This window comes from Engystomops pustulosus, chromosome 5, assembly GCF_040894005.1.
Source record: "Engystomops pustulosus chromosome 5, aEngPut4.maternal, whole genome shotgun sequence".
NCBI classification, from domain to species: domain Eukaryota; kingdom Metazoa; phylum Chordata; class Amphibia; order Anura; family Leptodactylidae; genus Engystomops; species Engystomops pustulosus.
Window position 1 is genome coordinate 9,912,389 of NC_092415.1, and position 144,179 is coordinate 10,056,567.

The window sequence follows — 144,179 nt, forward strand, 5'->3', positions numbered from 1 at the left end:
TACACTCCTGTACTTCCATTTTCCAAACATGTGGCCAGCTGGACGTTCCTCCAATTTCAGCCAATGAGTGTCCTCCTAAGATAAGAGGGACAACAAATGAAGTAATAACCCCCTGTAAACGGAAGTGTTGTCCAGTGGCCCAAGGAGGCCGCTCAATGATCAAAGTGGGTCCTTTGCCCCCCCCCCCCCATTGGAAATGCTGGAGGTGCTGGAGCCAGAGAGGAATAAGTATGCTTTCTTTCTTTCTCTCTGCCTCAACCCCAAGTGGACCTCTTACTCTTGGGATGGCTCCTGGAGATTGACACACATATTCAGCAGTGGCCATGTCCTGGTTCCACTATTCAAAGTTCTGGCTCTATTTTCCAAGCCTCAAATTTGGCCTAAAAGTACAAAAATACGTAATAACAAATCATGGGTATAATTTAGATTAGAGGAACAATTATGTTGAGAGGTGAAGCAGCACAATAATTACGAGGGTCCACCATACGGTAGGGGTTAATATCTCTCGTTATCTCCTTCGTCTTGATTTTAATTCATCAAGGTTTTCTTCTATCTAAGCCGCATCTTCAGATCAATTACAATGTAAAATTTTCAAAGCAAAGGTAGCAATTTGCATATAAAACAGTGAACGGCTGTACTATATTAAGATCCATTTACCTTCGGAGCCGCAGTTCTTTGAAATCTTCCGGCATCACAGATAATTACGCTGCCTCCTCGAGAAACAACAACCCTCTTCTTAATTGACTAATCATGAAGTTTATTGTCATAACAATATTTTCCATTGTTGATGTTACAGAGTAACAGCTTGTCGTCTCCCGAGCTGCGGCGGGCAGGAGGAGCCCCACCTTAACTCCATCTGCGACTGTGGAAGTGTTGTATCTGTCTCAAGTCAGGTGGGAAGACGACAGACTACTGACATCCTCTCTACAGTCGGATTACGCCCCCCCCCCCCTACTTCCTATTCTCCGTTCTGTTCCCGCTTTGTTCCATATTGCTCACGCTTCATGGAGGTCGATAGTTAAAGGTTCAATTCATTTCTTCTTTCTATTATGTGTCAAATACTTGAGTTTATGAAACAGTAAGGGGTTTCTCTTCAAGGTTCTTTAATTAGAAGAATTGAGTTTACATGTAACGCAACATGTCTGAGTGTTACACCAATATCCCAGAGAGTTGCTAAAATTTGGATAATAGTTGTGAAAAGCTGCAATTTTTGGCAAAAATGTGAACAATAAGTAAATATTTAGAATTCATCATAACAAAATTGTTAGTATCAATGTATCAAGCCGAGGTAACATAAAGGTACTGTGCCGGTAAAGGGGATAACATCTTGAAACATCCCCTTACCACATTGACCCCCACATTGACCCCCTCAATCACAAAACCAGAACCTTGCTCCTCTGTTTTTTAGTCTACAGGAGGTCTTGTTATATCTTTTTTAGGGTGTCGTCATACAAACTGCTTAGATTCCGTTTAAAAGCGGAATTAAAGTGTACAGGGGCATTACATATGCGGTACATGTAACCACACCCTTAAAAGGGGTATTTCCATGAATTCCATTGTTATTAACAAAAATCCAGCATTTCACAGATATAATTCCAACCTATCTCTTTCAGTCCTGCTGTACACAATTTTGGTTGCCCCTGGATACAACTGTAAATCTTCTGATTTGGGTCGGATTCCTCTCATGAATAGCTTTTACCTGTCTGCACACTACAGTGCTCTCTGCCTCCTGCCCCTCCCCACTGCAATACAGGGCCAGCTCAGACACAGGCACTTCCTGCTGGGAAGCAGCAATGTCTAGAGACTTATTCTACAAGCTACACAGTGATAAGGTCTTTATCCTGGAGAGAGGATATAGTGCAGCGTTGGCGAACCTATGGCACGGGTGCCAGAGAGGGCACGCAGAGCCCTCACTGCTGGCACGCGCCCCATCCTCCCAACCACTGCCAGATGCGGACAACCACTGTCCACACCTGGTTGTCATGGCTGTTAGCAGTATCGGAGCTGTGCCCGGATACTGCTAACAGCCATGACAGAGAAGGTTGCTGATGCTGACACTTCCTGCTCTGTCACTCTGATCACTGCAGCGCACAGGACGGTAAGCGCCCCAGCACTGGCAGCGTAATGATGTCATTACGCTGCCAGCGCTGGGCACCTTACTCCGTGTGCGCTGCAGTGATCAGCCAGAGGAACGCGGAGTCTGTGGTGAGTTTTTTTTTTGGTTCAGCGCATCCACAGGGCATAGTAGATCAGCAGGAGGCTGATTTCCTGCCCGCTCCCGCCCCTCCCCTAAGCAACTGGCCCGCTACCACAAGCCCCCTTGCGCCCGAGCCCGCTATCGCACCCCTACCCCCCCCCCGCCAAAACTCCGCCCACTACTGCAATTTGCCTGCCCGAACTCCGGCCGCTCTCACTGCAACTCCGGTCACTGCCCCCCATCACCCCCTCCCCTGGAACTCATGCCTCATAACCCCATTGCCCCGAACTCCAGATGCTGCATTAACCCCCCCCAGCCCTAACTCTGGCTGCCCACCCTCTGCCCATCTACCCTACTGACCCCCCCCCCCCTGGAACAACAGACACCTGAACTTCTGCCCGCCAGCATGGCCGCCACCTTGGACAACCAAAGAGTAAGTAACATATGTATTTCTATGTATGTATTTATGTACTGTATATGCATATTATATATTTATATGTGCATTTATATATTTATACCTGTGTGAGGGCTTATTTTTTGCGTAACATATTTTACTTCTCATTTATTATTCCATGTCGTGTACTAGGAAGCAGTAGATTTTAATACTTTCGCTGTGCGCTCCAAATCATTTGTCTCCTTTATTCTTTGGTTCGCTCCTATCACAGTGATACCAGATTTGTAGGTTTTATTGTGTTTTAATACTTTTTCAATAATTAAAACAGTGTACGAAAAAGAAAATAGTTTCGCCATCTTGTGACGCTAATAACTTTAGTGCACGGAGCTGGGGAGGTGTGTTTTTTTTGCTTAATGAGCCGTTGTGTTTTCATTGCTACCATTTTGAGGACTGCGTAACCTTTTGATAACTTTTTATTACTCGTTTATGTGATGTAAAATGGTGTAAAAGTGGCGTTTCAGTGTGTATAGGACTGCTGGAATCCCAGCTCAGACAGTCCTGTGTAAATTGATTCTAAACTAAACCGTCAGTTTTCTGGTTTAATTGCCGTACTGGCACTTTGCGATAAGTAATTAGGTTTTGGGTTGCAGTTTGGGCACTCAGTCTCTAAAAGGTTCGGCATCACTGATATAGTGGATCTCATGGATCTCATCCTCTCTTATCTCTGATCTGTCTCATCTCCCTTTCTATGTGTCAGATACTAGTAGAATGTTCAGAAGTGAAATTAAAGTGTAGATTAACCATGATAATCTAAGCACATCGTCAGCACACAGCATTTCATAGCACAGAGGAATCATAATGGGGCAGATTTACTTACCCGGCCCATTCGCGATCCAGCGGCACGTTCTCTGCACAGGATTCGGGTCCGGGCGGGATTTATGAAGGCAGTTCCTCTGCCGTCCACCAGGTGGCGCTGCTGCGCTGAAAATCATCTCAACGCGCCGGAATGTACCACCTCGGACCAGGTGAAGGTAAGCGCTTCCCAAGTGACACTTTTTCGGTTTTTAAATGCGGCGGTTTTTCCGAATACGTCAGGTTTTCGTTCGGCCACGCCCCCCGATTTCCGTCGCGCGCAAGCCGGCGCCGATGCGCCACAATCCGATCGCATGCGACAAAATCCCGGGGCAATTCAGGTACAATCGGCGCAAATCGGAAATATTCGGGTAACACGTCGGGAAAACGCGAATTGGGCCCTTAGTAAATGACCCCCAATGTGTCTGCTTAGAGGTCTCTGCTCACACACTGGAATCTTACAGTGACTATCACTGAATAGGAGTAAAACACCAATAACACTGAGTAACATTGTAAAGTAAGGGGTTAAAAATTATCTTTATTGTGTAAACATCACTAGGAGGTTATAATTTGAGAACATTCTTTCATGGGCAAACCCCTTTAATAACATGTGATATAATTACACTGCAGTTATTCCTGCCCCTCCTGACCCTGTACCATGAATCATCCATAACATGTGATATAATTACAATGCAGTTATTCCTGCCCCTCCTGACCCTGTACCATGTATCATCCATAACATGTGATATAATTACACTGCAGTTATTCCTGCCCCTCCTGACCCTGTACCATGTATCATCCATAACATGTGATATTATTACACTGCAGACATCCCGGCCCCTCCTGACCCTGTACCATGTATCATCCATAACATGTGATATTATTACACTGCAGACATCCCGGCCCCTCCTGACCCTGTACCATGTATCATCCATAACATGAGATATTATTACACTGCAGACATCCCGACCCCTCCTGACCCGGTACCATGTATCATCCATAACATGTGATATTTTTACACTGCAGACATCCCAGCCCCTCCTGACCCTTTACCATGTATCATCCATAACATGTGACATTATTACACTGCAGACATCCCGGCCCCTCCTGAGCCTGTGTCATGTATCATCCATAACATGTGATATTATTACACTGCAGACATCCCGGCCCCTGTTGACCCTGTACCATGTATCATCCATAACATGTGATATCATTACACTGCAGACATCCAGGCCCCTCCTGACCCTGTACCATGTATCATCCATAACATGTGATATTATTACACTGCAGACATCCCAGCCCCTCCTGACCCTGTACCATGTATCATACATAACATGTGATATTATTACACTGTCGACATTCCAGCCCCTCCTGACCCTGTGTCATGTATCATCCATAACATGTGATATTATTACACTGCAGACATCCCGGCCCCTCCTGACCCTGTACCATGTATCATCCATAACATGTGATATTATTACACTGCTGACATCTGGCCCCTTCCTGACCCTGTACCATGTATCATCCATAACATGTGATATTATTACACTGCAGACATCCCGGCTCCTCCTGACCCTGTACCGTGTATTATCCATAACATGAGATATTATTACACTGCAGACATCCCAGCCCCTCCTGTCCCTGTACCATGTATCATCCATAACATGAGATATTATTACACTGCAGACATCACAGCAACTCCTGACTCTGTACCATGTATCATCCATAACATGTGATATTATTACACTGCAGACATCCGGCCCCTCCTTACCCTGTACCATGTATCATCCATAACATATGATATTATTACACTGCAGACATCCCGGCCCCTCCTGACCCTGTACCATGTATAATACATAACATGTGATATTATTACACTGCAGACATCCCGGCCCCTCCTGACCCTGTACTATGTATCATCCATAACATGTGATATTATTACACTGCAGACATCCCGGCCCCTCCTGACCCTGTACCATGTATCATCCATAACATGTGATATTATTACACTGCAGACATCCCGGCCCCTCCTGACCCTGTGCCATGTATCATCCATAACATGTGATATTATTACACTGCAGACATCCCGACCCTCCTGACCCTGTGTCATGTATCATCTATAACATGTGATATTATTACACTGCCGACATCCCGGCCCCTCCTGACCCTGTACCATGTATCATCCATAACATGTGATATTATTACACTTCGGACATCCCGGCCCCTCCTGACCCTGTGCCATGTATCATCCATAACATGTGATATTATTACACTGCAGACATCCCGACCCTCCTGACCCTGTACCATGTATCATCCATAACGTGATATTATTATACTGCAGACATCCCAGCCCCTCCTGACCCTGTGCCATGTATCATCCATAACATGTGATATTATTACACTTCATACATCCCGCCCTTCCTGACCCTGTACCATGTATCATCCATAACATGTGATATTATTACACTTCGGACATCCCGGCCCCTCCTGACCCTGTACCATGTATCATCCATAACATGTGATATTATTACACTGCAGACATCCCGGCCCCTCCTGACCCTGTACCATGTATCATCCATAACATGTGATATTATTACACTGCAGACATCCCACCCCCTCCTGACCCTGTACCATGTATCATCCATAACATGTGATATTATTACACTGCAGACATCCCGGCCCCTCCTGACCCTGTACCATGTGTCATCCATAACATGTGATATTATTACACTGCAGACATCCCGGCCCCTCCTGACCCTGTACCATGTATCATCCATAACATGTGATATTATTACACTGCAGACATCCCAGCCCCTCCTGACTCTGTACCATGTATCATCCATAACATGTGATATTTTTACAGGTAGTGATGGGTCAGGTAAAGCAGTTGAGCACGTGTAAGATCCATGTGATCTCCTCCTCATTAGGTGCTCAGGTGCCCGGCGTCCAAAATATTCTAAATTCAGCATTTTAATATTATCTGCGAAGGTTCGTGATCACTTGCCATTGTTGTCCTCATCTTGTTTTTATTCCTGCACAATGGGAGAGTTCTTAATAAATGAAGTCGATGACAAGTGAAGTATTGTTTACTGCAAGAAATGGTGAAGTATCCTCAGAAATAATGAAGAGGAGTCCAGGAGAGATTAGTAATTAGTTTAGGATTGTGGGATAATACAGAGAACACACAATGTAACATCGTACATTGCAATTATTAGACACTCAAATAACAATTAGTAATGTTCTTCTTGTTTCGTGCAACCAACAGCGCCACCACTGACTACAGGTTGTATGTAGTACTGCAACAAAACCCATTACGGTGAATGGTAAAGAGAGGCAATATCCCCCACAATCCATGATGGAGCATCTGTCCAACCACCGGGGTCCTACAACATTTTTGCTTCACAGATGTTTTAATGTGTTTACATTTGCCACAATTTTTATCTTAAATAAAGAAATACAATTATACGATCTTTAATCCTGGTATTTCTATCCTTCATGACAACTAAATAGGGGCTCGTTCACATTGGCTTCCGCTGCGCATCCGTTGGGTTTTGTCGCCATTGTGTCCCGGTTTTGCTTCTATTCTGTCTATGCGTCCGTAAAAAAAAAAACTGAAGGTTTAACATTGATATGAAAACCTGTTTTTTCAGCCTCATTAGTAAAAAAAATGGTTTCACCAGATTTCTTTTTCTTTGCTGACCCGTAGACTTCTATCTCATCTTATCTGTAGCTTGTAGAGTAAGTCTTTACATGTGGCTGAATGCTGGCAGGAAGTATCTGTGAGCTGATCTTGTAATGCAAGGGGGAGGGGCAGACAGAACACTGCATCGTGCAGACAGGAAAAGCTATTCATAAGAAGGATCTGCCATGTCTACCGTAGTCGAGGATTTACGGTCGGATCCCAGAGCAACCAAACTTGTATACACCAGGACAGATAGACACAGGTTTTCTGTGTAATGCTGTATTTGTTTTAAGGCATTGTGAACCAAACATACCTTGAGAATGCTGTAGAGATACTGATGCAAAAACATATCTTGTTTAATCCCTGAACTGAGTAGTTTTGTGAAAAAAATTTATAAAATTCATGACTGTGGGAAAGCTGGGTGCCCTACATAAACACATTGGGGCACATTTATTAAGGGATCTCACGGCGCATTTTCGCCGGGTTTCTGACTATTTCCAATTTGCGCTGCATTTAAGTGGGGTTTTTGGCGCACGGGATCGGATTTTGGCGCCTACTTGCATGCGACACAAATCGGGGGGCGTCGCCGACGGACAACCCGATGGATTTTGGACTAAGCGCACAATTCAAATTGTGGTGCAAGACAATGCAATTACATACACTAGGAAGAAGAAGGTGAACTCCAGGGAAGCGCCAGATCCAGGAAAATGGACGCACGATCTTGAAGAATCCCGCCGGATGGCACCCTCGTCAGACAACGCACCTCGGGGATCGCGACAGGACTGTCGTGATCCCCGATCCAGACTGTCTGACGAGAATGAAGTCCGGGGCAATTATGTGCACTGGCGCTGAGCATATTACTGGAACATGCCCAGTACACCTGTGGACCCAGGCATGCGCAGGCTGCTGGTGAAGTGCACATGCACTAGAGTTTAACATGGGATTGCAGTGATCTGGATCTGAGAACAATGTGGAGGCTCAGATATACGAAGGACGGGAAATTGCATCCAAGTTCTGTCCCATCTGCTTGACAGAAAACTGGTGGAATAAAAGTAGTTTTTGGGAAAAGGCAGCAGCAGAGAGGAGCCATGGTAGAATCATTTAGACAAATTTACAGTTTTGCAAATAGTTCTGTTTGGGCTTTTTTGAGTATGTTGGAGGTGACGGGTTCCCTTTAAAGTTACGCATTTGACCTACATACTTATAAAGTAGGATCGACCATCAGTAGAGATGAGCGGATCTGCCATTCCAGTTCGGGTTCAGACAAACGACCTGGCCGGATTGGCACTCAAACAACAAGTTGGCCAGGGGTGCTCCAGGGTGACAAGCCATGACTGATCAGTAAGGGGGACTCAATGCATGTCAATAGATGTCCCACTTGTGTGGCCGACTCTGAATGGGAGCAGCATGTCACGTCATCTCTAGTCATCGATGATAGATATGAGATAGATATGAGATAGATAGATAGATAGATAGTAGATAACAGCACACCTCTGTTCTGTGTGCACTGGTAGCCTCTGGTTACTACAGATCGACTCCCAATCACCAGGTCTGTGGGGGTACTTTGCTGGACCCCCACTGATCTAATGACCTATTCAATGGGTAGCTCTTAACCCATATGACCACTTTTAATAAGACATTTTATTGCATATAATATTTCAGGATTTATTTACTGGACATGAGTGCCACCGCACCCCCCGCTCTTAGAATCTATCTTCTGTTAATAAGATCCGTGAAGATCTATTAATAGCGGCACTTAGCGCTGAGGCTGGGGCTCATTGGCTGAGATTACCCACTTCTATCTAGATGACCTGTCTCGGAGAGTGAAGCATGAGCTGTTTTTCATATTCTGTAGCACTAAAGAATTGGGAGGAAAGAATCTATCATCCTCTGGTTGTCTGCGCTTGTAGTCGGCACATTGTCATCATGTCTGGCTGTGCTGTGAATGTCAGGATCTCCTGCCGCACGCTCTATTTTTTGCTTTCTGATTGCTGAATGTCACTTTTCCATATTCAACGTGACTCCCTCACCTGCTGTGAATTTCATATTAACGTCAATATAGATATTTCTGTGGATTTTTTTTCTTTCTCTCTCCCCGCTATATTCCCTCGGCGCCATATGGGATTTGATTGCATCTTGAATCTGAGTCAAGTTCTCGATGGCGTCTTACAATAATATGAGCGTAACATGTGGTGGAAACAATTTATAGATCTTGTAAAAAATATCACAATTTTTTCTTTAAAGGTCCTCTAAATATTCTGCAAACAATATGAAGCACGTTGTACCAAGGGTGGGATCCAGTGAGTTCTCAATACCCAAGGGCCCATTGAGACAGGACAATAACTATACATGGCCGATGCTTCATGTGCACGTGTTAGTAAATGGAACCCAATGTGTGCAGCACATGTATGGAAATCTCATCTCATTTAAATGTTTCTGTCTTCGCAAATCCTGTGTCCAGGAACCGGTCAGAATGTTTTTTCTTACATCAACATTTGAAGGGGTCTTGTAGAGACTGAGGCTCCATCCAAAGCTCCCTGTCACTTTGGACCTTGGGCCCACCAGGAGTTATGATGCTGAGGGCTCACCAGAGGTGGTGATGTTGAGGGCCTACTAGTGGAACGATGCTAAGGGCCAACCAGTTTTGATCATACTGAGGTCCTACAGTGGTGATGATTCTTATAGTCCACCAGTGGTGATGATGCTGAGTGCCTACCAATTTTGATGATACTGAGGTCCTTTCAGAGGTTATGCTGATGACTTACAAGTGGTGATGATGCTGAAGGCTTAACAGTAGTGGTGATTCTGAGAGTCTACCAGTGGTGATGATGCCAAGGGCCTACCAGTTTTGATAATACTGGGGTCCTAATAGTGGTGATGATTCTTAGAGTCCACCAGTAGTGGTGATGCTGAAGGCTCTCCGGTGGGGATGATGCAGAAGGCCAACCACTGTTTCCATCTTACATATCACAAATGAGATGTAAAATGTATTAGTATTTATTAATCATCCAACCCATAAAATTAGCCGCTAGAACTATGTGATGGCACCAATCACCTGTAACTTTTGAGGACCTGAGGGCCCATTATTTTGTGTTGAAACCCAAGCTCATAAGAGAATTCTCTGGAATTCAGTTGGACCAGTCTAACCCTGCTGACTAAAAGGAATAAATCTATCAGAATTAAAATATTCCCATCGTAGTGGTCTGTCTACAAGAAATGAAGACCATGAAACTGCTTGCAGGTCTGGAGGGCCTTCAGGCCCAATCGTAATTTTGCTCCCTTTAAGAGAACAGACCTATCTAAAGCTATTGGCAGATCCCTACTGCTGTGAAGAGTGGTTGCCATTTGTGTCTTGAAGTTGCAGATAAAGTTGATTGGGAGAAGCGGCCGGGAGACCTCTGTGTTTCCCTCTCTATTACATCAATCCACCTCCCTCAAAAGACGCCAGGGGCAGCCATCACCTGCAGGTAGGTTACAGGTGGGTCATGTATGTAAATTAATGATAGGGCCACTGGATGCAAATTTATTGAAGGGATTTCTGAATCTAAAATCTCCTAAAAAGAAAGTTGTTCTATAAATGTATTTATTTGGGGTGGAAGAGGGATCTGACAACAAGCATTATCATAATACACCCCCAAGGTGAAGGAATAAGCTACACAACAGATTCTATTTTATTTAGAAGTAACGCAAAAATTTTATACAAAAATAACTGCCAATGGATTCTTTTGGTCATGTGACTCCATTATCCATTCCCGTAGCTAGTGGATTGTGTAATACTCATCTTCATGAGGACACCATTTCTCCCCGGTGCTTCTGAGCTATATTATTATGACAAGACTTTCCCGACAAGTGTCCCATTAGCCACCTCCGATGATCACAGTGGTGGTGCCGATGTGCTGAGATGGCTCTGAAGATCCCCACTGGACGCTTTTGAGTTTTGATTTGGCTTTGGCTGGAGCATGGAATCAGATTACTATGGGATCGATAAGTTAACAGAGCACAAAATGATTCATGTTACTCAGTAATAACGGCTCCCAGACCGGCCATTACCTGCTACATAACGGGAACTAGTGGTGACAACAGAAGATTATTTTGAGACTTGGCAATTTTAGTGATGAATTTTATTTGTTGTGCAAAAATGGGGCAAATCCGGTAGATTTTTATTTGACTTGAGTTTTATCATGATAATTTTTGGCTTTTCATACTATCTATATAATAGGTCATCAATCCTACATAACCTGCAGACTGATATCTTGTGTCTTTTGTGTCTACTATCCTCATATTCTCAACATCTGAACTGATACCTTCCACAATAATGTGGCACAAAAAATGTTATTAAAATGATAAAACATTAATTTTAAGTGGTAGATAACTGCACCCCTGATGCGGCCCCCATCTTTCTGCAGTTGGTGCTGCATGAAGCAAGAGGCTCTGCTTGCCTTGTGGCAGGTGCACCCCTCTTTATAGCAGATATAGATTTTAATTCTAGTGCCCATATGTAACTGAATTGTTATATCTTTGGGCCGTGGTTTCCGATGATGAAGACTGTTGGATACAGTACAGTTCTCCAAAAAATGGCCCTGAACAATGGGCAGGGCTGTTGTTGGTCGGGGCAAAAACTGAAATGCTACCCCTGATCCCCGATCTATATCTGACCTACTGAATTTACAGACAAATCTTTAAAAAGCATCTGAAACCTGATTAAAAGATGATGACAATACTTGCAACAATTGATAACAGCCGCACACTGATGCTGATGCTGTCTCAGTAGATATGTCTGTGACATTGGTGGCATCTAGTACTTTGCATGTGATAATGTGCTTCAAAATGAAGATAACTACATTACGGATTAGCCAGCACCAAGGGGCATGGGTTGCCCGCGATTCATATTGAGGATCACAGGTACTGCCGTGACGGCTCCGACAGAGTGCACCAATACAGTAGTATTACAATCAGGCCCTGCAGGGTTGAAGTTGGACAACCCGACTGATTCACATGCACCGGGAAGAAGAAGGGGAACTCCGGCGACCTTAGCGGGGGAAGCGACGGATGCAGAAAATTGGACGCACGATCTTAGTGAATTGCGGAAGACCCAAAACCTTGTCGCACAATGCACAACGGGGATCACGAAGGGACGGGTAAGTAAATGTGCCCTGTTGGGTATCACCACTTCCCAAAATGCCCATTGTATTAAAATATAAAAATGCCTATTCTCGTCCTTGAACACCATAACGGAAAATAGCACCCAAATGTGGCCACTTTTTCATAATTTTTCCATGCATGAATATTTGAATAAAAAGTGATCAAAGAGTTATATAGATACCAAATTGATATAAATTAATATGTCAGCTTGTACTGCAAAAATTACACCTTACATAGGTCCGTACAGCAAAGTGTGAAAAAGATATTGGCCTCAGAATTTTGGCAAAAAGAAAAAAAAAATTTGCACAAAGCATATTAATTTTTAAAAATTTACTAAACCTAATAAAACCTATATAAACTTATTATCTCTGTGATTGTGACAACCCAAAGAATAAAGAGGAAGTGTCAGTTGGGGCTCTATAAATAAATAATAATAATATTATATAATATACCCCCACTCTCAGGTCACTTCGTGTGATGTAATTACATACCACATAAATCCCTGCCAACTTTGCCCAGATGGTGTATTTATGTTAAATACACTCTTCTAGTAATCCAGCCCCCTTTTAATTTGCATACAATTTGCTGACACCACCTAAACTTTAATAAGGCAATATCTGATACAAATGTCAAATATAATTTGATAACAAAGATAACAAGTAAATCAATAATCTATTCTATTCCCTAAATTATGTTATGTTATCCCTTCAGAAACAGAGGTTCTTTAAGACTACAAGGAGAGACTTATTAAGATTTTAAAATTTAATACATGAACGTGCAGTGCAAACAAAAAAACAACTGGCAGAGAAAAAGATAAAAATAAGGTTACAAAAGAATTCTACATACAGTACAATGACAAGCCAATTCAACATAAAAAGTGATTAAAATTATTAAAGCTTTACTAAGGTATATGGATAAGGTATAAATAAAATGGAAAACCCTTGAAATAATATGGTAAAAGCTCTGGTATTGAGGCAAAACTGGCCTGTGAGGCATAAATATTTTGTAGTTTGCATTTTTGGTCTTTCTTTATTTTATAAATATATCATTATTATTATTATTTATTCAAATCATATAATCATCATTGTTACATAGCACAACTTGTTGTTTAGAATCCCACAAAATGTTATTGTGCTTATTTTAAAAATATTTTTCATAGCTATTTTATGTCTCTTACTTCTTCTTTCATCCTATAGTTGGATTTATCACCTGCAATCGGTGTCACTTGCAGGTGTTTGGGTAAATGAACCAAAGTTCTCTTTGAGGTGCAGCCAAACTTTGCTACCCCAAACCTGAATGGGTCCACGCATCACTACTAGTAACATCCAGAGGTCTTCATACTGCAGTGGTCCGGCCGGTCTTGATATAGCCTGATGTGTATTGAATCCCGCTCATCGTTCCATGGGTACAGTGGTGTAATAATATATTTGCCACTCATTATATCTATATGCTTCTTCTATGATCTGGACCTAGGACTGAAAACAACATTGATTTCTGACTGGATATACAGATTTGGTGACATTACTAACAGGGAAACACAGAAATCAATACTCAGTCCTGTTCATTCCAACGTAATCATTGATGATCTTGTAAATGAGACGGATGAGATCTTTGGAGTAATTAACACCGGAGTTACCAGGCTTGTGGAGGTGGAGAAGTCACAGATTAGAAACGATTGTTACTTCAAGAAATATTAGAAACATTTTAGTTTAGGAGAGATTTAGTCACATGGAACATCATGTGCTCTAGAAGCAGAATGGATGTCACAGGTGCCCATATCTTCCAGGACTCCATCTTCTCCTTCACATTGAAGGTGGCTCTTGATGGCATGGTTGGATGTTTGGGATCGTTGTCCTGGTGAGGAAAACATTTTAGACATTTCAATAATAATAATAATAATTCTTTATTTATATAGCGCACACAGATTACACAGCGCTGCACAAAGCATGTCAAATTGGTCCCTGTCCCCAATGGGGCTCACAATCTAAACAGCCTACCAGTATGTTTTTGAGTGTGGGAGGAAACCGGAGGACCCGGAGGAAACCCACGCAAACACAGAGAGTTTGCACAATGAAGACTCCTTTTTCATGTTCCAGACCTCCAGGATGCTCTTTATAGCCAAACTATTATAACACCAAAATAAGCTGCGGATATCTGAAGACAAACTTCAGAGGAGATAATGCAGCAACTACAGGACCTACATCTGGGATTTACTCTTTTGGGGATGGTTTTAAGAAGAATCTTTCACCACTTTTATCAACTCCAACACTTTGCCTCCTTGATCGGATGTGGATCTATACTGTTGAATGGGTAAAGCCAGGCTGTCCGCTCTAGCCAAGGACCACCTATCTGTCAGTAGTGTGCCTTATCAGCATTTGGGTTACTAGGGTCTCACTGTCAGAAGGTCATCCTGGGCTGCCCATCTAACATTAAATTAGTATAGTCTGCGCACCCAGTATGCGAATTACTCTCTCAAATGGATGGTCCTCGGCTACAGAAAACAGTCTGGCTCCACCATCCTTTTTCTTTGTATGTTGTCTTCTTAATTTGGGTTTGTTTTCATTGATCTAATAAATAGTTATTTTACACTTTTACATTTTGGTGTATGTAAAACTGCAGCACAGCACATGGCACAGATTGAAGACTGTTCTCTCTTTCCTGTCTTTGATTTTCCTGCTGCCGTTATGTGAAAGGGGAATGAGAGACTGTGGATTATTTGTTTATGTGGTGGTGTAGGAAAAGCTGAGGGTGTACCGGGAGAGATAAGAGTGTAGGTGTTTGGTTATTACATTAGTTAGGGCTCCTGGTAGCAGCCATGAGGAAATGAGCTGAGAGCAGTGCAGGGAGAGAGGTTGTGTCTCACATGTACATTCTCACTCTGTTTTCAGCCCTGTGTGGGCAGGAAGTGCCCAGCAATGGCCATCAGATGGATCCCTGACAGAGACCTATGGTCCATCACTGTTAGAATTTCGAATCGGTTCAGAAAGCCGACTAGCTGTGAGTGCAGCGGACTCACCTCTCCCAGAGCATCTCCCACCTCTCTGCTCTGGATCCTGTCACTGGTTGTATGAGCCAGCGCTTGGGCTGAAATCAGAGCAGTGTCAAGAGCAAGAGAGTGCCCAGGAATGGGGAGTACTTGTCAGCTTTTCTGTAGTCACTTCTCCTGCTCTTGGTGTGGCTCTGGATAATTAGGCAGGCACATACTATCAGCATCACGGCGGCAGGAGCCAGAACAGAGCAGGGCCCGAAGTAAGAAGTATGGTGCAGGGTGGGAGGAGAGGATCCAGGAGAGGTGGGTATTTGCTTTTGTCTTGTCTGAGGTTTCCAGTATATTTCTGCTCTAGGGTCTTCATTATATGTCTGGTCTGGGGTGTTCAAAATATGTCTGGTCTGAGGGTCTACAGTTTAAGCCTGGTCTGAGGGTCTTTACTATTTGTATTTTCTGATGGTCTCCGGTATATTTCTGGTCTGAGGTCTTCATATATGTCTGAGGTTTCCAGTATATGTCTGGTCTGGGGTGTCCAGAATTTGTCTGGTCTGAGGGTCTCTAGTATATATCTGGTCTAATGGTCTACAGGATTTGCATTCTCTTGGAATCTCCAGTATATTTATGTTCTGAGGTCTCCAGTATTTCTCTAGTGTTGAGTCTCCATTATGAGTCTGGTTTGAGTGTCTCTAGTAAATGTTTGTTCTGGGGGTCTTTAGTATCTGTCTGCTCTGGAGTCTCAAGTATATGTCGGGTCTCTAGTTTTCAGGGTCTCAAGTATATCCCTGGTCTGGGGATCTATTGTATTGGCCTGGTTTGGGGTCTCCAGTATATGTTTGGTCTGGGGGTCTCTAGTCTTTGCTGTCTGGTCTTGGGGTCTATAGTATTTGCCTGGTGTACGGTCTCCAGTATGTGACTTGTCTGGGGTCTACAGTATATATCTGGTCAGGGGTGTTCAGAATTTGTCTGGTCTGAAGGTCTCCAGTTCAAACCTGCTCTGAGGGTCTATAGAATTTGTATTTTCTGGTGGTCTCCAGTATATTTCTCGTTTGAGGTCTTCATATATGTATGAGGTTTCCAGTATATGTCTGGTCTTGGGTCTACAGTATATGTCAGGTCTCGGGTGTCCAGAGTTTGTCTGGTCTTAGGGTCTCTATTATACATCCGGTCTAATGGTCTGCAGGATTTACCTTCTCTAGGAATTTCCACTATATTTCTGTTCTGAAATCTCTATATATGTCTTAGGGTCTCCAATATTTCCAGTGTCGAGTCTCCATTATGTGTTTGGCCTGGGGGTCTCTAGTATATATCTGGTCAGGGGTGTTCAGAATCAGAAATAAATGTTCTGGGGGTCTTTAATATATGTCTGCTCTTGGGTCTCCAGTATATGTCTGCGCTGGGAGTCTCTAGTTTTCAGTGTGGTGTCTACAGTATTTTCCTGGTCAGGAGATCTATTGTATTTGCCTGGTTTGGGGGTCGCCATTATTTGTCTGGTCTGGGGGTCTATAGTATTTGCCTGGTGTACAGTCTCCAGTATGTGTCTGGTCTGGGGTCTCCAGTTAGAGATGAGCGAGCACTAAAATGCTCGGGTACTCGTTATTCGAGACAAACTTTTCCCGATGCTCGAGTGCTCGTTTCGAGTAACGAGCCCCATTGAAGTCAATGGGAGACTCGAGCATTTTTCAAGGGGACCAAGGCTCTGCACAGGGAAGCTTGGCCAAACACCTGGGAACCTCAGAAAAGGATGGAAACACCACGGAAATGGACAGGAAACAGCAGGGGCAGCATGCATGGATGCCTCTGAGGCTGCTTAATCGCACCATTATGCCAAAATTATGGGCAACAGCATGGCCATGACAGAGTGACCGAATGAGGCTAGATAGCATCTAAAACATCAAATAATTGACCCTGACACTATAGGGGACGGCATGCAGAGGCAGCGGCAGCGGCAGCAGCGGCAGGCTAGAGAGTGTCATGGCAACATACCCTAAATGGACTCAGGCTTCAAACCAATGGGTGGCAGAGAGGAACCAAAGGAGGTGAGCAAGAAGCGCTCAAATAATATCGGTACATGATAAAAGTTTGCCAGTATATTTTGTGGATTACACAGCAGGGTGGCGACAAAGTTAACATGGAAGCCATGAAAACAATCCAAAATTCTGCCTGACACAGCTCGTTTGATAAGGGGACCATGTATGGAGGCAGTGAACTAGTAGTAGATTAAAGGTGCTGCAGTTAAAACTATGTTAGTTGGATCTTGGCATGGAGCTGGCGCTCCGCTGCCAGGCGAGCTTTCGCCAATCCAAGCCCCTGTCTCTAGGCTACTCCCCAAACAGCACTTCTAAGAACCTTTTGTATAAGATCAAGTGTAGTAGCGTTCTTATAAGTTTGGGATATGGCGGGTGAGGGGAATGTAAACATCTGCGCAAGAAGCGCTGAAATAATATCCGTAAATGAAAAAAGTTTGCCAGTATATTTTGTGGCTTACACAGCACGGTGGCGACAAAGTTAACAAGTTTGATGTGGAATGCCCTGTAATAGCTCTTTGGCGGTGTGCCTTTTATCACCTAGGCTCAGCAGTTTGAGCACCGCCTGCTGTCGCTTAGTGACGGCACTGCTGCTGTGCCTAGAGCTACCGACTGATGGCGCCATGCCCACGGATGGTAATTCGGAGGAGGTGGAGGAGGGGTGGGAGGAGGAGGAGGCATAGTAGGCCTGAAACACCAGGACCGATGTAGGCCCCGCAATCCTCTGCGTCGGCAGTATATGACCAGCCCCAGGGTCAGACTCGGTCCCAGCCTGCACCAAGTTAAGTGTAGTAGCGTTCTTATAAGTTTGGAATATGGCGGGTGAGGGGAATGTAAACAGATGCGCAAGAAGCGCTGAAATAATATCCGTAAATGGTAAAAGTTTGCCAGTATATTTTGAGGATTACACAGCAGGGTGGCGACAAAGTTAACAAGTTTGTTGTGGAAGCCATGAAAACAACCCAAAATTCTGCCTGACACAGCACGTTTGATAAGGCGGCCATGTATGGAGGCAGTGAACTAGTAGTAGATTAAAGGTGCTGCAGTTAAAACTATGTTAGTTGGTTCTTGGCATGGAGCTGGCGTGCCGCTGCCAGGCGAGCTTTCGCCAATCCAAGCCCCTGTCTCTAGGCTACTCCCCAAACAGCACTTCTAAGAACCTTTTGTATAAGATCAAGTGTAGTAGCGTTCTTATAAGTTTAGGATATGGCGGGTGAGGGGAATGTAAACAGATGCGCAAGAAGCGCTGAAATAATATCCGTAAATGGTAAAAGTTTGCCAGTGTATTTTGTGGATAACACAGCAGGGTGGCGACAAAGTTAACAACTTTGATGTGGAATCCATGAAAACAACCCAAATTTCGGCCTGACACACCTCGTTTGATAAAGGGACGATGTATGGAGGCAGCTATATGGACGACTTTTGGAGGTAGCAATGGAGACAACGTGTGGAGGCTGCTATGGAGACAATTCAATTTGGATAGTGCCTGTATGTGGCAGTCCAAAAAAGTTTTCAAACCAGAGGAGCAGGTAGGTGGCCCTCCAGAAAAATGGAATAGATTGAGTGCCTGTATGTGGCAGTCCAAAAAAGTTTTCAAACCAGAGGAGCAGGTAGGTGGCCCTCCAGAAAAATTGAATAGATTGAGTGCCTGTATGTGGCACTCCCAAAAATTGTTTAAAACAGAGGACCGGGTCGGTGGCCCTCCATAAAAATTAAATGCATAAAGTACTATAGCTAGAGCCAGTGGGCCCTGTCAAAAAATAGCCAGTTTCCTCTGCTTTACTGTACAAAGAGGAGGAGAAGGAGGAAAATGAGGAGGAGGAGGAGTGGATAAATTATTCAGGTTGAGCTTCCTTCACCTGGTGGAGATTGGAAATTAGGAGAAATCCAGGCTTTATTCATCTTGATAAGCGCCAGCCTGTCAGCGCTGTCAGTCGACAGGCGTGTACGCTTATCGGTGATGATGCCACCAGCTGCACTGAAAACCCGCTCGGACAAGACGCTAGCGGCAGGGCAGGCAAGAACCTCCAAGGCGTACAGCGCCAGTTCGTGCCACATGTCCAGCTTTGAAACCCAGTAGTTGTAGGGAGCTGTGTGATCATTTAGGACGATGGTATGGTCAGCTACGTACTCCCTCACCATCTTTCTGTAAAGATCAGCCCTACTCTGCCGAAACTGGGGACAGGTGACAGTGTCTTGCTGGGGTGACATAAAGCTGGCAAAAGCCTTGTAAAGCGTACCCTTGCCAGTGCTGGACAAGCTGCCTGCTCGCCTACTCTCCCTCGCTACTTGTCCCGCAGAACTACGCACTCTGCCGCTAGCGCTGTCAGAAGGGAAATACTGTTTCAGCTTGTGCACCAGGGCCTGCTGGTATTCATGCATTCTCACACTCCTTTCCTCTCCAGGGATGAGAGTGGAAAGATTTTGCTTGTACCGTGGGTTCAGGAGAGTGAACACCCAGTAATCGGTGCTGGAATAAATTCTTTGAACGCGATGGTCACGGGATAGGCAGCCTAGCATGAAATCTGCCATATGCGCCAGAGTACCAACGCGTAAGAATTCACTCCCCTCACTGGCCTGACTGTCCATTTCCTCCTCCTCCAACTCCTCCAACTCCTCTTCTTCTGCCCATACACGCTCAACAGTGAAGGACTCAACAATGGTCCCCTCTTGTGTCTCGCCAACATTCTCCTCCTCTTCCTCCTCATCCTCCTCCACCTCCACCTCCTCCGATATGCGCTGAGAAACAGACCTAAGGGTGCTTTGGCTATCAACAAGGGAATCTTCTTCCCCCGTCTCTTGTGAGGAGCGCAAAGCTTCCGACTTCATGCTGACCAGAGAGTTTTTCAACAGGCCAAGCAGCGGGATGGTGAGGCTGATGATGGCGGCATCGCCACTGACCATCTGTGTTGACTCCTCAAAGTTACTCAGCACCTGACAGATATCAGACATCCACGTCCACTCCTCATTGTAGACTTGAGGAAGCTGACTGACCTGACTACCAGTTCTGGTGGAAGTTGACATCTGGCAGTCTACAATCGCTCGGCGCTGCTGGTAAACTCTGGATAACATGGTCAGTGTTGAATTCCACCTCGTGGGCACGTCGCACAACAGTCGGTGAGCGGGCAGGTGGAGGCGGCGCTGCGCTGCCCTGAGAGTGGCAGCATCTGTGCTGGACTTCCTGAAATGCGCACAGATGCGGCGCACCTTCGTGAGCAAATCAGACAGATTGGGGTATGTCTTGAGGAAACGCTGAACTATCAGATTTAACACATGGGTCAGGCATGGCACACACAACCATGCCTGGCTTCAGGTTCAGCGGTGCCAGCCACAGATCAGTCTGCGCCGTGATGTCCTGTAATAGTTCTTGGGCGGTGTGCCTTTTATCGCCTAGGCTCAGCAGTTTGAGCACCGCCTGCTGTCGCTTAGCGACGGCACTGCTGCTGTGCCTAGAGCTACCGACTGATGGCGCCATGCCCACGGATGGTCGTTCGGAGGAGGAGGTGGAGGAGGGGTGGGAGGAGGAGGAGGCATAGTAGGCCTGAAAGACCTGGACCGAGGTAGGCCCCGCAATCCTCGGCGTCGGCAGTATATGACCAGCTGCAGGGTCAGACTCGGTCCCAGCCTCCACCAAGTTAACTCAATGTGCCGTCAGCGATATATAGTGGCCCTGCCCGGCAGCACTCGTCCACGTGTCCGTGGTCAGGTGGACCTTGTCAGAAACGGCGTTGGTCAGGGCACGGATTATGTTGTCTGACACGTGCTGGTGCAGGGCTGGGACGGCACATCGGGAAAAGTAGTGGCGGCTGGGGACCGAATACCGAGGGGCGGCCGCCGCCATGAGGCTGCGAAAGGCCTCGGTCTCTACTAGCCTATAGGGCAGCATCTCCAGGCTTAGCAATCTGGAGATGTGCACATTAAGGGCTTGAGCGTGCGGGTGGGTTGCACTATATTTGCGTTTCCGCTCCAGCGTCTGGGGTATGGAGAGCTGAACGCTGGTGGATGCTGTGGAGGATCGTGGAGGCGACGATGGGGTTTTTGTGGCAGGGTCATGGGCAGGGGGCTGACTATCAGCTGACACAGGGGAAGAAGCAGTGGTGTGCACGGCCGGAGGTGAACGCGCTTGTTGCCACTGAGTGGGGTGTTTAGCATTCATATGCCTGCGCATACTGGTGGTAGTTAAGCTATTAGTGGTGGAACCCCTGCTGATCCTGGTTTGGCAAATGTGGCACACCACAGTCCGTCGGTCATCCGGTGTTTCCTTAAAGAACCTCCAGACTTCTGAAAATCTAGCCCTCGCCGCAGGAGCCCTCGCCACGGGAGCTTCACTAGTTGACACATTTGGCGCTGATGCACCAGCTCTGGCCCTGCCTCTCCGTCTGGCCCCACCACTGCCTCTTCCAACCTGTTCTGGACGAGGACTCTCCTCCGTCTCAGAAGCACTGTGTTCACCCGGCCTCTCAACCCAGCTTGGGTCTGTCACCTCATCATCCTCCGATCCCTCAGTCTGCTCCCCCCTCGGACTTCCTGCCCTGACAACAACTTCCCCACTGTCTGACAACCGTGTCTCCTCATCGTCGGACATCTCTTTACACACTTCTTCCAGTACGTCAACAAGGTCATCATCACCCACAGACTGCGACTGGTGGAAAACCTGGGCATCGGAAAATTGCTCATCAGCAACCGGACAATTGGTTTGTGACTGTGGGAAGGGTCCAGAAAACAGTTCCTCAGAGTATGCCGGTTCAAATGGCAAATTTTGCTGGGAGGGGGCAGACTGGGGGGGAGGAGGCTGAGGTGCAGGAGCTGGAGGAGTGTCGATTTCGGTGACATGGGTGGACTGCGTGGAAGACTGACTGGTGGACAAATTGCTCGAAGCATTGTCGGCAATCCACGACATCACCTGTTCGCACTGTTCTGGCCTCAACAGTGCTCTACCACGAGTCCCAGTAACTTCAGACATGAATCTAGGGCGTGTAGCTCTGCGGCGTTCCCCTGCTCCCTCATCAGCAGGTGGTGTCTCACCCCGCCCAGGACCACGGCCTCTGACCCCTGCAGTAGTTGGACGCCCACGTCCCCGCCCTCATCCTCTACCCCTAGCCCTCGGGTTAAACATTTTGAAAATGAGAGTTATAACTTTAATTTTTTTTTTAACTTTTTTTTGTGTTTTTTTTTTTTTGTGTGTTTTTTAGTTTTTAAAACCAAACGATGCTATCCTATTGCTATGGCTATTTTCTAGCCAAGTCTTAAAGCACACTACTATGCCAGATGAGATGACGCTGAGTTATGAAAAAAATAAACGTAAAATAAAAAAGGAAATGGCAGACTGTGCCTAATTGAAATACAACCCCGGGCCCTAATAAATTTTCCCACTTTGGTCTTTGCGATGGATATGTGCGTCACTAAGCGCAAAACACAGTGGTCGCAAGTCTCACTCCAAATTGCTCACAATTTGCTAGTAGATGCACTGCAGCAACTACAGCCACCAGCAGATCAACCAGAAATAAAATATATATAACGCTACTGTAGGCGTAAGTAAGCCGTTTGGATTCTCCTATGGCTATTTTCTAGCCAAGTATTACAGCACACTACTATGCCAGATGAGATGACACTGAGTTATGAAAAAAATAAACGTAAAATAAAAAGGAAATGGCAGACTGTGCCTAATTGAAATCAAACCCCTAATAAATTTTCCCACTTTGGTGTTTGAGGTGGATATGCGTGTCACTAAGAGCTAAACACAACGGTAGCAAGTCCCCCTGCTAATTCCTCACAATATGGTACTAGCTGCACTACTAGTGCCAGCAAGCCCAGCCACAAGCAAATAAAAAAAAAAAGTATAATGTTATTGTAGCCCTAAGAAGGGCTGTTGGGTTCTTGTAGAATCACTCCTGCCTAACAGTAAGCTAATAGAACACCCTAACGCTTTCCCTGACCAGCAGCAGCTCTCTCCCTAGCGGCATCCAGACAGAGAATGATCCGAGCAGCGCGGGCAGCGGCTAGTCTATCCCAGGGTCACCTGATCTGGCCAGCCAACCACTGCTATCGACGTGTAAGGGTACCACGTCATGCTGGGTGGAGTGCAGAGTCTCCTGGCTTGTGATTGGCTCTGTTTCTGGCCGCCATTTTCTCGAGCGGGTGAAATACTCGTCTGAGCAACGAGCAGTTACGAGTACGCTAATGCTCGATCGAGCATCAAGCTCGGACGAGTATGTTCGCTCATCTCTATCTCCAGTATATGTTTGGTCTGGAGGTCTATAGTATTTTCCTGCTGTGGGTTCCCCAGTATATGTCTGGTCTGGGGGTCTCTAATAAATGAATGTTCTGGGGGTCTTTAATATATGTCTGCTCTGGTGTCTCCAGTATATGTCTGGTCTGGGAAACTCTAGTATTTGCTGTCCGCTCTGGGGTTTATAATATTTGCCTGATCCAGACCCTACTAATTGTTCCTATTGTTATGTCAATATCAAATGTTATTGGTGTCTTGTATCTTTTTGTATCTTGTATGTATTTTTTTTTATTTTCTTTGATCTTTTTTTTTTTTACTTTCTTCATAGAAAGTTGATGGACAATTTTTTTTTTCCCTTGTAATTTTGTACTTTTTGCCTGTCATTAATCTCAGCTTCGAGCTCCAGTCATCCCAAACATAATATTATAGTGTTTGGTGTGTGATGATGTGTTTCTGCTCCGGGGGATGATAGATAATTGATAATAAAGATGTAATTACTTCAAACCAACTATGTGAATACATATGAAGTGAAAGTGAATTACACCAATCAATGGGCTGAATCAATAAATAACAATTTCATCCATTTTCTCTGCCTGGACTCTCCGTAAATATGTCACTCGGGCCTCAATCCATATTAGTATTGCACCATTTGCTTGTCACGTAGCTCAGAATAACTATGTTCTAGTTTTTTCCACTTGGTGCTTACATGGGAAAAAAAAAATAAATAAATAAATGATTAGAAATTGATTTTGTCAGAGTTTTCTAAATGAGTCCGTCATTTTCTCCTCCCTAATCATCAATATTGTTAATCCCTGGAAAATGGCTCGGTACATTAAGCTTCATCTTGACAGGATCCCCCTATGTCATAGAGGCTGGAGGAACATCTTCTCCGAGAGAGAGAGGATTTACTGATTTATTTTTAATTTTTTACATTTTTTTATCCGTTTAAGAAAAAAAAAATCTGTAAATAAAAAAAAATAAATAAAAAGTAAGAGTTGCCGAGATCTAATTTTTTACATTTTGTTGACTTTTTTTTTGTAAGTGTCACTTTTTTGGCAGGTAACTTAAATCTCCGTAGACTCTTGTTATTACAGTTTCAATCACAAAGCTCTGGATTCCGAACAAGTCGTAGACTCGGCTTCATGCTTGGAATTGAAAAACATGAGCCCGAAGCAGATAGGTCACTCTCTTCAACTGATGACAGAGTAATTGCCTTTCAGAGGGAGCCTAAAATTTGTTGGCAGACCTTGCAGAAACCCTGTAGGTTCTGCTTATCTTTTTGATTATTCTTAGATTCAAAGGGGCTTTGTCAGGTGACCCCAGAGCCTTTATCCTCTCATTGTGCTCCGAGTGAAAGATTTGGCAATTAAATTAAAGAAAAAGATTTTACTTTTTCCTTTTATTGTTTAACATAGAAATGTCCATTGATTGTTCTGCACGGTCAAAGTTCTTTGTTGAGAAGTCTTAAAAGGATAATGTATCGAAAGTCGGAAGGCGGGCGACAAGTAATTGCTACAGTAAATTTTATATCAGAGGTATCATGGTTTTTTTAGGGAAAAAAAAATATATATATATTATTCTATAGCAAAAAAACCATATTTTTCGGACTATAAGGCACACCGGATTATAAGGTGCACCACTAAAAATGCCTGCTGAAACATTTAGGTTCATATATAAGGTGCACCGGATTATAAGGCGCACCTGATTATAATGATGAATGACCAGCAGGGGGCAGACCTGTGCACAGTTCAAGGCAGCTGTTGTCTGTAAGTACGGATCATATATAAGGCGCACTGGACTATAAGGCGCACCATTGATTTCTTAGAAAATCAAAGAATTTTTTGTGCGCCTTACAGTCCGAAAAAATACGGAAAGTGTTTTTTTGACATACCAACAATTTCCCTAGTTTAAATTATGATACTGGTAATTTTTTAAAAATAAAAAAAATTATAAAAACCCAATCTGCACTAGAAGACATTTCCCATGTATTATATTATAAAACATTTTTATTCTTGTCGTTTAACCGCCATGCAAACATTTTCGTCTCACTCTCCCTAATTAGAATTTTTGGAAAAAAAAACTGGGATTTAAGCATCCAAAATATTTCAAATTAAACTCAACTAGAGATGAGCGAGCACTAAAATGCTTGGGTGCTCGTTATTCGAGACGAACTTTTCCAGATGCTCGAGTGCTCGTCTCGAATAACGAGCCCCATTGAAGTCAATGGGAGACCCGAGCATTTTTCAAAGGGACCATGGTTCAGGAATAAAATGTGTTATTTAATTGAAAAAGAATGTCTTCTGATAAGTTAGCAGATGTATGCAAACATCTGCAATCTATTCTTCACTGTTCTGCGCTTATATTATCTCCCGACAAGTTATCAGATGTGAAGAACAGTGAAGAATAGAATAAAAACAGTGACCACAGGATCATTTAAGTGAAAAACGCAGTGAAAAACACAGTGAAGAATAGATTACAGATGTTCGGCACATCTGCTTACTTGTCGGGGTGATACGCTGTCCCGGGATCCGCTCCTCTTCTTCCACTGAAGTCTCCCCGTGCTGCCCGATGTCTCCCCGTGCTGCCCGATGTCTCCCCCGTGCTGCCCGATGTCTCCCCGCGCTGCCCGATGTCTCCCCCGTGCTGACTGATGTCTCCCCGTGCTGCCCGATGTCTCCCCGTGCTGCCCAATGTCTCCCCCGTGCTGCCCGATGTCTCCCCCGTGCTGCCCGATGTCTCCCCCGTGCTGCCCGATGTCTCCCTGTGCTGCCCGATGTCTCCCTGCTGCCCGATGTCTCCCCCGTGCTGCCCGATGTCTCCCTGTGCTGCCCGATGTCTCCCTGTGCTGCCCGATGTCTCCCCCGTGCTGCCCGATGTCTCCCCGTGCTGCCCGATGTCTCCCCGTGCTGCCCGATGTCTCCCCCGTGCTGCCCGATGTCTCCCCGTGCTGCCCGATGTCTCCCCCGTGCTGCCCGATGTCTCCCCGTGCTGCCCGATGTCTCCCCGTGCTGCCCGATGTCTCCCCCGTGCTGCCCGATGTCTCCCCGTGCTGCTTGATGTCTCCCTGCTGCTTGATGTCTCCCTGCTGCCGTTCCGCGCGTATCTTCCGACAAGTAAGCAGATGTGCCGAACATCTGTCATCTATTCTTCACTGTGTTCTTCACTGTCTTTTTCACTTATATGATCCTGTGTTCACTGTGTTCACTGTTTTTATTCTATTCTTCATTGTTCTTCACTGTGTTTTTTTAATTAAATGCTCAATCTCGAGCAGGGGAAATACTCGTCCGAGCAACGAGCCGTTTCGAGTACCTTAATACTCGAACGAGCATCAAGCTCAGACAGGTATACTCGCTCATCTCTAAACTCAACCTGCACTTTAAAAAAAATTGGCTGTGTTTCAAGAAAAATGGACATTGATCTAAGGGACAGGACACAAAAATATTATATAAATATATCAAAATATTGCAGCACTCCAAGGTTCCACTATAAAAAAAGCAACTTTTATTCCCACATGTCCAGCTACGTTTTGGCCCTAAATATTATCCTTTCTCAAGCCTTTTGCTATTCTATACTTTTGGATGGACTTTGTTGAAGTTCTGGGCTTTGCACCGAAGTATAGATTTTTTTGTACATGTGCCGCTTACTGACATGTGATGTAATACTACGTGACATGATGGGTGCATGGAGGGGACTCACGGGCTGAGCCCTCTCCAAAGCCGGTAAGTATATTGCAGCAAAGGCTTACCGGAAACACCCGCGGTCAGTGCTAGCAATTTGGATTTGGCTACCAATCAAATAACAAATATTGCAATATTACAAGCACTTATTAAGACAACACATTTCAGGAACCTTAATTTCCCTACTTCGGTTTCAAATCAGAGAGGAGGCAGGATTTGGTACCCACTGTCATCTCGATGCAAATCCTAGCAATATAAACTTATATTTAGGGCATCACATCAATTAGTATTTTGAGATGGTGCTTCCTGTTCCTCTGCTCTGAAGATTCCTTCCACCCCCTGCATTCTCCCCTTTTTCCCCGTGTCCTCCCTACCTGGGGGCTCGATGGAACCACTGAGAAACCTCCATCACCAAATTGAGGTGAAAGCAGCATCTTGGGTGCTTCATAAATACATCAAAGCACCCTCCCCCCCCTCCTCCGGCACCAGCCTCACCCAGCAACAGGACCGTAGAGACCCATTGGCAGTGCCTCTTAACAGGGAGGCTTGGCGGACGTACCTGTGAAGTTCCCACCACTGAACCTTGATTTACAACAGCACACTTTAGTAGCACCCCTACTAGCACCAGTCCAGAGGTTAAGAACTAGGCACCAGGGTTGGCATTAAGGGGCAGCAAACTGGCCATTTGTCCTAAAGGGGCCCCCTGCTGGTGGACTTTTGTGGGCAGAGGATGAATACCTTTAATACCCCTTGGTTCAATCCCAGAGTGAACATTCATCCATCTCCCTATCATCTGTCCATCACCTATAACATTCTCCTACAGCCCCATATTACAGATACTTACCTACTACTGTATGCAACTACAAAGTGTTATTATTGTACAGGGATAAAGGAGCCTCTTACTGACTGTGACCCTTCATAACATAGTTTTATTTTGGGCAAATTTTAGTTTTACCCCGGGCCCCACTTAGGACCCTTCTAGGCACAAAACATCTCAAGTCAAATGTGAATAGGGCTAGTATCCAAAGGCACCAACCCTTACCAGGCTTCAGAGTCGCATTGGATCTCTAAGAAGACCGCTGCAATCCAGCACCATAGAGCTACAACGCCAGGCAGCACAGGATGCACCAAAGCACCAGGCTTGTCTCATCACCATAGAACCACTAGTACCAGCACTACCTAACAACCCCCCCATTATTCAATACACACACAGTGGTGCTCATTTACTAACGGTCCGAACGCCGAACTTTCATCGATATCCCGATTATTTCCATTTTGCGCTGAATTGCCCTGGGATTTTGGCACACGCGGATTGCGGCGCATTGGCACTGGCTTGGCCGACGGACAACCCGAAGAATTCGAAAAAAAAAAGCGGCATTTAAAAAGCTATTTGTGTTGCAAGATCAGCACTCACATGCACCGGGAAGAAGAAGGTGAACTCCGGCGGACCTCAGCGCAGCAGCGACACCTGCTGGATATCGGGCGCACAGACCTTAGTGAATCCCGGCAGACCTGGGATCGCGACTGGATCAGGTAAGTAAATGTGTTCCATTGTATTCTATTCTTTTTCTGTCCCTTACTTATATGTATTTAAAAATGTATGTAACTTGCAACCCTTAAATGTGTAGCACTATGTCCAGACACAAAATTGTATCGTTGTATTGTATCGTACAATACCCCAGAAATGATGGTCAAGCAGGATATTAGGGGCAGTACTGGACAGACACAGAGATTCCGCTGGTGCTCCAGGCTCTAACCCAACTTTGGATACCAATGGTCCAGCAGAAGACAACTGCATTTGAAGGGATTTAGAGGTTGGTGGAGAATATGTCTGCTCAAACATCTAGTGGGTCCAAGTGCAACACTGATCAGAGCCGTATACAGATACAGTATGGGCTATAGTATGCAGCAAGGCCCGTCATGATTCAATCGTGGCATCAAAAAGTGCCCCGAAACTGCACAATGGGATTTAGCCCCTAGAGAATTTGAAGTGTGAAGGGATTGACAATGCTCTCCCAATGAATTCCTAGCTTAGGTGATTTATTAAATGCTCCGCGCAATTGAAGTGAATGCAATATAATGCGCCTTTTAAAATGCAACTTATGAACTGCATGAATAGATTTTATGTCAGCGCGCGGCGAAGATGAGAATTCATGGAAACTTTTCTGTTTGCATCTTAGCGCGGATCAGTCATCTTGAATCTTACGGCTTCCCTGTGATTTCTAATTACAATTGCGAGTCATTTAATTAGGACGCCATGCCGGAGCGGCACAATAATTCAGATGCAAAAACAATTAGACTTTATTCCGTGTATTAGTCAGGACTTTGTATCCTTCTCTTCTTTTATGTTTCCTTATGAGATTTTGTTAGAAAAGTGATGACTAAAATGCACAATTTCTCCGCCTGGATACATGCCATATCCTGCACTCCTGCAGAAGCCATTTTTCTGATAAGATTATTTCGGAATTTTTTGCTATTTTGTCACAGCGAAGGATAAAAAAACCCCTTTAAATTATTATTTATTTAAACACTCCATGAAAGAACGGCACAATGTCATTTTTCCTATCTCGTTCCAATTATTTCCAGGACAAAACAAGAGAAAACAATGTTTATTTTAGAATACTTATCTGAAAATCCAACCGAGATGGAATAAATTACAATACGCCTGAAATGAGTCAGGAGGACGCGGTGTGCAAAGTGTGGAGTGAATCACGAAAAACAGCTTCGTATCACATCTGTGGATATCATAAGGATTATTTACAACAGCAGCTGATCCTGCCGATTCTGGATGGGTGTCCCAGCAAACCTTCTGCCCAAGCTACACCAGATGTCTACAGCTCAACACTGCTGGCAGAAAATTATTTTAAGTGTTGCTTTACATTTGCAACATTGTAAAAACCGTAGGTATCATGCACTACTAAGTTGACGACTGTGCCAAAATTTTGACCAAATTTTAAGCCGAAGAATCTCATCGAAGGAAATCTATCATCAAATTCCATCCTGATAAACCAGGGACACTTACTCATAGAACCATGCGCCGGGACTGTGGTATCTTCTTATATTTGTTATCTATGGCCTCCGTCCTTTTAAAACCAACTTTTATAAGTTTGCTAATGAATCAGAAGGGCTCATGGGGATGCAGTAGCTTCACAGACTGTTACATTGTGCAAAGAGCACTTCCCTCTGCTGCACTGAGATTACAGCAGACGTAGGGAGGAGGAAGTGCTGAGAAGCTGCGGATGGGTCAAGTCAGTGTAACAGACTGTGAAGCCAGAGAATTTTAAAAGTTTTACATTTTAAAAGGCAATTTAGGTCAGGTAGAATAAATACATATTAAGGTCACTCATTATAAACACATACTTAGGTCAACAAATCACTGGCATAGAAGTCTAGTCCCAAGGAAACTTTATAAGTGACTTAAAAGTCCGGCTGATTGCCAGCCCCGCTGACCAACACTGAAAACAGGGAACATGACATTGTACTCCTATTGCTTGTCAACATCTACTGCTGCTTGCTATGTACAAGGGAGTCGGTCCAGGTAAACCCCTTGAAATCAAGAAGGCTGTGAACTGCAGGGCTTCACCTATATCCGGTGTCACCCAATTCCACAAAACTACAAGCTTTATTTGATTCTTTCTTCTCAGAATATATGGGGTCCAGGGTGTTAAGGGGCCCAGGGATGCACAATCCCTGTGTCCTTGCATTGGTCCGGGGATGCACTGCCGGGTGCCTGCCTGATCGTGCCCCCTGGTCCCTCCTCTGTGTCCACTCCTAAACCTGGCCCGCCCAACTCTCTCCTGAGTCTTTGTCTTAATGCAATGTTTGTGAACCTTTCTAAATGTATAGCACATGGGAGGAAATGCTGCTCTATAAATAAATCAGAAAATAATAATAATCCTAAGCAGCCATGTTTTTTTTTTTACCTTTTGAGGGCACATATGAGGGTGGAGTCCAATACATATGGCAAAAAAGAAATCTTGTGATAAAACTTGTAACAGTTTTTGTGCGTTGAGTTTGGTAAAGGGAATGTAAAACTTGACCTTGTACTTACATTGGGTTCTTATAGAAGGCGTCGCCATCTTTCACGAAACAATATAATGTTGTAATATTTGGATTATACTTTGCTGTTTATAAGCTGCTACTTTGTAACGCGCTGTACTGTATGTCATCCATTTTCACATTGCGTCCTCCCTCGCATCGCACATTGAACGCGTGATAAATTCCGCCTGCATTTGCATTAATCTTTCCATGCAAAGACAAATGTTTCACTTCTGTTCTCCCTTTTGTGTTTGGTTCGACATGAGCGATTCCCCCGCTCCTGACCCGCAGCCTGCCCTTGACTTGCCCTAATCATGTTCCTCTATTCACACAAAGTCAAGCATATAAATGCAGGCAGACTTTCTCGGCTGATAAAAATGACCATAATATGTCGGCTTTGTAGAACCTCAATCAATTGTAAGATTCTAGAATAATTGAAATAATTAGCCCTCAGAAAGGAGATAGTTCTGCTCCATTTCCTGCGTCAACGTCTTCCTTTGCCCGTAGCCTGATTGGAACACAAAACTAAAGTTATTAAGTCGTAATTTTTCCTCTGAGCTGATAAGGATGAATCCTCTCGGCCGGGTCATGAGGGTAATATACTGCATCATTAATTGTCTGGAATCATCTTAATCAAGATTTCTTCATCTTCTACAATGACTGGAGATTCGTTTCACAACGTGAAATTCTGAGTTGCCAAAAGTGGGATTTTCACTTTATTTTTGTATTTCTTTTTTCGATTAAAGATTTTGCACCACTTAGCGCACAATAGAAATATTGGGGCAAATTTACGTACCCGTTCACCTTCGCGTGCAACACAAACACCTTTTAAATACCTGTCCAGGCCGTGCAAAACCCCAAAATGTTGGAATATCTGACGAAAGTGCGGTCAGCAGACCCATAGTAAATAAGACCCAATGAGGCTTTCCAGAATATTTCCGTTTTGTGCCAAATTGCCCCGGGATTCTGTCGCACATGATCGGATTGTGGCACATTGGCACTGGCTTTCACGCAACAGAAATGGGGGGGGTATGGCTGTCGGACAACCCGACGGATTCGGAAAAGCCGCAGAATTTAAAAAACGATTTGTGTCGCAAGATCAAGCAGTCACATGCAACAGAAAGCAGGTGAACTACGGCGGAGCTCAATGCAGCAGTGACACCTGCTGGATATCGGGCGCACGATCTTAGTGAATCCCGGCAGACCCGAATCCACGTCGGACAACGCGCCACGGGATCGCGACTGGACCGGGTAAGTAAATGTGCCCCAATATGCTAACTCTATTATATAGGTCAGTATGATCAGAGAGGTATATTGGGGCAGATTTACTTACCCGGTCCATTCACGATCCAGCGGTGCGTTCTCTGCGGTGGATTCGGGTCTTCCAGCGATTCACTAAGGCAGTCCTCCAACGTCCACCAGGTGTTGCTGCTGCGCTGAAGTCCGCCGGAGTCCACGATCCATTGCTGAGTGAAGGTAAAGCACATGTCCAGCAACACTTTTTTTAAAAAATGTTTTTCCGAATCCGTCGGGTTTTCGTTCGGCCACGGCCCCCGATTTCCGGCGCGTGCATGCCGACGCCGATGCGCCACAATCCGATCGCGTGCCCCAAAAACCGGGGGCAATTCAGGGAAAATCGGCGCAAAACGGAAACATTCGGGTAACGCGCCGTAAAAACGCGATTTGAGCCCTTAGTAAATGACCCCCATTGTGTGTAGGTTTTGTATATGGCTTACTGTTCTTACTGGGAGCCCAAAATTGCTTGTTTTTGCCATATTTTAGAGAAATATATGACTTGTTTTTTGTGGGGTGAGAAAATGCTTGAATTGAACCATTTTGGAAACATTTTACTTATTGGGCATTTTTATACTTTTTTTGTAGAGGCAGGATAAACAAAGATGTTACATTTGGCATGTTTTTTTCAATTTATTTTTTATTTAAATTTTACACAATGAAAAAAATTTGTAAAAGAGAACTTGTTGCCATATTTTTTTTATAAATACAGCTAGAAACAGGTTCCCATAGAGCCCTAAACCTAAATGCTACCCGTCTTTTAACTAAAAATTGCCAGCCCCTCCTATCTACAGCTCCCCATGTCCCTTGCCTCGTCACCATTTAGCACTTCATGCCACGAGACCAGGGTGATGTCATGTAAGGTCCATTACACAGTAACATTTGCTAAATATACCTCATATATTTATCTCATCACATGAAATCACAGCATCTTTCATGGTCTTCTACTCCTCCCAGTGGCGTAACTACTGCTACGGCTGCTACGGAGTTTTAGGGGACCCAAAGGCGGTCCAGGTCCGCTCAACACTATCTAGCTATAATCCTGAAATATAAATCCATTTTTCACAGTCCTGCTGCTACTAACAAGGGTCAGTACCTCTCATTGGCTGAAGCTGTGTATGGTCAAAACTGCCGATAAATTCTCTTTAGAGGCTAGAATCGAAGGAATTAAAAGCTTTTGTCCGGACTATCCCTTTAATAAGATTCACTACTTACTTCTTCCATATCCGGAGGACTGATATTCACATCATTTCATGTTGAAATCATTAACATTCTGATAAATTACTAGAATTTTAATTACTGCACACATGTAAGTAGAATCCAGCGAATGAGCTGTCAGCTGAGCCCGTGTAAATAACGGCTCTGACTAATACGTTTTGTTACATAGTTAATTATCATATTAACATATTTTCTTAGTAAGAAAATGGCCGCTCGCCTCTCGGAGCAGATATTTCATCTCGTTGCACCTAACGCTTTCAGTTTCTGTAAATCTCATGGTCCTCGGAGCACTGAGAAGAATTATGGACTTAGATGGGATGGGAAGTCGGAGCCGCGGCTCCTCGGAGGTGTCGGCTCCCTGCGGAGATTATTAGGGATATTAATGAAGAAGGTAAAGCATGAAGGGAGCGGGTGATTAAATGATAGCCCCATTTTTAGGAACATCGAACACACTTAGGGTAAATTGTACACCAGTATTTTTAGGGGTATAATTTTTTAAGTCGGTGGAGAAGAGTCTCCAGGGGATAAATTATTACGACTTGGATTGAGCAATTTTTTGGCAAATATACATTTTAAGAGTCAGATTTTTATGCAACTGGTTCATTTAGATTTGATAAACCACATTTATGTGTAACATGAACTTTCTTGTTATGAGTAAAATTCAGGTTATGGTTTACGTAACGCAGCAAAATCGATTTTTTTTAACTGTTTTGCTCATGGAATATAGACATAGAGAAGAATTTACATAATTTTACATGAAAGACATGCAACAAAGCAGAGGAAGACCATTGTTGTTCCATGAAAGCGGATTGTGCACTGCCCAGATTTCGAGGACCAAACATAATCTGTGAGCATCATAGGGATATGTGATGCAAGAAGTCCCTTCTACCCAGCAGAACAGCAGTACTAGCCAGTTATCATGATTTTGTTCAATGCTGCTGTTTTGCAGGGAAGAAGGGACTCAAAACACATCAGTAATGTGTTTTACTCAGTAAAACTTATCTTTAATTTATATTTAAAGCTTCCAATGTCTCATTCAATATTAATGTCTTAATATAGAGCATTCAATATTTAAAAACTTTGTAGGCAACAAAAAAAATTTCATCTTCATAGGGGAGAAAACTTAAGTTACTAATCTCTCAGATGTGTGAGAGGCGGGGACTCATAACACACCAAACCATGATGTGTGAGAGGCGGGGACTCATATTACACCAGCCCCCGATGTGTGAGAGGTGGGGAATCACATTAAACCAGCCCCAGATGGGTGAGAGGTGGGGACTCACATTACACCAGCCTCCGATGTGTGAGAGGCGGGGACTCACATTACACCAGCCCCAGATGGGTGAGAGGCGGGGACTCCCATTACACCAGCCCCCGATGTGTGAGAGGCAGGGACCTACATTACACCAGCCCCTGATGTGTGAGAGGTGGGGACTCACATTACACCAGCCCCCGATGTGTGAGAGGCGGAGACTCACATTACACCAGCCCCAAATGTGTGAGAGGCGGGGACTCACATTACACCAGCCTCCGATGTGTGAGAGGAGGGGACTCACATTACACCCGACCCCGATGTGTGAGAGGCAGGGACATTACACCAACCCCCAATGTATGAGAGGCGGGGACTCACATTACACCAGCCCCTGATGTCTAAGAGGCAGAGACTCACATTACACCAGCCCCAAATGTGTGAGAGGCGAGGACTCACATTACACCAGCCTCCGATGTATGAGAGGTGGACACTCACATTACACCAGCCCCCGATGTGTGAGAGGCGGGGACTCACATTACACTGGTCTCCGATGTGTGAGAGGTGGACACTCACATTACACCAGCCCCTGATGTCTAAGAGGCAGAGACTCACATTACACCAGCCCCTGATGTGTGAGAGGTGGGGACTCACATTACACCAGCCCCCGATGTGTGAGAGGCAGGGACTCACATTACACCAGCCCCCGATGTGTGAGAGGCGGGGACTCACATTACACCAGCCCCTGATGTGTGAGAGGCAGGACTCACATTACACCAGCCCCCAATGTGTGAGAGGTGGGGACTCACATTACACCAGCCCCCGATGTGTGAGAGGCGGGGACTCACATTACACCAGCCCCCGATGTGTGAGAGGCAGGACTCACATTACACCAGCCCCCAATGTGTGAGAGGTGGGGACTCACATTACACCAGCCCCCGATGTGTGAGAGGCGGGGACTCACATTACACCAGCCCCCGATGTGTGAGAGGCGGGGACTCACATTACACCAGCCCCCAATGTGTGAGAGGTGGGGACTCACATTACACCAGCCCCTGATGTGTGAGAGGCAGGACTCACATTACACCAGCCCCCAATGTGTGAGAGGTGGGGACTCACATTACACCAGCCCCCGATGTGTGAGAGGCGGGGACTCACATTACACCAGCCCCCGATGTGTGAGAGGCAGGACTCACATTACACCAGCCCCCAATGTGTGAGAGGTGGGGACTCACATTACACCAGCCCCCGATGTGTGAGAGGCGGGGACTCACATTACACCAGCCCCCGATGTGTGAGAGGCGGGGACTCACATTAAACAAGCCCATGAAGAGAACAGAAAACCACAACATCCACATTGTTGTTCCTGGGTTACACTGTATGCAGTTTCTATATAAAAAACTAGATTTTTCCACCTTACACTGGGAATGGGGATACAGTTTCAACTTTAGTATAATTACATGTGACGTGTGACATTACAAATTTACTTGAATTGTAGATTGAATCAATGTAATTTTTCCTTGAAAATCTGAATCTGCAATACAAATTGGGGTTTCCCTTTTAAGATTTAAAAGTTTCCCCCAGTCCCAGTGGCTGGGGTTAGGAGGCTGAGTCTGGTATCATTGGATAGATTCTTGACACATATATTTTAACTTTTTAGTTAACTCATTTACTAAGGGCTCCGCGGCCGCACTTTCGTTGGGTTTCCTGAATTTTTCCATTTTTCAACGAATTCCGCAGGGGTTTTGGCGCACGCGATCGGATTTTGGCGCAACAGTGCCGGCTTTCACGCGACAGAAATCGGGTGGCGTGGCCGTCGGACAACCTGACGGATTCGGAGAATTTAAAAAACTAAATGTGTCGCAAGATCAAGCACTTACATGTACCAAGTAGAAGCAGGTGAACTCCGGCGGACCTCGGCGCAGCAGCGACACCTGGTGGATATCGGGCGCACAACCTTAGTGAATCCCGGCAGAACCTGAATCCACGTCGGACAACGTAGGAAATGGTATTTGCTCTTTAACTTCTACCATAGAATAAATCAGAAAAAGTTTTCTCTCGTCTCTATCATCAACTTTCTCGTTGTCTTGTTCACATGATTGTGTAAGTCATTACATAACGCTCAGTGGTTAAGTATAATTATTCGATGCCTAACATAAAATTAGACAGAGGGCCGCGTTAAAGGGATCGCCTCGCTGAACAAATTGCTCTGAGCGCTAATCAATAGTTTCTGAAGAACATTTACAAAACATCGGCAGAGGCTCCCGTTATCCCAGCAAATTGTCCAACACGAATGAGCGGAGAGACAACGACTTCACTAAACACATCGCCGAGGATGAGAAATTAAAATCCACTTTTTAGTCAACGTGTAATAATTTCCATTGTCTGATATTTCGGTCCCGGTGATCCGGTGACCTGGAGAAGTAGACGCATCGCCTCTCGCTGGTCTTGCTATTGGATAAAATAATTCACAATTAAAAAAATCTCATTAAATATTATAGAAATTAATTTTAGTAGAAGTCGAGAAGGAATATTACATAACCGATTTTAATCACCGTTTTTATAGTAACAAACATATATTTTTATGATAATTTAATTGCCATCTTATTTAACAATAAATGAGAACAAATAAAGACCAAATAAAGAACAAATTTTGTTAATTAAATAATTTTATACTCATTGTACAAATTGTATACAATTTGTAACAATTTCATGAAACATGAAAGTACAACAAGAGAAGAAAACTGTTCATGTCACTCATCTCACTACTACATAAGGTTATAATTAGAGATGAGCGAGCACTAAAATGCTCGGGTGCTCGTTACTCGAACCGAACATTTCCCGATGCTCGAGTGCTCGTTTCGAGTAACGAGCCCCATTGAAATCAATGGGAGACCCGAGCATTTTTCAGTAAAATTACAAACTGACCGAGCACAGTGAAAGAACACAGTGCAGAACAGATTGCAGATGTTCGGGAACATCTGCGATCTGTTCCGGAGACGCGCGTGCAGAACGGTGTTCTGCGCAATAGTATTTGAAGAACAATGGGGCACATTTACTAAGGGTCCGCAGCCGCGAATCCGTCGGGTTTTTCCCGAATATTTCCTCTATGCGCTGTATTTCACGGAATTGTGGCACACGCGATCGATTTTTGGCGCAATCGCGCCGACTTTCGCGCGACAGAAATCAGGGGGCGTGGCCACCGGACAACCCGAAGGATTCGGAAAAACAGCAGAATTTAAAAAGCCATTTGTGTCGCAAGATCAAGCACTCACATACACCAGAAAAAAGCAGGTGAACTTCGGCGGACCTCGGTGCAGCAGCGACACCTGGTGAATATCGGCGCACGGACCTTAGTGAATCCCAGCAGAACCCGAATCAGCGTCGGAGAACGCGCCGCTGGATTGCGACTGGACCGGGTAAGTAAATGTGCCCCAATATGTGTGAAGAACAACTTGCAGATGTTTGGAAACATCTGCAAGTTGTTCTCTACACATATTGTTCTTCAAATACTATTGCGGAGAACACCGTTCTGCACGCAAAGTCTCGGGGACATCTGCGATCTGCTCCGGAGACACCCGTGCAGAACGGTGTTCTCCACAATAGTATTTGAAGAACAATATGTGTAGAGAACAACTTGCAGATGTTGCCAAACATCTGCAATGTGTTCTTCACACATATTGTTCTTCAAATACTATTGCGGAGAACACCGTTCTGCACGCGTGTCTCCGGAACAGATCGCAGATGTTCCCGAACATCTGCAATCTATTCTGCACTGTGTTATTTCACTGTTTTATTCAATTAAACGATTAAATTAAATGTTTTAATTGTATTTTTTTATTGTTCTTCACTTCTTTTTTTTTAATTAAATGCTCGTTATCGAGCAGGGCAAATACTCGTCCGAGCAACGAGCCGGTCCGAGTATGCTAATACTCGACCGAGCATCAAGCTCGGACGAGTATACTCGCTCATCACTAGTTATAATAGTAGATCGGGTTGAATGCAGACACAAGTCCATCACATCTATCACATTGGGGCTCATTTACTAAGGGTCCTGCGGCCGCGATTCCATCAGGTTTTCCTGAATATTTCCGATTTGTTCTGTTTTGCGCCGTATTTCCCTGTGTTTTGTGGCGCATCGGCGGCGGCTTTCACGCAACAGAAATCGTGGGTCGTGGCCGTCGGACAACCCACAGAATTTAAAAACCGATTTGTGTCGCAAAATCAAGCACTCACATGGAAGAAAAAGGTGAACTCCGTCGGACCTCGGCGTGACACCAGCTGGATATCGGTTGCACGACCTTAGTGCAGACACAAATCCTTATCGGACAACACGCCGCGGGATTGCGACTGGACCGGGTAAGTAAATGTGCCCCATATACTACAGCGTGGATCTGGGGGGAAGTGAAAACCTCTGTAAGGCTGATGACAAGTGGTCACGGTCTAAGGGTCGCGGAACACACTTTCGTCTGACTTCCCAACGTTGTCGGATATTGCATGGCTTTTTCAGGTATTCAACAGGGATTTGCGCTGGGATTGTGGCGCAGCTGCGCTGGCTTCCATGTTACGGAAATTACAGATGTCATTGACAATTAGCAATGCAAACAGGTGAGTACAGAAGATAAGCCGCGCTAATCCAATGAAGGCAAATGACTATATGACTATTCCATGCAAAAAAATACTGAAAAAATTGTGCAGAATTTTCATATTGTTATATTATTTGTTTATTTTAAGAAAAACAGCCAAAAAACATATCAGGCTCCATCAATAGTGAATTAGAATATAACAGGTTGTTTGTAGTCACTGCTTTGCTTTCTAGCTGAGGTCTAGCTTTTTGTCCATGGATCACTTCCAGATGCCTCCATACTTTCCTTTCCTTATGTCTTTTTGAAGTACCGTATATACTCGAGTATAAGCCGACCCGAGTATAAGCCGAAACTCCTAATTTCAACACAAAAAACTGGGAAAACCTATTGACTCGAGTATAAGCCGAGGGTGGGAAATGCATTGGTTACAGCCTCCCAGTATATAGTCTGCCAGCCCCTGTAGCATACAGCCTGCCCAACCCCTGTAGCATACAGCCTGCCAGCCCCTGTAGCATACAGCCTGCCCAGCCCCTGTAGCATACAGCCTGCCCAACCCCTGTAGCATACAGCCTGCCAGCCCCTGTAGCATACAGCCTGCCCAGCCCCTGTAGCATACAGCCTGCCCAACCCCTGTAGCATACAGCCTGCCCAACCCCTGTAGCATACAGCCTGCCCAACCCCTGTAGCATACAGCCTGCCCAACCCCTGTAGGACAGCCTGCCCAGCCCCTGTAGCATACAGCCTGCCCAGCCTCTGTAGCATACACCCTGCCCAGCCCCTGTAGTAGGAAAAAAAATAACACTGTACTCATCTTTCCGACGTCCCCCATAGGTCCTCTTCTGTTTCAGACTGTCTCAGACAGAAGAGGACCTATGATGTCAGATGATGTCAGAAAGGTGAGTTTTGACTTTATTTTTTTAGTTGACTCGAGTATAAGCCGAGTTAGGGTTTTTGAGCACAAATTTTGTGTTGAAAAACTAGTCTTATACTCGAGTATATAAGGTAACTCACCTCCATCTCCAGATATAAGGATGGAGAAAGCAGAAAATTTTCTAGGTGTTGTTGCATTGTGGGAATGATCATGATTAGTGATGGGTGACTAGACCGGTTAAAATTCAGGTTCACACGATTTTTTTTGCCAGTTTGGATCAAATTTCGGTAACAGTTTGGCTCCTGCTGGCAAAATCTTACATCAATGCAACTCACAGTCACGTTAATATCATTTTGAAGGCCGAGCATTCAAGCACATCCTTCAAACGCAGTTCTCTACCCCTTGGTCAACCCAGGGGATACTTCCAACATTAGCGATTGTCTAAACACCCTGATGTCACTGAGACTTCCACCATCAAAAGTCAATGGGACTTATTTACTAAGGGTTCGTTGGATGTTGGAAATTTTCAGGATTTGTGCTGCTTTGAAAGCTATTTAGAAGGGGATTGTGTCGCACGTGATTGGATTTTGGCATATCGGTGCCAGCTTTTATGCAACAGAAATCGGGGAGTGGGTCGTCGGATGATCCCACTGATTCGGCCTGGCACGGGATTTAATATTCAAATTGTGTTGCAACAAATGCACTTACATGCACCGGGAAGAAGATGGTGAACTCCGGTGGACCTGAGTGGGGAAGCGACAGATGCAGGAAATCAGGCGCATGGTCTTTGTGAATTGTGGCACAGTGCATTATCATCGGACAATGCACTTCGGGTGAACTCCGTTGGCCAGGTAAGTAAATGTGCCCCATTAAGTCAACTGCTTCAAGCCCAAATCTTTAGCATTGAATAGCTTCCAAATCTGAAGGCTCTGCACTGCTAGCAAGTCTACTTGGATTGGCTTGAGGGTCACACACTATCATTCTTCACAAGAATACTTTTATGTTCAATTCCCTCAAAAGTCTCAGCATTCACCAAGCAATATAATGTTCTTATAACAAGATGTATTTTAGTATAAGGCAATAATTCCCTAACCATATTGATACAGGATACATTCCTGGGGTTGTAATTCCTGGAACTCATGCAATCAGCAGAATGGGGGAAACACAAGACCACTGAACTGCCCTATTGTTAAAAGGATAAGCCCTCCTGTAAGCTCTCCTGGAGGTCCTTTCCAAAGCAGCGATATCATATAAAAAATTTTCTCTAAAGGAAATCATCCAGTGAAAATAACAAAGAAAAGGCTACAAATACTCACCTCTGCTCCTCTTCATCATCCTCCTGACGCTGCCCTCCGCTAGTCTTGACATGCCATGATCACCTAGAAAAGAGACATATAAAAAGGTGGGAGCATGGGAGAGAGCGTGGTGACATCACACAAGAGTCATGGGAGAGGGAGGTGCGGGGGCGTGAATAATTAGCAACCTGGAGCACCGAACATCTTGTCCCAGAGCTCCGTGCTGCTAATTATAAGTCTGTTTTCTTGGTGATCCTGGCGTTTCAAGACTAGCGATGGAAAATGCAGGGATCAAGATGAAAAGGAGCAGAGGTGAGTATTTGTAGCCTTTTTTTGTTATTAACACTGGTTGATTTCCTTTATAAATGTTCAAAAATTTGATGAAAATAAGAAATGATTGAGAAGTTACATTGTATCAATCTCCATCCGTAACCTTGAAATTCCCTTACAATGACAATAAACCATCCCCAGGGTCACGAGACTGCTATAAACTTTTTGTTCCCTCTTAAATTTTGCTTTGGCTCCTCTTAAGGATTTTTAATAAAACGTCTCGGCTCTTATTAATCTGAGATAATGACCAGCTGGGTACGACGTCTTCCCGACTCCTAATGAATTATGCGACGGAATAGCTTTTCCTTGGTAATTTTCTTGCCATTTCTGAAAAAGTATGATTTATTGCCTGAAACTTTTCATAAGAGATGTCTTTAAATATTGCATGAATTAGATGAGAATCCTTAATTACTACATCATTAACAGTGTGTAACTCCGTGATTTAGTGCATCTGATGAAGGCAATATGTCCTCGACATTATTTATTACCCAGTGGGAGGTGGCAGCGATATGTATTATATTTACAGCATTACGTTCCAGCTTGCAACCTCATTTTCTGCAAATATGCTGCAGCTTGAAGAGGTTCTCTGCCTTAGTTTTTGGAAAAAATAGAGGAATAACTTGCATGATTTCTACAGGGGCGTAACTACAGTGGTAGCAGCCATAGCAGCCGCTATGGGGCCCGCAGCGTCAGGGGGCCCCATCATCCTACCTGTGGAGTGGAGAGTGGAGGATGTGCACCATTATATCCATATTATGCTGCACATTGTACAGCATAACATATATATAACATATATGTGATATATATGCTCTATATGTATAAATGTGTGAGTGTAACTTGTATATGTGAGCATACAAATATGTATATTTTAATTAAGTGAGAAGGGGGGCCCATGCAAAAGCCTGCTATGGGGTCCTGCTTCTCCTAGTTACGCCACTGGATTTCTACCAAGCACCCCTGAGCTTTCTGGAAAGGTCTTTAGCTGTGACCTCATTCAATGGACTATCTCCTTCTCCACCCTTCCGATATTCTACTGTGCCAAATGATCTCAAGGTTGGAGTTCTGCATAAAGAAAAGATCTCCTTCAATGTTCTTCAGAGGTCCATCAGTCCGGGAAATCTGGCCCTACCATGAATATGACTTCATGCTCCTGTTCTTGAAAGGAGCACTAGACTAGTCGCTCAATGGGGACCTTGATGCCCAACCACTGTCTGGCTGCTGTTCATCTTGTCCAAAAGCCTGATGTTCATCCATACCTCCATCCATTGCTTTCATTGATATCTTCGGAAAGAAAGTCACCTCTTTGGTCTTATGAGTGCACCATAATTTTACTGCCTAAGTATATTCCTCTATGAAATTGAGTTTATCCATTGTTCCTTTCCGAAACCAAAGTCATGTCTTATTACATCAATCAGGATCTAGAGAGGTTTTATCCAATAGCCTGTTTCCTTCTCTAGAGTTGGCTTCTTCTTAAAATAGATGGTTCTTTAGAATCCAATATATATTTTCAGAGGTTCGATTCCCCGCTTATTATTGTGCTTTTTGTTATTGTGTGATACCTGAATCCCTGGCCTCACTCAAATCTGTGACATAAACTTCTGCCTTCTTTTTGTGAAAACCTCTCTCTCTTTTGGATTCTGTTGCACCACTTCCCTACCTGAACCAGGAATTTTATTAACTGTTCTCTGATTGTCATCAATACCAGAGCCGCTAAACTAAAAGGTCTAAAAGCAACCAAAAAAGTCACAATTCAAACCAGGCCCCATTAGACCTACAAACTGCTATACAGCATTTAGAATTCTAGTAATTTAAGATGCGTAAATCCTACAATCTTAATCTGTACATTGAGATTTATGACATAAGCTGCCATTATATGGGCACCCACTGTATGATACTTCTGTAGCAGTTCTAGAGCAGCTGTATCTAAGTATTAAATAGGAAACCACCTTTTATAGTACTAAGCTGCTGTATCTAAGCTTCCATTTTACAGCTATCACTTTTACGTGGAGATGGGCTGCTGCGACCAATCATCCATGTCTAGAAAGATGTAGCATTGAAATCCTGTCCTACTGATTTTTGGGGGTTGGGAGGAAAATATTTATTTGGGACTGTGTCCATATTTTTCTTAGACCATGCCAATGAATCTGACTATGGGTCATGAAAGCTTTTGAAAGTTACTGATTGGCATGAGGAAAAGCATGAGGCGGGACCTCTAGTAGACCATTGTCCTGGAGTCTTTGGTAACAGTTGTGGGAATCAAAATAATGTCCTTGTTGTAGGGAAGGTTAAAGAGGAAACACAACAGGGGCGCTTGGATAATGCCCTTGGGATTAGCCCAAAATAAAATCGGTTCGGAGGCCCAGAGCTCATTCATTCCTTCTATGCGTTATGATTTCATACAGTGCTAATGTCTTTTAAAGGTGAAATTTTACTATTTATCATTCACAGAAAATATTACTTAGTATATTATCCATTAATTTTATTCATCATTTTGATGTATGCAGCTTAAAAACGAAATTTAGGAGGAGAGAAGCAAATTGATGGTAAAACGAATTCAGAAGTTATAAAGGTGCAATTAGTCACCGCCCATTGGTTAGACGGTGAAATCTTTACACTATCACTTGCCCGTGTTATTGTAGCTCTCAGCTTTTATAATGTATCAATATTATTTTATCTCTTTTATGTTGTGCTAAATGTGATAATTAAGATGGAAATACAAAATGTATTATAATATTAATCTGAGTGATCCGGAGTTATTTTAATTGGATGTTAATTCATAGTTTCAGCCACGGGATAAAAAATATTCTCCAATATATTTGTGTTAGTAACTTCCAAAGTTATAATTTCAGTAGGTTGTGTGGAAGCTCAACCTCTGTGTTGTGAATTGTGGGAATCGTAGGACTTGGTGATGAATGTACCCGTTCAGATTTGCCAAAATTGGCAACACCTTGAACACAAGCATCGGACATTTAAATGCCGACAGCATGTGTGCCTTTGGTGGCACCTGTTATAGGAGGTGGTGAGCCCGAATGCTGAACCCGAACTTTTTGGCTGAAGTCTAGGTATGGGTTCTCCATGGATCCGAATATTGCGGCTTGTGTATAAGGATAGCTTATCAAAAGTCTGAGATTCAGCGAGGAAGGGTCAGCTCTTCTCAGCAGCTGATACACAAAGAATGGAGCAGGATGCAGACAGTACCATTCAGTGCCATTCAGTGCCATTAAGACTGTCTATGAGTAATCTATTCTTAACCATCTACTCTGACCCAACTTAACCAGCTGTTTCCTATACTGGGACTATTCTAAAAGGTAGTGACCATGTGTCCGCATTGCAGTGAGGTCCACTTATATTAAAGGGTAAAAACCAACAGGAATACTTAGTTTTCCTTGGGATTAGTCAAAAGTCAAACTGGTGTCACAATGACACAATAAGGGTCATTTACTAAGGGCCCGAATCGCGTTCTTTCGACAGATTATCGGAAAATTTCCGATTTGCGACGATTTTACCTGAATTGCCCTGGGTTTTTGGCGCACGATCGGATTGTGGCGCATCGGCGCCGGCATGCACGTGATGGAAATCGGAGGTGTGGGCGAACTAAAACCCGACGGATGCGGACAAAACGTTGCATTAAAAAAAAAAAGTGTCGCTTGACACTTACCTGCACCCAGCCCGGCTTGGTGAAGTTCAGTGCATTCCAATGTTCTTCAGCGCAACAGCGACACCTGGTGGACGTTGGAGGAACTGCCTTAGTGAATCGCTGGAAGACCCGAATCCTCCGCACAGAACGCGCCGCTGGATCGCAAATGGACCGGGTAAGTAAATCTGCCCCAATGGGTGCACAACACAATGGGGCAAATTTACTAAGAATATGGAAAACTGCTCTAAAAGTGCTCTGCCTGTGTGTAATGCTGGGTGCACCAAATTCATTAAGATCATGCGCCAAAAATCAGGAATCTGTCTCTTCCCTGCAGTGGCCGACAGATTTCACCAACTTCTTTGTGGTGCACCTTTAACATAGGGTATGCAATAGACTTTGCAAGTTAAATCAGACGCATGATCCGACTGAGCGCCGGAACACCCTCTAATTTGTGTTGCACAGTGGAGGGTGCAGCAGCGCCAGAAACTGTTGCGTGCAACACATTTTTGGTGCAGACACTTCTTAAATACCTGTGCAAGGAGTTTACGCCTAAAAAAACGTGCAAAGTGCAACAGAAATCTGGTACAAAGCCCTCAGTAAATGCACCCTAACGTTTGGAAACCAGGAAAAAAAGGTTGCCTGTTTCACCAGATGCCATATGAAAGAATTGTTGGATTTGTCTACACCCTACTATCAGTCCCATCTTACTGTGTTGTGACCGTCTTATAGCCCCCACTGATGCTTTCTGCCATCCTCCCCTTTGTCCCCTGGTCACGACCACCCCCTTCCCTTTTTTTCCATAAGTATTTAGTTTTCCAAAGTGAAGCTGGGACTCCTTCCAGATATTCCACTTTCTTACCTCTTTTCTTCACAGCCATCAGTTCAACCATGACCTAACACACTTTGAGAGTTTTTGTCTGGAAACTACTCGCCCCGGCAGCATTCCCCTACTCTCTTCTCTGTGAAGATGTTGAGTTCTTTTTTAAGAAGGTTCCTCTTACTCTTTTACAAATCCCTCATCAGCTAGTATTTCAGGAATCTGGCTACAAACTCACTCATCCTTACCAGGGCTCAATCCACTCAATCATCAGGTCTTGAACCTGGGACTGGTAGTGTTGTTGGTTGTAGTAACCGTAATAATTAGTGATGAACCTGTTCAGGTTCACCAAGTCCAAATCTTGGACACAAAAAACGGCCATTTAAATGCTGACAGTGCGTGCGCCTGCAGTGGTGCCCGTTACAGGAGGTGATGAGCCCGAACATTGAACACAAACTTTTGGCTGAAGTCCATGTTTAGGCGCGCATTGACCTGAACATTACTCTCCCACAAATCTCCAACCTGGCTACAGAACTGGACTTCATCCTTGCAACATCTTCATCCAAGTATACAAACATTCTCCAAGTTGTCACTGCCAAAACATGCAGATATCTAGTATGGAAGAGAACAGAGATTCCCCCTGTGGCAATGTGGATCCTCATCATGAACAAATTGATGTACATGGAGGATCTGATCACCTCCTTGAAGCACTCTTCTGATAAATTCTACCATACAAAGTTAGCGTGGGTTATGCTACAGAGACATACTGTAAACTTTTGCGAACCCCTCGTCTGTACTCTTGATTTACCATTTTGTGGATACCTCCATATCTCATCCCTAACTTCCCCTTATTATTTCTGTTTTTCTCCCCCTCTTCTCTTCCATTGTTGTTCCACTCATACTTCTCCTTCTTTTGCATATTTTTCTTGCTGTTCCTAATTATCCGGGATCAGCCGGAGGGTTTCCCTTCTGCTCGGCTTCTGCACCTTATAATGTTTTATTTGGATAAACTCTTCACTATTACTCGCTGTTTTTATACTTATAACTTGTTAATGACGTCTCTTTACCTACTAGTTGGCTGAGTAGACGGATTGTGTTGCCCAATAAATTCTTGAATTTGAAATCAAGAGGCAGAGGAGAATATGGTGGCTCCATGAGGTCAGTTCAATCTTCATGAGGCGAAGATTTTAAAACTTTGTGCCTTTTATTGGAGAGAAGATGCTTTTGTTTCTAATTACTTTTGATTGAGATTTCCTCAACGCTCCATTAATTTCTTCGAAGCTCTTCTACATGTTCAGAAATCCCTTCATCTGCAACTTGACCATAATATTTCTATAAAATACAAATGATTGCCATTATAATAGTCCCATGAGACGCAAGACGGAGAAGCACAACACCAAAGGCGACGGCTACAACAATTACTGAGTTTCTTCCAGTTGTATTTTTAATGTAACTAATTTTATTTTATTGGAGCAATGTATGGACAGATGGGAGATGGCGCCCACCACAATGGCTCGTCAGTAATTGTTCCAGAGTGGCTCTAAAAATCCAATTACCATGTACATGTTTATTCGCAGACTGTCTTTTGGCAAAAAAGTCATAAAGAAAGTTTTATGGCTTTTTGAAAGTAATAACCCACATTAATCTCTTTCCTACAATCAAGATTCTCGCTAATGAAGAGAAGGGAAGGAGAGACAAAAAAAACATCTAGAGGGCCTTTCTGCATGGCCTCCAAGTTACTGCCGGGGTTTTTCAATTTGTAACTTTTGTGCTGAGTAGTTTGAGTAGGTCTTTAGTACTGAGTAATTGTGCTTTATTTTATTCTGCAGGTCCATGGATGCAACAAAATGGTGGCAGCGTTTTTTGGCTACTCCCGGGTCCTGTAATCTAAAGGAGCCCAAAAATTTCCATCAGCTAAGAAAAATAAATTACATCATAATTGGAACGTGAAGGGATGTGAAATTTCACTTCTGTTTAAAGGAAACCTACCACTTAGAATGGTAGGGGTAAGCTGTAAGTACCGAGCACCAGCTCAGGGAGAGCTGGTGGCGATAATTACTTTCGTTAGTGTTATAAACCGCAGTATCGCGGTTTTAACACTTTTTAAACTTTAGAGCAGCAGAGGCTTTGGCACTGTGTGCGCACGATCGTGCACGCGCCTACATAGGAAATAGCGGAGATGTTGCGCGCGCACGGTCACGCGCAGCGCCGAAGCCTCTGCTGCTCTAAAGTTTAAAAAGTGTTAAAACCGCGATACCGCGGTTTATAACACTAACGAAAGTAAGTACCGGCACCAGCTCACCCTGAGCTGGTGCTCGGTACTTACAGCTTACACCTGCCATTCTAAATGGTAGGTTTCCTTTAATGCAGTTTGCCTACGGGTATAAAAGGAGCCTGAATTTGCCACTGCAGATTCCCAATTAGTGTTTGATAAAAACCAAAAAGCTCAAAACAATTACTGATATATGCCGTAATAAAGGGATTTTCCTACATCAACTCAACGGTGTCTTCAGGTTGCACTTCCAGTGTACAAGGGTTGGGAATCGGATCACTTGGCCTAACTGGAGGATGAGCCATTAGCAATCATTACAACCCATTGAAAAGAATCCTAATCCCTGGGGATAGATGATAAATATCACCCGCAAAGATTAATTTTAAAATCCTGGGGCTTAAGATGAAGATTTTATCTTGCATTGAGGATATAACTAGTAAGTGACATGATAGAGAATAAGAGAAAAAAAAACTAAATTAAATTAAATTGAATAAAACAAGCAAATTAGAAAGTAAATATAATCCAATAAATATTACTCAATGTTTTCCCTGTAATAAATACTCCGTTCCATTCTCCGGGTTACACTCCGTACTGTAATCACGTCAGCTAATTTAAGATGCTGTAAAGTTTTTCGAATCGGTAATTGCCCTCCTGGGACTAGACCGGAGGAAACTGCGTCTTGTTACTTAATTAACCATTTGTTGTTGAGACTCGCTGACTAATTATGTTAAATCAGTTGGTTAACTGTAAAAATCAATGTTTTCTACAAACAGGAATCAGGGGAATTAAGAGAAAAATATACAATGGTTTGGGCATTAGTTCCAGGAAAATCTATTTTACTCCTACTGTATTTATTCTATTTATTTTTATCAAGGAACAAGACTATAGAATGTAAAGGTTTCCACCAGAGAAAGAGCAACTATACATACATCCCATCATTACATGACCCATCATTACATCACTACTGACAATAGATGATGTCACAGCTTATCTCCTCCCCCTCCCTGTACAATGACCTCTATATAGATAACACTGACCCATCATTACATCACTACTGACAATAGATGATGTCACAGCTTATCTCCTCCTCCCTGTACAATGACCTCTATATAGATAACACTGACACATCATTACATCACTACTGACAATAGATGATGTCACAGCTTATCTCCTCCCTCTCCCTGTACAATGATCTCTATATAGATAACACTGACCCATCATTACATCACTACTGACAATAGATGATGTCACAGCTTATCTCCTCCCCCTCCTGTACAATGACCTCTATATAGACAACACTGACCCATCATTACATCACTACTGACAATAGATGATGTCACAGCTTATCTCCTCCCCTCCCTGTACAATGACCTCTATATAGATAACACTGACCCATCAATACATCACTACTGACAATAGATGATGTCACAGCTTATCTCCTCCCCTCCCTGTACAATGACCTCTATATAGATAACACTGACCCATCATTACATCACTACTGACAATAGATGATGTCACAGCTTATCTCCTCCCACTCCCTGTACAATGACCTCTATATAGATAACACTGACCCATCATTACATCACTACTGACAATAGATGATGTCACAATTTATTTCCTCCAATAGAGCACAATTTATGTACAATAGGTGGCACCTATCACAGTTGTTTACACTTTAAATACCACTGGCCATTTTCCAGAAGGGATTGTCACTTCCCATGACATAACTGGGGTTATTGCCGCCAGAATTTAAATGCTGCCAACTGCCAATTACATATTCTGTTCTATTGATTGGTTCCCTGACCCATGACAAAGGAACGGGGAGCAGGTTAGGATTAAATCACTTTTTTTTTATCTTAGCCTCCAGGGGTTTTCTTAGACATGAAAATCCCCATTTGAAGTCATAGGGGTTGTCTCAATCTGGACTTCTTGGGTTTACCAAATGTGCTGAAAAACGTCCCCTCGGCTTATACACGAGTCACAAAATAAGTAAAAAATATTTAAAAATATAATAAACTTATATACTCACCCTTTGGTGGCCCCGATCTGCAGCGCTGCTCCCCCGATGTCCGCGTGGGTCCTCTTCTGGCTTCCGCGCCCGCCTTCTGTCTTCTGTACATCGCGCTGGGCGCCAACATTGCTCTCTCCAGCGTGCTGTACAGGAGACGGGCACGGAAGCCAGAAGATGAGCCGCGCGGACATCGGGGGAGCAGCGCTGCAGATCGGGGCCACCAAAGGGTGAGTATATAAGTATATATTTTTTTTAATGCTGTGCTGGGCTGTGTACTACTGGGGGCAGGCTGGGCAGTGCTGTATACTACTGGGGGCAGGCTGGGCAGTGCTGTATACTACTGGGGGCAGGCTGAGCAGTGCTGTATGCTACTTGGGGCAGGCTGAGCAGTGCTGTATGCTACTCGGGGCAGGCTGTATACTAATGTGGGCAGGCTGTATACTCTAGGGGGCTGGCTGGGGTGGCTGTATACTACTGGGGGCAGGCTGGGGTGGCTGTATACTACTGGGGGCAGGCTGTATACTATAGGGGGCTGGCTGGCTATATAATGGGTCTGTGACTAATCCATTTCCCACGCTCGGCTTATACTCGAGTCAATAGGTTTTCCCTGTTTTGCTGGTAAAATTAGGGGTCTCGGCTTATACTCAGGTATATACGGTAGTTTCTTTTTTTCTGGGGGACATATTATTGTGTTGTATCTTCTCTGATTTTCTGGTGGGACAGTCCAACCTTATAAGGTATAGAAGTAGCGAGGCAGCAATAGGCTCCTGAGATGTTTTTGTCCACTCAGAGACTCAGAGAAGGCATACTATAGTCGCATAGACGCTGCCCCTTGTGTCAGCACAAGGCAACTGAGAATATTGTGGGTTACATGGAGGAACAAACTCTTACATTAAAAGACTGAGCTGCCGAGTATAATAACTATTTTCAGAAAAGGTTCCAATTCATCTATCCTGAAAATGACTTAAAATAAAATGTAGCAGTCGGTGGTGACTTCGAGCTTCGAGCTCTTGTGTTTAACCATAGAATGAATTGAAGCAAAGGCAAAATGCCGCCTGTAAATTGCATATATTGTCAGATAAGGAAACTAATGGCACTTGACAGTCGTATAATTAGGAATTCATATGGGTTTTGAAACATTATTAAAAAAAACGTCAAAAAAACTTTTTAAAAAAGTTTTGGAAAAAATCAAATGTTCTTTAAAAAAAAGTGTCTCCTGTTCAAAGGTTCTTTACATCTGCTGCTAATTCTTCTAAATGTTGCCATTTGTATCCGGATAGAAATAGAAGCCAATATGTCTGAGCTCTTATTTCTCAACACTTGTCCAATTTAAGCTTCAACTCGTATCCCTTTAGTGTTGTGTTGTAAATCCCTCGTGGACATTTTTTCTGGCATTATGCATTGACATGGCAATATGCAAATGTCAGCGGGAAATGATTTTACTGTGGTTTCCACCTATTATATTGTCATGCATAATGGTTTCAGATTGTTAATGATACAGATACAAGCACTAACAATTCTGGAGGAAAATATCTCAGTCCATTGTTGTTCTTTATTGCTTCATTTCTGGAGGATATTTACAAGGGAATCTGTCATCATCTAAAATTCCACTTACAAATGTAATAAATAGAGGATAAAACTGAAGTGTTTTCCGAGAAGAAGTAAAAAAAGATATTATATATTTTAATATATGTAAGAAATTTTATATACCGTATATATTCGAGTATAAGACAACCCGAGTATAAGCCGAAAAAAAACTGGGAAAAAACCTGGGAAAAACTATTGACTTGGGTATTAGCCGAGGGTGCATTGGTCACTGCCTCCCAGTATATAGCCAGCAAGCCCCCAATAGTATACAGCCAGCCCCCTTTATGTATATATTCAGCCAGCTTCCTGTAGTATACAGCCAGCCAACCCCCAGTAGTATACAGCCAGCCCCCTTTAGTATATAGCCAGCCCCCTGTAGTATCATCATAGTATATAAGGCTGGAAGAAGACGCAAGTCCATCAAGTCCAACCTTTAAGAATTGAATAAATGTTTTATCCCAATAACCCGTGATATTTTTTCTCTCCAGAAAGGCATCCAGGCCTCTCCTGAACATGTACATAGAGTCGGCCATAACAACCTCCTGCGGCAGAGAGTTCCACAGTCTCACTGCTCTTACAGTAAAGAACCTTTGTCTATGGTGATGGTAGAATCGCCTCTCCTCTAGGTGTAGAGGATGCCCCCTGTCTATGGTGATGGTAGAATCGCCTCTCCTATAGGCGTAGAGGATGCCCCCTTGTCCTGGTCACAGGCCGAGGTATAAAAAGATCTTTGGAGAGATCCTTGTACTGTCCGTTCAGGTATTTGTACATTGTAATGAGGTCTCCCCTCAGTCGTCTTTTTTCTAAACTGAATAATCCCAAATTTTTTAATCTGTCAGTGTATTCTAGTTCCCCCATTCCCCTAATAATCCTGGTTGCTCTCCTCTGCACCCGTTCCAGCTCTACTATATCCTTTTTATACACTGGTGCCCAAAACTGTACACAATATTCCATGTGTGATCTGACCAGCGATTTGTATAAGGGCAAAACTATGTCTTTATCATGAGAATCTATTCCTCTCTTGATACATCCCATTATTTTATTTGCTTTAGCAGCAGCCTCCTGGCTCTGGTCACTAAAATTAAGTTTACCATCCACCAATGCCCCCAAGTCCTTTTCAGCTTCAGTTTTACTAAGTAATTGACCGTTTAGAACATAATTATACTTTTTGTTTCCATGGCCCAAGTGCATAACTTTACATTTATCTACATTAAACCTCATCAACCATTTCTCTGCCCACTCCTCAAGCTTCCCCAAATCCCTCTGTAATGCTAGACTATCGACCTCAGTATTTATTACTTTACACAGCTTAGTATCATCTGCAAATATTGAAACTTGACTGTGTAAACCCACTACAAGGTCATTAATAAAAATATTAAAAAGAAGTGGCCCCAAAACTGACCCCTGTGGCACTCCACTGGTAATGTCAACCCAATCTGAGAATGTGCCATTAATGACCACCCTCTGTTTTCTATCACTAAGCCAATTACTTACCCAAATACACAGATTTTCTCCTATTCCCAGCAGTCTCATTTTATATACCAACCTTTTATGTGGCACGGTGTCAAATGCCTTTGAGAAGTCCATATATACAACATCCACAGCGTCCCCCAGATCCAGTCTTGAACTTACCTCTTCGTAGAAACCAATCAGATTAGTCTGACAGGACCGATCTCTCATAAATCCATGCTGACGCTGGGTTATAAGGTTGTGCACAGTGAGATACTCCAGGATAGCATCTCTGATAAACCCCTCAAATATTTTCCCCACCACAGCAGTTAGACTCACGGGTCTGTAGTTTCCAGGATCACTATTTGATCCTTTTTTGTATATTGGTACCACATTTGCTATGCGCCATTCCTGTGGAACATAACCAGTCCTAATTGAATCTTCAAATATTAAAAATAACGGTCTGTCTATCACCATACATAATTCATGCAGAACCCGGGGGTGTATGCCATCTGGCCCAGGTGATTTATCTATCTTAGTGGTTGCGAGGCGGCGCCATACCTCTTCCTGGGTTAAACTGTTGACATTATAAAAAGAATTAACATTATTCCTCATTGTGTCTTCCACCAGGGGATTTTCCTGGGTAAAGACAGTTGAGAAGGCGACATTTAGTAGATTGGCCCTTTCCTCATCTCCTTCCACCATGACCCCCATGTTATTTCTAAGGGGACCCACACTCTCTGTTTTTAGTTTCTTATCATTTATATACTTGAAAAATAATTTGGGATTATTTTTGCTCTCCCTGGCAATATTTCTCTCAGTCTCTATTTTTGCGGCCTTTATCTGCTTTTTACAGGATTTATTTTTCTCTCTATACTCCTGTAATGCCTCATCGCTACCTTCACGTTTTAGCACCTTAAACGCTTTATCTTTCTCGCTTATTGCTTTCCTTACAAGACTAGTTAGCCACATAGGGTTTTTCTTGTTCCTTTTATGCTTTTTCCCATAAGGTATGTGTTTCTCACAGGACTTTTTCAGAATATATGAGAAAAAGTCCCATTTTTGGGGGGGGCTTTTGTCTTTGAGAACATTATCCCAGTCTATGCCTTTAAGGTCTTCCCTTAGTTGCTGAAAATTTGTCCTCCTGAAGTTTAGAGTGTTGGTTGCCCCTGCACTAACGCTCTTAGTAAAGCGTAATACAAAATCAATGATATTATGATCACTATTACCCAGGTTACCCCCAACCTGTAGTTTTGATATCCTATCAGGTCCGTTGGTAAGGATAAGGTCCAGCAGTGCCCCCCCTCTTGTTGGCTCCAGGACTAGTTGCGACAGGTAATTGTCTTTTGTTGTTGACAAGAACCTGCTGCCTGCTACCTGCAGGTTTCTGCCCCCCAGTCAATATCTGGGTAATTGAAGTCCCTCATGATAAGTCCTTCACCATGCTTTGAAGCCGCATCCATTTCACTTATCAGCATTTCCTCTGTTGCCTCCATTATATTTGGAGCCTTATAACAAACCCCTAGTAATATTTTAATTTTTTTTCCCTCCCCTTATCTCCACCCATAGGGACTCCACATTTGCGTTACTGATGTCATCTCGCAGGACGGGCTTGAGGCAAGAATTCACATATAAACAAACCCCTCCACCTTTTTTATTTATACGATCCTTTCTAAAAAGACTATAACCATATATTGTAACAGCCCAGTCATAGCTACTGTCCAGCCATGTCTCGCTGATACCCACTATATCATATTTCCGCTCCAACATCAAGAGTTCCAGTTCCTCCATTGTGTTTGTGAGGCTTCTGGCATTTGTGTACATACACTTTATATGGTTTTCCCTGTCCGTATTCCTTTTGTCCTTATTCCCCAATCTCATTCCAGCCCCCCTTCCTCCCCCATGGACTATGACTCTTCCCAGCTCTCTATCTACACTTTCTAATTGCCCTGCACAAGTGTAGTTGCCCTCCCCCCAGGTCTCTAGTTTAAACACTCCTCCAACCTTCTAGCCATTTTTCCCCTAAAACAGCGGCCCCCTCCCCATTGAGGTGCAGCCCATCCCTACTGTAGAGCCTGTAGCCAACAGAAAAGTCAGTCCAGTTCTCCATGAACCCAAAACCCTCCTTCCTACACCAACTTTTGAGCCACTTATTTACCTCCTTGATCTCCTTGATATATAGCCAGCCAACCCCCAGTAGTATACAGCCAGCCCCCTTTAGTAGCCAGCCAGCCCCCAGTTTGCCCAGCGCTTTAAAAAAATAAACTGCGGCTCCCCTTCTGTTTTTTCCTCTATGCTCGGTCCCCACAGCTTCTCTTCTGCCTTCTGTCTGCTGTAACAGCCAGCACACACTACGATACTGCCGCTGATGACATAGTGCATAGCCACCTATCTGCCGGCTGTTACAGCAGACAGAAGAGACACTGCAGGGACCAGAGCATCGCGGGTAAGACAGAAGAGGAGCCGCGCCAAGCATCAGGGGCACCAGAAGGTGAGTATGTAAGTTTATTTTTTTTATTGACTCGTGTATAAGCCAAGGTGAGGTTTTTCAGCATATTTTTTGTTCTGTAAAACTCGGCTTATACACAACTATATACAGTATATATATATATATATATATATATGTATATATATATATATATATATATATATATACATATACAGGGTGTAAGAAAAAGGTTGGGACGGAGGAATATCTTGCGGAAAAAAAACATTGGATCAAGAAAACTAAAAATAAATATGTCAAATATTTTTCTAAAATCTACCCAACAATCCCAAACCTTGGGTGTGGGGTGAGAGGCAACTTAAAAACCTTAAATAGGAATCCCTATTTTTAAATAAAGATTCGGATTCCCCAGAAAAAATTACATTGATTTGACTTCGGTCTTTTTCAATTTTGGTGTCAGATGGTGGTGCAATGGCCAAAAATCGAAGTGTCTACAAAAATGTGCTGACAAATATAAATCAGATCCAAAATCTGAAAATAGACATATGCAATATTTTTCCAAAAGCTTCCAAAAACTCACATTACACAAGCCCAAGATGTGTGAGAGGCGGGGACTCACATTACACCAGCCCATGATGTGTGAGAGGCAGGGACTCACAGTACACCAACTCCTGATTTGTAAGAGGCGGAGCTTCACATTACACCAGCCCCCGATGTGTGAGAGGCAGGACTCACTTAACACCAGCCCCTGATGTGTGAGAGGTGGGGACTCACATTACACCAGCCCCCGATGTGTGAGAGGTGGGCACTCACATAACACCAGCCCCCGATGTGTGAGAGGTGGGGACTCACATAACACCAGCCCCCGATGTGTGAGAGGTGGGGACTCACATTACACCAGCCCCCGATGTGTGAGAGGCAATATTTTTCCAAAAGCTTCCAAAAACTCACATTACACAAGCCCATGATGTGTGAGAGGTGGGGACTCACATTACACCAACTCCTGATTTGTAAGAGGCGGAGCCTCACATTACACCAGCCCCCGATGTGTGAGAGGCAGGACTCACATAACACCAGCCCCCGATGTGTGAGAGGCGGGGACTAACATTACACCAGCCCCCGATGTGTGAGAGGCGATGGACTCACATTACACCAGCCCCCGATGTGTGAGAGGCGGGGACTCACATTACACCAGCCCCCGATGTGTGAGAGGCGGGGACTAACATTACACCAGCCCCCGATGTGTGAGAGGCGGGGACTCACATTACACCAGCCCCCGATGTGTGAGAGGTGGCGACTCACATTACACCAGCCCCTGATGTGTGAGAGGCAGGACTCATATTACACCAGCCCCTGATGTGTGAGAGGTGGGGACTCACATTACACCAGCCCCGATGTGTGAGAGGTGGGGACTCACATTACACCAGCCCCCGATGTGTGAGAGGCGGGGACTCACATTACACCAGCCCCCAATGTGTGAGAGGAGGGACTCACATTACACCAGCCCCCGATGTGTGAGAGGCAGGGACTCACATTACACCAGCCCCCGATGTATAAGAGGTGGGGACTCACATTACACCAGCCTCCGATGTATAAGAGGTGGGGACTCACATTATACTAGAAAAGAGTCCTGGAAATGATGATACAGCACCAAAGAGACCTGATCTCAACACCATTTAGTCTGTGTGAGATTACATGAATAGATAGAAGGATTTGTATAAACCTACAACCACCGACGCTTTGGACTAAGTTCTTCAACATGTCTCCCAGGTTCTTCAAGTCAACATAGGTGGATTTATTTTTGAACACAAAGAGGCATATTTACTAAGCAGTCTGCACCAGAATTCTGGCACATAAATACACGCCCAAACTGGTTGCACATGTATTTATGAAGTGTCTATGCTAGTATTGTGTCATGGCTACCCCTACACACACCTCAACACAATCCCGTGCACAGAAAGGCGTGTTTAATGTAAATTTTCTTACTTGTGGCCAATCCTTTTTCATTTCCTAATTTTGCTTTGGCATTGGTTTATGTTTTTTAACTAGTCAATTTATCACATAATCAATCTTTATATGTATCTACTGCGCTTGTTTCTGGTGCTGTATTTAAAAAGTGGGATAGTGTATTTTTGTATGGAGACAGTTTGTGATGCTGTATTTCAATACTGAGCTTGGTTCTAGTTCTGTATAGAGAACAATTTATATATGTAAAGTTTCAGGGGGTGAAATATATATGTGGATTCAGATCAAAAAATGAAACATATATGTGTCAAACATTTTTCAAAAATCTATCCAATGATACCAAACTCATCCATCTTTCCACCCTGAGGGTGAAGGCGGCAGACAAGTTAAATGGGAACCCCTGTTTGACAATACATTGATTCAATCTACAATTTAAGTAATTTCTGTTGACAGATTTGTAGAGATATTTTTATATATTGAGCATTTCTCTACTGAGCTTGTTTCTGTTGCTGTATTTATTTAATGAGCTTATCAGCTTGGTTCTTGTGCTATAGCTGTATATGGGCCGATCAATGACCTCAAATGTGACTAGTGAAGGCAAGATTGGCCCAGACATCACGTGTGCATTGAACATAAATACTGCCATCCATTGAGAGCTAGAAGCACCGTGGAGCCAGTGGGGCTTATTAACTAAGGGTTCGCAAATCACACTTTCGAAGGGTTCTCAAAGTTTTCGGGATTTGCGGCGCTGTGACAGTATTCAACAGGGGATTTTTGTCACACTCGATCAGTTTGTGGTGCAGCTGCACTGCTTTCATGCGACAGAAACCTGGGGGCGCCCCGTTGGACGATCCGACTGATCCGTACTGAGCGCGGGATTTAAGATTCAAATTGTGTCGCAAGGCAATGCACTTACATGCACCAGGAAGAAGAAGGTGAAATCCGGGGACCTGAGCGGGGAAGCGACACATGCAGGATATCGGGGGCAGGATCTTAGTGACTCCCCGCACAGCGCATTATACACGGACAATGCACTTACATGCACCAGGAAGAAGAAGGTGAACTCCGGGGACCTGAGCGGGGAAGCAACACATGCAGGATATCGGACGCAGGATCTTAGTGACTCCCCACACAGCACATTATACACGGACAATGCACTTACATGCACCAGGAAGAAGAAGGTGAACTCCGGGGACCTGAGCGGGGAAGCGACACATGCAGGATATCGGGCGCAGGATCTTAGTAACTCCCAGCACAGCGCATTATACACGGACAATGCACTTACATGCACCAGGAAGAAGAAGGTGAACTCCAGGGACCTGAGCGGGGAAGCGACACATGCAGGATATCGGGCGCACGATCTTAGTGACTCCCCGCACAGCGCATTATACACGGACAATGCACTTACATGCACCAGGAAGAAGAAGGTGAACTCCAGGGACCTGAGTGGGGAAGCGACACATGCAGGATATCGGGCGCACGATCTTAGTGACTCCCCGCACAGCGCATTATACACAGACAATGCACTTACATGCACCAGGAAGAAGAAGGTGAACTCCAGGGACCTGAGCGGGGAAGCGTCACATGCAGGATATCGGGCGCACAATCTCAGTGAATCGCGGCACAGTGCACTTTCGAGGATCGCAACAGGACGGTTAAGTAGATGTTGCCCAGTGTCTGTGAGTCCCCCAGGTGGTGAGTGCTAAGTCTTAGAACAATGTCTAAACAGACCTTTTTTTTTTAATCAAAAATAATTAATAATCTCCATTCAAATACCATTGAAAAAAGTTTTCCGGCCCTGCTAAATGTTTCCTCAGCCCCTGCCATCCCTGTAGAGGCTACGGGGGAGTCATGGATTCCTTAAAGGATTTCTGAATCTGCTTGATAAGGGCACTCGAAATGTTGAAAGCTGTAATTTTTTTTTAAAAGGGTCAGAGAAGGCAATCGCGGTAACATTTCAATGGCTTCTCACTACTGAAGAGAGCGGTAAATGACACTCTCCAGCTAAATTTCCCACTTGATCTGGAGCTGCAGATAACTAGTCTGACTTTTCTTGTGAGACGCTGTGCTAGGCGGCTGCACCATTTAATTGAATAGTCAGTGATACAAATGCCGTACTTTTGCCTTTTTTTTTTTATGAAACCGTGCTATAAAAGTGGAGAAAGGTAACATTTTATTCTTTCCCAATTACACTTATTATATCTAAGTTCTACTGAAAAGCTGAAATTCAGCTTTTATTACAGTTGAGCCGGATGTCCTCCTCCTCCCAGACCCAGTATTATACTTAGGGTGTCGTTAGACGCTGATTGAGAGCAGCTAAAAAGGCATCAAGTAAAGCGAAAGCTCCAGGTTTTTTTTAAGGTACAATAAATGTATTTAACAAGAAAAAGAAAACACATAAAAGCCACCTGCATTTTGGGCACATGATTTTGTTATCACCAAACGGTCCTCAGCAGTGGATGATGCCTTGCATGGTAAACTCTTTGGGGCACATTTACTTACGTTTCCGCCAAATGTCGACGTTCATGCACTCTGCCGTGATTCCTGCATGTGTCGCTTCCCCGCTCAGGTCCCTGGAGTTCACCTTCTTCTTCCTGGTGCATGTAAGTGCATTGTCCGTGTATAATGCGCTGTGCGGGGAGTCACTAAGATCATGCGCCGATATCCTGCATGTGTCGCTTCCCCGCTCAGGTCCCTGGAGTTCACCTTCTTCTTCCTATTGCATGTAAGTGCATTATCGTGCGACACAATTTGAAAGTTAAATCCCACGCTCAATCCGAATCAGTCAGATCATTTGCTGGCCGCCCCCCAATTTCTGTCGCATGAAAGCCAATGCCAAAATCTGATCACGTGTGACACAATGCCAGCGCAGACCCCTGTTAAATACCTGTCACAGCCATGCAAAAACCCAAAAAAGTCAGAAAGTCTGACAAAAGTGCCTCCGAGGACCCTTAGTAAATAAGCCCCTGTGTGTCTATTGGGGCACATTTACTAAGGGCTTTGCGTTGCACCTTTGTCGGACTTTGCATGTTCTTGTAGAGGAAAACTGCTTGCACATGTATTTAAGAAGTGTCCGCACTGCTATTGTGTTGCTCACTACCGTTTTGTGGCACAGCCTCGCTAGCCTCCAATGCAACGCACATTAGGGGGCAAGCCATAGGTCGGGTCGACTGATTTGTCCCGAGCACCTTATTTAACTTGTAAAGTCTGTTGCACTCCCTATGTTAAAGGGGCACCACAAAAAAGTTGGTGAACTCTGTTTGGCCAGTGCAGGGAAGCGCCAGATTCATGATTTCTGGCGCACGTTCTTAATAAATGTGCTACACCCAATATTACACACGGGCAGAGCACTTTTAGTGCAGTTTACATCTTTCTAAGCAAATGTGCCTCATTATCTTCCAATTTGAGGGTTATAAATAACGCTGAGTGAACCCTTTTAAATTGTGTTTCGTGTCCACAAGTAACAACCGCTATTGATGCTGGCATCAGGGGGTTGCGATCTCCGCTGCCGAAATATAAGCAATTTAATTGCCGCTTCCGACTTTGCCAAAATCGATCCCAAGTGTTAACAGTAAGGGGGGAGGGGTGGAAACAAACCTGGAGCTGATCTTCTTATAAAGTTTGTGGTTCTGGGACGCTCAACACTAGTTTCAAGGTTTCATTGGGGTCAGGTGATCCCATGCTGGCCCCTTTATAAGTAAGGCTACATTCAGACGAACATATGCCTGCCAGGCCGTAGCTGGGCGGGGATACGTTCTGCGCCATGGAGTGGAGGAGGGGTGACTCCTCTCCTCTCCATAGCGATGCACAGTGCATTGCACAGTAACACGGGGAAAGATAGGATGTGTCCTATCTTTTCCCTGTGTACTGAGCAGTACGGTGCCACACGTGTAGCACGGCACCATATTGCTCCATGCGCCCATTGCTTTCTATGGGGGACATATGTGTGGCAGCAAGCTTGAAACGTTCATGTGAATGGGGCCTAACATTGTTTGACGTGCTTCACCATCTCTGGATAATGCAATGCAAATATACCACAAGGTTTCTCCAGAAGGGAGGACCTCAAATCACTTTTGCAGTTACTGCTGATACTAATCCTTCCACCTGTCACACAACTATAAGAAAGAGCCTACTCATCCTCCCTGACTGTATACTTATAGTATCTCAGATTTGTATAGGAAATAGAGTGACTGATAGTCATACTGTTCCCCAAGCAGGCACAGAGAGAGCACAGTCTCCACCTGCCTATAGGATGCTGTGTTGAGGCATCATGGTATAATTGTCACAGTTCGTAGGGACAACAGTCAGAGTCTCTTAGGGAAAAGTCTGTGGACTCTCTGGACCACCGCGGGAGGTGATTGTAGTAGCCGACACCCAGGACTGGAGTCTAAGTGGGACCTGGTCTTCGCCAAGCGGGGTGGTCTTGCTGCAGCACGGTGCCACCAGGTCGTTCCATGGGTGCGACTAGGCCCGTCGTGGCAGCCAAGGCAGTTTGGATGGAGATGCAGGACACAGTCCGAGCCTGGGATGAGAGCAGGTGAACAGCTTGGAAGGATGAGCTGGAACTCACGGCAGGGACACAGGAGCTGCCACTTAGTACGGGTAGGCAGGAACTGTTACACAGAACAGGCAGCCAGGAAAGAATGACAGAAACAAAGAGGAACACTGGAAACACAGCAACACTGGAGGACTTACACTTAGCAGGAAATGATGCAGAAGATCCGGCGAGGAAGGAAGGGAGGTGCCGGATTATAAGGCTGACCCGGATTTACCAGCGCCAATCAGGAGGGCCCTGGTCCTCTAAGCCTTGAAGAGCCAGCGCGTGCCCAATGAGTGGGGATGCACGCAGCCTAGTTGGACGGGAAACAGGCTCATGGAAAGGTAAGTCCGGGCCGGTGGGAACATTTGACAATGCATCCATGACAATAATCAATGGTGACATAAAAGTTATCCACATAAACAATCACAGCAACCCCCAATAAACAGTAGTTGCAGCAGAGCACCCTCTTATAAAATGTGCCACAAAATACTGCCGATGAATAAAAATAATCTTAGGATCCTCACTACATACATTTTTACATAGCTGAAGTTTATGACTTCTAATTGCCACTAGTGGAAACTTCCAGCAGACTGTGTATCTACAGGAGAACTCCCAAATTTCAAGAGGCTCTTGGATACCAGTAGGTAATTATGGCATAAATGTTACTATGAGACTTCTCATTTGTCTTATAGAACAGGGTATATCATGGAGCAGAAGTTTTTTTAGAGGGCTTGCTATGCAATTATTAGTAATACTTGACTGGTGCGTAATGTACAAGAACACGTCAGGAATAACCAGTCCTCTTTGTTGTGGGCGAACAAGGATTTAAGCTGTGATTATAAAACCCCTGGATTATTACAACAGAGAAACAACACAGAACACAGACAAGTCGCGGAGGTCTATATTAATGAAAAGCCTCAGCCTCGAGTGCAATCACCGTCTTCCTCCTCTTCACGGAAACAATTTGTGCTGAAAAGAAAAGTTCTTATCGAGAACTTTAACATTTTCTATTCTGAACTCAAAAATCTTTCAACGATCCACCAGTAAAATGTCAATGTTTAACGTTTAACTGATTCTCGAGTAAAAATACAAATAAAGTTTAGCAAAAACGATTTTTTTAAGACATTTTTTAAAGTTATTTGAAAGAGCTATCAGGAGGGTTCTTAATCTTCCATGTAACGCATATGCTATTTTTTAAGTAAAGAATATGAAATTTTTATTAAAGATGTCATTTCCCATTCCTCCAAGTTCTTAAAGGATTTTTTGACATCAGAGTAAACCCTCTTTCTTTTAAAATAGAAAAAAATAAGAGGCTCTCCAGTGTACCAGCATTTTTTTTCAGGCTGGGCTTGTTTTGATTTATCTAAGACATTGTTAAATCTGGCATGGGATAATGTTAATGTTCGTTTTAAAAGTAGTCCAAAGTTTTTGAGCAACCCTGTGTAATATCATGCTGGAAAACTCAGTCTCAGTGAACTTTTCTGGGTGAAAAACAGTTGCCAAAATAAACCTAATTTACCATCGCCACTGGTCACAGGTTCAACCGTGCACCTCCGTGTGCCCCTGCTCCTTGGCCGTGCACCTGGTCCCCGTGTCCTTGGGCGCACATGACAGCTTCACAAGATTTAATTGGCGCTGGCCTTACCCAGAATTCTGTTTAACCCAGCCTCTCCCCACACACCCTGATGGATCTTTGTGCTTTATGCCTTTGAAAAAGCTGTTATCTGTGTCTTGACCTCCAGCCTGTCCATGACCACGACTCTGTACCTCGACCTTGACTGCCACCGGGGACAAGTCACACCTGTAAAACGACCTGGTGGCCCCCCGCCGCAGCAAGTCCAACCTGCTTTGCAGCGGGCTCTGGTGAAGACCAGGTGCCCCTTAGATTCCTGACCCAGGTGTAGGCATGTGTCATCATCTGCGGTGGCCCAGGGGGTTCACTGCCCCAGAAGCCTGACACCAATGAGGTCATAAAGTCACAAAAAAAGGTCCAAAAAGGAGAAAAGAATGTGATCACCCCCAGGTATAAGAACACCAATTTGCACCACAGTAGAACATTGTGGGGGTCATTTACTAAGGGCCCGATTTGCTTTTTCCCGACGTGTTACACGAATATTTCCGATTCGCGCCGATTTTCCCTGAATTGCCCGGGATTTTGGCGCATGCGATCGGATTTTGGTGCATCGGCAACAAAAACCCGACGGATTCGGAAAAACCGCTGCATTTAAAAAAAAAATGTGTCGCGAAAATTGCACTTGCCTTCACTAGGAATAGGCCGGTGAATTTCCGGGCATTCCAGCGGACTTCAGCGCAGCAGCGCCACCTGGTGGACCGACCCAAATCCACCGCACAGAACGCGCCGCTGGATCGCAAATGGGCCGGGTAAGTAAATCTGCCCCCATGTATTTTATTAGTTATCCCTTCTTCCCATTTGTGTATTAATAGAGAATAATATCCTGGTCACTGGGATCTATCATTTCTATATTCATTTTCGTACCAGAGTGAAACACAAGTTGCTTCTATTGCCCATCACCATGGTGTCGGTAAGTGCAGTCGTTGAGCTTCTCCATGGAGTCGTCTCCATTTAGTAGTAATTCCACTTTAATGCAATTATCTCGAAATGTAGGCGCAACCACAAGCCATTTGGACCATTTCTGAGTAATATCATCAGTGGGGGGCAATGCAATAGTCATATATTTTGATAATTCCAGAGGAATAGTAAAGTGGCAATAATGAGTAACTCATCCAATAAAGCTTTATATAGACATGTTATTGCATACGGCACATAGTAATCACTCCTTCCAAATGGCTAATGGCGCTGGCCACCAGTTACATCCTGTAGTTTCTCTCATGTTTTTATGTGTTTTTCATTTTGAAAATTGTTGCCCATTTTTTCGTACAAAAAAATAATTAATTTTAAGAGTATAATCAGTTCCAAAAGGACATGTGTTTTTTTCTTTTTGCTCTCCAAATAATGAGGATCTGTGCAATCAAATGGAAGCAGTGGTATATTGAGTGTCCTATGGGCCGTGGGCTGTTCACATAACAATGACCCCCAGCGTCCAAACAAACTTCGTGCACCGAATATAAACTCCTCTGCCACCAACACCACAGCCCATACTGGCCCCCCTTTAATGAAATGTCCATAACGGAGCCCCCTTTATAGGAATGTCCAAAGCAGAGACCTCTTTTAGTGAAATGGCCACTGCAGAGCCCCCTTTAATAAAATGTCCACATCAGAGACCCCCTTTAATGAAATGGTAACAATGGAGCCCCCCTTTAATGAAATGTCCACCATTGTGTTGAATGTTCAAAAGAAACATTCATTCTTCAGTGTTACATTTAACTCTGCAATATTTGTTTCTTGATAACATACAGTGTTTCTACTACCAATGAGGACTGGAGTGGGGGAATCCCTGAGTTCATGACTAGAGATGAGCGAGCACTAAAATGCTTGAATGCTCCAGTGCTCGTTACTCGGGTCGACCTTTTTACCGATGCTCGAGTGCTCGAACCCCATTGGTCATGCATAGAGATGAGCGAGTATACTCGTCCTGGCTTCATGCTCGTTTGAGTATTAGAGTGCTTGAATCGGCTCGTTGCTCAAACGAGTATGTCGCCGGCTCGAGATCGAGCATTTACTTAACGGAACACAGTGAAGAACAGTGAAGAATACAATTAAAACAGTGAACACAGGACTATTTAAGTGAAGAACACAGTGAAGAACACATTGCAGATATTCCGTACATCTGCTAACTTATCCGAAGACACGCGGGCCGATTTTTTGTATCACTCTTAAAGGGATTTACCTTGGATATGGAAAACCCTTAGAGGGGCAAGGGCAGAGTGATTAAAAAAAACAATATGCAAAAAAACTAACCACATATATAATCTCTTGCTCGTTCTTGCCAGATGCACCTTAAAAACATTTCTAGAATCCAATTATTTCTTACAATTGAAACCTCGAAACACTAATTGTTGCTCTGATCCTCTCTCGACTGTACCTGTACTGTAACTTCCTACTAATCATCTTCCACTCACTAAACTCTCTCCCCTACAATCTATTCTTAGTAGAACAGCCGCCAGGCTCGTCTTTCAGACCAAATGCTACACGGATGCCTCCAGTATCACTGTGCTGGTCGCCTGTCTCTTTCCAAATACAGTTTAAAATCATAACCCTCACCCACAAAGCTCTGCATAATGCTGCACCTCCCCATCTCTCTTCTCTTATCTCAGTCTATCATCCACCAGCTGCTCTTCGATCTGCCAGTGATCTTAGATTAATCTCTCCCTTAATTCAAACCTCTCATGCACATCTCCAGGACTTCTCCCGTGCTCCACTAATTCTCTGGAATGCCCTACCCTGGTCTATCAGACTACTACCCAATCAACAAAGCTTCAAACATGCCCTTAAACGCCTTAATATTAGCAGGCCCACTGACTTTTGTGTCAGCTCTTGTGTAACTCTCTCATCCTAATAGTCTGTAAGCTCTTGTGTCAGGGCCCTCACTGGATGAAGTCCCTTGACCCCTTGGAAGTCCTGGTCAGGTGAGGCTTGAAAAGTGGAAGCACAGGAGCAGCAGTCGGGAGTCGGAGTAAGGTATGTGTTCATTTTTTGTCACCTTGGACCGGGGACCCTGGGGATTTTACATATACCTGGGAAATCTCTTTAAAGGAAATCTACCAGTCAAAAAAAGTTAAAAAACATATACAAATACTCACATGTGATCCTCTTCATCCCAATCCTGGCGGTGTTCTTCTGTAATCTTGGTTTATCTCACGAAAGTTGCACTCATGCAACAATGGAGGCCCTGTGGCCAATAAAATATAACTTTTATTTGTAATTACTTGTAAAAAGATCTGAGTTTAGATCTGTTTGAGACAAGTGTGTGATATACAGTCTCGATACCTCCTGAGGACGCCATATAATGGCAAAACATATGGGGGGGGGGTTAAACGTGTTTAAGGACTAGAGTGGTGTAAAGGACTAGATAACTAAGAAGGATCTAGGGTTGAGCTGTAGCGACAGTTAGATCTGCCAATGGGGAATTTAATAGGGATAGCAGGCAGAAACGGGAGTGTGTCCACTAACTCTAGATGTAGGACAAAAAGAAGCGTGTGTGTATCTGCCAAGTTTAGTTGCAGAACAAGAGGAAACGTGTGTGTAGCTACTAAATCTAGTTGTAGGACAATAAGAAACGTGTGCTTGTCTGCTAAACCTAGATGCAGGATAAAATCATTAGGTAGCATCAGATGATAAGATACATTAAAGAACATAACTGTAGAAGCACACAATTTCTCCGGATAATTAACCCACGTCTTATGTACAAATTTACCTCTAAAAAGCTACTCCCACCACTATTATTTTGATCATATTTTGAACATCTGTTTATTATTGTTTGTACCTCTTTAATCTTGACATGCCGGGATCACCAAAAAAATTTACTTTTTAGCAGCCCGAAGTACTGGGGCATGATGTCCGGTGCTCCGGGCTGCTAATTATTCACGCCTCTTGCACCTCCCTCTTACATATTGGAGAGGGAAGTGAATTCATGCAGGAGGCATGAATATTTAGCAGCTCAGAGTTCTGGACATCTCGTCCCAACACTCAGGGCTGCAATTTTAAATTTCTTTTTAGGTGATCCTGATCTTTCAAGCTTATAGAAGAACACCACCAGGATCGAGAGGAAGAGCAGGACAGGTGAATATTTGTATCTATTTTATACTTTTTTAACTGGTAGATTTCCTTTAACAATGTAAATGGCTCCTAAGGATATGGTTACTTTTTGGTTCATTCAGCTTCTGCTGACTCCAACAAGTTTCTCCATAACAGAATATACACTCCTCGGTCACTTTATTAGGTACACCTGTCCAACTGCTCGTTAACACTTAATTTCTAATCAGCCAATCACATGGCGGCAACTCAGTGCATTTAGGCATGTAGACATGGTCAAGACAATCTCCTGCAGTTCAAACCGAGCATCAGTATGGGGAAGAAAGGTGATTTGATTCCTTTAAACATGGCATGGTTGTTGGTGCCAGAAGGGCTGGTCTGAGTATTTCAGAAACTGCTGATCTACTGGGATTTTCACGCACAACCATCTCTAAGGTTTACAGAGAATGGTCCGAAAAAGAAAAAACATCCAGTGAGCGGCAGTTCTGTGGGCGGAAATGCCTTGTTGATGCCAGAGGTCAGAGGAGAATGGGCAGACTGGTTCGAGCTGATAGAAAGGCAACAGTGACTCAAATCGCCACTCGTTACAACCAAGGTAGGCAGAAGAGCATCTCTGAACGCACAGTACGTCAAACTTTGAGGCAGATGGGCTACAGCAGCAGAAGACCACACCGGGTGCCACTCCTTTCAGCTAAGAACAGGAAACTGAGGCTACAATTTGCAAAAGCTCATCGAAATTGGACAGTAGAAGATTGGAAAAACGTTGCCTGGTCTGATGAGTCTCGATTTCTGCTACGACATTCGGATGGTAGGGTCAGAATTTGGCGTCAACAACATGAAAGCATGGATCCATCCTGCCTTGTATCAGCGGTTCAGGCTGGTGGTGGAGGTGTCATGGTGTGGGGAATATTTTCTTGGCACTCTTTGGGCCCCTTGGTACAACGCCACAGCCTACCTGAGTATTGTTGCTGACCATGTCCATCCCTTTATGAGCACAATGTACCCTGTAACATCTGATGGCTACTTTCAGCAGGATAATGCGCCATGTCATAAAGCTGGAATCATCTCAGACTGGTTTCTTGAACATGACAATGAGGTCACTGGACACAAATGGCCTCCACAGTCACCAGATCTCAGTCCAATAGAGCATCTTTGGGATGTGGTGGAACGGGAGATTCGCATCATGGATGTGCAGCCGACAAATCTGCGGCAACTGTGTGATGCCATCATGTCAATATGGACCAAAATCTCTGAGGAGCTTCCAGCACCTTGTTGTATCTATGCCACGAAGAATTGAGGCAGTTCTGAAGGCAAAAGGGGGACCAACCCGTTACTAGCATGGTGTACCTAATAAAGTGGCCGGTGAGTGTAGATACTGGTTGGTACCCACATTACTGACACCAATTTTGAAAATAAGACTTGAGAATGAGTTCTTTGTATCATCAGAATTTTGAGGGGGAGATGATGGAGGTCGGTGCTTTAATTTGACGGTGTAAAACATAATTTTACTGCACCTCAAAAATGGAAATATTTATATGAATTTCAGTGTAAATGTCAATTTAATCAGTTACATTTTAATTTTGTTCAATTTAATTCTATTTAATTAGAATAAATTGTAAAACGCGGGTTGAATAATGATTAGAGTTAGCGGCTGCCATGATGTAGATTCTCCATACAACTTCCTGCTCAGCTTCTCCCAGTATTATACAAGTACTTATAGTTAGTTTATATTTAGTTTATATAGTTCTCTGTGACATAAAGTAAATTGTGAAATAACTCTCTCAAAGAGGAATAATGGTGGATGTGATTTATTTACAAAGTTTCTTGTTGCTGTTGACATTATTATTAGCAGTAACCATATACTAGGTGATATGAATGTAGTGTGTGGAAGCTATACAGGGTTTTTCTAGAGGTGTAATAACCTGATTGGTTGAGCAGAAGGGGCTTGATGGAAAATGTAGATGCTGATTGGTTTGTACAAATAGCCCCCTGAATGTTGCTATTCGTTAGCAATAGGGAAGAATATTATTGCCTTCACAAGGTCATGTGACTATTAAAATATTGTGATGGTTGCTTAAAAATATATGCAATACGAATACTAATGAAAATGTAATGTACAAGAAAATGGAAAGAAATTTAAAATTAAGACTTTCCCATATATGCCCTAACGAGCTTTCTGAGATATGTAGCGCCATGAGCTTTCTGAGAACATGGAGGTTCTCCGGGGGTTTGTGGTGTTTACATGAGCAACGTGTGATGTTTTCTGGGAGAACACATTGGGGCACATTTACTTCGATCCCCTAAAGTCCATTGTCCAACCGGAATGCACTCTGCTGCGATTCATGAAGATCATGCACCCGATATCCTGCATGTGTCGCTTCCCCGCCCAGGTCCGCCGGAGTTCACCATCTTCTTCCTGGTGCATGTAAGTGCATTGTCTTGCGACACTATGTGAATCTTAAATCTTGCGCTCTGTCCGAATCAGTCGGATCGCCCCTGATCTTTGTCGCATGGAAGCAGCGCAGCTGCACCAAAATCCGATCGCGTGCGACACAAACCCCAGTTAAATACCTGTCACAGCGGTGCAAATCCCGAAAAACCTTGGAAAACCCGATGAAAGTGCAATCCGCCGACCCTTAGATAAAAAATAAGCCCCATTGAGATCTCTTTATGATACTGGAAAAGGATAAAAAAAAGATAAGGGAATTAATCTGGTTGGTTTGATTTACAGGTGTGGTAGATAGAAGGGAAGCGGATAGGTTTATACAAAAAGTCAGCCGACACATAGGTATTAGATAGAAGAAACTGTGATTGTGATTAAATCAAATAGACCAATGTATTCGAAGGTTCAAAGAGGATGGATAGTGTCTGTGTCTGAATGGTGGCTAATTCTTGGAGAAGATTTCTCGATGTGCAACATAGGAACATTGCTGCAATATTTGTAAGAATATGGCGATAGACCAATAGGAATCTATCTTCATGTGAAATTGAGAGCTTCGGTCAGAATAGTATATATATACACTCACCGGCCACTTTATTAGGTACACCATGCTAGTAACGGGTTGGACAAGGTGCTGGAAGCTCCTCAGAGATTTTGGTCCATATTGACATGATGGCATCACACAGTTGCCGCAGATTTGTCAGCTGCACATCCATGATGCGAATCTCCCGTTCCACCACATCCCAAAGATGCTCTATTGGATTGAGATCTGGTGACTGTGGAGGCCATTTGTGTCCAGTGACCTCATTGTCATGTTCAAGAAACCAGTCTGAGATGATTCCAGCTTTATGACATGGCGCATTATCCTGCTGAAAGTAGCCATCAGATGTTACAGGGTACATTGTGCTCATAAAGGGATGGACATGGTCAGCAACAATACTCAGGTAGGCTGTGGCGTTGCAACGATGCTCAATTGGTACCAAGGGGCCCAAAGAGTGCCAAGAAAATATTCCCCACACCATGACACCACCACCAGCCTGGACCGTTGATACAAGGCAGGATGGATCCATGCTTTCATGTTGTTGACGCCAAATTCTGACCCTACCATCCGAATGTTGCAGCAGAAATCGAGACTCATCAGACCAGGCAACGTTTTTCCAATCTTCTACTGTCCAATTTCGATGAGCTTGTGCAAATTGTAGCCTCAGTTTCCTGTTCTTAGCTGAAAGGAGTGGCACCTGGTGTGGTCTTCTGCTGCTGTAGCCCATCTGCCTCAAAGTTCGACGTATTGTGTGTTCAGAGAAGCTCTTCTGCCTACCTTGGTTGTAATGAGTGGCGATTTGAGTCACTGTTGCCTTTCTATGAGCTCGAACCAGTCTGCCCATTCTCCTCTGACCTCTGGCATCAACAAGGCATTTCCGCCCACAGAACTGCCGCTCACTGGATGTTTTTTCTTTTTCGGACCATTCTCTGTAAACCCTAGAGATGGTTGTGCGTGAAAATCCCAGTAGATCAGCAGTTTCTGAAATACTCAGACCAGCCCTTCTGGCACCAACAACCATGCCACGTTCAAAGGCACTCAAATCACCTTTCTTCCCCATACTGATGCTCAGTATGAACTGCAGGAGATTGTCTTGACCATGTCTACATGCCTAAATGCACTGAGTTGCCGCCATGTGATTGGCTGATTAGAAATTAAGTGTTAACGAGCAGTTGGACAGGTGTACCTGATAAAGTGGCCGGTGAATGTATATTAAGACTTTTGGACTACTTTGGATCGGTTCGGGACTGATAGCAGCTTTTGGTTATAGATTAGTGTGTCACTGACCTTCTAAATATACACATTTATATTTACATACTGTAGTTAGTGGGTCAGAAAAAAATGTTTAACTTATGTATTTTACCCTTATAAATTCATTTTGATTCAGAAGGACTCGAAAAGCACTAATGACAAAGAATCAATTTACCAGAAAGTGGAGAAATTCCTTCTTGACCCCAGAGTTCAGACAGATCTCTGCACCACAATTCTACACACATTACTAGAAGTCGCCCTGTAGGTTTTTATACATACATCGAAGATACCAAGGCCTTTTATCAAGCTCCTCCTATATTTCAGTCTTATTTCATGAAGAAGATACAGTGATAGAGGACATAGCCAGACAGACCCCAAAATGCGCCAGGGAATGGTCCTCTAGGACAGGAGTCCCCAGTTAAGAATGTTAAAAAAAGTTTACAACATCTACCAAACTTGATTAGGAAGACTCTTCTGTAAAAACTTTATCATGTGCTTATGTTTAATGTTATTTTATAAATTTTTTAGACATCTTTTAACAGGTTTAACTAGGTTCATAAATGAGAGAATGAATGGGATTGTTCTGCATTGCGGATGAGGAGCCTGTAGCCTCTTATGTAAATGCACCAACCATCCCATTATCTTTTGCTGGTCTCGCATTTAAGAAGCTGCATATGCAGTTTATATGCATTTAAAATTCCCAGGATGACAAGTTGATCAGATAAATCCTGACAACAAGCTGAAATCTGTGGGGAGAACCTGCACCAATCCCCTGAAGCACCTCCCCAGGGGAAAAGAGGAATTACAGAATTCCCAGAGTGCGGTCTGCATAATACTCACCCAGAGAATAATAACATTCAGATGAAAGATGGGGATTAAGAATTTGAGACACCTAATAAGAGCTTGTAAAATTAATATTGAGTAAAAATCAAAGCAAATAAAATTATTAACCTCTTTACTGCCACAGCCCTTTTCGGTGTCAGAGACCCCCATCTTCCAAAAGCTGTAACTTTTTTATTTTGTCTTTTACAGAGATGCATTAGGGTTTGTTATCTTTGAGACATATAAGACATATGTTATCTTTGAGACATAGGCGAAAGGACCCATTTAAAGGGTCAACACCCATGATCGGTGCTTGGATGCTCGGATTCAGGTCCGGCAAGTTCAGCCGGATACTGATTGTATCGCTCATTACTACTAGGACGTGGCATGGGTACTAGGGTAGTGGGGGTCATGTTCGAGGCATTATAAAGATAGACTGTGGAGATGCACCCATGATGTATGGAGCATGCTCAACAGTTGAGCCCTCTCCTAAAGCCTTAGCAATGCTGCACTGTATGGTCATACCTAGTAGTAGGAGTTAAAAGTAATAATTTGTTTGTTTATTTTTGGCACAATATAAAACACCTGTGCAATTTTTTAGGATCAGCAAATCATGAACTTTCTTGACATCTTGATTACGTCCTCAGAATGCTCCTTTTTTTCAATATTTCCTTTAAAAGTCAAGGTGACATGTTTATTGGTGTGCATTACTACAGCAATAAAAAAACTAATTTAATTAGAACTTGGAGCTCCACACACAAAACCTACAATATATTTTAAGGATGATAATTAAGGTTTATTATAAATGTTTTATTTATTATGTATTTGAGTAGACTAGACTAGTGAAACAAGGGAAAACAGAGTAATACCTGCTCCACTGCCAAGAACAACTGGGCACTTTAGTTAGGAAACTAAAGTTTGGTGACCTGGTCTTCATCCCTTGCCCCCAACAAGTAAAATCGGTCTCGCCTACAATGGGTTTCCTGGTGCAACATGACCATTGACAAATGCAGAAGAGGCAACTCAAATAATCCACAAGCTCAAAGATAAAGTACAAAATCTGCAGAAAAAGTGCTGTGTTTATGTACAAAGGATAGTCCTTGGTCAGACAAAAACCCAAGCACAACACAGAGATAGAAATCCAGAGCTACCAGGAATACAGAGACAATGGGGCACATTTACTTACCCAGTCAAGTCGCGATCCCACGGCGCGTTGTCCAACGAGGATTCGGGTCTGCCGGGATTCACTAAGGTCGTGTGCACGATATCCAGCAGGTGTCACTGCTGTGCCGAGGTCCGCCGGAGCCCCCCCGATTTCTGTCGCGTGCAAGCGGGTGCCGATGTGCCACAATCTGATCTTGTGTGCAAAAAACCTGGGGCAATTCGGTGCAAAACCAAAATATTCGGGAAATCCGACGAAAGTGCGGCGTTTGGACCCTTAGTAAATTGGCCCCAAAATAAGGAAATAACAAATTGATGTGCACTAAAATTGTGGAGGGTTACTTGGACTGCTTTATAATTTTGCACCCATGCAAATTTTTTGGGTTGTGGTTCAACCTTTTGAAGGGTAGCTTAGAAACGCCTTACTTAAAGGAAATGATAAACCATGCGCACATATTCACCCATTGTGATTGTAGTAATCTTCTCAAATTTGTTATCCATGGCCTCTTCCCTTCTAAAATCAAGTTTCACAATTACGCTCATGAGCTATTAGAGTGTGCAGCGAGCACTTCACCCTCCCACTGTGTGCAGGCACTTCCTCTGCTGCCATGAGATTATAGCAGGCAGTGGGAAGTGGAATTGCCAAGGGAGCAGGGGGGAGGGTGATAGTGCAGATAGTGAAGCTTTCCACAGTGCCACAGTGCCTGGATCTATGAGTAAGTTCTCTATTTTGTCATGGTGGATCTTGATGGTAGATTTCCTTAAAAATTATCCAAACCAATCCGCTTTCCATACGAAACCCCCCAAACGAATAGGTTGTGTAAAGCAGAGTAAGGATGAATGTTGTCTGAATTGGTTGCTTAGTTTGCTATATAGTGCAGTGCGTGGCTTGGGTGCCATTAATTTTCTTTTGTGTTTTTGTGTGTGTAAATTGTGGTCTATGTTGTTGCAGTGTTGGGATTGATTGAGTCACACACAGCTCTCTGAAGCCCAGCTCTGTTCAGCAAGGATTACTCAAGTAATGGGCTGTCAGTTCAGTCAGCTGCTGGGAATGGCATCCAGGAACTCTTTTTTACACCTGGACAGTTTTATTACACCTTGCATGTTTCCTCTCTTTTTCTTATGACTGCAAGTTATTATTTTACTATTCTGTGTATCAGACTTCTGCTATATTTACTTGACCTCTCTCTAGTAATTTGATTCTGTGCCTTTGCCTCCATCTTGGTTTTGACCCAGTTCCGTCTGACTCTGCTTTTATTATCTGTATCTGTTGTCACTCTGTGTACTTGTGTGTACACTGGTCTGTCTCTGGCTTCTCTGCCAGGCAGTTCTGTAGCCTGCAGGGACTTTGCAGGGTGTTTGCCGGCAATTACCCAGTCTGACAGCTTGCGTTAAGTCTGGTTGTGGTTGTGTTATTTGCTGGATAGGTATATGAAACAATGACCTTTATTAGAGATAAGCGAGCATACTCGTCCGAGCTTGATGTTCGTTCAAGTATTATCCTACTCGAAATGGCTCATTGCTTGGACGAGTATTTCGCCTGCTTGAGAACGAGCATTCAACTTAGGAAACACATTGAAGAACAGTGAAGAACACAGTGAACACAGTGAATACAGGATCATTTAAGGATCATTTAAGTGAAGAACACAGTGAAGAACACATTGAAGATGTTTCTGTACATCTGCTAACTTATCAGAACACATTAGTGCCGAACAGTGTTCTTCACATTAGTATGTGAAGAACAATATGTGTGAAGAACACATTGCAAATGTGTAACATGGGTCATTCTCCTTTTTGAAATTCCACGAATATTCCATTGAATAAAAAAAAAACGAAGAAACACGACTGACTTCCTTATTTCTCAATAAAATGACACATTTTATTGCAGAGCCTTGGTCCCCTTGAAAAATGCTCGAGTCTCTCATTGACTTCAATGGGGTTCGTTATTCGAAATGAGCACTCGAGCATCGGAAAAAGTTCTTCTCGAATAACGAGCACTTGAGCATTTTAGTGCTTGCTCATCTCTAACCCTTCTCCTTTATTTACAGTATACATGTCTGATCACAGGAATTGGATCCCCTTTGATCAGGTGATTGGAAAAATAGGGGAACACAAGTTTGCTTTCACTTTAATAAATTAAGGACTTCTGAAATTGAACTATCCTGTAAGCCATGATGGAAGTCCCATAGCAATATTTGAAGTGCATGAAGGGGAACTTTTAATGAGGTTCGATGTTAGTCCAGGGAACCTGAACTGGAAAAGTGGTTTGGATACCCAGAACTCTATTCATGACCATCTGGAAAATAAATAATTGGTTCAGTTTCCCTGGTGGCAAAAAAATCATTTCTGGGATTAACCCAAAAAAATTATAATGGGTGAAATCACGTATAAGCAGAGTTTTTCAGCACAAAAAATGTGCTGAAAAACCTCACCTCGGCTTATACACGAGTCAATTAAAAAAACGTATATACTCACCCTCCGGCGGCCCTGATGCTCAGCACAGCTCCCCGATGTCGGCGTGGCTCCTCTTCTGTCTTCAGTCTTCTGTAACAGGCGGCAGGGCGCGGCCATGTTATCTCCCAGCCGACGCATGCTATGATGTCAGCAGCGGCTGGGTCATAGCATGCGCCTGCTGGCAAAGCGCATGGCCGCATCTCTGCCGGCTGTTACAGACCGAAGACAGAAAAGGAGTTGCATCAACATTGAGGAGCTGCGCTGAGCATCGGGGCCACTGGAGGGTGAGTTTTTTTTAAATTGCTGGCTGGCTGTATACTACAGGGTGCTGGGTAGGCTGGCTGTATACTACAGGGAGCTGGGTGGGTTGGCTGTATACTACAGAGGGCTGGCTAGGCTGCCTGTATACTACTTGCTGGCTGAATACTGGGAGGCTGTGGCCATTGCATTTCCCACCCTCGGCTTATACTCGAGTCAATAGGTTTTCCCAGTTTTGGGTGGTAAAATTAGGGGTCACGGCTTATACTCGAGTATATATAGTACATGTTTGTTTTAATCTCAAAATTATTACATAGGCTTACTGGTAATAATATTTTACTAATTTTTTATAAAATATGGAATCATGATCCATACTCTTAAAAACATAATTTTTTTAATCTCCAAATTATTATATAGACTTAATAATATTTTACTTATTTTTATAAAATATGGAATCATGATCCATATTCATTAAAAAAAATGTAAAATGAATGACAGATTCCACATAATTCCGGCTACTTCAATTACCACCTACATTTCACAAACCCTTTTCTTGCTTCTATAATTTTAATTGATCAACTCCCCATCCCCCACACTATACATATTTTTGAATAATTACAGTAAATGTCCATATGTTCCTTCCACATAAATGACAGATGGTAGTTTTGCAATATCTCGCTGCTCAGTTTCACGCTGTCAGCATTTGGGGCTATAATCAATGTATATTACAGTCAATTTCATCAGCAAAAATATTTTAGAAATGTAAATGGACCGAATAAGTTTTTTTTTTTTTTCCTCGGTTATTTTTTTTTTAATCTTGCTTTTTGTTCTGGATCCATAATTTAGTGGAGATGAATTTCCGTTTTTTTTTCCTGTGGCGTTATGTTTCATTTCCAGTACTTTACAGTCATTGGCGTCTTTCACAGTACTTCAATCCTTCAAAAGTAAAGATGTCATAGATAAATGTAAAGAGCATAATAAATTCATAAGGGGAGATTTATCATGGCTTGTACGTCAGTTTTCTGGCATACAATAAATTCCAACCATTAGGAATTGCGATTATTTACCCATTTATGCCCCCTCCATGCTAAGGAGCAGGAAGAGGGCTGGGACTGGCGGTGTAGTGTGCCAGCGCAGGGCTGCCTGTCCAGTGTCAGGCACAGGCTAAAGTGCAATTATACACCAGGCTGGGCCTAAGGTAAAATTGTCCGTCAGCAAAGCTGGTCTGTGTCAATACATTAATTTAATGCTATTATACACTCCACACTATTGAATATTCTTGGGTTTAGCTTCTCTTGGACTGCCCAGTGACAAAAGACATCAGAGGGCGTGGGTCCAGAGTCTAAAGACTTCACTGCAGTTTCTTCTGCTTCCGCACTAAATGCGGGATCAGGACCAGGTCTCTGACTGTCAGGGAAATCCTGAGACTCTAGGGGGAAGGGAAATGCGGTTAATTACTGCCTCATCCTTCTCCGATCCTCACAGCACATAACCGCTGGGTCTGTAGGGGTTAATTAGGGCTGCTGGTTCCGATAAGCACAGTCCTCCCAAAAATTAACTATCGATGACTTATTCTAAAGGTGGATCCATCATTAGTTGATTGGTTGGGAAACCTGAGGTCTTCATATCTAAAGGGTTGGCCAGGATTAGCTATTGATGGAGAACCATATATTGATCGCCTTTGAAAATTGGTTGGGGGGGGGGATCACTCGGTTCATGCACCAATCAGCTGGCCAACTTCTTCCAGCTCCATGTCCTTGTGTTTGCAAGTCATTTACACTTGATTGATGTAGCGTTCATGTGTTGTTCCCCCCCATGATCAGCTATTGAATGTCTTTGGTGACCCAAGGCTATTGATAACTATTTATTTACATTATTTTTGAGTTGAGGAACCCAGGAATAGCATTTTGCTACGGGGTTTGTGATATCCAAGCTGAACCTCTTGTAATAGATGTAGCAATAAAGTTTTACGGTAAACGTCGGCCACATGCATGCCTTGGAAACTACAGTCTACCCTAGGCCAATATTTTCCACCACTCATGAAGTCAGTGTATTATTCCATCATAAGTAATGACATAGTTGTTCCCTAACTGGAAGTTTTGCTTCACAGTTTAGGAGCCATTCTGGTCCGGCGTCCCCGGGAGCTAATCTACTTGTAAAACGAGTGCGAGTTTTAGGGATGATAACATCCTGTACATCGGTGCAATAACCAATAAACCTGTCACACACTTGTAAATGGCTGTATTTTAACATCTCCTCCTCTAAGCAAATCTCTCCTCTATGGCCTATAAAGATGGGAGTTTAGTGGTAAAGTATCACAAATATCTTACCCGGAATATTTTACAATGTAAACTTTAATATCTAATTGCCGCACTCACTTAATATGTCATCTTTAAATACAGCGTAATCACGGTCGCATTAAATTAACCTTCACTCTGCGGCGCAATTTCATTATAAATGGCCCACTGGCATTTCAGAATTAAGAAGATACTCGAGGACAGGAGATGCTGCAAAAACTGCTGGGAATGGTGGGAAAATATGCAACAAAAAAGTTATTGTAAAGACGTGTGAGCAGAACCTACAGCACATTATTCTGACCTGCAAGGAATCTGCACTGAATATCACCTGCTCATCGTTCAACAATGTAAACATTGCAAAAATGTAACAAAAAACTGGTATAATAATAATAATAATAACTTTTAATGAAGTTCGTTGTTGGGTCCTGGGTAGGGATGATCTGACTTGACGTTTGAATACATTTACGGCCATGAGACCTGGACATTTCAGCCCAACTGCAGGGTGAACAACCAATCGGACAAATTGAAATCGGAAGACCCATGGCCAATTGTAGCCGTTTTTAGTTGCTCGGGGCATGAATTCCCCTAATTCAGTGATGGCAAACCTTTCAGAAACAGAGTGCCCAAAATGCAAACCAGACCCACTTATTTATTGCAGAGTGCCAACACAGCTATTCTAGCATTAAATTATTAAAATCTTCTTGCTCTGTGCTATTCCACAGCTTTCAACGGTCCAATGATATCCAATTATCCAATGATAATCTGACCTTGTCCACACCTTCTCTTCCTGCAGTCTCAGATAGACCCAGAGTGGCTCAAGTCCTGGACTACCTGGGTCTGCAGGAGGATCCCTCAAGTCCTGTCTGGTGAATTCTGTGCTGGGGCAACAGCCTGAGTGCCCACTGAGAGGGCTCAGAGTGCCACCTCTGGCACCCGTGCCATAGGTTCGCCAACACTGCCCTAATTGGTTGTTTATCCAACTACCCGGCATAATGTCAGGGTCTAATGACCGAACCCAAACTTCCAACCCAAATGCAAACGTAGGGTCCAATGATCTCTAGTCCAGGGGATTTAGACCCGCAAAGTTTGATACAAATCAGAACTCTGTGGTGTGGGTCCACTCAACACTCATCAATAATGATCATAATTCTAACCCCTTCAGGTCGCTTTATATAGTTATTAGTTATAACTTTTGAACACTTTAGAGATAGTTTTTTTCGTGACAGTTTGTACTTCATGTGAGTAGTAAATTTTGGTTGATATGTTTTGCATTTATTTATGAAAAAAAAACAAAATTTTGCTAAAAATTTTTGAGAAATTTCTCATTTTCAAAATTGGAAGTGTTCAGCTTTTGAGACGGATAGTTTTACCACCTAATTTAGTTACTTACTAACATTTGCTATATCTCAACTTTATGTTTTCATCGTCCTTTTTTTCTTATATGACGGTAGACGGATTACAAATAGAACAGAGTTTATTGGGGGTTTTTTTCCAGAAATTTCTACATTGAAATTTTTGGGATCATTTTTGTTTTAAATGAGTTTGAAATATAAAATTATTAGAATCCTCCTATGAAACCCCCCCCCCCATTTTCAAAAGTACACCCTTCAAACTATTAAAAACTGTTTTAGGAAGATTGTTAACCCCTTGAGATCTTCATAGTAATTAAAACAAAATGGAGATAAAGTTTAGAATGTTCTAATTTTGTCAGTAATACATTCATTCAACCCTAAAATTTACACATTTCAAAAAGTTAAAAGAGAAAATCCATCTTAAAATTTGTAATGCAATTTCTCCTAAATAAGGAGACCCCCCACATGTGGACGTTACTTGTCCGGCAGCTGCCAGTTTTATGCTTTAGGGTTCATGACCAGGTGTGAGCCCAAAAACATTTCTATACCTGCCTTTTGACTGCTTACACCTACTATCTCCACTGTCTAGGGCCCATTGTCCCGTTAATATTGATAGAGGCTTTTCTCTTTCTCTTCCTCTTCCATATTGTACATCTATAACCATCAAAACTTTTTTCTGGACTCCCCCTCCTCCCTACCCCTTACTTAGGGCCAGTAGACCGATACCAGGGTGAGGTTCCAGACGGTGTGGCAGCTGGTTAGGGCTGCCGCTCTGTGTTGAGGCACAGGGTGGAATAGGGACCCCCTTCCCCCTCCTCTCTTAGGGTCAGATGGGGTACTCTGCAACCTACAGATGTAAGAGTGCTTCCGTTAAACCCTCTCTCGGTTTCAGACACGTGGTGTCTCTTTCTCCCTTTACCCTATTATTTCTTTTGCATTGGCACACTTGTCCATATGCAGGTGCACACCTATATTATCCATACGTGAGGAACGCTTACCATATCAGCGCCTTCAGCAGACGTCTTCTTGCCTAATTATTCTCAGCTATGGGACCTCTTCGATGGTAATATAGCTAGCATATAAGGGTATAGGAAGTTATTATATTACTGTGCCCACTGTGTAGGAGCACACAGGCATCGTTCTTTCGCTGGTTGGTGTTTCTAGTACTCCAGTATTTTTATCTCTTACATTCTATATTTTTCCTTTTTTATGGAATCTCTATTAAAAGTTAAGTTTTAAATTGGTCACCCACCACTCTCTACTTTCTACTTTCCTTCTCTAGCCACGTCAGTTCTTAATGTCTCTTACCATCTAGAGCCATCTGCATCTGGTGAAAAATAAAGCTGTTTAGAGGTAAGCAGACCCAAACTTCAATTCAGGTTCATGGTTCGCATGTGTTCTGTGTGACCGGGATATATAGTAAGATTGGCTATTATTGGCCAGAGGTGTCTCCTTGGTCAATCATGGTCATGACTAGTTGGCCAGAGATGCCAATTTGCCAGATTGACTCTTCAGCTGCCAATCTTACAACTTGTCCGGGTTGCAAAGGACAAATGGAAAGTTTAGGTCTATTGATCTCTAAAGCTGTTCTTTGCACAACAGTCCAGGGGTTAACAAGATACAGGATAACTTAGGGTATTTGTTTAAGTACAAATGGCCCCTTATATAAGTAGAAATGGCCCCAAATCACACTTTGATGGTGCCTACTCATAGTGGCTGCTGTTTTAGCTACCGATACAGAGGGACAATGTAAAGGAGCCTCTTCCCCATACAAAAAGAACAGTACTAAAAATAAACCATTATTTTTAGGAGACCTGATACACATTTCCCATTGGGTCCCATTAACTTCAAGTTCTGTCTCTGTGCCCAAGAAAAATCACAACAGTAAAACATTGTGACATTTCCCTTAAAGAGGACCTTTCAGCTCAATAGAGCAATCTAGCTGTAAGGATCTCCCTAGCCCTCCCCCAGTAATCGCATTGTTAAATTTCATGATTTATCAGAACATACCAAAAAGCCGTAAAACAATGAGGTACATAGCAGTCAAATTGACGCACCTAACTTCCAGGGGGCGCTCTGAGACCATTTGAGGTGGTGGTGACTGCAGCATCAAGCCTGACAATCACCGCTGGTATCTAGTGTGGGAGTGGTGGTCTGAGAGAGAAACTGTAGAGAGGGGAGTGCCCGGACCGCCCCCTCATGTATTTGCTGGACCGCTGGAAGCTAGGTCTACTGGACCACTATGTAACTCACTGGGGCACATTTACTTACCCAGTCCAGTAGCGATCCCGCAGAGCGTTGTCCAATGAGGATTCAGGTCTGCCAGGATTCAGTAAGGTCATGTGCCCGATATCCAGTAGGTGTCACTGCTGCGCTGAGGTCCGCCAGAGTTCACCTTTTTCACGGTGCATGTGAGTGCATGTCTTGCGACACAAATTGTTTTTAAAATTCTTAATTCTTTAAATATTTTTTTTCCAAATCCGTCGGGTTGTCCGATGGCCATGCCCCCTGATTTCTGTCACGTGAAAGCCGATGTGCCAGAATCGAATCGTGTGCACCAAAAACCCGGGGAAATTCGGCACAAAACGGAAATATTCGGGAAACCTCACAAAAGTGTGGCGGTCGGAACTTTAGTAAATGAGTGCCACTGTTTTTTTTTACAGTTTTTCATATTTTCTAATAAAGCTAGAATTTAACAATGCAATTAATGGGAGAGGGCTAGGGATATCTTTCCTTTAGTATGTCCAGCTAGATTGTTTTACTGAGCTGACAGGTCCTCTTTAAGTATTCATTGGAAATCCTATTATTAACCACCTTACTCCATTACTAGTGACTCTTCTCTTTACCTTTCAGGTCCACATCAAGAATAATAAGATTTGGCACCTCCTTTTAGTGATGTTCCCGTTGATGGGCATTTCCACTGAGAATCTTAGTGTAGACGTCTGATTTGTAATAAATTATAGTCATTTATTAGATAAGTTCGGGGAAATATGGCGATGTGTATTTTGAAGCTAAAGTTGATGTTTAGTAATAGGGACAACTGCTAATCTGCCGTGATGAAGTGCTCATCTGTTGTTTTGCAATTTTAACCAAGGATAATTGTAGCTTACGTTGACGGCAGCCAACAAAAATTACACATACACTTCCAAAACCCCATAACAACGATTGTCTGTATAAATAAAAACCTAAAAATTAATGAAAGAGGACCTGCCAATGAGTACAACAGGAACTCAACTCCAAGGTCACATGTAAGGTAGACATATGACCTTGTAGGTGACGTCTCCTCCATCATAAACCGAGCTTTCTTGAGAACATCAGTGGCCCATGGAGGGAAAATCGTAATATTTTATTGATATTCTGTTGAGTTTGGCTCAATGATGCTGTGTTTTGATTTTTACTTTTTTCTCTGACTTGGCTTGAGCATATTTTTCCTGCCCTTCAACAGGTCTGGGTGAGCTATCACAAAAAAGTGACTACTTCTAGAGGTAGCTTTATAGTTCAGGGGGTTACAGGGTGAAAAATGGAGGGATAGCCCTAGTAATATTTGTCTGCTAACATATTGGGGATCATTTACTAAGAGTCCGAACGCCGCACTTTGGTCGGGTTTCCCGAATATTTCCGTTTTGCACCAAATTGCCCAAGGTTTTTGGTGCACGCGATCGGATTTTGGCGCATTGGCGCCGGCTTTCACGCGACAGAAATCGAAGGGCGTGGCCGTCGAACAACCCGACGGATTTGGAAAAACTGCGGAATTTAAAAAACTAAATGTGTCACAAGATCACGCACTCACATGCACTGTGAAGAAGAAGGTGAACTCCGGCGGACCTCGATGCAGCAGCGACACCTGCAGGAACTCAAAGGCACGATTTTAGTGAATCGGGCCGGACCCGAATCCACATCGGACAATGCACTCTGGGATTGCAACAGGACCGGGTAAGTAAATCTGCCTCATTGGATACCCTTCAGTAGTGTAACAAAACTTTAAAATTTAAGCACATTTCTGGTGTTATATGCCATGCAATACCCCAAAATCAGCATCAAAAATAAACCTCCATACCTTTCTAACAAAAAAGTATAAGCATTTATAAAGAATTGAGTCCCTGTCAGGTGGTCAATTTGCACACAGTTCAGGGCTCAATAGCTAATTCAACCCCTAAAACCTTCTCCTGTAGGATATCACTAGTGGCCAAAGCCTACAGCCAGTTCCTCATGGGCGTCTATAGACCAGAGATTATTGGGCTCAATAATGGGCCCTTTCCATTTCCGGGACAACATTCTTCCATGAAACCAGTCCTTGGTGTGAAAAAGTTTGAGGGGCACTACATTCAACTATTCCTCTTGTAGCAAAATGTGTGTCATAAGATGTTAGCAGGACAGGAGGCCACACAGGTAGATGATGTCACTCATCAGTGTCCACCTCCTTTGAAGAAAAGTTGAATTTTTGCAAACTTTTTGTCTCTACCGAGGCATATCAAATGCTGGAAAGGTCTCACAATGGCTTCTCAGCCAGGGAAGATCACAATTAAAGTACAGAAATCATAATTCTAGCTTATTTCTAAAGCACAAATTAAATATGACGCACCGGTTGTTTTCTCCATAATGTAATGCATGAAGATAAACATTTTCTACAAACTGTCTAAAGCTCTGCCAAATTCACGGCTAAATCCTCCAAATATGCACTACAAAGAAACCCTGCACACCTGTTACTGAATAGAAAATCCACATAACGCTTTCCAGGCATAACAAGTTGTATTGTGGATTCCCACCTTTTATACGACTGCCAAAAAGTCACTGAAGGATCGAGAAAAATGAGAGGCAAATGAATAGCGCCATGCCTGTCTACCGAGGGGAATCGGTAACGCTCATTTAAGGATTTCTGAGGTGAAGCTTAGAGCCCATTCCTTGACCGATTTTCTTTCAGTTTATAATACAATCTTTAATATGTGACTTGTTGGAGGAATATATACTGATTTTTAAAAAATTTATTTTACAGAAATGACTCAAAGTCAAAATCGGAAACATTTCTCCTAATTTTCAAAGATGTAAGTAAATAAATTTAGTATGTTAAATTGTGCCTTCTATGTGTAAAATAAATGCACAGATGCTACAGTACAATGCACAAAAAAATCCAAAAATATTTAATTTTTTGCTTTATTTTGCTCCCCCAAAAGTTCATTCCAATAAGAAATCTTGATCTAAACGTAATAGTTGGGATTACACTTCTTACAGTTCATCTCGGATCCTTGTAAACGGCCATCAAATTCAATTGTGTCCAAGAAAATTCTGTCTCAAATTATAAAATTCCCCAAACACCTCTAAAAGCTTCGGAAGATAAGAGTCAACCCCTCCCAAGCTCATTATTACCTGTATTGTCACTGTGGTTTAAGTCAGATTTCATCGAAATACTCTTAGGCCAGTTTCACACTGCTGTATGCTCACCTGGCCACACCTGTAAGGTACAGTATCAACTACTTCAAGTTTCGACGGAGACGGAGTTCCTAAACTACAACCAAAACAGTAACTGCTCGGTCCTGCCACAGCTTTCAATTATATCAGCATCTTGAAGTTCCAGGAGAAAGAATATGGAGAAATTAAGATTACCATTGTAGTTTCCATCCGGTCCTTCTCCGGTTGTCCTAGGGAGCTAAGGAAGTGACATTTGGTAATAGGAGTTAGTGTTGCACGTTTCGGGCTTCCTTTGACTGCAGGAGGAGGCCTTGACTGGGAAACCAATACAGGAGAAAGAATATGGAGACATTGAGATTACCATTGTAGCTTCCATCCGGTCCTTCTCCGGTAGTCCTAGGGAGCCAAGGATGTGACACTTGATAATGGGACTTTGCGTGGCATGTTCCGGGCTTTCTTGGACTGGAGGAGGAGGCCTTGCCTTGCAAACTCTTTGCTCAAGCAAAGACATAGGTAGCCACTGAGTGGTCTCTGAGTGCGGCCTCTAGCTCCCATACCATAGGTTTGCCACCACTGAGCTGGTGTGTTGTATTCTATGAACACTGTACGACAGGTTTATTTAAACACTTTATGGTGATAACATGGATAGGGTTGTTTGCAAAATATTTTTTTCCAAACCAGAATGAATAGAGGCTTTAACACGGCTGCCATGTGATTGCTGAGTGTCATGACGATGGGGGAGGGGGAATATTGAAGCCATTAGGTAAATCATTCCGTAAGGTAACTCAGAGATTCAGCTACAACACTACTTGCTCAGGCCATATTCACAAACTAAGTTGAAATGTAAAAAAAACAAAAAAAGTTTTTTTTATAAAAGATTGTAAAGAACACAAAACTTTGAAGGAAATCTACCATCCTGATAAACCAGGGACATTACTCATCGATCCAGACACTGTGACTGTGGTATCTGCTAATATGTGTTATCCATGACCTCCTTCCTTCTAATATCAACTTCTATAATTATGCTAATGATCTAGTAAGTGCTGAGTAAGCGGGGGGAGGGGGAGGAAGTGTAACAGCCTTTAAAGCCAGCACACAAGGAGGCTAGGGTAGTCCATCCGGCTCATAGGCAAAATGTAAAAAGTTGATTTCAAAAGGAAGGAGGGCATGTATAACAAATATAAGAAGATACCACAGTCCCGGTGCCTGGATTTATGAGTAATGTTCCTGGTTTATCAGGACAGATTTTGATGATAAACAGAAATCAAGAATTATCAAAAATTGCCTTTAACCCATAAATTGTACCATTTTATATAATTGTCAAAATGTTTCCATTTCGCTACAATAAAATAGGAACATTTGGATTCATCGAGGGGCTTAGGACTTTTGCTTAGTTTGTGTTTTAGCTTGTGAAGTTTTGTGACACAAACCATGTAAACATTTAAGGTAAAGATTCGGAGTAATGAGGAAAGTGATATCCTCCAAACCTCCTTGGCATGTAGCTGGCATAAAGGGCGCAAAGATGTAAAAAACACGTTACCGGTGTAATGTTGGTGGTTCACTAGGCATTGTGATTATTCCAGGGCTGCTTTACCAGTCCCCCATAGTATCACACCCGGTAGGCCACGGAAATTGTGAATATTTTACTCATTTGTCGGCCCAAAAAAGTGGTTATCAAGGAAGGCCGGGGCAGGAATGCCGAGACAAATAAATGTATCCTGCACCAGAAAACTGGCGCATGCTATAGTTGACCATCCCTAATAGCTTAGATTTCAATTAGAAAGTCCTGAGTTCTGCAGCAGAATCCTCGAGAGGTAAAAACTCGAATTACTAATGCCCTATGCCACAAAAGGGTCCGGGTCCTTGCAGGGGCTGGGTACCAGAGTAAGGATCAGCGCCAAAAACAGAATAGAGTCGTCTTCAGTAATGTAGGGACTTTCAGTTGGTACTTTTTTTTTAATAGATTCCATGTTACAGAAGTGAACTACATCTTCAACTTCATCAGATCGAGGGAACCAGGTGCCGGATCTTGAGTGGACAGTTTTTTCTTATCCACCAAAAGTCTTTTTAATATCACATAAGATTTACCTTAAATATTCCTTCTTCTTATAACAATTACCAGTTCCGGAATCTTAGAAATGTTCTCCATTGTGCAATGTTACAATCCTTCAAATCCCAAATCCTGTCTACTAAAAAAATATAAACTATTATTTTAACGTTCTCATTAAAATCAACTTTTCCAAAAAATGTCTAAAATGTCACAATTCCATGTAGTAAATCTCTGTGACAAAACAATTAGAATTCACAGAGATTATACAAATGATTCACATATGTTGCGTTCCTGAGGCAAGAGTTAATTATATAATGAAGAGCCTTAATGTATTCCCGAGTATTAAGTCCCACTTTGATATAAATGCCACAGGCGTGAAATCGCGGCTTAAACGGGAGAGACGTTTTATGTCAACGGAATAACCAGGGAATTTTTGTATGTATATATATATATTGAGTATTTTTTGTCCTAGAACTTCACAGTTTTTTGTTGTTTAGTTCTAGAAGTAAAACAATGGGGGTCATTTACTAAGGGCCCAATTCGCGTTTTCCTGACGTGTTACCCGAATATTTCCGATTTGCGCCGATTTTCCCTGAATTACCCTGGGATTTTGATGCACGCGATCGGATTGTGTCGCATCGGCGCTGGCACGCACGCAACGGAAATCGGAGGTAGTGGCCGAACAAAAACCCGACGGATTCAGAAAAACCGCCGCATTTTTTAAAAACAAATGTGTCGCGAAAATTGCACTTACCTTCACTTGGCCCGGCTCGGTGTATTCCAGTGCGTTCCGATGCTCTTCAGCAGCGCCACCTGGTGGACGGCGGAGGAACTGCCTTAATAAATCCCGGCCGGACCTGAATCCAGCGCAGAGAACGCGCCGCTGGATCACAAATGGACCCGGTAAGTAAATCTGCCCCATTATATACTTTATTAAAGTAAGGATAGTCTATTTCCATGGGGAATTTATTCATTTTTTTGTCGAGATCAAATGATCATTAACGCGCTAGTCATTACATTATACATTATTAGTGACAGTCATCTTGCTTACATTGAAGAGGTTTTTCACAAATTTGGAAAAACTATAGGAGACCAGGACAGGAAACTGACTCTGCTCCTCTATCAAAAATATGGGGACAGATAACACAGGATCTAGTAATGACAATAGGTGACTGATCCCACCCACGAGGTTCTCTCATATAAACCAGCTTTTGTACATGACTGCTGTAAAGAAAATTATCTTGGGAACTGGGAAAAGGGTGGACAGAAAAGAAAGAATATTAACTTTGGTTCCTGCTCATGGCGGATTACAGCTGCCATGGGGTCTGGGCTGTAGGAATATTATAGCACCTTGGAATCAGCTTCTTCCCCTCTGCTGCTTTCAATAAGTGGTTTCAGGACCTATGTGTACATTTGTACTGAGTATGACCAGATGTATGAGGATTTCATGGGTGAAGGTCCATTTTAGGATAAAATTTGGTGGGTGGTCTTGGGGGGGGGGGCATATAACCCACTACTGCCCCTTCTTCCCGTCTTGCTCTGGTATTTCTGGTCTTTGTCACTGTGCCGGAAGTTCTAGGTGAGAGCACAGAACCCCCTTTGGATGTTGAGTGGTCTTATTGTAATCAACCCAATAAACCACATCCTTCCCCAGGAACTTAAATCCAGGAGCAGTCCCAAAAATCAGAAAAAAAAAATAAGATTTTTCCCACCTCTGCACCAGATCCATAGAAATATGATTTACAGCAGCCAATAAACCGAATAAAGTTTCTATGAGGCTCAGTCAACTATTGTTATTGCTAGATCCTGTGTTATCTGCCTCTTATTGGATCCCTCCTCACTGTCATACTGCATAATGTGATAATAATGTAAGTGATCTCTATAGAACAGGAGGTATCAGTCTATTGTGAATAAATTATGTAAATTATGTAAATGTAAATGATTCTAAATATGATTTTACTTCAATGCTAAAGGAATTTTCTGTGTGTAGTAGAGAACCCCAAGGATCGCCGCAGCTGGTGAGAAAAATAAATCTTGCCCTACTCTTGCTCCTTCTTTCAGTGACACAGTCTTTGTGGTTTGGTTTATAGTGCTTTATAGTGAAGTGCATCCATTGCAGCCACCAGTCTCTTTTTGCTCTTAGACTGTTACAGCTACTGATTGGTTTACAATTATTCATCCTGGTGGAAGATTTGGTGGCACAGTGGCTCGGTGGTGAGCATTACAGCCTTGAAGCGCTAGGGACCTGGGTTCAAGTCCCAGGGTCAATATCTGCAAAGAGTTTGTATGTTCTCTCTGTGTTTGCGTGGGTTTCCTCTGGGTCCTCCGGTTTCCTCCCACACTCCAAAACATACTGGTAGGTTGATTAGATTGTGAGCCCCATTGGGAACAGGGACCAATTTGACAAGTTCTGTGCAGCGCTGCGTAATCTGTGTGCACTAAATCTTAATAAAATAAATATTATTATTAGATTTCCTTTAATAGGTTGAACTTGATGGACTGATGTCTTTTTCTAAACTTATTTACTACTCTAGGTAGTAAATCGGTCTAATTGTCAGCCAAAAATGGTGCCAAAAAATTGTCAGGAAAGCACAGGAAAATTGTCTTTGTTCCCAGTCTGTGCCCAAATCACGGAAAAAAGGTGTGAGTGCCAGAAAATCAGCAATTTTTTAAATATGACGCATAATGCCGAGCAAGGGGAACAAAATCAGCCAAATAATCTGTCGGAAAGCCAATAATAATTGCTCCCCCCCCCCTCCCAATGTGTTTAACCACATAGGGGCAGATTTACTTATCCGGTCCATTCACGATCCAGTGGTGCGTTCTCTGTGGTGGATTCTGGTCTGGCCGGGATTCACTAAGGTAGTTCCTCCGACGTCCACCAGGTGGCGCTGCTGCGCTGAAGTTCCCCGAAATGCACTCAAGTTCACCGGCCTATTCCTAGTGAAGGTAAGTGCAAGTCTTCCAACCATTTTTTTTTTTTTTAAATACGGCAGTTTTTCCGAATCCGTCAGGTTTTCGTTCGGCCACGCCCCCCGATTTCCGTAGCGTGCATGCCAGCGCCGATGCGCCACAATCCGATCGCGTGCGCCAAAATCCCAGGGCAATTCAGGGGAAATCGGCGCAAATCGGAAATATTCGGGTAACACGTCGGGAAACCGCGAATTGGGCCCTTAGTAAATGACCCCCATTGAGTTAAACTTTTCTTATATGCAGCTTTATACTACATATAAATTTACATCGCAATGTCATCACTGAGATCTTCTACATCCATCTACCTTCATTTTGGATGAAAAAAACATAAAAAATCGGTGTTTACTTACACGTGGTTGATCGTGATTATCGGCTTTGCTATAAAATTGATAAACACAGAGGCTCGGGCGCTGGAGGATGTGCGACCGGCTTGACTCTTCTGGGTATATGGCTTATCCGAACGATCCCATTGACAGAAGGGAGATTTATATGGCATTTACTTTCTGCAAGCAAAGTGCATTAGTTACTGACACGGCAAGTTTCTGTATATTGTGGTGCAGCAATCTTATAGATGGGCCGCGGGAAGGACACAAATAACTCTAGCGGGACTATGATTTGATGAAGGGCCATCAATCCTCCTCTACCCATCACACCTTATTTCCAGTCTAATGGCCTGTAGTGTAGCTATCATGTCACCTTACTCCACAAATTTAAGCATGTAATAATCCTTTTTCCGAGCCTAAATGGGTCCGGGAACAGGAAATAATTGTATTCCATATATCTCGGGGCCATGTACATATGGAACGTAGCGTCCTTTTCATCTTCCACTACTGCGGGAACGTTCCCGGCTACTCTACCAGATTTATCAAGCTGACGTTTTATTGACTTCTCCATCAGAATAAATGTGCATTATGATCTATGCGCCTTCATGCAATATTTATTAAAGGGACACATCTATGCATATACATTTCACAGAGATACACATGAGTGAGTGGATGTGTCCAGTTTCCCATCCACCTGACACCGGGAGACGGGAGACCCATTGACTTTGTGAGATTGAGATTCTGCTTTGTCGAAAGAGGCGATGATCAAAAAGACCTTCATGGTTTATGATTAGAATAAAAATTAGGGTAAAACGGGGAGAGAGGGGGGGATTTTACTTATTTTTATATGAAAGAAAAAATTACACTCAAATTATTAAAGAGGTTGGTACAAGATCCCCCATATAGTACTTACCCTCTTAAAGTTTCTCGTTCGGGAACAACGAGTCAAGTGACCAAGGGTGAGCCTAGCCTCTCTGTAGCCTTAGCTCAATTACCGTATATACTCGAGTATAAGCCGAGACCCCTAATTTCAACACAAAAAAACTGGGAAAACCTATTGACTTGAGTATAAGCCGAGGGTGGGAAATGCATTGGTTACAGCCTCTCAGTATATAGTCTGCCAGCCCCTGTAGAATACAGCCTGCCCAACCCCTGTAGCATACAGCCTGCCCAGCCCCTGTAGCATACAGCCTACCCAGCCCCTGTAGTAGGAAAAAAAATAACACTGTACTCATCTATCCGACGTCCCCCATAGTTCCTCTTCTGTCTCAGACTGTCTCAGACAGAAGAGGACCTACGGGTGACGTCGGAAAGGTGAGCTTTGTCTTTATTTTTTTACTTGACTCGAGTATAAGCCGAGTTAGGGTTTTTGAGCACAAATTTTGTGCTGAAAAACTAGGCTTATACCCGAGGTATAAAAAGACGCCCCCCCAAACATATATAACAAATAGTTTCTGTATACAGGCGGTCCCCTACTTAAGGACAGCCAACTTACAGACGACCCCTAGTTAAAAAGGGACCCCTCTACCCTCTGTGACCTCTGTTGTCCTCTCTGGATGTTACTTTAGTCCCAGACTGCAATGATCAGCTGTAATGAGTCTGTACTGAAGCTTTATTGATAATCCTTGGTCCAATTACAGAAAAAAATTTTGAAACTCCAATTGTCACTGGGGCAAAAAAAAAAGGTTTTGTCTGGATCTACAATTATAAAATATACAGTTTAGACTTACATACAAATTCAACTTAAGAGCAAACATATGGAACCTATCTTGTACAAAGCCCGGGGACTGCCTGTATACTGTGCATAGTAGAAATAAGCCTGACGTTATGGTGGGCAGGGAAGAAGACTGAGCCGCGGGAGACAAAGCCGATGGGAAGTATACAGTTATTTTTTAAAATTGAATTTAAGTTCTTTGGCCTCTGCCCAGGAACGCGACCCCTCCATGATCACCACTTCCATATCAGTGGATGGAGGGGATGTCTACAAGAATCGGCTGGTCCTTAAGAAACACAGGGGATTCTGGGTATTGTCTTGTACCTTTCATGGTTTTCTATGAGGACATGGGGTTTCTGGTGTATTTTTACCAGTTTTTTGGTGTTCCAAATGTTTTCTCATGTGTTTTTTAAATGTTTCCAAGAAATATTCAAAAAATATAATTTATTTTACGAATTTTCTATCTTGCTCAACTTTTTACACACCAACTTTTTTGTCAATTTGTTGGAGGGGATGTATCAGATGTATCAGAGCATTCGACTTACCCAAGTATACAAGGAAACTGTCAGAAGGATTTTATATATCAGGCCAACATCTTGCCCTAATCCGACGTAATAGAAGAGTGGTGCGCAGCTAGGGGTGTATAGAGAGGACTCACGGCCGTGCCCAATCCATACAGACTGGATGTTTTCTACATATTGGGGCAGATTTACTTACCCGGTCCATTCACGATCCAGCGGCGCGTTCTCTGCGCTGGATTCGGGTCCGGCCGGGATTCATTAAGGTAGTTCCTCCGCCGACCACCAGGTGGCACTGCTGCGCTGAAAAGCATCGGAACGCACTGGAGTTCACCGAGCCGGGCTGAGTGAAGGTGAAGGTAAGTGCAAGCTCCGCGACAGTTTTTTTTTTTAAATGCGGTGGTTTTTCCGAATCCGTCGGGTTTTCGTTCGGCCACGCCCCCGATTTCCGTCGCGTGCATGCCAGCGCCAAAATCCTGGGGCAATTCAGGGGAAATCGGCGCAAATCGGAAATATTCGAGTAACACGTCGGGAAAACGCAAATCGGGCCCTTAGTAAATGACCCCCACTGTAGCAAATTCCCAGCGTTAACACCCACAATAGGTGCTGCCTCGCAGCTACCGTCATCATGTAACGGCATGTAACATCTTGGTTGTGATTGTCGCTCCCCGATACATCACCATGACAGCCTGGGGTCTCTATAAGAATCCAGGTATTGTTATTTCTGAAGATCTGTTACAATGTGGTAGAAGCAACGGATCATGTGCAAACCGCCATATTCTGCTATAGCTAAAATATTCTTTGTACCGTGTTACCCGAGTGGTACCCGTGATCCAGCGGCGCGTTCTCTTCGGTGGATTCGGGTCCGGCCGGGATTCATTAAGGCAGTTTCTCCGACGTCCACCAGATGGCTGCTGCACTGAAGAGCATCGGAACGCACTCAAGTTCACCAGCCTATTCCTAGTGAAGGTAAGTGCAAGCTCTGCGACACTTTTCCTTTTTTAAATGCGGCGGTTTTTCCGAATCCATCGGGTTTTCGTTCGGCCACGCCCCCCGATTTCCGTCGTGTGCACGCCGGCACCGATGCGCCACAATCCGATCGCGTGCGCCAAAATCCCGGGGCAATACAGGGGGAATCGGTGCAAATCGGAGATATTCGGGTAACACGGCGGGAAAACGCGAATCGGGCCCTTAGTAAATGACCCCCATTGGGCCAGATGTATCATTAGTTTTTTCTGTTGTTTTTGCACCTTTTCATAGTGTCGCACTGTTTTTGCGCCAGTTTCGCGACTAGACACCAGCAAAAATAACCAGGTTTCCCTCATTTATCCTACCAATTCAGCTGTTTTACTGCGCCTAATAATCATTCATCATTAACAACTTGTTCATTTAGATGCAAAAAACGCTCTTGCCCAAAGGTGGCTTAAACTGAGAAACAAGCACTGAGCTCTTGTTCAGAGCAGCTCATCCCCAGCAGCAGAGCTCATCAGACACTACAGATACTACAGTCACTACCTGCAGCCTCTGTTTACAGTTCATGAGCTTCTATTTACAAACAATCTGCAAAAGCCTCAGCTCAGGGCAGGAAAGAAGAGAAGTGAGTAGGAGCTGCAGACAATACAGAGAAGTGTCCCCCGTGTAGCAGGATGAGCACACTGGTGTCTGAGGAGGATACTGGCCAGAATTACAGGGGTGCAGCAGGAGACCAGCACTGGGGGATCCCCTCCAGGAGAAGCCACTGCTGAGGAGGTCACTGGGTGCAGGGTGTCACACACCTGGGTGCTGCTCTGGGGGTCATTCTCATGCTGGGGTGCAGGAGAGAAGCAGAGAGGAGCTTGTAGGATGATCACATGTAAGATCCCGAAACTAACATTGCGCCTAAACTGCACCTAAAGCAAAGTGATAAATAAGATGCAGGAACTCAACTCGTCACAGATGGTTGTAACTTGTGAAGGTGCAACAACGAGACTTGCGAGTAGAGCACTGATACATCAGGCTCATAGCTAGAGATAAATACACAGATATATTGGGCATCATTATATATTGTCTTGTCATCTATTATACCCTGGCGTTTATATTCCCCTCCCGTGAGCCACTCTCGGAGTTGAAGGCTTCTCTCACTATTCCCCGGACACCTACTTTATCAGCTCATCGCCTGCGCAGTCCAGATGGGGAAAGCAATTATCTCCCCACTCCACAGATTTGTCATGAAAAAGTTTGGGTTTTTATGTTACAGAAACATAGAATCTCTCACCGTGTTCAGACCTCTGGCCGCTGCTGGTAGAATATTCGACGCCACGCATTTGAGAGGTAGGGGATATTTTTTCGGAGACTTAACACCTTGCTTAATGAAGTCTTCTTTGTGATTCACTGGAGCAGGAAGAATTCATCAACTATCATTAGGATTTTGAAGCAGATTATAATTACGTGTTTTCCCTTGTCGTCTCACTCTCAGTCATGGAAAACTTTCAGCGCTTCTGTGTGCGGCTGCCAGTCATCATTACACAACCCCCAATTCCATTCCTGCTGTAGTATTCCATGTGTTTAACTCTTCAGTTGGATGAGGACCCAATGGGGCTTATTTATTAAGGGTCGCGGACCGCGCTTTCGTCGAACTGTTCGAAGTTTTTGGGGATTACTTGGACAGGTATGTAACAGGTGTCTGCGCTTGGATTGTGTAGCACACGATTGTTTTTTGGTGCAGCTGCATGCGTGCCGTTGGACGATCCGACTGATTCGGACTGAGCGCTTTAACTTTCAAATTGTGTCGGAAGCCAATGCACTTACATGCACCAGGAAGAAGATGGTGAACTCCAGGGACCTGAGCGGGGAAGCGACACATGCAGGATATCGGGCGCGCGATCTTAGTGACTCCCCCGCACAGGGCATTATACACGGACAATGCACTTACATGCACCAGGAAGAAGAAGGTGAACTCCGGGGACCTGAGCGGGGAAGCGACACATGCAGGATAACGGGCGCACAATCTTAGTGACTCCCCGCACAGCGCATTATACACGGACAATGCACTTACATGCACCAGGAAGAAGAAGGTGAACTCCAGGGACCTGAGCGGGGAAGCGACACATGCAGGATATCGGGCGCACGATCTTAGTGACTCCCAACACAGCACATTATACACGGACAATGCACTTACATGCACCAGGAAGAAGAAGGTGAACTCCGGGGACCTGAGCGGGGAAGCGACACATGCAGGATATCGGGCGCACGATCTTAGTGACTCCCCGCACAGCGCATTATACACGGACAATGCACTTACATGCACCAGGAAGAAGAAGGTGAACTCCGGGGACCTGAGCGGGGAAGCAACACATGCAGGATATCAGGCGTACGATCTTAGTGACTGCCCGCACAGGGCATTATACACGGACAATGCACTTACATGCACCAGGAAGAAGAAGGTGAACTCCAGGGACCTGAGCAGGGAAGTGACACATGCAGGATATCGGGCGCACGATCTTAGTGACTCCCCGCACAGGGCATTATACATGGACAATGCACTTACATGCACCAGGAAGAAGAAGGTGAACTCCAGGGACCTGAGCAGGGAAGTGACACATGCAGGATATCGGGCGCAGGATCTTAGTGACTCCCCGCACAGCGCATTATACACGGACAATGCACTTTCGGTGAACTCCTCGGAACCGGGTAAGTAAATGTGCACCAGTGTGTCAGTAATAGTGATTAGCAGATGATCAAAAAGTTGGCCAAACCAAAATTTCAAAGCACTGTACGGCCCTTGGTACTGAACCTGAACCTGAATCCCCACCAGTAACATTGGGCACCTGGAACCAAATGTCGCTAATGGCATTTCCTTCAGCAGCATGCGTCCAGCACTTACATGGTGGTGGGGGTGTGCACAGCCATTTTGGGGAGGGAAACTTTTGTCAGCGGCGTTTAAAGAGTTAATGCAGTTCAGGTCTGCTCATCCCTAGTCACCCTATCAGTTTTCACCCTTTGACCCCTTTATGGGGATCAGAACTTCAATGTGACAAGTCCACAAGGCACTGCCTCCCAGAGTGGTCCTAATACTTTTTACAGCCCATCCAGGTGGAACAAAAAGACCCTCAGGGAAGGAATAGTCAGAGAAAGTCAAAGGTCAGGGCAGGCAGTTAGTGATGAGTGAACCTGAACCTGCAATGTTCAGGTCTTTGCTGAACATTGTGTGAAGTATTACTGTATGATTATTACTTTATGATTATTACTTTATGATTATTACTGTATGATTGTTACTGTATGATTGTTACTGTATTATTATTACTGTATCATTAATACTGTATAATTATTACTATATGATTATTACTGTAAGATTATTACTGTATGCTTTTATTTTTCATGCTTTCTCAATGCTGGAACCAAGATGGTGCCTACCTGTGGATGGACCCCAGTATGTGCCTTATGGTGGATGTCTTATACAAAGCAGTTCCTGGAAATCACAGGGAAGTGATTTCTAACGTCACAGATCCATGATCGGAACTATTACAGCAATATATGGACTCTGGGGAAATGATGCTCCAGTGCTACGTGACCATGTGATGATCATGTGATGATGAGACGACCAATCATCAATGTAGTCCCACCTTACTAACTGTGAAGTCTCCTCCCCATAGTAGTTTGTATACACTCACCGGCCACTTTATTAGGTACACCATGCTAGTAACGGGTTGGACCCCCTTTTGCCTTCAGAACTGCCTCAATTCTTCGTGGCATAGATAAAACAAGGTGCTGGAAGCTCCTCAGAGATTTTGGTCCATATTGACATGATGGCATCACACAGTTGCCGCAGATTTGTCGGCTGCACATCCATGATGCGAATCTCCCGTTCCACCACATCCCAAATATGCTCTATTGGATTGAGATCTGGTGACTGTGGAGGCCATTTGAGTCCAGTGACCTCATTGTCATGTTCAAGAAACCAGTCTGAGATGATTCCAGCTTTATGACATGGCGCATTATCCTGCTGAAAGTAGCCATCAGATGTTGGATACATTGTGCTCATAAAGGGATGGACATGGTCAGCAACAATACTCAGGTAGGCTGTGGCGTTGCAACAATGCTCAATTGGTACCAAGGGGCCCAAAGAGTTCCAAGAAAATATTCCCCACACCATGACACCACCACCACCAGCCTGAACCGTTGATACAAGGCAGGATGGATCCATGCTTTCATGTTGTTGACGCCAAATTCTGACCCTACCACCCGAATGTCACAGCAGAAATCGAGACTCATCAGACCAGGCAACGTTTTTCCAATCTTCCACTGTCCAATTTCGATGAGCTTGTGTAAATTGTAGCCTCAGTTTCCTATTCTTAGCTGAAAGGAGTGGCACCCGGTGTGGTCTTCTGCTGCTGTAGCCCATCTGCCTCAAATTTCGACGTACTGTGCATTCAGAGATGCTCTTCTGCCTAACTTGGTTGTAACGGGTGGTGATTTGAGTCACTGTTGCCTTTCTATCAGCTCGAACCAGTCTGCCCATTCTCCTCTGACCTCTGGCATCAACAAGGCATTTCCGCCCACAGAACTGCCGCTCACTGGATGTTTTTTCTTTTTCGGACCATTCTCTGTAAACCCTAGAGATGGTTGTGCGTGAAAATGCCAGTAGATCAACAGTTTCTGAAATACTCAGACCAGCCCTTCTGGCACCAACAACCATGCCACGTTCAAAGGCCACAAATCACCTTTCTTCCCCATACTGATGCTCGGTTTGAACTGCAGGAGATTGTCTTGACCATGTCTACATGCCTAAATGCACTGAGTTGCCGCCATGTGATTGGCTGATTAGAAATTAAGTGTTAACTAGCAGTTGGACAGGTGTACCTAATAAAGTGGCCGGTGAGTGTATAATGTTATGTATAAAGCACAGAACTACTTCCTCTTTTGGTCGGTACCACTCCCTCCTGAGGAAGATCTTTATACTCCAGTTTTGGTGGCATTTCTTGGAGCTCACTCAGCAGCCTATGTAATATATTAGAATATCTCAGGTCGGGTAAGAAAGGAGACCTTAAAATTGCAGGTTTGGGTCGCCCAACCTGAACCTGGACCTCAGCCAGAAGTGTAGTAGTTGCGCCTAAATTCTGGGGCACTGTTTTGCCAGAATTATCACAAGCTACAACCATCTGTGATAAGTATATTTTATGCCTCTTATTAATCACTTTACTTTAACACAGTTTAGGCGCAATGTTAGATTCGGGCTCTTACATGTGATCCTGCTACAAGCTCCTCTCTGCTTCTCCCACAGCCTAGAATGAAGATAACACTCACAGCAGCACCCAGGTGTGTGACACCCTGCACCCAGTGACCTCCTCAGCAGTGGCTTCTCCTGGAGGGGATCCCCCAGTGCTGGTCTCCTGCTGCACCCCTGTAATTCTGAACATTATCTCCCCTCAGACACACTGGTGATACTGTGCAGAATTACATGGGGGATACTTGTCTGTAGTATCTGCAACATTCTGCAAAGTTTTTAGCTCTTGCTCTGAGCTGAAGATTTTGCAGAATGTTTTGTAAATAGAAGGTGATGAACTGTAAATAGAGGCTGTAGCTCCTGTCTGTACAGTGTCTATAATGTCTATTATCTGTGCTTGTGTCTGCAGTGTATGTAATGTCTGTATTAGGGCACATTCACATGGCCGTCTGCGGGGACGTACATGCGGCCGCAAATTTGCAGCCGCATGTACGTCCCCATAGACGGCAATAGCGGCGCAGCGCAGATACGGCCCGCACACCGCATGCTCTATCTTTTGGCGTGTGTGCGGCCGTGTGCCGCTATTCTCTATGGAGAGAGGAGGGGGGTACATTCACACGCGGGCATAACGCGTGTGAATGTACCCTTATATGTACTAGTATCTGCAGTGTATGTAGTGTGTCTATTATCTGTTCTAGTGTCTGCAGTGTATCTAATGTCTGTATGATCTGTACTAGTGTCTGCAGTGTATGTAATGTCTGTATTATCTGTACTAGTGTCTGCAGTGTATGTAATGTCTGTATTATCTGTACTAGTGTCTGCAGTGTATTTAATGTCTGTATTATCTGTACTAGTGTCTGTAGTGTATGTAATGTCTGTATTATCTGTGCTAGTGTCTGCAGTGTATATAATGTCTGTATTATCTGTACTTGTGTCTGCAGTGTATGTAATGTCTGTATTATCTGTACTAGTGTCTGCAGTGTATGTAATGTCTGTATTATCTGTACTAGTGTCTGCAGTGTATGTAATGTCTGTATTATCTGTACTAGTGTCTGCAGTGTATGTAATGTCTGTATTATCTGTACTAGTGTCTGCAGTGTATGTAATGTCTGTATTATCTGTACTAGTGTCTGCAGTGTATGTAATGTCTGTATTATATGTACTAGTGTCTGCAGTGTATGTAATGTCTGTATTATCTGTACTAGTGTCTGCAGAGTATCTCATGTCTGTATTATCTATACTAGTGTCTGCAGTGTATGTAATGTCTGTATTATCTGTACTAGTGTCTGTAGTGTATGTAATGTCTGTATTATCTGTACTAGTGTCTGCAGTGTATGTAATGTCTGTATGATCTGTACTAGTTTCTGCAGTGTATGTAATGTCTGTATTATCTGTACTAGTGTCTGCAGTGTATGTAATGTCTGTATTATCTGTACTAGTGTCTGCAGTGTATGTAGTGTCTGTATTATCTGTACTAGTGTCTGCAGTGTATGTAATGTCTGTATGATCTGTTCTAGTGTCTGCAGTGTATGTAATGTCTGTATTATCTGTACTAGTGTCTGCAGTGTATGTAGTGTATGTATTATCTGTACTAGTGTCTGTAGTGTATGTAGTGTATGTATTATCTGTACTAGTTTCTGCAGTGTATGTACTGTATGTATTATCTGTACTAGTGTCTGCAGTGTATGTAATGTCTGTATTATCTGTACTAGTGTCTGTAGTGTATGTAATGTCTGTATTATCTGTACTAGTGTCTGCAGTGTAAGTAATGTCTGTATGATCTGTACTAGTGTCTGCAGTGTATGTAATGTCTGTATGATCTGTACTAGTGTCTGCAGTGTATGTAATGTCTGTATTATCTGTACTAGTGTCTGCAGTGTATGTAATGTCTGTATTATCTGTACTAGTGTCTGCAGTGTATTTAATGTCTGTATGATCTGTTCTAGTGTCTGCAGTGTATGTAATGTCTGTATTATCTGTACTAGTGTCTGCAGTGTATGTAATGTCTGTATTATCTGTACTAGTGTCTGCAGTATATGTAGTATCTGTATTATCTGTACTAGTGTCTGCAGTGTATGTAGTGTATGTATTATCTGTACTAGTGTCTGTAGTGTATGTAGTGTATGTATTATCTGTACTAGTGTCTGTAGTGTATGCAGTGTCTGTATTATCTGTACTTGTGTCTGCATTGTATGTAATGTCTGTATTATCTGTACTAGTGTCTGCAGTGTATCTAATGTCTGTATGATCTGTTCTAGTGTCTGCAGTGTATGTAATGTCTGTATTATCTGTACTAGTGTCTGCAGTGTATGTAGTGTCTGTATTATCTGTACTAGTGTCTGCAGTGTATGTAATGTCTGTATTATCTGTACTAGTGTCTGCAGTGTATGTAATGTCTGTATGATCTGTACTAGTGTCTGCAGTGTATATTATGTCTGTATTATCTGTACTAGTGTCTGCAGTGTATGTAATGTCTGTATTATCTGTACTAGTGACTGCAGTGTATGTAATGTCTGTATTATCTGTACTAGTGTCTGCAGTGTATGTAGTGTCTGTATTATCTTTACTAGTGTCTGCAGTGTATGCAGTGTCTGTATTATCTGTACTAGTGTCTGCAGTGTATGTAATGTCTGTATTATCTGTACTAGTGTCTGCAGTGTAACTCATGTCTGTATTATCTGTACTAGTGTCTGCAGTGTATGTAATGTCTGTATTATCTGTACTAGTGTCTGCAGTGTATGTAATGTCTGTATTATCTGTACTAGTGTCTACAGTATATGTAGTGTCTGTATTATCTGTACTAGTGTCTGCAGTGTATGTAATGTCTGTATTATCTGTACTAGTGTCTGCAGTGTATGTAATCTCTGTATTATCTGTACTAGTGTCTACAGTATATGTAGTGTCTGTATTATCTGTACTAGTGTCTGCAGTGTATGTAATGTCTGTATTATCTGTACTAGTGTCTGCAGTGTATGTAATGTCTGTATTATCTGTACTAGCGTCTGCAGTGTATGTAATGTCTGTATTATCTGTACTAGTGTCTGCAGTATATGTAATGTCTGTATTATCTGTACTAGTGTCTACAGTATATGTAATGTCTGTATTATCTGTACTAGTGTCTGCAGTGTATGTAATGTCTGTATTATCTGTACTAGTGTCTGCAGTGTATGTAATGTCTGTATTATCTGTACTAGTGTCTGCAGTGTATGTAATGTCTGTATTATCTGTACTAGTGTCTGCAGTGTATGTAGTGTCTGTATTATCTGTACTAGTGTCTGCAGTGTATGTAATGTCTGTATTATCTGTACTAGTGTCTGCAGTGTATGTAATGTCTATATTATCTGTACTAGTGTCTGCAGAGTATCTCATGTCTGTATTATCTGTACTAGTGCCTGCAGTGTATGTAATGTCTGTATGATCTGTTCTAGTGTCTGCAGTGTCTGGTTGAGCTTTGCTTCTAGAAATGAGCTGTTCTGCAAAGGGGCTCAGTGCTTTCTTCTCAGATAACGCCACCTTCGGGCTGGAGTGTTTTTGCGCCCGTTTTTGCGCCTAAATGAAAAAGTTGCAAGTGATGAATATCATTAGGCGCAGCAAAACATCTGGGTTGGTAAGATAGATGAGGGAAACCTGGCTATTTTTGCTGTGCGGCTAGTTTGGCGTTTAAACGCAAAAATGGCACAAAAACGGTGCGCCTGAATGAAAAGGCTCAAAAACAACAGAAAAAACGAGTGATACATGTGGCCCATAGTACCATGTACACCCACGCATCTATCTATCTATCTATCTATCTATCTATCTATCTATCTATCTCATATCTATCTATCTATCTATCTATCTATCTATCTATCTATCTATCTATCTATCTATCTATCTATCTATCTCATGTCTTTCCAGGTATATATTCATGTATATATCACACATCTCTTCATATATCGCTCTGTGCATCTACATTATCTGACATTTCCCTTATGGGACTGATGGTAGAATTGCCGCTGCAGTTTCCGGATATTTTCTATAACATTTCCATGTGATGTTATTCCGCGTTCTGCCCGCTCAGCTCCTGCTGTCGGTGCTGGATTCGGCATATGCTTGCAAAATGTATCAGAGATCTATCACGCATTTTGATGTGTTTGTCAAAAGATCAGTGGGAATCAATCAATTCACTGATTTCCTACTGAACAAATGAAAAACATCAGAAATACATGGAAAGCTGCAATATCCACGTCCAGAATAATAACTGCAGGAAGTCCTGAGTCTGCTGACACCGGAAAAATGAAAAAGCTAAAAAAAAAGTCGAATTTTTCTTTTTCTTTTTTATTTTACCCATAAACTGATAAAGTATTAACATTTTGGCCAAACCTCAGTCAAGATTAAAGAGTAAAGTTTGGAACAGATAACACATGTACAAATCATTCTAGGTGAATACAAGCAGCTCCCTCCTCCCTCTCACAGCGCAGCACAGCGCACTGAGCATGCCCACAACATTCATTAAAACAAATGACAAGAGTTAAAACAAATTGAACAGATTGGGGGTCATTTACTAAGGGCCCGATTCGCGTTTTCCCGACGTGTTACCCGAATATTTCCGATTTGCGCCGATTGTACCTGAATTGCCCCGGGATTTTGGCGCACGCGATCGGATTGTGGCTCATCGGCGCCGGCATGCGCGCGACGGAAATCGGGGGGCGTGGCCGAATGAAAACCCGACGTATTCGGAAAAACCGCCGCATTTAAGAACCGAAAATGTGTCGCTCGGGACCCGCTTACCTTCACTCAGACGGCCTCGGTGAATTTCGGCGCGTTAAAATGCTTTTCAGCGCAGCAGCGCCACCTGGTGGACGGCGGAGGAACTACCTTATTAAATCCCGGCCGGACCCGAATCCAGTGCAGAGAACCCGCCGCTGGATCGCGACTGGACCGGGTAAGTAAATGTGCCCCATTGAGTGTTTAGTGTCTTGAGGACCATACACAATCTGGCCTTTCATTGCTTGAGTTATTTCTTGGCAATTTTTTAAATTATATTATTTTTTTGGGGGGGGGGGTGCACTGCCGACAGAATTTTGGTGTCTTTAATACACAGAATTTTTCTATTTTACAGACCTTTTACTGTTTGAAAAAATAGTTAAAATTATTAATAATATCTGTCTGGTTATTGTGTAGCATTAACCTAAGACAGATATTTTATCAGTGTTTTTCATTATCTGCTGCAAAGGCATCTAGACCCTTCTTGAAGCTTTCTGCTGCCTCTGCTGTGACCAGCGCCTGAGCTCTCTGCTGTCCCTGCTGTGCTGTGCTCTGATCCTGAGCTCTCTGCTGTCCCTGCTGTGCTGTGCTCTGATCCTGAGCTCTCTGCTGTCCCTGCTGTGCTCTGCTCTGATCCTGAGCTCTCTGCTGTCCCTGCTGTGACCAGCGCCTGAGCTCTCTGCTGTCCCTGCTGTGCTGTGCTCTGATCCTGAGCTCTCTGCTGTCCCTGCTGTGCTGTGCTCTGATCCTGAGCTCTCTGCTGTCCCTGCTGTGCTCTGCTCTGATCTTGAGCTCTCTGCTGTCCCTGCTGTGACCAGCGCCTGAGCGCGGCTATTCCACAGATTGACAGTTCTCATAGTAAAGAAGCCCTGTCGCCTCTGGTGATCAAACCTTGTTTTCTCCAGATGGAGACAGTGCCCCCTCGTCTTTTCATTTGATTTAATCTGAAATAACTTACCATTTTTTTTTGTATTCATATATTTATATAAATTAATCATGTCCCCTCGTAGTCGTCTCTTTTCCAGACTAAATAAATCTAGTTGTTTTACTCTTTCCTCATAACTGAGACCCTCCATACCCCTTATACTTTTTGTAACTGGTCGTTGAACCCTCTCCAGCTCCAGGACATCCATGACCGGTGCCCAGAACTTGGTGCCAGGTGAGGCCGAACCAATGCCTTGTACAGTGTAATATTACATCCCTATCCCCAGAGTCCAGGCCGCTGATACATGTTGAGAAATACTTTATGAACATTTACTTCTATTTTCAGATTTTAAAAACTATTCTACTTGGTTTTCAGCTTATTTGAGTACTTTTCTGAGCATTACTTGTTTAGCTCCGTGTATGAGCCGACTGACGGAGCTGCAGAACTCAGAGCCGTCCTATTGCACCACAGAGCTGTGATGTGCAGGAGGTCTAAAGGTAAAATCATAGCCATACATAGCAAATATACTAAGAAACAACCATAACATGTGTCATGGACTTAAAGGGATTGTCCAGAATAAAACAAAAAAATAGAAAATAGTAAATGTGTGTTACTGCCCATTATCACTGACTGCTCTTCCTATACAGAGAACGTTGCTGATGTCACATCGACAGTCGCCCATTTTCAACTGCCCAAAACTCCTGCCGCAGTAGCTGCTCTGATGTCACCACATCACTGTCAGTCTTTATATACAAAAAGCAGCCGGTGGTGACAAGTGGCATTGCAGGTGACCGAGAGCAACAGAGAAGGCGAGTATCTGTTGTTTATTATTTTCTTACCCTCTGGAGCTATATTTTAGAATTTTTTTAATACACAAAAAGATGCAGTTTGTAGTGAATTGTTTCTGAACACTACATGAAGCCATTCTATACCAGACAAAACCTAACCCCCCCCCCCCCCCGACACTGGCAACATCCAAGTTCTCCCCTACCCCTCCACCAGCGACAACATTCATGGTGAGAAAAGAGTTTCTTTGTCCAGCTTCCAACGTAAGGCAAACAAAAAAATAGTCCACTTTATTTAGAAAAATAACATGATAAAAACATCATAGGATGTCCAGAAGAAAGAAAAACGGACTCATTTCGGACCAAAGGGTCCTTAGTCACAAAGGGTCCTTAGTCATAGCCTGGTGTATGGAACATGGTATAGAGTATTTAAGCACAAATGACGTGGTCACACAATATAACAACATGGATAGCTTCCAGTACAAAAACTCATATATATATACATTAATGAAGAAAGTATATTTGCAAACAACTAGTAAAGATACATCAAATAAGTTTTATAATTTAAACCAAATGGAAAGCTAGTTTGGAGAGTTAGGATCCAATATGCTCCCTCTTACCCCATTGATAACACACACCCCTCCACCAGTGACGACATCCAAGCTCCCTCTTACCCCATTGATAACACACACCTCTCCACCAGTGATGACATCCAAGCTCCCTCTTACCCCATTGATAACACACACCTCTCCACCAGTGATGACATCCAAGCTCCCCCCTGCCCCATTGATAACACACACCTCTCCACCAGTGACGACATCCAAGCTCCCCCATACCCCATTGATATTACGCACCCATCCACCAGTGACGACGTAATCCAAGCTCCCCCCTGCCCCATTGATAACACACACCTCTCCACCAGTGACGACATCCAAGCTCCCCCATACCCCATTGATATTACGCACCCATCCACCAGTGACGACGTAATCCAAGCTTCCCTCCTACCCCATTAATAACACACACCCCTCCACCAGTGATGAAATCCAAGCTCCCTCCTACCCCATTGATATTACACACCCATCCACCAGTGACGACGTAATCCAAGCTTCCCTCCTACCCCATTGATAACACACACCCCTCCACCAGTGATGAAATCCAAGCTCCCTCCTACCCCATTGATATTACACACCCATCCACCAGTGATGACGTAATCCAAGCTTCCCTCCTACCCCATTGATAACACACACCCCTCCACCAGTGAAGAAATCCAAGCTCCCTCCTACCCCATTGATATCACACACCCCTCCTCCAGTGACGACATCCAAGCTCCCCCATACCCCATTAATAACACACACCCCTCCACCAGCGACGACATCCAAACTCCCTCCTACCCCATTAATATCACACACCCCTCCACCAGTGACGACATCCAAGCTTCCCCATACCCCATTAATAACACACACCCCTCCACCAGTAACGACATCCAAACTCCCTCCTACCCCATTGATAACACACACCCCTCCACCAGTAACGACATCCAAGCTCCCTCCTGCCCCATTAATAACACACACCCCTCCACCAGTAACGACATCCAAGCTCCCCCTACCCCATTGATAACACACACCCCTCCACCAGTAACGACATCCAAACTCCCTCCTACCCCATTGATATCACACACCCCTCCACCAGTGACGACATCCAAGCTCTCCCATACCCCATTAATAACACACACCCCTCCACCAGTAACAACATCCAAACTCCCTCCTACCCCATTGATATCACATACCCCTCCACCAGCGACGACATCCAAGCTCCCCCATACCCCATTAATAACACACACCCCTCCACCAGTAACGACATCCAAGCTCCCTCCTACCCCATTAATAACACACACCCCTCCACCAGTAACGACATCCAAACTCCCTCCTACCCCATTGATATCACACACCTCTCCACCAGTGACGACATTCAAGCTCCCCCCTACCCCATTGATATCACACAACCCTCCACCAGTAACGACATCCAAACTCCCTCCTACCCCATTGATATCACACACCCCTCCACCAGTGATGACATCCAAGCTCCCCCATACCCCATTAATAACACACACCCCTCCACCAGTAACGACATCCAAACTCCCTCCTACCCCATTGATATCACACACCCCTCCACCAGTGACGACATCCAAGCTCCCCCATACCCCATTAATAACACACACCCCTCCACCAGTAACGACATCCAAACTCCCTCCTACCCCATTGATATCACACACCCCTCCACCAGTGACGACATCCAAGCTCCCCCCTACCCCATTGATAACACACACCCCTCCACCTGTAACGACATACAAGCTCCCCCTACCCCATTGATAAATACACACTGCTCCACCAGCGACGACATACAAGCTCCCCCCTACCCCATTGATAACATACACTCCTGCACCAGTGACGACATCCAACCTCCCCCTACCGGATTGATATTACACACCCATCCACCAGCGACGACATCCAACCTCCCCCCTACACATTAACAACATAAACCCCTTATCCACTGGCAACATCCAAGTTCCACCTCACTGACAACATCTAAATTAGTCCCTGACAATACACAAGCTTCCCCTCAGTGGCAACACACCCTCCCCGACTGACAACACACACACTCCAACCTCTCCCCAAAACAATCCCCCACTAACAACACACACTCCACACTGCCCATCAGCTTATGTTTTCTTTTCCTCTCAGGGCTCTCTCTTCAATATGATGACCATGCTCTGGTGGTGGGTGGGGGCAGCTATCGTAACTGTAGCTGGCTAGCTACAGCCTCATGATATGATGGGTGGGGCTGTCAGTACTGGACAGAGGAGAAGCTTCAGCCCCAGCTGTCAGCACTGCCCATCCATGATGTGCCCCCTCCAGCCAGAGTAGAGGTGAGACCCTAGGCTATTGCCTACTTCTTCCTACCCTGCTGCCTGGCCCTCCATAAAGGAATGGATTTCCATTATGTGCTCATCAACACTTCAATCACATAAGGACTTTAAATAATTTTCCCAACTATCGGAGGTCCTATTGGTTGGTTCTATAATTGTAGAACACCCCCTTAAAATTTTCGAACATCTTGTAGGTACAATCTTGTAGCGGAGCACAGACTGACGTCTCTGATCACCGTTTCTCAATAGAAAGTAAACAGCAAATGATATTTATTCAGGAGAAAATTGTATCTGATACTTTGAATGTCTAATACATTACATACAGTAAATCCCAAATTATATTTATACAGTGAGTAATTACATCTCCTTGCTCACTCCGCACACAGGAGACAATGCATCTGCTCACTTATCGCTTTGTATTTGCCATATAACAGGATGTTCTCCTAATTAATAATGTCAGCCTCTCATTTTATTAATTTCAATACAATAATATCAAATGCCAGAAGGATTATCTTACCTATCCATCCATCTATCTATCTATCTATTTATCTCATATCTATCTATCTATCTATCTATCTATCTATCTATCTAATATACTCAAGTATAAGCCTAGTTTTTCAGCACAAAAAAATGTGCTGAAAACCCAAACTCGGCTTATACACGAGTAAAAAAATATATATCAAAACTCACCTTTCTGGCTCCCCCCGCTGCTGGTTATATACTGGGGTAGGGGTTGGTTATATACTGGGGGATTTGGGCTGGCAGGCTATGTACTTGGAGGCAGGTGCTGGCTATATACTATGGGGCAAGGTCCGGCAGGCTATATAATGGGGAGGCTGTGATCAATGCATTTCCCACCCTCGGCTTATACTCGAGTCAATAGGTTTTCCCAGGTTTTGCGGTAAAATTAGGGGCCTCGGTTTATACTTGGGTCGGCTTATACTCGAGTATATATGGTATATCTATCTCATATCTATCTATCTATATATCTATTTATCTATCTCATATCTACCTATCTATCTATCTATCTATCTATCTATCTCCTATCTCATATTTATCTGTCTATCTATCTCATATGAATTTATATTATCTATCTGTCTCATAGGAATATATATCCTGGGTCCTGTTGGTGGTGGAGAACCAGAGCTGCAGTTCCTAGGGAATGTCCACCCGGCTGGGTCTTTCCTGGAAGGCAGGAGGACCTCCCCCCCCCCCCCCCCCCAGTTCAGTCAGGGCTCACGGGCATAAGTCCACGAGATTGGATCAAGCTTCTATAACTAGTCTCACCACAGAGCCCGACTGCTTGGAAACTCGAGTGCCCGTATCGAATAACGCACCCCATTAAAGTCAATGGGAGACCCAAGCATTTTTTCACTGAAAGAAAACATTAAAAGAACAGTACAGAAGAACACATTACAGATGTTTTCCTTGTAAGAACACATTGAACTAACACTATTCTTCACTTTCCAGGTGTGCGCGCATGTCTCCCGCTAAGTTAGGAGATGTTCGGAACATCTGGAATGTGAAGAATAGTGTTCTTTCAATGTGTTCTGCAGGTGTTTGCCCGTGTCTCCCGATAGGTTCGGAGAAGTGAAGAATAGAATAAAAACAGTGAATACAGGACCATTTAAGTGCAGAACACATTGAAAGAACAATATTCTTCACATTCCAGATGTTCGCGCACATCTCCTAACTTAGCGGGAGACACGTGCACACCTGCAAAGTGAAGAATAGTGTTATTTCAATGTGTTCTTACAAGGAAAACATCTGGAAACATCTGCAATGTGTTATTCTTCACTGTAAACACTGTTCTTCACTGTCTTTTATTAATTTAATGCTTGATCTCGAGCCGGCGAGATACTCATCCGAGCAACGAGCCGGTCCCAGTATGCTAATACTCGACCGAGCAGTATACTCGGACAAGTATACTTGCTCATCTCTAGTTACCACAAATCATCTTGTCAAATACATTTTTTATGAGATTTCACTTTGTCCAATTCATCTAGCTTATCTTATATATCACGCTAGATGTAGCACATCCACGGGCTTGTCACTGGTGCACTATGGACTTGGCAAAGTGATTTTGTGGCTTAATTATTAATGGCGGGAACAAGGCTTGTGTGACCTTAGCCTTACGCTCATAGCCCAATGAACTCATACCCTATGGAAAAGTTCAATTCCAGCATGAATATATATGTATTGAAATTGCTTAGAAGTTAAATTCCTTTTGGTCAAACAACTTATCTAACATAAGGAATGCTGCTCTCAGCAGTATTTTAAGGATACACTTCCTTGACTGCTTGGGACTGCAGAAAGAGTTAGAACATGTGGAAAGGGTCGGATTATCTCTGGAGGTCCTTCCTCTGGCCCCACGTTTCTTTCTGTACAGAGAGACCTTGGAGATAAGCTTCAATGATAATCCAAATTTGCCCTTTGTCTTTCAACTGTATTAGTGTCCTCAAGACGGCCATACGCATGAATGGTATGACAGAGCAGGTACCAATAACTAACTGCTTATATCAGGATGTTGGCACTTTGAGATAAATAATTGTGTTTTAGTTGCAGTTTGGGCGCTCAGTCTCCAAAAGCTTCACCATCACAGGTCTAATGGGGCACATTGACTTACCTGGTCCCGTGGTGTTCACGAAAGTGATGATAATGCACTGTGCCGCCAAATATCCTGCATGTGTCCCTTTCCCGCTCAGGTCTGATGGAGTTCACCTTCTTCTTCCTGGGGCATGTAAGTGCTTGGGCTTGCGACACAATTTGAAAGTTAAATCCCACGCTTAGTCCGAATCAGTCGGATCGCCCGACGACCCGCCCCGCCAAAATCAGATCACGTGTGACACAATCCCAGCACAAACCCCTGTTAAATAACTGTCAAAGCTGCACAAATCCCGAAAACCGAGAACAAGCCGATGAACGTGCAATCTGCGACCCATAGTAAATAAGCCCTAATGTGCGTGTTTATTCAATCTATTTGAGCATCAAGAAAAATATAATTTTTAAATGCTTACGACTATGACAAAATATTCCTGAAAACTGAATTCTGAAGGGCAGATTAGTGCCCATTGATAGTTGGAGAAACCATAATTTTGTGGTAAAGGAATTGACTGGAAATAAATAAATGCAACAAAATAAAACCATTGAAAATGTTTCTGTTAAGGTTTGCTATATCTGTGTTTTATGTAGCCGATTCACAATATGCCCTAAAACCTCTTGGTGGATGTTCTGCTTTTTTTTGTAAAATATTATCTATATTCTTAAAATAATGTGGAAATGCCCTTTAATTTTTATTTAAATTGTAATTTCTTACATTTAAAAAAATGAAATACAAAAATAAAAGTGGAAAACTCCTTTAATATGTTTTTTAAATTGTCATTCCTTCAATTTAAAAAAAAAAAGAATTGCAAAAAACTTTCTTTGAAAACCCCTTTAATTTCTAATTTCTAACTTCTTCCATTTAAAAAATAAAATAAAAAATAAATTTAAAAAACTCCTTTAATTTTTTTTTTTTTAAATTGTCATTTCTTAAATTAAAAAAATAATTGCAAAAAAACTTACTTGGAAAACCCTTTTTATTTTCTAACTTTTTACATAAAAAAAAAAGTTAATAATCCACAAAAATGGCTGCAGTACAATACTCATTTCCTTGTCTTTAACACGACAGCCAAAACATTCCTGACCTTGACAATTGCTGAATGGAAACTCTTTCTTCCGTCCATGCCGGTTCGCCGTCCTCCCATGATTAATTTATGGCAAGTAGTAAATACTTGTAGCACAAATTCAATCTGTTTTATTAGAGTTTCATTGGCTTTTTACCGCCGAGAGAAAGTGGCTACTAATGTATTAATATTGAATTAGGAGTTGGAAACAATCAAGCGTACCACCCGGTTATGATAGTCTCCGAAATAAATATCCATTGGTTTCGGTGAAGAGGCATAAATCTCCACACTTAATATTTTTGTAAGAGGTGTAAGGTTCCCATGTAAGTCACTATCCATAGATCCGAGGCAAAAGAAATGTTCCCTTTAATAGATGAACAAGCTCTTATGTAAATGTGACCTTCAGGAAAGTTGAAGCAAGGGAGAGGACATGTGCCTTCCCCAAGTATTATGGTGCTTATTCCGAGACAAGGAGGTTGCTTCATGCGTTCAGCTCTCATGTTTAATCAGCAAAATAATCTTTTTATACTCTTTGTGACATAAAAGCCAGATTGTAAAATGTCATTTCTTAGTGTAATGCGAAATCCAGAGCAGAAACAAAGTAGCGGAGGAATCCCCGAGGCTTTTCTGACATCTTTACCATTTCAAAGCTTCCATTGGACGTCTCAGCTTTGAATATTGGTTGAGACAATGAACAGGATGGCAATCAATGGGAATGAACATACGGATAAGGTTGACAATAAAGTCAATATTTTTATTGTTCTGACATAAAGTCATTTGCATGTTGAGGGTGAAGGGAAAGAGTAAATATTCCCGGTGGGGTTCATGGTACAGTACAGTGCAAAAGTTTTAGGCAGATGAAGTAAAAAATTTGGAATAGCTTTCAAAAATGGAAGTTGTATTATTTTGCAAGGAGCCTACATCAAGTGTTATTAAGAAAAACAAAAGAAGTCCAAGGCAGCACAACCGAATAGCCTGGGTGCAAAAATCTGGATGTCCGTGGCAAGGACCAAGTGGTATATACGAGGAAGGCAGCAGCACTCCAGTTGGTAGATTTTAAATCAGGGTGATCTTTATTTCAGATGCGACGTTTCGGTGTATCCACCTTTTTCAAGCATACAACATAGTGACCAGCATTTCTATATATGGACCAGCCCACTTTCTGATTGGTCAGACAATTGTTTGTGCCATGAATAGATACAGATATAATTTTCTTTATACAATAATGTGATACATCATAAATGGATATATACAAGTAAAGTGCAAGTGCTACAGTGAAAATATTAAAGTGCAGTGTATTTTAAAAACAGTAGTAGTTCGCTACTAGCATAGGACCGCCCCATCGTCATTGATCAATTTCATGCAAATTAGGCTGTAGCTGCTAAGGAAAACATACCAAACCCGGGAACACAGCGCCTCGTAGGTCACTTCCGGTGAAAACGGCCGCATGCGCACGGCATCTCATCGGAGCTGGGCGGCCATGTTGGTTCAGGGAACCAAAAAGAAGAATAGAAGTGCTGTACATAGGTAAGTATAAAAGAATTATTTTGGAGACCGGAACCCACTGTGTGAACAGTGAGTATTTGTGGGACAAGTGAGACATTGAGGGGCCGCTAGGTGGCAGCTCCTTATGTACCCGCTTATCGTCCCGTCGGTTCCTATTGCAAGAGGGAAACATAAGACGAGGTCTGTATAGATAGAAGTCGCAGCAAGAACCGGACACACACTGTGTGAACAGTGTGTAGATGCTGGGACTAATGAAGCACTACAGAGCCGCGAGTTGGCAGTTCCGTATGTGTCTCCTTATCGTCCCATCGGTTCTCACCATCCGCAAACTTGATAAAGAGAAGAAAAACAGTTGGAAGAAGAGGTCACTATAATGTGTTATTAAGAACTATGTTGTTGGATGATATGGCCGCTACAGGAACCTGATATCAACAACATCCAGCCTAATATGAAGGGACAGAATGGGGCACATTTACTTACCAGTAGGAGTCGCGATCTACGAGGTGCGTTCCCCGGCGTTCCTGCACTGTGCCGCGCCTCCACGTAGATCCTGCACCCGATTTCCTGCATGTGTCACACCCCGCTCAGATCTGCCAGATTTCACCTTCTTCTTCTCGGTGCATGTCTTGGGACAAAAATTTGAATGTTAAATATTGCGGTCCGTGGACTCTTAGTAAATGAGCCCCAATATCTATATTATGTTCTCCAAGATGTCTGGAAGAACCATCCAGGAAACAATTCTTGTTGGTCCAAATCAAATAGGAAGGAAGTGAAAGCTATGACCGACCTCCTGCAGCTCTATTTAGTATGGCCAAAGGTTTGGTCCCATTTGCTCTCAAAAAGTAACAGATGGGCACCGCCTGGCAGACGCTCCCTGGAAAAATCAGCTCTAGGTTACCATTGGGAGGACCTGTTTCTCCAGTCTGAGGCAAGGGTCAAGAAGGATACTTTTTGAGCCTTACAATGCCCTAATCTCATCATCATACAGTTTGTCTGGGATAAGTTGACATGAATGGACATAAGGACCATGTATCCACAGAAGGTCTGTGCTAAGTTCTCTAAGATGTCTGAAACCTTCCTGCAAATAAATGTAAAACCATACAACCACACATTGTATAGAGGCACATTGATCCTTCTGACATACAGTCATTTGCATGGTGAGGGTGAAGGGAAAGAGTAAATATTTCCGGTGGGGTTCATGGTACAGTGCAGTGCAAAAGTTTTAGGCAGATGAAGTAAAAATGCTGCAATTTGGAATAGCTTTCAAAAATGGAAATTGTATTATTTTGCAAGGAGCCTACATCAAGTGTTATTAAGAACTATGTTGTTGGATAGAGTCACATTGATGCTTCCAGGAAGCCGATCATGGAGCAAACAGGATTTACATTGCAAATAATTTTCTTTTAGTGACCTGTCCAATATGCCTCGCAAACCATTTCTAGTGAGGTCATTAATAGAAGCAAAAGCAATAGAGATAGTTAACTTGATATGAATATGCAAATAAGTGCAAATCGGGTGGACTTGATTTCCAAAACTTGTTACGGATTGTAATGCTTGACACTGCCCATCTTGCTTTGGGTCCCCATGTTTGGATGTTGGTACCTGCCCTCCCCCTCCTTCTTCGTCTTTTCCATTGGTTCCAAGAGCGAGCACTAGTAGCTTTACAGGGACAGTGCTCCCGTTAGTAAATTGTGTTTCTCTCAAAGGAAGCTGTTTAAACATTATACAGTAGGTTATTTTCCTAGTTCAGTGCAAATGTGTTGGATTCTGCTGTTATCCAATCTCTATATTCGTGACACCAGATTCTTCTCATCTGGTTCTTGGTGAAGACCATAGTCTGACCTTACTCTGAACTTTATGTACCTGTCCTGACCTTGTTCCTCGGACTCCACCACTGACCACGGCCGGCCTTGACCACGGCTTGCCCTGACCTCACCTTTCAACAACTGTTTCTTCCCTGTCCCCTACTGCTTTGCACCTGTGTCCCCTGCCGTGTCCTTCTTTCACCAGTACTGGGACTATTCCAAGAAGAAACAGAATCAAGATCCTGAGGGTGGAAAGTTAATTGAGTATTTTGGTGTTTAATATATATGACATGGCCACAGGATTAATTATAATTGCATGATAGATGCAAGTCAATCTTCTGGATGACCCCCTTCCAGTGACCGAGATTAGCATAGAGATTGCCGTACATGTACAGTCACTCATTCAGGTCTATAAGGGACTGAAAATAGCTCAGGGTACACAACTGACCATTTTGGCCAGAGACATGAATGGAGAGGGCAATTTGTGGCAATCTCTGTATTTGGTCTTGAGGTGTGAAGGAGGTGATTTTTTTCACGATAGGAGCACCCATCATGTATTTATGACACATCTTGAGTAAATGTAAAAAAAATTATAAAATAGGAAAATACCCCTTTAAGGTCCTCATATTGGGGTAAAATGATTAAAAATACACCATAGGCGCTTTGATGACCCTTTTGTGATCAATCCCAAGCCAAGCCAAGACGGCCTACAACCCGTTGCCCGTTACATGAATAATTCAATTTCTCAATAAATGCATAAAAACTAGGTGAATGTAATTAACATGAACAAGAGGGAAAAAGAGGAAATGTCTCATTTTTATGTCTCTAGAATGGAAAAAAAATAGATTTGAGAGTGTTGAATACGAGATCACAGGCCCGAAATCTCTACGACTTATCTGAGAAAAGATCAAAATGTATTTAAAATATTTCCACAGATATCACATCAGAAATGATAAATAAAAGGTATCTCCAGACGAGACGAAACGCGCTGAGAGATCTTTAACAACTGTGATAAGAAAAGGAAGATCTTTGAATTGTAAAAAAATATCACAAGAGTCTTTCTGTTATTTTATTCACTTGATCTAGCCATGAAGAATTGATGTTAGACTGGGTTCGGGCTACGTAGGCGTTCTTCTCTGGAACTCAAGACAAAATGTGAAGAAAAAAAAACAATTGAGATCCGATGTTGGCACCTTGACATAACAAGCTCAAAAGTCTTCAAAGGTTACAAACTTCTACCCAATGTCTGACTCATAGCACTTGACACGAAGGTTCACCATTACTTTTCTGGGACTAAGTGTCAATTCCTGGATCGGTCATACACATTACGGCTCTTTGTTTTTCCATCTAGTTTTTCTTTTCTTTTTAGGGCAGGGGTATGAAAACCTGAGCAATATTTTTAGAACATTTAAGGCTCCATTTTATTTAGGGAAAAAAAAAATGTTCTAAATTAAACCAACCAAGTGTGTGGCTGCTAAACCCTTCAAGATCCTATACATATCGCAGAAATAGATGTAATGGAAATATCTGTAGGTTTATTCCACTACCTTACTGTTAGGAAAAACTCAAGACTGGAATACTGTAGTACACTAGTCTTGGTGCAGGTTGACAGAACGGAGAAAGAGGGTGAACTAACCCTGCACTGATCTACAGACTAGACCCTACCAAGGCAGAAACCCCCTTGAAGGTCGGGAGCCTCTGCCGCGGGAACCTCCTATCTACCGTAAAAGGCCCTGGGAGGTGAGAGGAACCCAAATAGGTCTGTCAGCCGCTGTGAGGTGGTACGGACAGAAAACTGCATTGTGGGTGTTAGGACAGTATTCAGACAGAGGGAGAAAACAGGACGAACAATGAGATTCAAGACAGCATAAGAAACTATAGCAGACGCAAGAAAAGAGAACTCAAGAAGTACAGACAATGAAGATAGAAGAGTCAGCAAAACCGCCGGGTATGTCAAGGTCAAAACCGCTGGACAAGGAAAAGTAACCTAACTGGTGAATACAATACCGGGGAGAAGCAACACCGCTAAGGGAGCACAGGAGACCAGGAATCCAGCAGCTGTGAGCTCCAGAAGGACAAACACTGGCACAGGTGGAAGGTCCAGATCCAATTTATGCAGCCTGAGATCCGCCCTCAGAATCCCATAGGAGCAGGAATCCAGGCTGATTCAGAAGACAGACAGCATTAACTTCCCTAAAGCGCACACGTCCTGGATGCCCGCTGCCCCGAGCATGTAGAAGGGGTAACTCACTGCGGACAGGGGGCGGAGCCAGTGCAGGGACACGCAGAAACTCGGGGAAGACCGCTAGCATTGTCAGCGTGGATGGTGGAAGGACCGGCAGACACGGTGTCCCTTCCAGCAAATCTGACACTTGCATTTTAGTTTCACACACAGGACATTTCTCAAAACATATACTGTATATATCCTAATAATTTTTTTTCTGCTGATCTAAGAAAGTGGACACGTTAAAGGGACTATAGAAAAAAATTCTTACAAAAAGGCACATAAAAAGTTAAATTTTTCTTTCATTACCAAACCCTTATAACAATTATTGGGGGATTTATTATACTTGCGCACAAGCCTTGGTGCAGGACAAGAATTGTTTTTCAACTCCCTCCCCCTTTATGCTAACTCTGCCCCAAGTGGATGTGAAGGGGCATGGAGTGGGCCAGGATGAGGCGCACAAGTTCTTCCCACTTTATGGGCCAGAGGTAACAAGAGGCCGGAGCCTCTTGTTAAAATCAGGCAGGACCAACGAGGTCGAGGGAACTTCAAGCGCGACCCACAATGCACCAGCGCTTGATAAATCTCCTCCACTGAATGTCTCAAAGTCTTTGGACACACAGTTCAAACTTATTAATTTTTCCAAAGACGTAAAAAGGTTAAAGGTGTTGTCCAGTCGAGAGAAAAAACATAATAAGAGGTTCGTGGTGGGTTACAAAAAAAGACACAGGACATGAAGTGATTGTTTATTTTGTTTTGTTTGGTAGCTTATATATATGTTGTCCAAACTATTAAGATCTGCCACTTGCAATGGAAGCTTTGTTGACACAATGGGGCACTTTGTTCAGGGCTTGTATGGCAGGAAACTGGGATACAAGCCCTCAAATATTCAAAATTCCTGGTGCACGGCCAGGAATTGCACCTATTATCCCCATTATATCCCCACTATTGTCCCCTGCTGCACCAAGTGGTCATTGAGGTGGCTGAAGGGGAGAAGGGGGCATGGCCGGTAGTGGAGTGACCAGCAACTGCGCAGTACTACCATTTGCTGGAATTTATCAAGAAGCTGGGGCCTCCTGGTAAATCCTGTGGGTGCCGGGGTGCAAGATTTTACCACAATAATTTTTAAAGTTGTGAATTTTCGTCTTGGTATGAATTGACAATGCTTTTCCATGTTAGCACACCCAGTGGTCTTGCATGGTATTACAGGTTAAAAGTATCAATTATTTTATTAGGGAATATAAATATTAGTAATAAAATTACTAATTTACACAATGGAAAATAAGATCAGAGTATTTGAATCTTTGTCTATTCAGTATAAAACCATGGTAGACAAACTAAAATCAGGGACATATGACCAGATAAGTAATGTGTCTTCCAATACACTGTATGAATAGAATATCACTGCTGGTGAAGCTAATGGTCCTGTCCTCAAGCTGAGTAACTGTCTCCAAGGGCCTAAGGATTTGACAGAACACCCCCTTCCCCCGTTGAGCTGCAAATGTTTGAGCCTTAGACATATGCTGCCTGCGTCCTTCTCGCGGCAATGCTATGCCCGTACAATACGTCAAAGTGACAGCGTACAGTTTCATCATAAAAGAACATCAACAGACCATGGTACGAATGACGGTGCTTTGGTTGAAAGTCCATTTGGATATTTTAGTTGTGTAGGTTCTACTAAAATGGCAACTGATGTTCTAGGACATTCATTTTATATTCTGCATTATCAGGCCCAACAAAACCCGCTCCAGTCGCGATCCAGCGGATCATTCTCCGATGAGGATTCGGGCTCTGCCGGGATTCACTAATGTCGCTGCTGCGCCGAGTTCTGCTGGAGTTAACCTTCTTTTTCCCGGTGCATGTAAGTGCTGATCTTCAGACACAAATTCTTTTTTAAATTCTGTGATTTTTCAGAATCCGTTGGGTTGTCCGACGACCACGCCCCCCGATTTCCGTCGTGTGAAAGCCGGCTCCGAAGCGCCACAATCCGATCACGTGTGCCAAAATCCCGGAGCAATTAGGCGCAAATTGGAAATATTTGGGAAACCCGACCAAAGTGCGGCATTTGGACCCTTAGTAAATGAGCCCCAATGAGCGGTTCGCTTATCATCAATATTGACTAATGACAAGATTTTTTTGTACAACTGATAGTTTTTGGGAAAAAAAAGGTTTTTATATTAATACAGTTACAAAAAGACCATAATAAGCACAATATATAAATTTATGTATAAATGTATAATTGAGTAGAGTTCAGTCAACCACTATAAGCGAAGAACAGAGGGAGGGTAGGAGAGGGTTTCCATGGGTCCAAGGGTGGGGGGGGGACTAATTTACAGAGAATGAGGTAGTCTACCGTCTCTAGTATCACAGGAAGACCACATTTTAAGAAATTGGTTGGTCTGCTGATGTAGGGAGGCCGTAAAATATTCGATTCCCCTCATGTGTCTTTTCCAAATGTAGACAGAAGAAGGAGCTGCAAAATAAAGAAATAAAGGTCTGAGCTGCACAACATGGAGGGGACTGAAAAAGCAACTGGGTCATGACCTATCAACATCTCTAGCACTTAGGTCAACAGTGAGAAAATGTCATCCCAAAATGGTTGAAGGCTCCGGCAATCCCAGAAAAAATATGATATATGGAGGCTCCCGGTGCATTGCATCTCCAGTATATATTACGGATGTTCGGGTTCCGTTTAAGTAATTCAGGGGGCGAATGACAAGATTTTATCATTTTATCATTCTACGGTCACATGGCTTCGAAAATAGTCTTCTGCTCACCTGAGGCTGGAGGCACAACAACATTTTAGTCTATGAAGTAGATCCAATTAAACATACAGAATATATAATAAAGATATGATACCAATAATACTGAAATCTCGATTTAGATTCATCCTACTGCCTTAGTATTACTAATTCTATCTACAGCAGTGCATTGAACCTCTCCTAACCATCTCTATGGGCACCCAGGCCGTCACCCCAACATATAACTTACCACACAGGTTGAGAGACTCAGGGCCTCCTTCTACATTCAGTGCTATTATAATCCAACACTTCCTGGGACTGCAGGAGGAGCTTGGAGGTGTGGACAGGGCTGCATTATTCTTAGAGCTCCTACCCCACCTCTCTGATTGTTCCAGGGGACCCTGGAGGGAAGTCATAATGATAATCAGAATTTCCCCTCTATCTTTCAACGTTCTCCAGACTCCAATACGATTGTCAATTGTGGCAGAGCAGGGAGCAATAAGTTACTGCTTAAATTGCTGTGTCAGTACTTTGTGATAAATAAGTGGGTTTCTTGCTCTCACTTGGGCACTCGGCGTCCAAAAAGTTCACCATTAGTGACCTAGAGTATGTTGCAGTTGGAGAAACATCTGTGAGATGTAGTTTCAGCCAAATTCAGAGGAAGAGGAAGTGATGTCAGAGAAGGGGGCGTTGTTTTGGTAACATTTCCCTTAAAACCGCCTAACAATCTGGAGTTTGCTTATTCTACATATGTACAGATAAAATATGGAGCAGCTTGGAGAACATAGAGCATATAAAGCTCACAAAGAAGTCAATCCTACTTTATTATCACTAAATTTCTTTGTTCCTTTGTGATAATTAATTATGAATTTTATTTGCCCGAAACCGTTTTCAGAATAGGAAAATAATATTTCATAATGCATGAATGTTTGTTACTTTCTGCTTTATTTTGCAGACTTTAAGCCGTTAATGTGACAGAGATGACGCCAGACCCTCTGAGGCATGCCACAAAACATTTTGTTAAGCCAAAAATGCAAGAAGGAACTCCTGGCAGGCGCCGGCACTTTTTTTGATGGAATGCTTGAATGGAGAATTATGCAACAGATGCTTAGATCACCTCCAAAGAGAACTGTGGGCTGTTATTGCCAGGAACGGCTTGGCTCCGGCACGACAATAGTGTCCGAAACATTTTGACGTTTGCCATAGATATTGCTTTAGCTTTGACTGGATAACATTTATTTTAACTTATCTTGTATCTCCTGGAATAAAATGTGAGAAATATAAAAAGTTTTGGTCTTTTATAGATGGAAATTTTTATATTTCATTACATATGACAGTGAATTTCTTCAGAGAGAAAAGAAGGGAGAATAATAGAAATGATAATAAAAATAACAATAAAAATGGTTGTTATTAGCATTATTATTAGTATGAGGGTTGAGGGGTCCCAAAACCTCAACATTTGGGTCTGGACTTCAGCCAGAAGTTTAGTTTCGGGCTCACAGTTGCCAGTAACACCTGTGATGGGTTTTGGCACCAATCGTGGTTGTTGATCTTTTATATGCCGATTCTGGGTGCACATCACTATTACCCTAGGAATGTTTCTACATGTGATGTTATCAGGGAGCAATGTTCCTAGGGATAATGTTGGTGCACATAGCCCGATTGACATTCAAGAGTTTAAGAAATAATTTAGGGCTGGGGAGGGATATTTAAAAAAAAATGTTTACTTACCTCCTCCGGCACTGCTGATGTCCTGTGCTGCTGTCCGTCTGATCTGTGCGCCGGTTTGTTTCCAGGGGTGCACAGGGAGCTTCCGGATGGCCGGAAGCTCCTGTCCGACACCATCTCCCAGTGGCATACAATGCTGAGACTAGGGACAGATGGGCATGCCGGCCGGAAGTTCCCTGTGTGCCTTCTGTGTCCACACTTCTGTAAACAAACAGGCACATGACGGACGGACCGCGGCGCGGGACATCAGCAGCACCGGCGGAGGTCACTACAAGTTTATTTTAAATAGCCTGCCCCACTATCTGTCACTATTGCCTCTTTTATGGCAGTGACAGATTTTTCCCTTAGCCACCTGATCAATCCTTGGGTGGCTACCCTGCTGGTCCTACGCTATAAATATAAAATAATATTCTTGATTCCACCACTAGAGCTCATGATAGAAAAGTAACTATATGCACTAGAGTTGGAGTTCCCATTTGGGGACATTAAGGGCTCAGTGACTTTGCAACGAAAGTCAAAATTTGAGACTTTATACATTTTTTGGGGGATGAAAATTTAAGCTACTGTCACAGCACTATAGTACCATATATGGATATGGATTAAATTAGTCACTAGCCCTGTGTCATAGCAGTATAGCAGTATAGCAGTATAAACCTGCAGTTTTTCAATTATTTTCAATTATTCCTGACTGACCTTATCTCCAGTAACATCCTCGCCATAGCTCTGTTCTGACCATATGAGGATATAGATGTAACTAGTACTGGATACAGTTTACACTGCAATTAAGAAACACATGCAGTTGAATGTTTGCTGTTTATAGTACTGAGACTGGTACTGTAAGATGTCACTGTATGATGCAAATAGCACTAAGACAGGTACTGTAAGATACTTCTGGATGATGTGGGAACTGCAAACTATTCTGAGACAGTGGGGGTCATTTACTAAGGGCCCGATTCGCGTTTTCCCGACGTGTTACCGGAATATTTCCGATTTGCGCCGATTTCCCCTGAATTGCCCCGGGATTTTGGCGCACGCGATTGGATTGTGGCGCATCGGCGCTGGCAAGCACAGGATGGGAATCGGGGGTCGTGGCCGAACGAAAACCCGATGGATTCGGAAAAACCACCACATTTTTAAAAAAAAATGTGTCGCGAAAATTGCACTTACCTTCACTCAGCCCGGCTCGGTGTATTCCAGTGTGTTCCAGGGAACTTCAGCGCAGCAGCGTCACCTGGTGGACGGCGGAGGAACTACTTTAATAAATCCCGGCCGGACCCGAATCCAGCGCAGAGAACACGCCGCTGGATCGCGAATGGACCGGGTAAGTAAATCTGCCCCAAATGACAAGGCCTTGAGTCTAGAATGGACTCCAGGCTGTTATGGCGACGTATTGCAGAGAACGATCGTAGTCAAGATGGCAGGTAAAGGGATAACACCCACGATGGGCGCCAGCACTGAATGCAGGTGTTACAGTGTGTTGCAGCAAAAACCCAGTGTGTATGGACAGGGTTCAGCCTGTGAGTCCTCCCCATGTATCTCTTCTAGTGCACTGACGTACTGTTACATCAGTTTGCGACAAGGGGTTATAGGTTTAAAATTAGGAGAGCTTTTCAATCTTTTTTTTTCATGTTATTTTATTTTTATTTAGTTTATACAAAGAAAAGTTATAGCAAGTACATATAGAATACGCGCTTACATTACCGAAAGCAGATTGTTACAATGAGATCTTCACTCCATCATCTTGTATCTCGCTGTGAGATATTTTCTGCCGGAGGTTGTAACCGGTTTTGCCCGCGCACCTTCCATGCGCTTTCAATGTAACTTGGTTGTACAGCAAAACATTAAATTCAATAATCTACACACAACATTCATGAACAGATAAAACAATGACATGAGCGAGACTCGAAAATGTATTTATTATTCTTTTGTTACTCGTTTTTATTAACATATCTTGCAGGGTATACAGAATAGATAGTACAATGCATATTACAGGTTGGCATGGGATCACAATAACAATACAAGTCCAGGCAATGAAGTTGAAGACCTGCAAGATATCACACATCAAAGTAATCTCAAAGGGAACCTGTCAGCACATTTACACTTATTCAGCCAGTGACAGGTTCCTATAGAGCTCTATTAACTGACTGACCCCCTTCTTTTAGCTAAAAAATGTTTCCCTTACATCCATATAAATCAACTTTTATCTTATATTACCTGGCATCAGAGGTGGGCGTGTCCTGCTCGACTGGCCCCTCCCATCTAAAGCTCCCCATGCCCCCTTACTTGTCACAGTTCATGTCATGTGACCAGAGTGACATCATCTCAGGTCCTTTTAGCCTCTTAATAATAGCAAACTGTACCCCATGCATGTATCTGACCACATAAAATCACAGCAGCCTCCATAGACGTCTACTCCTCTCCATCCTCCATGGCGGCTGCTGTGATTTCATGTAATCACATACATGGGGGCTTATTTACCAAGAGTCCGCAGATTACACATGCATCAGATTTTCGAAGTTTTCTGGATTTCCACCACTGTGACAGGTATTTAACTGGAGATTGTGTTGCACGCAATCAAATTGTGCTGCGCTGCTTTCGTGCCACAGAAATCGGGGGGGGGGGGGGGCTGCCGTTGGAAAATCCGACTGATTCGGACTGAGCGTGGGATTCAAGATTCAATTTGTGTCGCATCCAATGCACTTACACGCACTGGCACCAGGAATAAGAAGGTGAACTCCGGGGACCTGAGCGGGGAAGCGACACGTGCAGTATATTAGGCACATGTGAATCGCGGAAGATGTGCATTCCGGTCGGACAATGCACATTTGGGGATCGTGCAGGACGGGTGCCCATGGTGTACAGTTTGCTATTTGTAAAAGGCTAAAGGACCTGCGATGAAAAAACGGCTGTAATTAAGGTACAGTGCCCCACTGACAGCCCCCCTTGATACTTAGCGCTTGTTATCCATATATCCCAATCTTTTTTTTAGAAAATAGAAAACAGATCTGCATGGGTGAATAAAGGCGCTTTGTTTCACCATATCTATTGGAGTGCTGCCTGCTTTCTGCTCTTCTCTTGGAAAGAGATATATTTTTCATAAATTCCTTTGTTTATGACTTTATTAATATTAGGTCAGGTTATCTCTTTCCAATGTGGAGCTATGAAAAGCTTGGTGGCCAAAAAATTGGCCTCTACAAGTCTGGGGTCTTAGGTTCAAGTCCCAGGGTCGACATCTACAAAGAGTTTGTATGTTCTCTCCGTGTTTGTGTGAGTTTCCTCCGGGTCCTATGGTTTCCTCCCACACTCAAAAACATACTGGTAGGTTGATTAGATTGTGAGCCCCATTGGGGACAGGGACTGATCTGGCAAACTCTGTGCAGCGCTGCACAATCTGTGTGTGTTATATAAAGGAATTATTATTATTAATATTAGACCCCCACCTGTCGCACATATAAACATATAGGCCTTCCATATATATTCCGCAAAAAAACCCTCTCATAGCAAAACCTTAGCCCCGGAAAATAAGCACATACAAAATAAAAAACAGAATCCAATTTCCTCAATTCTCTGAAAATGATCCTCGGCTTCCAAATTGTTGTCATTTCCACTTATCTTGAAGAAAATGTAGCACCTCTGATCGGGCTGCCACCAGATTGTCCCCCATAATCACCACCATTGCCGGTATGAATAACCCTGGAGTGTCAGACCGCCCTTCTGTATGGAACAGTAAGAGAAAAAGTCATCCGTTTGGTCCTTTTATGCAGATATCCATCACTTCACAAGACTGTAATATTTTTTTGTTAAATTACCCAAATAACAGACGGCGGGCTGGATATACATGAGAAATCGGGGCTGGGAGAATAGCGAGCCGGGAGATGATTGATAGTTAACAATATCATTGTTATTCTGCAGAAAATGTGTTTCTTTAGGTGGAGCAGTGACCCCTTCTAGTGACCTGTAATAACAAATCAGCGCTGGGATTTGGCAGATAAATAAGACTTTGACAAACAATCCTCTACCTGCTGTCAGAGGAGAAGACATGACTCGCTAGTCAGACTCTACAGCTCCGGATGATGAATGGACCTATTCATTGTATATGTGTTATAGGATGAACTGTCAGCGCACGGCCAACAGCGGCCCATGATTGAGAAAGAAGACAATGTAACACCGGGCCGAACCAGGATGTCTCCGCGTATGAAAGGGGGGGGGGGGGTTAACAGATGTTACCCCTAAATGCTGCCTCATTCACCTACTATACAGATTCATCAACACCCGTCCACGCTCCGGATGCCCTGAAATCTCTTCCGATACAATTTATAGAATCTTTCCGGCCAAGTAGCAGATGTTTAGTCTACAAGATTAGAATGTTAGGAGCAGAATTACATTATAAAATGTATTACGTTCACTTTCCTTAATGTAACGTTCAGAATGACTCGTCTCTCATTGCATTTTGCAAGGAAACAAAACATCGAGAAATGTGATATCATATATATCAATATATACAGATACAACACAATATCCCATAGAAGGTTCCTTTATTTCATTATGTGATTGGAACAAAAATTTGAAGTGTAATCATCATTTCGGATAATTTTTGATAATGAGTGGGGGGGGGGTGCTGTGAACATTTTCTACTTTACCTCATTAAGAAATTCTGCTTAGTTTGTGAAGAAACAGACAGCAAAGTGCCCCTTAAAATGTTACTTCTATGTTGCTTTGTCAAATCTGTCTACCAGATTGAAGACAGTCCTCTCTCTCTCTCCTATTCTCTCCGTTACAGTTTTAACCCTTCCTTTAACTTTGTAAGGGGGTGAAGTATCCACAGGATAGGGCCTATGTTGCTGGTTGGTGGGGGTCTCAGTGACAGGACCCCCACGGATCTCAAGAGCGGGGATCGGTTGTACCCCAACAAAGATTGTTCTGACAAAGATTGCCGAGTATGGAGCTCGGCTATCTCCATCAGCGCAACTGGCTGATCCCATCATCTGAAGTGCAACAGGGGTGCAATGGACCCCCTTTCGCAAGATCCTTGGAGTCCTATCATTGAGACCACCATCAATCAGCAAGTTGGATAACGCCTAACTTGCAACAGGGGTGCAATGGACCCCCTTTCTCAATATCCGTTGGAGTCCTATCACTGAGACCACCACCAATCAGCAAGTTGGATAGGGCCTAACTTGCTACTACTGGAGAACAGCTTTAAGATATGTCACATATAGAGGGCTACCCTAAATGCTTAACCATATCCAAAATGTTATCCACAATTCTTAAATGTTAGGTAGAAGACAACATGAAGAGGTGGAATTTAGTTTCAAATGAATCAGAGACAACCTGCAGTAACCTGGTCTGACCACTACACTGAGAACGGCGCTGTCTGCCGTCCTCAGTCTAACAGCTACTAAAAATAACTGATTTGTGTGTGTGCCATGTACTGGACCCCAACAATGTAATATGATTTATCCTTAGCAAAGGTCATTGCTATTTTTTTATCCCTTTTAATGTTGTCTCCACATAAGAAGGTAAGTACAGATTCAAATTCTGTGGACACTGTTGTCAATAATAGAAGAGTGAACAGAAGAAATGACAAACCTGAATGTAACATCGGTGCCCTATAATACTCACTTGTGCTGCGTTCTCTCCCGGCATGGATAAAGCCGAAATCCTCGGCACCACAGAAGATTGATGGAAGGTGATGAGTACAGATGTTGAATAGCTCCATCACGTTCCACGTATCAGGAAAGATCATTTCCAACTGTAACAAAATGGTGTAAACGCTGCTCCAGTTCTCTCCGTCTCTCAATGGTGATGAATGAGTAATCGTATCATCATCCTCCGCAGACCTGCTGCACTTTAGTAGCCGCCAGACTCTTCAATGGTGTCTGAGGTTTCACTAAATCTCAGTAAAATGTTTCATGACTGCCAATTTCCTCCGTTCCTGAGGGTTTCCATCGCGCTATGGGTTATTTTGTACAAGATAACTCTTACTTATAATAGTTGGGAAAATGTTTAGAGGTGTTAAAAACCGCACTCAGCAAAGGAAGCGGGGATCGGGCGTATTAGATCTTATTTTACAAGGCGTCTCGTTTATTTTTCCGAAATGGTTTTCTTACTAAGAAACAAAAGTGGTGGGAAAATGGGTAAGATCAACAATATCACAGGATTTTTACCATCCAGACAGATTTCATTGCAAATACATATTCTTAAAGGGGTTCTACGTCCATAACACGTTGTTGATAGGACCTAACTTCCTGATTGGTGAGGGTCTGGTGATAGGACGCCCCCCGGATCACTAGAACGTCATGCATGTGCCAGTTTTGTTCACCGGAGATGGCCAAGCTTTGCATTTGCACTGAGCTGCTTGGGTCATCTAGGGTGCAACGGTGGTACGATGGACCCTTGTTCTCGTAATCCATGGGAGTCCATCATTTAGACCGGACTAGAGATGAGCGAGCACTAAAATGCTAGAGTGCTCGTTATTCGAGACAAACTTTTCCAGATGCTCGAGTGCTCGTCTCGAATAACGAGCCCCATTGAAGTCATTGGGATACTCGAGCATTTTTCAAAGGGACCATGGTTCGGGAATAAAATGTGTTATTTAATTGAAAAAGAATGTCTTCTGATAAGTTATCAGATGTATGCAAACATCTGCAATCTATTCTTCACTGTTCTGCGCTTATATTATCTCCCGACAAGTTAGCAGATGTGAAGAACAGTGAAGAATAGAATAAAAACAGTGAACACAGTGAACACAGGATCATTTAAGTGAAAAACGCAGTGAAAAACACAGTGAAGAATAGATTGCAGATGTTCGGCACATCTGCTTACTTGTCGGGAGATACGCTGTTCCGGTATCCGCTCCTCTCCTTCCACTAAAGTCTCCCCGATCTCTCTGCCCTTCCCGATGTCTCCGTGCTGCCGCTGCCCCGATGTCTCTGTGCTGCCCCGATGTCTCCGTGCTGCCGCTGCCCCGATGTCTCCATGCTGCCGCTGCCCCGATGTCTCCGTGCTGCGCCTGCCCCGATGTCTCTGTGCTGCTCCCTGGTGTCTCTGTCCTGCTCCCCGGTGTCTCTGTCCTATTCCCCGATGTCTCTGTCCTGCTCACCGTGTTCTTCAATGTGTTCTTCACACATTTATATTGTACTTCACATACTATTTTGTTCGCACCGTTCCGCGCGTATCTTCCGATAAGTAAGCAGATGTGCCGAACATCTGTAATCTATTCTTCACTGTGTTTTTCACTTAAATGATCCTGTGTTCACTGTGTTCACTGTTTTTATTCTATTCTTCATTGTTCATCACTGTGTTTTTTTAATTAAATGCTCGATCTCGAGCAGGGGAAATACTCGTCCGAGCAACGAGCCGTTTCGAGTACCTTAATACTCGAACGAGCATCAAGCTCGGACAAGTATACTCGCTCATCTCTAGACCCGACCAATCAGCAGGCATAACTTGCTCTGATTGGTGAACCCCTTTAAAGGAAATATAGCATTAAATCCATCCTGATAAGACAGTGACACTTTGATCCAGGCAATCTATGTGGGAATCTTCTCATATCTGTTATCCAAGGCCTACTTCCTTCTAAATTCAAATGTTAAAAGTATGCTGATTAGCCAGAAGGGATCTGGGTGTGTTACCAGATCCCCTTCATGCTGTTGCTTCAGAGGCTGTCTCACCCTGCTTTATCTGCACTCCCCCTCCATCTGCCTGATGTTAAGGGAGGGTAAAGTGAGCCTAAGCACTGTAATAGCCTGTGAAGCTACAGCACACAAGGGGGGAGATTTATCATATGTCGGCGCTACTGTGCCAGTGTATGATAGCCACCACGCCCCACCCCCTCGTCGCTCCGGATACATCAAAAGGCTTAGGCTTGTGGCGAGTGGCACAGCTAGCAAGCTAAGTTAGTTTTGTGAAAAAAAACTGCAAACGAAAGTTCACTGTCTTTGCAAAAGAACACCCCCTCCACTGACCACCATGCCCTTAAAGGGAACCTGTCACCAGGGACCTCATTTTTCACTAAACACAGATTCTAAAAGTCCATGACACCTGCAGTTCAAACATGCCTCTCTGCCTTTTCTAAGCATTTGTATTACAATATAATTGTGTGTTATAACTTACCTTGCACCCTGACAAAATCCTGGGGTAGTCACAGGGGCTGGACTTTGGTTTGGATGTATTTCAAAAAACAACATGTGACTTGTCTGAGCTACAGGCTGCCTCCATCTTTGTGCTCCTGTACAGTTTGTCCCTCCCCCGCTGATGTCAGATTGACCAGGCTGTGACCTCTGAGAAGGAGCAAGAGGAGGAGCTAGACAGGAGCACAAAGGTGGGGGCCAAGCTCTGAGGAGTAACACAGAACAGACAAGGCACATGTTGTTTTTTTCAAATACATCTAAACCAAAGTCCAGCCCCTGTGACTACCCCAGGATTTTGTCATGGAGCAAGTCTAAGTTATAACTCACAATTATATTGTAATGCAAATGCATAGAAAAGGCAGAAAGGCACATTTACACTGCAGGTGTAATACGCTTCTGCAACCTGTCTTTAGTAAAAAATTAGGTCCCTGGTGACAGGTTCCCTTTAATACCCCCTCCATGCACACATGGCGAGGAGGCTGCATTTTACTGCATACTAAACAAGAATTTGCAATTATTCCATTGCATCTACACCAAAAAACTGGCAAAGATGCAGTTATAAATCCCACCCAAGGGTTCTAGTAAGAACCCCCAGGAGCCCATAATTTTAAAAGTTGATTTTAGAAGGAAGGAGGCCATGGATAACAAATATAAGAACATACCACAGTCCTGGTGCCTGGATCTATGAGCAACATCCTTAGTTAATCAGGATAGATTTTGATTGTAGATTTCCTCTTAGATTTTTTTCCCTCTTTTCTTCCTCTTCTTCATCATCCTCTTCTTCTTCTTCCTCTTCTTCTTCCCCTTCTTCCACCCCTTCTTCTTCCTCTTCTTCATCGCTTCTTCCTCTTCTTCCTCCTCTTCTTTCCCTTCTTATGTTTCTTCTATCCCTTCTTCTAGTTTTTCTTTTTTCTCTTCTACTTCCTCTTCTACCTCCTCTTCTTTTTCTTCACCTTCTTCTTCCTCTTCGTCTTCCTTTTCTTCATTCTCTTCTTCCTCTTCTTTCTCCTCTTCTTTCCCTTATTCTTCCTCTTCTTCCCATTCTTCTAGTTCTTCTTTGTCCTCTTCTACTTCCTCTTCTTCTTCTTCTTCTTCCCTTCTTCCACCCCTTCTTCTTCCTCTTCTTCATCGCTTCTTCCTCTTCTTCCTCCTCTTCTTTCCCTTCTTATGTTTCTTCTATCCCTTCTTCTAGTTTTTCTTTTTTCTCTTCTACTTCCTCTTCTACCTCCTCTTCTTTTTCTTCACCTTCTTCTTCCTCTTCTTCTTCCTTTTCTTCATTCTCTTCTTCCTCTTCTTTCTCCTCTTCTTTCCCTTATTCTTCCTCTTCTTCCCATTCTTCTAGTTCTTCTTTGTCCTCTTCTACTTCCTCTTCTTCTTCGCCTTCTTCTTCCTCTTCTTCTTCCTCGTCTTCATCTATTCTTATTCTTATTCCTCCTCTTATTTCCCTTCTTCTTTCTCTTCTTTCCCTTCTTCTAGTTCTTCTTTTTTCTCTTCTACTTCCTCTTCTACTACCTCTTCTTCTTCTTCTTCTTCACCTTCTACTTCCTCTTTTTCTTCCTCTTCTTCATTTTCTTCTTCCTCTTCTTTCTCCTCTTCTTTCCCTTCTTCTTCCCCTTCTTCCCCTTCTTCTAGTTGTTCTTTTTCATCTTCTTTTTCCTCTTCTTCACCTAATTAACCTTATTTTGTCTCTGGTTGTAGCATAGCCCATTATAATTGTACATTTCTGATTGATATTCCTGTGATATCACCATTTGTAGTGACATAAGTTTCCTCATGACATAATCTCGCTATGAATAAGCAGTGTGGATTGTGTGCAGACACCCGGTACCAGACGTTCCTTTATAGAGCAGACACAAGAGCTTGTTCCTTCAGTCTCACTCCCACATGAGCGGATCTCACTCCTACTCATCTGCCCTACTTACAGCTTCCTCTGAGAACAGATCTGGAATGTTAATGTGATGCGTCTCCATTCAGTGACTTCTGGCTTTTGCAATGTGTTTTCTCGCACTATTTATGCTGCTACAACTAGTTATGCTTTTTATTCTTTTTTATTTTAGTCTATTATTAAATGGAGTTTTGCATACAGGAGATCGCGATAATTTCACTACATGGAGAGAGACATGGACGCTTCTACCACTGACACAGTCCCCCCCCTCAAAGCTTCATAGGCTGTTACATTGTGCAGGAGCACTTTCCCCTTGTGTGAGATATCAGCCTGCAGAGAGAGTAGGGAAATACTGTGGGAGCAGGGGAAGGGAAGACAGTGTAACAGCACGTTAGCTGAATCAGAGGCTAAAACCCCCAGGCTTTTTGATGGTAGATTTCCTTTAAAGGGGCTGGCCACACTTTTTAGATATGTTGCCCATGTGCTTTTACTGCCTTGTGAATAATCCCTGAATCATCAAGTGATTCAGCATTCCTGCTACTTACTTTTGTACTGTGTGCAAACTCTTAATGATTATTTGTTTACATGTCTGATCTCTGATAAATTGGAGGACTATGGAAATTCTGACTAATTCTGCTCCCCTTTCCCTCTTCCTGCCTCTGTCAGTGAGTCCTGACTGTGAGGAGAGAGACACAGTGAGTGACACCATGAGGATGGGCTGCAGCAGTGAGAGAGGAAGCTGTGTACATATGCAGAGGACAGGGAAGCGTAAACTTTAAAAAGAGGCAAAGATACAGGTACACATGCATGACTAATGATCTAATTGCATTGTAAAGTGACCAATCCCTTTATGGCACTTATGTTCTCCACTCGCTCAATAGGAGGCGCTGCTTCTGTTCAGGCACAGGTAGTACTTTGCATGTCTGTGTGGCTTTATGTTCTGTCATGTATAGTTCCATTAGGCTGGACTATTTCCTGGGCTGTCATGTGGCATGTGAGAGGGTGTGTCAAGGGTCAGGATGACCAAATAGAATATTTCTGCAATGCTGTAGTCTACTAGACCTACTAAACCCACCATTGTATATAGGCACATGGATATTGGGAGCGGGGAGAAGCATTTCCTGCAATGATCCAAAGTGTTTCTGCATTACCAAACTTTTAAAAACTATAGAGGGAATGAAACACCAGACCTACAAGAGGTACCTGCACCCACCTTGCCAAAAATCTTGGAAAAAGGGTCTACTGTTCTGAGAGGAAACATGCTGGCCAGTTGGGGTATTTTCTCTCCAAATTGCAGAAATCCAACAATAATCTGCATTCAAGGCTCATATTTTGAAATAAGCGGTCGGATCGTATGGCTTCTGTAGGTCTCCAGTGAGGTGAAGGCAGAGACCCTAAACACTTTATATTCTTTCACTTTTTGTCTAAATTTGTGACTGCAAAATATTGTAATGCTCTACAAATTCCTCGGCATGTTCCCGGCTGGATTGCACTTCTACACTTGAGTTTTAATTACATCCCATCCACCATGTCATTAAATACAGACGAGCTGATGAGTAGACAAGAGTGAAGAGGACCTTTTCAACCTTTCATTTCTAATTAGCTCTTGAACAAAGTTCCATGGTGACCTTGGCCATCTGCTCAAAAACTGCTGCACTTAGGGTCAACACATTCCACCTTCAAGAGTTTTCTAGACGGTAACTTGTTTCAGTGATATTTTACACATCCAGGTGTGAAGCCTTCAGGATCATGGGTGAGTGACCACTAGAGAAAATCGTTGCCCACACACTTGGATTTCTTTGACATGTGTGGACATTTTTTTTTATTGAATGTCTCTCTGACTTTTGGCTCCGACGGACAATCTATAAATGATGATATTTACCAGGATGGATGGAGTGCTGAAGACTTGGTTGCAGGTCTACTTCTTGATACTTCATTAACAGAGCAGAGCTTTACCTCATCTTTGCTTAAAAGGAGCATTCTATAAAAATAAACATAGTTTAGTTTTCGGATCTGTGCTTGTAACTGTGAAGTATGATACTTTTTTGCCACTTGTAAAGACTTAATAAGTGCCAAGTATGCTATTCCATTATTACTCCATGAGCAGAAGTGGATTGTAATATGTCATTTTTAAGTGGTCCTCTAGCACCAAAAGCTTTAGGTGACCTATGTTTATCTGAATAGACACTTACTAAAGTTGAGTTGGCATCTGAGCCAAGTAGCAGTTACGTTCTTTACATGTTGTTCTTCATTCCACAGCTGGAAGGTATACAAATATATGTATAACTTTTTAAACACACAGCACAGTCTTCACACGACCTTCTGTATAGAATTCAAATTATTCACCCTCATCCACAAAGCTCTGTACAGTGCTGCACCTCCCTACATCTCTGCCCTCATCTCAGTCTATCCCCCAGCCGCCAGCAATATTGGTCTCAGAGACCATGACTAAGGACCATATCACATAGTGTCTCAAACATGTAGGTCTGCTCCATGTTTTTAAACTTTGAGCATGCATGCTCTATGTTTTTGTCATTATGTATCCGTCAGGTTTGCTGAGGAAAATGCTGGGACCTCTGGTTCTTCTGGTGGTGCTAGCGGCGTTCTCCGACCTCCGGCGCGTATCCGCGCAAACTCCACCTCTCGTCAGCTACCAGCGGTCTCTGGCGTGCACCCCGGGCAGCGGCTGCTAAGACCTTGCGCTGTCTAGGAGTTGTGTTCTGAACTGCCGAGACTTGTGGTACCTCTGCATGGTGCCTGCTATTGTGCTTGGTTATTCTGCACCATGAGGGGTTAATTCTCAGTAGTTGTCCAGCTCCTATCAGGTTCTGGAGGTGGGGTTCCGGTTGCATAAATTGCAGCCTCACTAGTCACCTGTGCCAGTGTTTGAATTCCCTTTCTTCACTCTCTGCATTAGGTTTGACTTGTTCTGTGTCAGAATTATTGTGATCTCTAGATTTTGAAATTGACTCTTTGCTTACTGGCTTTGTTCTTGACGTTCCCTCTCGTTGTGACTCCGGCTAGTTTACCATTCTTTGTGTTTTACATTTGTCAGTCTGTTTGTGTTTCCCTTCCCACACTTACCCAGTGTAATTTGAGACTTCAAATAGTCACCCCACGGTTTAGTCACCCCAAGGGACAGAGGTTGGGGCAAGCTCAGGGCACACTATCCCCTGTCTTCTGTGTTACCCAACCCCAACAATATCCATTTATGCAAAAAAAATTAATGGAATGAAATTAACAAATTGCTGTTAATACTCAAGTATACGAGTGCTGGATCACCACCGCTATTTCTTTGGATCGTTTACCTGTATCGGCACAAGATCTATGCTGTTCCGGCCCCCGTTCACACTAGAAGGTAACCAGCTCGGTTGGATCATACATGGGACTGGTGAGCAGTGGATATCTGCATTTTTTATGTTAATGGACTGTTCTATTATTGGGTCTCCCTTCATCTAAAACACTGATCCATATGACAAAGGAACATTTCTGATAAAAAGTAACCAACTCATCACATGATCAGGAATAACGATGGATGCCACATCAGGTGAGCAGCTCAGTTCTTCGAGTCTGAGGCCCCTTCCACACTGGCGTTTTTCACGCGCGAGTTCTGCGCGTGCATTTGACACGCAGAACTTGCATTGCACTCTGTCCCATTGTATTCAATGGGTCTTTCTTCATTAGCGTTGGTTTTCACGCTCGTGCTTGCGTTCGTTTTCACCACAAGTTCTGTGGCGATACGCGTGGGGCTCTCCCAGCCCCTCCCCCTTCTGTCCGGCCTGCTTGGTAATTATGATGGCTATACATACCACATTATCATTCGCTGCAGGGCTACATGATTGATGTCATTTCTCTCAGTTACATTTTTTCATCTCTTGCTGGACAGGTTTAGGGTGCGGGGCTGGGTAGGGAGGTTTTTTGTTGCAGAGGCCTTATCATGGGCCCAAACCTCCCTTGGGTTTCAGATATAGGATGTTTCTTTCCTTTTTAGATGCTTTTATTGGTCTTTTGTCTGGTGTATATATATTTATTGTTGTTGTTTATAGTCAATAAAGATTGTCGTTTTGGTATAGCACATGGCCATTTTGTGTTTTTTCGGTTTTGCCCTTTTCATGTGCCCAATTTCTTACTACACATATATATTGTTCTTCACATGCTATTTTGGGCGCACCGTTCCGCGCGTATCTCCCGACAAGTAAGCAGATGTGCCGAACAACTGTAATCTATTCTGCACTGTGTTCTGCACTGTGTTTTTCTCTTAAATGATCCTGTGGTCACTGTTTTTATTCTATTCTTCACTGTTCTTCACATCTGCTAACTTGTCGGGAGATAATATACACGGGGAACAGTGAAGAATAGATCGCAGATGTTTGCAACTTATCAGAAGACATTATTTTTCAATTAAATAACACATTTTAATCCCAAACCATGGTCCCTTTGAAAAATGCTCGAGTCTCCCATTGACTCGCGCGTGAAAAATGCGCCGAAAACGCAAAAAAACGCTAATTACTCCAAGGAAAAATGGAACAAAAACGCAGCCAAAAACGTAAGTTTTTCACGCATTGCACCCTTACGTGAAATGCAACGCTAGTGTGGAAGGGGCCTAAGAAAGTTGATGAAGGGTCCACAACAATTGACACCGTGACCAGGGTCAGAACATTGCAGTTATATGTAAGCCATATCTATAGTTGTATACCATTGCCTGACTGTCTTGAGAAGACTGATAGATTGAAATAAGTGGGAAATTAAGTTTCCAAAATGTCCTTTTCTCAAGAACTGGGCCAAGACTAAACAGGTTATTTCCATGAGCACTTTTCTATGATTTGCTATTGATTATTACTTCACAGAAGCGACACAAGCGACTCTTCTGAGGTCCACTTCCATTATGACTATTGCGTTGCCTTATCCTCAAACATGATTGGAATTTTAAGGAAATAGGATTTTTTCTAGAAGTCGTCACCCAGGGACCAGCGACAATTGCCTTGTCCTCCCAGGAGTAATAATATTTTTTCAGTATCGCTGTAAATGGAGACATAGGTTTAAAATATTTATGACCTTTCCAAACGGTTATAAAGATCAGAAAGGTGTGGACATTACACCTGGAAAACCCAATTATCATTTTATTAGCAGCTAATACAAAGAGCATAGAAAATAAGCATTGTGAAGCAAACACCCAGTACTAACACCCGCAATTGGAGATTTTACCGATCACAGGTGTTAGACCCCAGCAAAGCCACAAATGCCGGCAGGGCATTGGGTGCTGCCATCTTGGGGGACATTGTGATGTCATTGGGGGTTGTCAATCTTGTGCTGTGACAGCCAGGAGACACCCCAGCATGTCATTCGTCACAATCTGTAACAGTTTGCCCATGGCACACTTGTATAGATTAGTGCGATACTGCTATACAGTAGTATTGCACTAAATGTTAGGATCAGTTAGACCACCTCGGGTTCAAGTACCCTAAGGGTCTAAAATACAGCAGAAAAATAAAAAAATAATATTAAAAACCTTAAAGTTCAAATCACCTTAGAAATATACAAATTAAATCAGGTATCCTCACATCCCAAAATGTCCGGTCTATCAAAATATAAAAACGGTTGCCAGTTTACTGCCATTTTGTAAGGCATAAACTTTTTTTATATGTTGTTAATAAAAGCTCATACAGTCCTCATAATGGCAGCGATGGAAACATCATCTCATCCCGCAAAAAGTTACAATACAGCTCCGTACACTGAATTATGAAAAAGTTACTGGCCTCAAAATATGGTAAAATGAAGAAATGACAATACTGATATAAATTTGGTATCTCCATAATCGAATGGACCCAAAGAATAAAGGGGAGGTGTGATTTGGAGCGCACAGTGAAAGCCGTAAAAAATGAAATGGTGCAAGTGTGTTTTTATGTCAATTTCAACACATTTGGAATTTTTTAACAGCTTCCCCTTACACAGAATTGAATATTAAATACCATCTCCAGCAAATACAATTTGTTATGCAGAAAACAAGCCCTTATGTTGCTCTGTACACAGAAATATAAAAGAGTTATGGAATTTTAAAATTTAGGAGTGAATAATGGAAACACAAAAACAAAGTTTATAAAAGTTATACAAGTTATGTGAATTAGCCTGGGGTGCCCAGACTACGTCACCCAAGTGCCTCAGGGAGCCTCGTATTTTTATTTATGCACTCGCTAGTGGCCCTGCCTGGTGGATGGATTAACATTTACAATTATGCTAATGAGCCTAATGGGTTCTCTTAACAACCATCAGAGTCCCTCAGACTCATTAGCATCATTTTAAAAGTGCTGTAGCCTTATAGGCTGTTATACTATGCAGGAGCACTTCTTCCCACTGTGTGATACTACAGCAGGCAGAGGGATGGTGAAGTGCTGAAGGAACAGGAAGGTGGCTCAATGTAACATCCGGTGAAACTACAGCACAGAGGGGCTCAGGAAATATCCCCAAAAGTTCTTCTTAACCATTAGCATAATTATAAAAGTTGATTTTAGAAGGAAGGAGGCCGTGGATGACAAATATAAGAAGATCATCAAGGTCATGGTGCCTGGATCTATGAGTAAGTGTCCCTGGTTTATCATGATGGATTTTGGCGGTAGATTTCCTTCAAAGTAGTAGGAAACCATTGGTACAGTAATTAAGTGCTCACTGACTTATTTCCCTTTAGAAAAGAGATGACATGGAATTTTTGAATAGGTTCCTGCTTGGTTTTGGCGGTGGACAACCCTAAACCATGGAAGCCGATTTCCCTTGCGTTGGATCTTTTAGTTTCCATTGATTTTATTCTGATCATGTAGCCAACTACTTCTCCACTCGTTTATGATTGTCCTTCTTCAGTGCCCTGCAGGGTAAATTTTATTTTTTACATGTGTCTTTGTAGCCGATTCAACTTTTCTTTTACTCCACCAAAGTTTTTAGAAATCCTTCCTGTTGCTTCTTATCTAGATCAGCGCACACCAGGTAATATGACTGATGCCTTAGACTCAAAGATCTGTCAAGCCTAATTACTCGCTAATAAAGCCGATAACCTACTCTACCAGCATCGATTTTCGAGAGGTTTACCAGAACTGAGAAGAAACTTTATTTGAACTTCCATATGAATAATGCATTGCCTGTGTATAATTACACCGTCCCAGTGGTGAAGTAACATAAGCAGAACCATCATCTGGCCAAAGTTGATTTTGTTAATAACTATTGAATCTTTGAGCGTCTTCAAATGATATTAATTCAATTATTACACTGGAGGGATTGATTCCTCATAAATCCCCATCTAGAATGTATCTCAATGCAGTAGAATTATAGAAATGTCTAATCTTTACAGTACAGGCGGTGTAAACTTAAAAACACCCGACTTACACACGACCCATAGTCACAGACAGACCTCTGGCTTGACAGTTCCGATTTACATAAAATTCAACTTAAGAACAAACCCAAAGAACCTATCAGGTACGTAACACAGGGAATGCCTGTATATTAAAAGAGATCAATCAACTTAGGACCTTTAGGACGTTAATTGTTGACCACGATTGTATTCTACTGTAATTCTTATCCAAGAATCATTGATTTGCTGATATTATCAAATTTCTCAAAAAGTTTCCACAGTAGAAAAAATATAAATAATATACTGGCAGGATCACTGAAAGACCATTGAAAGATCTTCTGTATCTGCTGAGATGTCCGGTCTTGAAATAAATCAAAGGAAGATTCAAAAAATGTGTTTGACCACCATACTGGACCACCAACATGAATGTATTGTATTAGATGTAGATTTTACAATGATTATTTGCAAAGTGATAATTTCTTAGAATCTCGGAAAACCCATTGGAAGCCAAAGGTAACAAATTACAAATGAAAACATACTTCCTCTGCTGCTGGTTCCAGCATTGTAGCACTCAGTGGTTTGACTACATCTGCACCTAATCCAGTCACATGACCCTCTGTGTCCTCAGAGGACCCTAGGGACATTGTGTGTTTCTGCCCACTGGGTCATATCCCTGCTTTATTGCTTTGGCAGTGGTTACACATGAAGTGCATTGTATTTTTACTTTTCCTAAAGTTTTTGGTGATGTATCTAGTGAAGAGTGAACCTGAACCACAAAGTTTGGTTCTGCTCTCAACCTGGCAACGCGACGTTCAGTCAGAAGTTTGGGTCTGGGTTTGGGGTAAAGAATGAAAAGCTGATTGTTGGGCTGCCGAGAAACTAATCTGCCAGATTTTAGCCCCTAGTAAACACAGACATACCCTTACTGGAGGTAAGTGGAGAAAAAAACAGAGGAGCTGCCCCATAGACAATAAGTAAAATTTATGTTGCAAATGAATTTTTATTTTTTATGTGTTGTGGACTACCGGTTACAAGGACGCACCGTCCTCTTCATCAAGTCCAAAAATTACACACTAGAAGACATTATAAAAGAAAAGTAATGACAACCTTCATGCTTGTCCTCATAAGGTCCTCCTGTCTCAGAAAGTCTACAGAGATATAGTTGCAATGGACACTACAAGTGCTTGATCTTGCGACACAAATCGCTTTTTAAATTCCGTGTTTTTTCCCGATTTCTGTTGTGTGAAAGCCGGCGCCGATGCGCCACAATCCGATTGCATACGCCAAAATCCCGGGGCAATTCGGCGCAAATCGAAAATATTCGGGAAACCCGACGAAAGTGCGGCGTTTGGACCCTTAGTAAATGAGCCCCATTGTATGTGTGTAAGTTGTATCTGTAGATGAATATCATTGCTTGACTTTCGAATGCAGCCTGATGGATTGAAGAAAATGAAAATTAAAGTTTTCAAACACATCCATCCCAAGAATTGGGGCAATACTAGACAGATTTATTTCCATGACCAGTTTTCTATGATTTGCTATTGATTATTGCAGGAATGGCTCCACAGGCAACAATCTACGAGTGACTATCGTGAAGTCCACTTTCATTATGATTATTGTGTTGCCTTATCCTCAAACATGATTGAAATTTTAACAAAATAGGATTTTTTCCACAAGTCACCCAGGGACATTGCTTATAAGAATCATATATATGACACCTTGACCTTGTGAGACATAACTCACTTTCCATTGACTTTTCAATCTTCACATTAATGTTCTCCAACTAAATGTTCTCCAACTAAAGTAAAATGCCCTAAAGTGGGAGAACTCAATATATATCGCAAATAACTAATGTAGAAAAAATACTTGACTCTCAATTAAAAAACTTAGAGGGTCAACACTCTATTTTTCATTTTTAGTTGCTAAAGTTTTGCTGCATCTTCTTGGATCTTGTGGCAGGTGCCAATCTTCCTGGATACATTAGTATGACCACATAAGTGTCTTAATTTTTTTTAAAATAATATATTGAGGAATTTTCTGGGCTACAAATATTGATAACATATCATAAGGATGATGTTGGTAAAGGCCCAACACCCAACAACCCTATAGATCACAGAATGAGACAGGAAACAGTAGTGGCTAAACCAATTCAGTGCAACTCAAATAAATCTGACTGCTACACAGAAAATGGATCTGTCTTCTTCTGGTTATTTGGGACACAACTGATTTGTGGGATTGCTGTTGTTGGATGCTCACTGGTCTGATATTGAGGACTGGTGATCAGTGAACCCAGTGGGGTTTGGTGAGTTTGGTGAACCTTGAACAGAAGTTCGGTGGCACATGTCATTGTCCCTGAGATTGTTATTCCTGCTTTATCATCTCGAATGGACAATACCACGGAAAATGGAGGCCAGCACCGATTTCGGGTGTTAGTGGTGCTTGTGAAAAGCTCATTGGTGGGCTACTTCACAACCCATCAAACAGTTTTCAATATGAGCTCAAACCCAAACTTCTGGCTGTAGAACCAGTTCGGGGACCATAACCCTCAATGTTTGCCATGGACCCGAACTTTGGATCCACTCATCACTATTAAAGACCTATTCTTTTGATATTTTATTGTTGGTTTTTTTCCTATAAAAGCAAAATGAATACTTATAGAATTTTATATATTTTGTTTGTTTTTTATATTTTTAGGATTTTTGTATTCATTTTTGTTTATATTTTTATTATTTTTATTTTATCCCATTACGTCTTATTTAATTATTGTTTAATTTAGTGACAATAAAAAGACCACAATAATTATAATTAGTTTTTTAAATGTAAAATAGTAAACTAATAATAATAATAATAATAATAATAATGAAAAGTTGAATAAATCCAATTCTGTAAAATAATAAAAAAATTAAAATAGATAATAATAAGAAGAAGAATTTATTATTATTATTATTATTATTACTATTATTAATTAATTATAATAATAATAGAGATGTTACAGATATAGTAAAATATAAATAAGTAAATAATTAAAATAATTATTAATGACAATTTCAGTACCGCACATACTCCGACCCAATAAGCCGAGGCCCATAATTTTACCACAAAAACCTGGTAAAACCTATATTTATTTTTTACTAGAGTATAAGCCGAGTTTGGGTTTTTAGCATGTTTTTGTGCTGAAAAACTAGGCTTATACTCGAGTATATATGGTAATTACTTTTTTTAATATTTGTGTAAATATTTTTTCCTATTATTAATTTACAATTATATTTCATTTATTGCATCAATCTAAATAACATTTTCCATTATGAGACCAGTCAATATGTGACAAAAGTAGGACGATATATCAAAACACTGCATTAAAATCAAAGATTAAAAAAAGGAATTGTTTGTTAATGAGAACACAACTTCTGAAAAATAAAATATAATTACAAAACAGCATAAATCCATTTTTATGAGAAGTGGTGAGCGCATCCCGGCTGGTATTAAGGATGACATTTGAGGGAGGTGACCTAATTAAGAATCCTTTGGCTTTGCTGGAATAAAATAAAACAT

General features: G+C 43.1%; 1 long non-coding RNA gene across 3 annotated transcripts in view; it reads right to left on the minus strand.

Moving 5' to 3' along the window:
• Positions 1–919, minus strand: part of LOC140133942 (uncharacterized) — a 14,992-nt gene extending 14,073 nt beyond the window's left edge. For 2 of the 3 annotated variants that reach the window (XR_011855974.1, XR_011855973.1), the window contains exons 1-2: positions 658–919; positions 1–75 (exon numbers count right to left, since the gene is read on the minus strand). The exon at positions 1–75 is cut by the window's left edge and continues 12 nt beyond it. This is a non-coding gene — a long non-coding RNA (uncharacterized lncRNA). Of the gene's footprint in view, positions 76–277; positions 370–657 lie in introns of those variants that run through there. The other variant, XR_011855975.1, reaches the window with a different exon arrangement.
• Between the last annotated feature and the right edge of the window lie 143,260 nt (positions 920–144,179).